Source organism: Canis aureus, chromosome 28 (genome assembly GCF_053574225.1).
Source record: "Canis aureus isolate CA01 chromosome 28, VMU_Caureus_v.1.0, whole genome shotgun sequence".
NCBI lineage: Eukaryota > Metazoa > Chordata > Mammalia > Carnivora > Canidae > Canis > Canis aureus.
The window spans coordinates 37,485,607-37,629,785 of NC_135638.1; the positions used below are offsets into that span (position 1 = coordinate 37,485,607).

The 144,179-nt window shown below is 39.3% G+C and overlaps 1 protein-coding gene, 3 long non-coding RNA genes, 1 other non-coding gene and 2 pseudogenes across 14 annotated transcripts in view; 5 read left to right on the plus strand and 2 right to left on the minus strand.

The window, feature by feature from the left end:
- The first annotated feature begins 6,013 nt into the window (after nt 1-6,013).
- LOC144300251 (ATP synthase peripheral stalk subunit d, mitochondrial pseudogene) lies at nt 6,014-6,518 on the plus strand (annotated as a pseudogene).
- Nucleotides 6,519-11,864: 5,346 nt separating this feature from the next.
- On the plus strand, nt 11,865-31,758 carry ALKAL1 (ALK and LTK ligand 1). Its single transcript, XM_077876153.1, has 5 exons — nt 11,865-12,030; nt 25,305-25,358; nt 27,334-27,414; nt 28,505-28,585; nt 31,197-31,758. The coding sequence occupies exons 1-4, from the start codon at nt 11,865-11,867 to the stop codon at nt 28,567-28,569; spliced, it is 366 nt and encodes a 121-aa protein (XP_077732279.1). The 3' UTR covers nt 28,570-28,585; nt 31,197-31,758.
- On the minus strand, nt 21,366-21,469 carry LOC144300701 (U6 spliceosomal RNA). The gene has a single exon (XR_013367505.1). It is a non-coding gene; the product is annotated as a U6 spliceosomal RNA (small nuclear RNA).
- Nucleotides 31,759-53,946: 22,188 nt separating the features above from the next.
- Nucleotides 53,947-62,817, plus strand: LOC144300659 (uncharacterized). Its single transcript, XR_013367429.1, has 3 exons — nt 53,947-54,207; nt 55,597-55,671; nt 56,987-62,817. It is a non-coding gene; the product is annotated as an uncharacterized LOC144300659 (long non-coding RNA).
- Nucleotides 62,818-67,658: 4,841 nt separating this feature from the next.
- Nucleotides 67,659-82,133, plus strand: LOC144300658 (uncharacterized). Of its 3 annotated transcripts, none has more exons than XR_013367428.1 (6): nt 67,659-67,840; nt 68,975-69,025; nt 76,021-76,071; nt 76,725-78,005; nt 78,773-79,121; nt 81,995-82,133. It is a non-coding gene; the product is annotated as an uncharacterized LOC144300658 (long non-coding RNA). The 3 variants fall into 3 exon arrangements; XR_013367426.1 differs by lacking the exon at nt 67,659-67,840 and adding an exon at nt 67,863-68,156 and having other exon boundaries at nt 81,981-82,133; XR_013367425.1 differs by lacking the exon at nt 67,659-67,840 and adding an exon at nt 67,864-68,156.
- A 14,879-nt stretch (nt 82,134-97,012) lies between these two features.
- Nucleotides 97,013-98,606, minus strand: LOC144300660 (general transcription factor IIH subunit 3 pseudogene; annotated as a pseudogene).
- Nucleotides 98,607-141,194: 42,588 nt separating this feature from the next.
- LOC144300662 (uncharacterized) overlaps nt 141,195-144,179 on the plus strand; it is a 185,406-nt gene continuing 182,421 nt past the window's right edge. For 7 of the 8 annotated variants that reach the window (XR_013367438.1, XR_013367437.1, XR_013367433.1 and 4 more), the window contains exons 1-2: nt 141,195-141,430; nt 141,664-141,788. This is a non-coding gene — a long non-coding RNA (uncharacterized LOC144300662). Of the gene's footprint in view, nt 141,431-141,504; nt 141,565-141,663; nt 141,789-144,179 lie in introns of those variants that run through there. The other variant, XR_013367439.1, reaches the window with a different exon arrangement.

The window sequence follows — 144,179 nt, forward strand, 5'->3', positions numbered from 1 at the left end:
ACATAGATCAATGGAACAGAATAGAGAATCCAGAAGTGGACCCTCAACTTTATGGTCAACTAATATTCGATAAAGGAGGAAAGACTATCCACTGGAAGAAAGACAGTCTCTTCAGTAAATGGTGCTGGGAAAATTGAACATCCACATGCAGAAGAGTGAAACTAGACCACTCTCTTTCACCATACACAAAGATAAACTCAAAATGGATGAAAGATCTAAATGTGAGACAAGATTCCATCCAAATCCTAGAGGAGAACACAGGCAACACCCTTTTTGAACTCGGCCACAGTAACTTCTTGCAAGATACATCCACGAAGGCAAAAGAAACAAAAGCAAAAATGACCTATAAGAGACTCTTAATCTTAGGAAGCAAACTGAAGGTCATTGAAGGGGAGGGAGTGGGAGATGGGGTAACTGGGTAATGAATACTAAGGAGGGCATAGGATATAACGAGCACTGGGTATTTTATAAGACTCATGAATCACTGACCTCTACCTCAGAAACCAATAATACATTTTATATTAACTAATTGAATTTAAAACTAATTGAATTGAAATTAAAAAGAAACCCTTGCAGATACAAAACAACTCATATCAGCATGACCTATAGTATTCAATGTGTTTTTGGATGTGATTGATTTGTTTGTTAGATAATAAGGGAAGACTTAATATAGCTTTTCATGTTGTGTAGCATACTGTCTTGCATTCATTTACATTTTCAGATATTTATTGAAAAATTAATATTTTGAACAGAATCTTGAATATATCATAATAAAATGTTTTTTTAAAAGATTTTATTTATTTATTCATGAGCAACACAGAGAGAGAGATAGAGAGAGAGGCAGAGACACAAGCAGGCTCCATGCAGGGAGCCTGACGTGGGACTCGATTCCAGGTCTCCAGGATCACACCCGGGGCTGCAGGTGGCACCAAACCGCTGCACCACCGGGGCTGCCCAATAAAATATGTTTTTAATCTGATAGCAAACAAACAAAAAAAGATTCTCTCCATCTGCCTGTCCCCCTCCACTTGCATGCACTCTCTCAAAAAAAGACAATAGCTAAAAAAAAAAAAAAAAAAGACAATAGCTAGCTTTGTAAGAACCTACCAAACTGCACCATTTTGTATTTCCATCAACGATGAAAGAGAATTCTTGTTGCTCCACCAATTGATATTGTCAGGCTTTTAATTTTCTTTTTTTTTTTTCTTTAAATTTTAGCTTTTCTAATCGATGCGGGTTGGTATTTCCTTATAGGTTCAGTTTGCAATCCCCTAATCACAAATGATGTTGAGTATCTTTTCATACTCTTATTTGCCATCTGATTATTTTCTTTGGTGTGGTGTCTGATCAGACAGGTCTTTTGTCTCTTTAAAATTGGGTAATTAAAAAAATGGGTAATTTTCTTATTGTTGAATTTTTCTTATCGTCTTATTGTAGAGTTAAGAGCTCTTTCTGTATTTTGGAAATAAGTTCCTTATCAAATATAAGGTTTTAACATATTTTCTTCTAGTGTGTGTCTTGTCTTTTCATTCTGTTAACAGTGTCTTTTGCAGAACAAAAGTTGCTAATTTTAATAAAGTCCAACTAAACAGTTTTTCCTTCATGGATCATACATTTGGTGTTGTAGTTAAAACTCATTACCAAAACCAAGTATATCTGGATTTTCTTCTATTTATTCTCCTAGAAGTTTTGCATTGTACATTTAGGTCTATGATCTATGAGTTAGTATTTGTGAAAGGTGTAAGGTCTCTGTGTTCTCTTTTCTCTTTTTGCATATGGGTACCAATTTCTTTAGCACTATTTTTTGAAAAGACTGCTCTTTCTCCACTGAATTCCTTTTGCTTCTTTGTGGTGGTATTGGCAAGAATTTTTGTTGTTGAGACACGATAACAATTTGTTATACTTTTAAACTAATCTTTCGCTCGCTCTCTCTCTGTCTCCCATGAATACATACATATCCCTTCTCTCTGGAAGTTCACAGTATTTTGAAAGAGAGCATATGTCTCTCATCTGATCTTGAAAATGACTCTAGAGGGATAGGACAGTCTTACAGGAGCAAAATGCTTTGGGAATAAACAATGGAAAGATTAATTCCAATGGAGCAATCTGCAGGCATTGAGTGGGAGTATAAGAATATATATGGGTCACCTTTGCTTAGAAGAACAATTGAGAAGACAAGTTGAGCCAGATAATAAATTGAAAGTAAAAATTACCAGTGTTGGGGGTGTGTAAATGGCTCAATCAGGTAAGTGTCTGCCTTCTGCTTGGGTCAGGATCCCAGGGTTCGGGGATAGAGCCCTGCCCTCCAGTCGGCTCCCACCTCAAGCCAGACCTCTCCCTCTCCCTCTGCCTCCTGCTTGTGCTTGCACCCTCACCGTTTCTCTCTCTGTCTCAAGTAGATAAATAAAATATTTCTAAAAAAATTACCGACGTTGCAAACAATAACAGTTTGAGAACCAGGTTGATTATTTGGATTTGGCACTGGAAGCTATGGAGAGCTCCTTCAGGTTTGAGCAGGGAACTGACATGATCAGATCAGCTTTTAAAAAATATTTTATTTTTAAGTAATCTCTACTCAACGTGGGGGTCAAACTCACAACCCTGAGATCACGAGTTGAATGTTCTACCGACTGAGCCAGCCAGGCACCCCAAGATCAGCTTTTATAGATGTGATTCAGTAGAAATTTCAGGGATAGCTTGAAAGAGAGTTGAAAACTCTGAAGCCAGGTTAAGGAAGCTGTTCCAAGTGTTCAGGCTGGAGTTATTTAGGGCAGAGGCAGACAGATATGAGAAAGGTGGTGAGGATATCGGAAGCTAGAAATGCAATGCAGGGATGGAAAACGAAATTAGACATTCTTGGCAATTTACTGCTTTTCTGTGTCAATAATCTGTTCAGAAATTAAACCACCAGCGCCACCTATTGGTGAATAAGCTTCCCATTCTAAGGTTGCCCTATATGCAAAGTAACATTTTACAGTATATTGGCAAGATTTATGCTGATTTCTCTTATTCTCTGGAATCAGCCCTCTCAACTACATTATTGAGCTCTAGTCAAAGTACTGAGTGGAGTGAACAGTAAGTACTCTGTCTTCATGCTGGAAAAGTTTAAGATATAGCTTAGGAATAATATAGGCAAAACGGTTTCCTGCGAATGTGTTTAAGTACAGTGTGAGGTCCCAGGAGAGAGAATTTGGTAGGACTAATTTAGCCTGTTGCAGGCTGGAGGGTGGTGATATGAGGTCCATCCAAAAAGGACACATACGGAGGTCAAGCTGTAGCTGTGGCTCGAAAGGAAAGTTTGCAGGTCCAAGGTATACAAGAGAGTTCTCAGCCTGATCTGGTGGTGTTTATAGCAAACAGGGTTGACAGCTTAAAACTTGACAGTCCCAAGTTTTAAGCCAGATGCACTTTTATGTGATGCCTGAGATGCTAGGAGGGTAGGAACACCTCTCCTCTTTAAAGCAGTCACTGCTCTCAGGGAAAAGTCTTCTGTGGCTACCTCCTCAAAAGTAGACCCAGATCTACCCAAAGAAATGAAAATGTTATTTACAGCATGAGCAGAGGACTGAAAATGGCAAGTAGTTAACTAGGTGGGCTAAAATAGAGACCAAATGGCAGCTGGTCACTGGCTGTTCTGAAAGTGTTACCTTTGTATTTATTCAAAAGAAGCCTAAAGTTAAGTCTAACCTAGACATATCAGTCACTTAAAGTGGGTTTTTATTCCTGTTGACAGTGAGGAGATGGATACTTCCTAAGGTCACTCAGCTATCAAGTGGTAGAGCTAGGATTTGGATCCAAGTAGATTGATTTTAGAGACCACTTTCTGGAACTATAACATTAGACTGTTACCTATACTCTGCTCTGCTTGAGTTCACAGTAGCTGCTCTTTGGGAAATTGCTGTACCATGGACTTTGACTAATTTTTATTATTTTAAACACATTCCAACATATACTATTTTGTTTCTCCTTCAAGATCAGAGGGGTGTGTCATAACTCATTTTGCCATATATAGCATTTTACATATAAAATTTCATTAAATAAATTCCAATATTTTAATTTTTGAATTATACCCAATCACTTGGAGTGTTTATGTGTACTCAGCATAGGACATAAACATTATAAAAGTTTGTAATGATTCAAACATTCACCTACGAATATTACAATTTGTTTCTTTATATATTTTTTTAAGATTTTATTTATTCATAGACAGAGACAGAGAGAGAGAGACAGAGGCAGAGACACAGGCAGAGGGAGAAGCAGGCTCCATGCGGGGAGCTTGATGTGGGACTCGATCCCAGGTCTCCAGGATCACACACCAGGCTGCAGGCGGCGCTAAACCACTGCGCCTCTGGGGCTGCCCTGTTTCTTTATCTTTGTGTCTGAGTATCTCAGCTCAAAAATATGAATAGAATGCACTATGATACACTTGCTAGATAACTATAAAATTCTTTTCCTCTCATTTTATCTAAGTATGCCACTTGGCTGATTCAGAATCTTAAAAGTGATGTAAAGGTAGTTCACACTCAACATGCATGAGAGAGTGCACTTACATTTGTAAATTAAGCCTTTCTGATTATATTTCTTATGCGAATATAATTCAGGAATAGTCCCCTTTAAGGTCCCCCATGTGTTCAGAGTGGCTATCTTGTATATCACTATCACCTGCATTTGTAAGTATCCAGGGCAGCTTTGCCATGAAGTCCAGTTTGGTACCGCCTCTGGCAGAGATCAGTGTGGAATCAGGAGCTTATGCCATCAAGGAGAATTATACTTTATAATTATTTTTCTGGCCTCGATTAAAAGTGAAATATGGACAGGAAGTCTTACACAGAAGAAAAGCAATTTCCCAATCTCCTTAGACCTAAACATCTTTTCTTTATTTAGATGTCCTCTGTAAAATGTTTTCTTTTCCCTAAGAAATACAGAATACTTACCACTCAGCATACTAAACACAAAGCCCTGTTACTTGTCTGCTCAGTCTAATTCAATGATTTTAAATAAGAGTGTCTGTCACATTTATCATAGGTTACAGATTCTTTATTTTCCTGACATTCAGTATGGAGATAAGGATTTTGTTGTTGATTGTTTTACTATAGAGACTTTAACTATCCATAATGTAACTCATTAACCCCAAAGCTTGTTAATTAAAAACATTTCTAAAACACATTTGTAGAAATTGCATGTTTTCATACCAGTTAAAGGAAATGCTATAAACATAAATGTTCATATTATTTATTCATTTAAGTTATGAGAGACCTTACTGTTTTCTCCATACCTTTTCTTTTCTTTGTCCTACATATAACTGTATGAATCACAAATACACATATACACACATAATGAAAACTCTGAAGAGCTGATAGCTAAGAAAGGGAAAATTTAAAACATATTTAAAAAATGATTCTAAAGAAGGACTTAATAAAGTTAAAATTGGAAACAACGTCATGAACTCATGACCTTTACAACTTAGATCTTTGATACCCTGCTGACATGTCATCCTACCTGCCATGTTTTGTCATGTGGAGGAATCTGATATTAATCTCTACTAAAACATTCTGGAGAGTAGCCAATTCAATGTTTCTCTCCAATAGAAAGGAATCAAGAAAATCAAGATGTGCCTGGACACCTTTGTCCTTGCTGGAGAGCAAGGATGCTTGACACAATCACAGATGTTTGTGTAGTGTTAAAGAGAGAGGAGATAGTTTACAGGATTCCAGCTGACCAATCTCTGTTGTTTGAGTATCAAAAAATAGAACTAGTTTTGTTAAAATTATAATGAATTTTTAATGTTTCTCAAAAGAAGTAGGCAAAAGCATATGTAATTCTTCATTTATATTGACAGAACACAATGTATATTACTCAATTCAAACCATGCATGTATGGAATGAAGTTTAGGTCAAATCAAACAGTAAAATATTCTGTAAAGTATTACAGCGAGAGTATGTGTCTGTGCAAAATTCTATTAATGAAACTGTGAGTGGACTGTGGTCCGCCGGGGTCAGTGAAGGATCTCAAGATGGCTGGGTGAAAACTTGCTCTAAAAACCATTGACTGGGTAGCTTTTGGGGAGATCATACCCCGAAACCAGAAGGCCATTGCCAACTCCCTGAAATCCTGGAATGAGATGCTTACCTCCAGGTTCGCTACTCTTCCTGAGAAACCACCTGCTATCAACTGTGCTTACTACAAGGCCAATGTGGCAAAGTCTGGCTTGGTAGATGACTTTGAGAAGAAGTTTAATGCCCTGAAGTTTCCTGTGCCAGAGGATAAATACACTGTCTAGGTGGATGCTGAGGAAAAAGAAGATGTGAAAAGCTGTGCTGAGTTTTTGTCTCTCTCAAAGGCCAGGATTGAAGAATATGAAAAAGAGCTGGAGAAGATGAAGAACATAATTCCATTTGATCAGATGACCATTGAGGACCTGAATGAAGTCTTCCCAGAAACCAAATTAGACAAGAAGAAGTATCCCTATTGGCCTCACAAGCCAATTGAAAACTTATAAACTTGAGTTGAGGAGAAAGCCCTGGCCCTCATATTATAAACGTTGGACATTAAAAATAATGATATGGTAAAAAAAAAATGAAGCTGTGAAAGAAATTATTTCAAAAGTTGTGTAAGAGATCATGATTAAGAAGAAAAAAATAGTGCGAAATGTAACATACCAAGTTCTAAAATGAAATAAGCCTTGAAGATTTTATTACTATTATAAAAAGGGGTCTGGTTCCATAACTTTCTTGGCACAGTTTAATTGTCTTGGATGTTCTCCCAGTTTTCTGTATTATAGTCCTTACCTGTTCCCCAAATTCACACTTGAATTGAGGTTCTAAATTTCTAATAGATACTCTTGAATTGGTAATCAAATTGACCTGAAATAGGACTTGTATTCACCTTAGTCAGGAAAAACAACCTTGTTATCTAAGAAGATATGTATAGAGAGGATAATTTTTTAAAAATTAAGTTTATATTATTAACAATTTTAGGAAAGTGTAGCAATGGGTTTTTCAATTTTTGTGCCTTTTAAAATTCTGTATTTTTAGAAATAGTTGACAGTTTGAATAGCCAAAGCAATCTTGAGAAAGAACAAAGCTGAAGACATCATGCTCCCTGATTTCAAACTATACTGCAAAGTTAGCACAGTATGGTATTGGCATAAAAACAGACACTTAAATCAATAGAACAGAATAGAAAGCCCAGGAATAATAATTAATAACACATAGTCAATTAATTTATGACAAAGGAGCCAAGAATATGTAATGGGGGAAGGGACAGTCTCCTCAAACAATAGTGTTGGGAAAACTGGGCAGCCACATGCAGAAGAATGAAACTGGACTCCGATCCCCACGTCTCACCATACATAAAAATCAATTCAAAATAGATGAAAGATTTGAACATAAGACTTGAAACCATAAAACTCATAGAAGAAAACATAGGAAAAAGCCTCTTTGACATTGGTCTTGGTAATGATTTCTTAGATTTGACACCAAAGGAAAGGCAACAAAAGTAAAAATAAGTGAAATTATATCCAACCTCACAGCTTCGGCACAGCAAAAGAAACCATCAACAAAATGAAAAGGCAACCTACTGAATGTGGGAAGATATTGGCAAATCATACCTGGTAAGGGGCTAAATCCAAAATATACAGGGAATTTACACAATTTGGTAACAACAACAACAACAACAAAACCAAAAACTTGGCAGAGGAACTGAACAGACGTTTTTCCAAAGAAGACATACAAATGGCCAATTGAAAAGATGCTCTACATCACTAATTATCAGGGAAATGCAAATCAAAACCACAATGAGATATCACTTCATACTTGTAAGTATGGCTATGATAAAAAAGACAAGAGATAACAATGTTGGCGAGGATATGGTGCATATGGTGCATGGGGACCCTTGTGCACTGCTGCTGGAAATGTAAATTCGTGCAGCCCCTATGAAAAACAGAACTACCATAAGATCCAGTAATCTCACTTCTGCATATATATCCAAAGGGAATGAAAACAGGATATTGAAGAGGTATATTCATTCCATGTTCACTGTAGCATTATTCACAAAAGCTAAGATATGGAAATATCCTAAGTGTCTATCAACAGATGAATTGATAAAGGAGATATACACAATGGAATATTATTCATCTATAAGAATGAAGAGAATCCTGCTGTTTGTGACTAAATGGATGGTCATTGATGGCATAATGCTAAATGAAATAAGCAGGACAGAGAATGATAAATACTGCCTAATATCATGTATATGTGGATTTAGTTTTTTTAAAGATTTCATTTATTTATTCATGAGAGACACAAAAAGAGAGAGGCAGAGACACAGGCAGAGGGAGAGAAGCAGTATCCATGCAGGGACCCTGACGTAGGACTCAGTCCTGAGCCAAAGGTAGCACTAAACCGCTGAGCCACCAAGGCTGCCCTATATGTGGATTTGAAAAAAAAAAAAGTCACTAATAGAGACAGAGAGTAGAAAACTGGTTGCCAGGGGCTGGAGGTGAGGGAGACAGGGATAGGTTTGGTAAAAAAAGGTACAAACTTTTAGCTATAAGATGAATAAAATCTGAGGAGCTAACATGGTGAATATAGATCATAGCACTATATTGTATAATTGAAATTGAGTAAGAGTAGAACTTAAATATTTTCAGTTCTCTCCCCTGCCAAAGAAAATGTCTGAGAGAAAAAAAATTATTAAATTTGTAATTGTAATTTTAACTGTTGAATAGGGTTTGTTGGGGGTGGGTGCCTAGGTGACTCAATAGGTTAAACATCTGTCTTCAGCTCAGGTCGGGATCTCAGGGTCCTAGGACTGAGCCCCATGTGGGCTCCCTTCTCAGTGGGAAGCCTGCTTTTTCTTCTGTTGTTCCCTTTGCTGTGCTCTCTCTCTCAAATAAATAAATCTATCTTTAAAAAAGTAGGGTTTATTGGTGTTAAATATTTAGAGAAACTTAAGTTGTTTGACTTATTAGCTAATTTATAAAAACATAAGATGTGAGCCTTAAAAACTTGTTTCTAACGTGTACAATTAAATCTTGAGTTATTTAAAATATTAGTTATTAAGTACACTTTTGTGCACAGATCCCCCTCTTTTGCACATTAAAAAAACAAGTTAACAACACAAAATGCTTGAGAATATGCAGAGCAGCAGGAACCCTCATTCATTGCTGGCAGGAGTACAAAATGGTACAACCACTATGGAAGACAATTTGGTTGTTTCTTACAATACAGCACTTTTACATTACATTACAATCTAGCAATTGCACTTCTTGGCTTTTATTCAAAGGCATTGAAAACTTATGTCCAGCAAATTCCTGGACACAGATGTTTAGAGCAGCTTTATTTGTAATCGTCAAAATCTGGAAGCAAGCAAGATGTTCTTCAGTAGGCGTATGGATAAACAAACTGTCATATATCCAGACAATGGAATATTTGGAATATTATTTAATGCTAAAAAGAAATGACCCATCAAATTATGAAAAGGTCTGGAAAAAACTAAAATGCGTATTACTATGTGAAAGAAGCCAATCTGAAAACACTAAATCTTGTATGATTCAACTAGATGATATTCTGGAAAAGGCAAAATTATGGAGACAGAATGAAGAACAGTGGTTGCTAGGGTTCAATGGGGGACAGGAAAGGGTAAATAGACGGACCAAGAGGATTTTTAGGGCAGTGAAACTACTCCATATAATGCTATAATGGTAGATAAGTCATTACATTTGTCCAACCCATAGAATGTATAGCACCAAGAAACACTGATGTAAACCAAATACTCTGGCTGATAATGATCAATCAATGTAGGTTCATCAGTTTTAACAAATGGAGGACGCTGTTTGGTGATGTTGATAATAGAGGAGGTGATGTGAGTGTGAGAGGATGGGGGACATGAATTATATGGAACGACTGTGTATCTTCTTCTCTTATATCTTTTGCTGTGAACTTGAAACTGTTCTTAACAGTCTATGAAAAAATAAGTTAGCAAACATTACTGAGATTGCATCTACATGAACACTTAAAGGTGTTTTAGAACTAACTAGCAAGAGGTAGGGCAAACAGCGTTTATTTGGGATAGTAAAAAGAAGTAGTCAAGGATAAACAATAAACATAACAAAGAAGAAAAAACCAAATAGTAATTTAACTATACACAACCTGGTTATTTATGATGAAGCCATTACGTTGGGGAACCAGATCCCTGAAGCTAGATGCTTAGCAAGACAAGGGTCTTATCTATTCCCACTCTGGTAGCTTCAGTGTTCGCACTGTGCCCGGACTCTGGTTTGCTACAGATAATTTTTGTTGAGTGAATAAAAGTGGCTTTCAAAGGCCAATTTCAATTCAAAACTACCCAGAGTTCTTTAAAAGGCAGATTCATTGGGTACCTTGTAGGTGGAATCACAATCCCTTGGAGTATCAGAATCTGCATTCTTCACAGACACACACCAAAATGCTTCTTTCCTATGCTACATGCAGCCTGAGAATGAGGGAAATTCCGTCTCTTCATTTTGTCGGAGAGAAAATAGAGGCTAAATAGTTTGCTCAAAATCACATGGCTAATGACTGAACAAAAAGTAGAACTCAAGCTGTCAGGCGCTGAAAAGTTTATCAGAACGATTACTTCCTCTAGTTTTAGTGTATAGAAAGGGAAATAATCTAGCTTCTAGGGTCCCCCCCCTCCAACAGATAGTTGGTTTCAAGTTCATTTCTCATTGTTATTTCTTTAGCACTTCTTCTGTGTCTCCACTCCTGGAAGCCATTCTCATGGCCATGGTGCTTGCTTCAGAAATAACCAGATTCTTACGTTTAATAGTAAAGAGGTTGGAAGAGGTTCGTCTTCACCAGTGTAACGACTTTCTCTATAAAGTCTCATTCGGCATGATTTTTGCAGGGCTCTTGAAAAGCTTGCTGTGTTTCTCCAATTCCCCGGGAAAGGCTGGAAATGCCAAGTCTAGACAAATCATTTGAACGCGTTGGGATTATTTTTCAGGGTTTGTGACTCACAAGATCTTTTCTAAGATAATTTAACGTTGGACAGTGCCTCGGGTGGTTATTTCTTCCAGAGTCCTCTCTTTCCGCTATTTATCACGTTGCATCCCAGAGGATAATGAGCATTGATTAGCGAGCAATTAAAACGTTTCTCAGTACACTCCATGTACAGTAATAGATCGGGCTGGCGAAATAAATGAAATCGCAGTAACCGACACAGCACGATTTGAGCCAGCGATGCCCCCTTTATTTTAATCAGGTGGACTTAATCTCGTTTCTCTTCTGCTAGCATCGACAAAACACTCGGGAGTTCTTTGCCCCAAAAGAAAAACAAGTCTCGCCCTCTGCGGTCGGTGTTGGGCGCGCGGGTGGACCTGACGCCCTCGGGCGGGGGCTCTCCAGGGGCGCGGGGGCGGCCGGGGCGCGGGGGCGGCGGCGTGGGGTCCGCGGCTCCGCCCCCGCCCGAGGGGCCGGGCCGGGCTGGGCGCGGGGGCGGGGCCTCCTCCCGGCAGGTCGGGTCCCGCGGCGGCACCTCGAGGCGGCCCCGCGCTCCGGCCCAGACGCGAGCTCCGCACCTTTCCGCCCCGGCACCGCGGTCTCCGCGCACCACCGCCGGCCCCCGGCCCCCGGCCCCCGGCTCGGGCTTCTCCCGTCCCGACCTGGACGTGGCGGGTCCTGGCGACCCTCGCGGGCGGAGCCAAGGCCCCTGTCCCGGGCCCAGGGGGCCAAGCCCGCGGCCTCAGCGCCGCTCCGCCCCCGCCCGCCCCCGCCCGCCCCCGCCCGGAGACCCCGAGGCGCGCAGGCACCAGCCTCGGCGGCCCCGTCCCGGCGCTCCCGCAGCCGGACCCGCCCCGGGGCACCTCCGCGGCCCCCGCGCGCACCATGCGGCCGGCGCCGCTCCTGCTCGCGCTGGCTTTGGCCCTGCCGGGGGCCCCGGGGACGCCCCGCGGAGGCAGCGCAGCCCGGGCCACGGACCGCGAGCCCAAGCCGTGGCTTGTCCTGCCGGCGGCCCGGCCCGGCCCGGCTCCCAGCGCCTCCCGGAGCACCGGTAAGGAGCCCCCCTCCCTGCGGCCGCTGCCCCGATCGGGGCTTCAGGAACCCGGGCTCGAGCAGAGCAGAGCAGACCCAGAGCCTCTGCGGAGATCCGTTCTCGAGGACAAGAGGTGATGAGTTGATTCCGTCGGGCGCCCCGAGACGTAAGCGGCAAAACCCCGTCGCCGAGGAACCGGCGCGCAGTGGCCCTTCCGGGGACCGAGGCCCTTCAGGCGGCTGCCGGGGCCAACGAACCCCGGGTTCCTGCGCAGCCGCCCCGGCCGAGGGCACCGAGCTGCACCCACGGGCGCCTGGTCCCGGGTCTGGCCTCGTCTTGAGAATTCAGTAAGAGCCTGCCCGGACACACACGCGCGCACACACACTCACACTCACACTCACACACTCTCCCCGAAGGAGCTCAGCGATGCTCCTTTGACTCCACCTTCAAGCCCACTTTGGAAGGTTGAGGAAGGCGCGATTCGGAACAGGCCAAGGTGGCTGCTGTGAACTCGGACCCGCCCACCGCCAGGCTCCAAATCTGCTTTGGGCACTCCGGTCCCTGGCTTCTTAGATGGAAAAACGAGGGGGAAAATAGCCAATGTAGAGGTCATGAGACATCCTAAGGTCGGGAAGTCCAGTGTGATTCGTAAATGTGAAGGCCCCAGGGCACAGTGAGGGGTGGGGTGCAGCAGCGCCGGGCACCCAGGGCAAGGATTAGAGAAGCTGCCGACGCGTGTCTGTGTTCAGAGACTGGGCCATGCAGAAGTGACCCTCTTCCAGGCCATCTGCTTGCTACAGGGACCAGCCCAGCCGGGGCTGCCTGAGGAGGCCCAGCAGGCTCTGCCTTGCTGTCACCTCCTAAGTCTTTTGCCTCATACTTTTCACGTTTTTGAGAATGCAAAGAGTGAATACTTGGTATAATTTTTTGTTCGTAAAGGTTATGATATAAATCTATAGTTATTTCCTCCACAGAGTTTCACTGAGTGCCTGTCACATGCCAGTCATCATGCAGAGGCCACCCACAGGAGCAGGCAGCCAGCCATCTGCCCTCTCTTTGGACACATTCTGGGTGTGGAGGGAGGGAAGGATGGTGCACAGGTTTACCTGTGCAGGGGAAGGCAGGGGCAGGTGTGAAGCAGAGGAAGGTGATGGCGAGAGCCTCAGAAGCTGAGGAGGCTTGTTGAGCAACCCGTGCCTAGGACTGGAGCAGAGCTTTCCAGGGCTAGCCCAGAGCCTCCAGGGAGGGGACACGGGACGGGGTGGGGGTGACTACAGCAATGATGAGGTGATAGTGCCACACCCTTTCATATATGTGGACTTGAAATTATTGTGAGCCCAAAGATTTATCCCTGGCAATAGTTCAGAAATAGCCAGAGTAAAACTAGTGAATGACCAAAATTGCAATTGGTTGAAGTTTATCGTGCATGCACCGAAAAGAGAGTTTGTGCATCAGGCACACTCAAACCAAAACATGGTAGAGGCCCAGGGTATATTGTTGCAAAGCAGCCTGTATAGTGAGAAATCAGTGACCATTTATTCTTCACAGTGATTGAGCATAGTATTAGAATTAAATGTCTAGGACTTGGTTGATAGTTACCTAATATCAACATTGGGAAACAGTTTAAGTTTTGCTTATGATTTTTAGAGGCATACGCAAGAAATGACCCAGGTCAAGTTAGCCTTGCAAAATAAGCTAAATTGAGCTTTGTTTGTATGACAAAACTGGTTTTGTCTGCTCAGAGAATTTTCAGAGCTAGTCTCCATTTGGTTTTGATTTTAACGTCTCAGAGAAAGAAATGTAACTTTGGAATGAAAAAAGGGTGGAGAAAGTCCCAACCCATAGAAACGTTGATGTTAACACATTATTTCAGACCTGTTTCACTTAACAGAACTTTTCTGCCCAGTCACAGATTTGTGGGGGTGTTTCTTGGTTTTCTAAGAAAGTCCTAACTTCTCTTGGAGGCGGATATTCCAGTCCTCTTGTGGCCTGCCCCACCTGCCTTCTGTGGTTCACACAGGGCACCAAAGGAGGTGCCCCTGTGCCAGCCACACAGATTCAGGCTGTTTCCTACAGATGCCAGCTGATTCTTTGCCTCTGCTACTTTGAAGCCTCCAGGAATGTGCTTCTCTCATCTCTCCAAATTCTGTCTGTCCTCCTAGGCCCTGTTCCTTTGTGCAATCTTTGTAATTATTTCTAAGTTCAAAAATACCAAATCCTAAATTTGCTTTGCAACCATCCCTACACAAAGGATGGAACTTGGATTTGCATAATAGTGGAATTTTACGTGTTACAACCTAAATCCCCTCCATTTCAGTCTGTTACTATTACCTCTGCCCACTAAGCCAGTCCTACCCGGTGAATAAAATTTCTTCCACATGAATAATAAAAATAATTTTTCCCTATTTTTGCGCGTCACCATGAAGGAAGGACAGGTGGGTCTTTTTCTTTTCTTCAGATGTGTCTTTTAAAATATTTTATTTGCAGAGTTACTGGAAGCTGTTTGTTTTACTGAAAAACAGTAATATGGGGAGAAGTCAAGATGAAAAGGTGATGTGTGATATTTTGCTATGTATACTTGGCAAGTCTGATCACCAGAGCACTCCTTATGAGGAGCCAGAACGAACTCACATGAACAAATTTCTGCCCATTCAGAGTATATTTCTAAGTAGTAATTTTTGTCTATTTGTAGGATGTCAACTTTAAAAGTAATTGATTTATTTTCCCTCAAAGTCTGATTAGATTTTATGATTTAATCTGTGCCGTTTCTGAGTCATGAGCTCATTTCCTAGCATTTATGACCAAGTTTAGACAACATGACATCCGCTGCTCTTAATACCTTCTAGAGCAGTGGTTCCTAGAATGAGGCCATATACCTCAGAATCAACTGGGAGGCAAGTTTTCAATGTAATTATTGCATTTACCCCAGATATCCTAAATCTCTAAGTATAGCCTGTATCTGTACATCAAAAAGCTCTTGGAAGATTCTTGTGTACATTAAGTTTTTAGAATCCCCAGAGACTTTTAATTGAGGAAAGGGGGAGGAAAAAAGTGGTATATCAGAATCCTCTGGAACGTTTCTTTGAGACAGAGACAATTCCTGACTGGCCTTCACAACCCTGGCCACACTTCTCTTTCTGTAGTACTATGTCCACTTCCTCATCCCCACATGTACCTACGGCACCATGGCTCATTTTCCAGCGTGTTTGAATGATAATTTGCTAAAAAAAAAAAAAAAAAGAAAAAAAAAAAGAAAAGAAAAGAGAAAAGAAAAAGCCTTCCTTGGTCTGCCAGCCTTGGGAGCATGGCCATTAGGTCCCTTTTTAGGGAAGCACTATACAAGAACTATGAAGACCTGTGGTATAGGGAGCTTTATGTAAACCAGTGTTAGCCAAATGTTCTCTCCCCACCCTTCTCTTTCTTTTTCTCTTTTACTTTCTCTCTTCCTCTCTTTCTTTTTTCTCTCTTTCTCTCTTTTTTAAAAATCTAGCATTTATTTGCGGCTCACAGAACTGGTTTTGAAGGAGTCCACTTTGGAAAACATTGTTTTGGCCACTGCACGCAGCCCAGCTCTACCTTAGCATCTGGGGGACACAGTAAAGTGCACAGAAACAAAGTTGATTTAAGGGCAGAGCACTGGGGAGAGGCCACTTATCAGACTGCCAGTCCCCCTCCTCTGGCCTTCCTCTTCCTTGACACAAAATTAGGTCAGTTCATAACCCTACAATGGTTTGTAAGTGTTCAAGCAAAAGGAAGAGTCACGGGTCTGTCACTTTAAATTGAAAGTTAGAAATGATTAAGCTTAGTGAGGAAGATGTGTCAGAAGCTGAGAGAAGCCAGAAGTTAGTCCTGTTGCATCAGTTAGCCAAGATGTGAATGTAAAGGAAGTTCTTGAAGGAAAGTAAAAGTGCCATTCCAATGGTGAGCACATGAGGGATAAGAAAGCGAAACAGCTTTACTGCTTATATGGAGAAAGTTTTAATGATCTGGATAGAAGACCACACCAGCCACAACATCGCCTTAAGCCAAAGCCTAACCCAGAGCAGGGCCTTGTCTCTCTTCAGTTCTGTGAAAGATGAGACAGATGAGGAAGCTGCAGAAGAGTCTGAAGCTAGTAGAGGTGGTTCATGAGGTTTAAAGAAAGAAGCTGTCTGCATAACATAAAAGTGCAAAGTGAGGCAGCAAGTGCTGATGTAGAAGCTACAGCAAGTTATTCAGAAGATCTAGCTCAGATCATTAATGAATGTGCTACACTAAACAGATTTTTCAGTGTACTCTTCTTTTGGAAGAAGATGCCATCTGGGACTTCCATAGGTAGAGAAAGGTCAATGCCTGGCATAAAGCTTCAAAGGACAGGTTGACTGTCTTGTTAAGAGGCTCATGCAGCTGGTGACTCTAAGTTGAAGTCAATGCTTATTTACCATTCCAAAAATCCTAGGGCCTTTAAGAATTATGCTATGCTTTAGAAATGGAACAATGCCTGGATGACTGCACATCTGTTAATATGGCTTACTGAATATTTTAAGCCCATTGTTGAGATCTACCTACTACTCAGAAAAAAAAAAAAAGATTCCTTTCAAAATGGTACTGCTCATTGGCAGTGTCCCTAAGCTCTGACAGAGCTGTACAGTGAGATTCATGTTGTTAGTATGCCTGCTAACACAACATCCATTCTGTAGCCCATGGATCGAGCAGTAATTTTGACTTTTAAGCCCTGTTATTTAAGAAAGGCATTTCACAAAGTTACAGCTGCCAGTTAGTGATTTGTCTGATGGATCTGGGCAAAGTAAATTTGAAATCCTCTGGAAAGGATCAACTTTCCAGATGCCATTAAGAACACTAATGAGGGGATCCCTGGGTGGCTCAGTGGTTTGGTGCCTGCCTTTGGCCCAGGGCACGATCCTGGAGTCACGGGATCGAGTCCCGTGTCGGGCTCCTGGAGCCTGCTTCTCCCTCCTCCTATGTCTCTGCCTCTCTCTCTCTCTCTCTGTCTACCATAAATAATAAATAAATAAATATCAAAAAAAAGAACACTAATGATTCATGAGAAGAAGTAAAAATATCAACATGAGCAGGAGTTTGGAAGAAGTTGATTCTGACCAATATGGATGACCTTAAGGGGCTCAAGACTTCAGTGGAGGGAGTAAACTGCAGATGAGGTAGAAATAGCAAGAGAATTAGAAGTGAATCTGAAGATGTGACTGGATTATTGCAATCTCATGATAAAACTTTTACAGGTGAGGAGTTAGTTCCTATGGATGAGCAAAGGAGGTGGTTTCTTGAGATGGAATCTACTGGTGAAGATGCTCTGAATATGGTTGAAATGACAACAAAGGATTTAGAATATTACATAAACTTAGTTGATCATCAGGGTTTGACAAGATTGAATCCAATTTTGAAAGAAGTTCTATGTGGCTAAAATACTATCAAACAGCATCACATGCCACAGAGAAAGCATTCATGAAAGGAAGAATCAGTTGAAGTAGCAATTTCATGGTTGTCTTAGTGTATTTTAAGAAATTGCCACAGTCCCCTCAACCTTTAGCAGCCGCCACCTGATCAGTTAGCAGCCATCAACATGTAGGCAAGACCCTCCACCAGCAAAAAGACTACAGCTGGCTGAAAGCTCAGATGATGGCAATAGAGTATTCTTTTTTTTAAGATTTTATTTATTTATTCACGAGAGACAGAGAGAGAGAGAGAGAGGCAGAGACACAGGCAGAGACACAGGCAGAGGGAGAAGCAGGCTCCATGCAGGGAGCCGGACGTGGGACTTCATCCCAGGTCTCCAGGATCAGGCCCTGGGCCGAAGTCGGCGCCAAACTGCTGAGCCACCCGGGCTGCCCCAGAGTATTTTTTAATTAAGATATGTACATTGTTTTTTTAGACATAGTGCTATTGAACACTTAATAGACTGCAGTATAGTATGAACATAACTTTTCTATATACTGGGAAGCTAAAAACTCATTTGGTTCACTTTATTATGGTGGTCTGAAACTGAACCTGTAACATCTCCAAGGTATGCCTGTATCTACCACCACTCATGTTTTAAGATGTACTGGGATTTGTTTTGATCAGGCATGGCAAAATGTGGAAATTATTGTTGTGAAGGAAGAAGTTTTACTTACAGTTTCCTAGAAACAGGAGGCACAGCATGCCTCCAGGGCCACACAGGAAAGCACAGGTTTGGTCGGAAGCAGAGTGAGTGAGGAGAAGGAGCAAGAGCCTTTATCAGTGGTTTCTTCAGGAAAGGCAAGGAAAGTGGGTTTAGGATCGGCTAGTTTAAATAATTTCAGTGGGCTCTGGGGTGTAGGATGCTCTGCAATTGTCTGGTTCCTGGCTCTGGATGATTAAGGCAGGAGAATATTGCCTGGAGTATGAGAGTTGGATGAGGGAGGTCGGTGGGGGTGTGGGCTCTGGATTGGTTGGTGTGCAAATGAAAGGTGGGCTTGCAGACTTCCTGTCTCTAGAAATTGGCTAGTTCTGGGAGGGGCCATCTCTCCAGGGCCAGCAAGGCCTTAGATATCAAAGCATCAGAAACACAGAAACTAGAAAGGCATGATTTCACCTTCTTCTCCAGCTTTGCCTGGGTGTTGGCTCACCCTTCAGTCTCTGTTCCTTTCTACTGTGCATCTGCTGGACCCTTGGATGCTTTGCTGCTGTTGACTCCTCCCTATCTTATGTTTCCACAATTATTCCTGCTTTACTCTTCTTTCTCTGACCACTCTTCTTTCTCTCCCTGACCACCTGTCTTTTGGCTTTCTTGTAAGGTGCATCTCAGGGTTCGGTTCCCAGTCATGAATTTTTTGCACACAAAATGTTCCCTTGTGTGATCCCATGCACCTTTATAGTTCCAACTATTGCTTCTGTGTGGCCCTTCTGTATCCTTTAAATGCATACATCCACTCTTTACTGAATATCTCCACTGCAGGAATTTCAAACTTGACCTTCCCGCATCTCAACCATGCATCTGCCTTACTACTTCTGGTCTCAGTAAAAAGGCTATGTTTCTCAGGTGGCATGAATTGACTATTGGATTAACAGCACTGTGGGGTTTTCCAGTGGTTCAGTCTGTTGACAAGCTTCTAACTACCTAACCCAACAAGAGCATAGTAGCAACAGACCCAACAGGATCTGGATCCTGTTTACTGCTTGCACCAATCTACTGACATTTTGTACTTTTTACAGTTTTCTGGACTCATTTGATATTTTGTCCTTAGGTGACACACGACATCACATTAGAATTTTGTCATAATATTTTATATTATATATAAATAATATATATAATATTTCATAATATTTTATAACTTATAATTTAGGATTTGGGAAGCTGCTTTAGAAATTATTTAGTATACCTCAATGTATAAAGGAAGAAACTGAGACATCTTTGAAAGTGTGTGGCTTGGCACAGCGTTTTACTTTGGTTGAGAAGGAGAGTGACTGTCAGGTTAGGAGAAGTTAGAGCACACATTTGGGTACAGAGTGTGATTCAATATGGCTGTATTTTCTAACTCAGATAATTTTAAATAATTTGTGTCCTTTGTAGAATCATTGGTGAAATATTACAGTTAACTGCGCATTCTAAAAATATATTCTATCAAGTACCATATCACAATTTTAGAAATAATTTAAACACAAGGTGTATTAAAAATCAGGTCACCCATATATATCACACATATATGTCCTTGCTCTGTCAGATGAGAGAGCCTTGAAGCAACTGTACCCCAGTAGCAACAAGTGCACCTATTACCCAGATTTCGGTTTCTAATACCGTTCTCTAATAAAGGGAATAGACTCTGTGGAGAAATGGCTGAGACCAAGATTGAAGCAAAGAATGATTCAAGATGAGCCTGCAACATCTGGTAGTGCTAGAAAGTAAAGAAGTGATAAAAATGCAAAGCAACACTGACACGACCAACTAGAAAGAATTCTGATGACACTTTTTTACCAAAAAAGAATTCTGTGTCTTGTCTTCTAATAATCACAAACTACAAATACACATTAGAAGTAATAATGTTATAGCTTATTGATCAACAGGTACTTCAGTACTGGGTATGCAGAAGTTCTGTACCTTGCTTGGAAGATTTAGATGATTGCTTTCACACTTGACCTCCTGTGAGTTCTTGTTAAAGTGATTTTATAGCATTGGGCCTGGAATTCTGTATTCCCTACAAGATTCCCAAAGATCCATAGAACTGAGTTATAAAGTCAGCAGCCACTAAGAGCTATAAGGGTGCCCTCTTGGGAGCTGATGCTGCTCATCTAGGGAACATACTTTTGAAAAGCAAAAATTTTGAAAAAAAAAAAAAAAAAAACCCAAGCAATTAGTTTGAGTTTACTTCATTATCCTGAGTATAATTCGCAGCTGAAATAGCATTAGGCCCCTCAAAAGTTACATATAAAGAGATTTAATCTCCTTATTTAAAAATCTTAAATTCTAATAAAAGAGGCATGATGTAAAAACATATATTAGCATATATACAAATATATGTAAGTACAGATGCCATGTAATTATACAAGGACAGAAGAAAGTACATACCTTATGACAATGTATTTAAAAATCCTACAGGTATTTTTTAAAGATATTGCTTGCTTGAGTATGTTTATCATTAGCTTTTTTCTCTCAAATATTTAATAAATTTCAGTGTTTTTCAAATACTGATATTTCCCATGAGCAATTTTCTCAACACTGGTGTAATAAATCTGGTTTTTATTTTTGAAAGTGGAACTGCTTTTATATATTGAGAAAGAGAATAGTTGTGCCATTTCTATCTAAAGGAAGTGATAACTCAAGAAACTATATACTAAAAATTTCAATTTAGGTACCTGAAAAATGCATAAAATGAAGGAATGCCCTTCAATATCTAATACAGTACAGATGATCAATTAACATGGCTTTGTAAAGAATCAATCAAGTAAGAGCAAATATCTTTATGATAAGATATTAAAAATTATATGGAGGTAGAAATGAACACTAAGCATTTCCTATTATTTTGTTTTCTAGTTGTTCTGTGTTACAACTTTTTATTCCTCATAATCTCTGCTCATTTAGAAAAATTTTAATTTAAATTCCAGTTAGTTAATATACAGTGTAATATTAGCTTCAGATATACAATATAGTGATTCAACACTTCCATACATCACACAGTACTCATCAGAGCAGGTGCCCTCCTTAATGCCATCACCTGTTTCACCCATCTCCCATCCCCCACACCTTTGGTAACTGTTCTCTATAGTTAAAAGTCTGTTTCTTGGTTTGCCTTTCTCTCTTTTCCCCCTTTGCTCATTTACTTTGTTTCTTAAATTCCACATATGAGTGAAATCATATGCTATTTGTCTTTCTCTTATTGACTCAAAATATAAAATGCTTCATGAATTTGCATGTCATCCTTGCACAGGGGCCTTGCTAATCTCTGTATTGTTCCAATTTTAGTATACATGCTTCAGAGGTGGGCACAATCTTTGCTCATTTTGAACCAGAGAAATAGGAACAAGAAATAAGCCTGTCAGCATTTATATACATATATGTATATGCAAGTCTATTTCTTCATAAAAATATTCTTGTACACTTAAAATTGATGATGGTGGCCGTTGTCAACTGTTTTGGTTAAATAAAACCTAGAAATTTTCACAATTAGATGAATGAGATAGAAGTTTTTGGGATTCTTGTCATGTATTACTAAGAGATCCTTTTGTTTTTAATCCATTTGTGTATGTAATTTTTTATACCTTGTAGTTAGATGCTAGAGGAATGAAGTATGTGTTTGAGGCTTGTGCTGTCCAGTATGGTAGCCATTTGGTACATGTGGCTATCAAGCACTCACTATGTGGCTAGTCCAAGTTGAGATGTGCTGTAATTGTTAAATACATTTCAGATTTTGAAAACTTAGTATAAAATGTAAAATGTCTTATTAATAATTTTAGAGTATGGAATATGTGTTGAAATGATAACATTTAGGTTATATTGGGTCAAGCAAAATATTAGGTACATTTTAAAAAAGATTTTTATTTACTTATTTGAGAGAGAGAGAGACAAAGCAGGAGCAGGGGGAGGGGCAGAGAGGGAGAAGCAGGCTCCCTGCTCAGGGTGGTACTCAATCCCAGGATCCTGGGATCATGACCTGAGCAAAAGGTAGAGATGCTTAACCAACTGAGACACTCAAGCACCCCTGTTAAGTAAATTTTACCTATTCCTTTTTACTTTTTAAAATGTGGCTACTAAAATATTTGAAATTAAATATGTGACTTACATTTCTATAGTGGAGATTGCTTTTTAAGATTATTTTCCATCAGAGATCAACCATCTAATCTTGTTTGGGAGTAGTTCTCTCATATTCGATTGCTCACTTAATATTTTGTTGATTAAAGACTATCACAGGTGCATTTAACACTAAATACAAATTCAGTTTCAATCAGCTAGTTTTTTATTGAAAAATTAGTACAGATTTATGTTCAAAATTAAAATTAATAATGAGTATGCATCAAAAAGTACCTCTTCTCTCCTACCCCCGGAATCCTACTTCTTGGTGCTTTTCTGCATGTTATGGTGACAGTCACCATTACAGTTTTAAATACAAATTGCAGTGTGCTACAGAGCAGACATTGGCAAACTTTTTCTATAAAGGGCCAGATAGTAAAAATTTGGCTTTTTGGGCTCTCTGATCTCTGCAACAACCACTCAACTTTATATTATAGCACGAAAGCAGGCATAAACCACATGTGAACAAATGAGCATGGCTGTGTATCAATAAAACCTTACTTGCAAAAACAAGACATAGGGCAGGATTTGACTCCTGAGGCTAGTACTATTCAATAGAAATACAATAACTTATCTTTAAACCTTTTGACTTATTTCTTTGCATCTATTCTTGTTTCTCCATACTCGGCATTATGATCTTTTAAAAATGCATCTTGACTGGGTCATTCTCTTGCCTAAAAGTTTGACTTCTCATCACTCGTAGAATTAAGGACAAAGCTTATAAAGGACAGTAAGGGGGCACCTGGGTGGCTCAGTCAGTTAAGCATCTGCCTTCAGCTCAGGTCATGATCCTGGGATCCTGGGATCCAGCCCCAGTCAGGCTCCCTGCTAAGCGGGAAGTCTGCTTCTCTCTCCCTCTACCTGCTACTCCATCTGCTTGTGCCTTCTCTCTTTCAAATAAATAAATAACTAAATAAATAAATAAGTAAACTAATCAATTAATTAAAAAATCTTTTAAAAAGGACTATAAGGCCATCTGTGTCTGCTGATTTAGCTGACTTCTCTCTTCCTCACCTTCTTTCTCTCTTAGCCATCCTGGACATTTGTCAAATATTTGAACACACGTAATCTTTTCCTCTGCAGAGACTTTTTGGCCTAGGGTGCCCTTCCTATATCCTATTACCTAGATATCTCTTGCTATTCACTTACGTGTCAACTTAAATATCAGTTTTCTGTTTCATTTAGGTCAACCTGCTTTATGTTCCTATATTGTGTTTGTACTTTGAAATGAAAATTCAAGTGTATTAAAAGTATGGTTTTCTTGGTGTCCAATACTCAGCTCAAGCAAGGCATTGATTGTTTCCATTTGAAGGTAACAACCTACTTGAGGAATCATTCTCTCGGCTTTTAATTTCTTAGACATTTGCCAGATGCTGCATTCACAAAGCAGTGTTGTACAACCCTGCAGGTGATAACAGATGAACAAAACATTGTCTCTTTCACCAAGAAGCCCACAGTATTGCGGTGGAGACAGACATGTGTCCAGACAGTATCATGCCAATCAGAATGTGACAATTGCCTTTATAGAAATTAGGAAGTATGCTATGAGGGTGTAGAAGAGGGCTACCATCCTGAGTGTCATCATTGTGCCAGGTCTACAGATTAAAATCATAGCTGAAAATGCTTTTGGAACTGGAATTATTTATAGTCTTTGAACACGCTTTAGCCATAGAATTCCAACTGCACTCAACTGACTCAGCTTTCAGAAAGGACCAGATGAACTACATTGCTAGATAAACTGTGGAGTATTGATATCACAGGAGCCAATTTACTATGCTTGCTTTCACAGAAACCAAGTTCAGGCTGGAATATAATTAATTAGAACACCAAAATATTCATATAAAGAAATACTTAGATCTTCACTGTTGCTTTGTTTTTCTGAATTAGTATGGATAGTTTGTAAGTGCAGATGTTTATTGAGAGTGAGAAGGGAGCTCCATTCCAGCTGCATTCCTATCACCTTGACTGTGCTGCTCTGGACTCACACTGGGCTGCCAGGAGCAAGCAGCTCTGTATGCAATGAAGGGCTCTCACACTCCTCATTAACTGTAGGATGTACAGGGCTGTTAGAATTCCCATGTCTTCATTCTACACTGCCTGTCTCAGCAAGGTTACACAAATCAGTGTGGGCATTCAGACTCTTTTATAGGGAAGTGAAAAACTTTCACAGCCCCATTAGACTCATATGATGTCTGACATGCGCAGTAGTACATCTATGATAAGGACATTGCAAGTTTAAATCTATAACTGCCAATGAACATTAGGTTCAAAATTTTATTTCAGTTTTCTTTTCCACTAAAAGGATTGCATATACTCCCAAATTGTTTTTTTTAAATTAAAACAATGTTTTCTGGATGGTATATTTATAGTGACTACAAAGTGAAGAGTGAGATGTAGTTCAATTTTTAATTTCCACTTATTTAAAATGCAAAGCCCTTTAAGTGGGACAGCATCGTGAGCTGGAGAACATTTCACTTCATTTATTCTGGCTATTGTGGGGAGAGTGGGTTGGAGGAAGTAGAAGACCTGTCAGGAGGATGCTGCCTAGGCACAGTCACAAAAGTATGATGGCTTGGGACTAGTCTTGTGTTAATGAGAGGAAACGAAGTGCATGGGCCTTGGGTAATTTCTGGAGGTGGCATATGTAAAACGAAGTGATGGGTTGTGTACAGTAGAGAGGGAAAGAGGAAAGTCAGGCATACCTTCTTGATATCCAGCTTGAGCAAAGGGTAAAGAGTAATGCCATGTATGAGACCAGGGAACATGAGGGAGAAATAGGTCTGGCATAGCAGATCATCAGTTCTGGCTATGAACTTTTTAGAAGTCTGCAAGTTTCCTTAATAGAGTAGTAGAGCAAGCAGGTAGCTCTGGGGGAGGTCTGGAGCCCCAGGGAATGGTCAGGGCTAGAGATACTGATTTAGAATCAGCTGCCATCAGTTCATGTGCTGGGTGGTTGTCATTATAACCTATTTATAAGGATATTTTTAATGGTGGAAATGCATCCAAGAAATTTTAAAGCTTTTTTTCTTTTCAGAAACATTCCCAAGAGATTTGAATTTAAAAGACAAATTCATAAAGCATTTCACAGGTAAGCACAAAATTTATCCATGATTCCATTAAATAAAAAAGATTTTTATGCAAATTACTGTGATAGGCATTAGGGATATGAAGATAAATATCTGTAAGAAGCTCAACAGTCCAGTTAGGAAAGTGGACAAATGCCATCAACTTGTATTAACAGTAATATAAACCAGATTTTGGTAAATGATAGAAGTGTAAATATAGTTATAGGGATGCACAGAAAGTGAATAATTTTACCAAAAACTACCAAAAAAGGCTTATTGTGGACACGATATTTAAGTTGAGCTCTAAGTGGTGAATAGTATTTTCCTGGATGAGAGAAGCATTCTGGTCAGAAGGAATTCTTTGAGAACTTGGTAGTCTAGGGGCAGGACAGGTAGATGGTGTGGCTGTACTGTGGGGTAAGTTTAGGTAAGAGGTGTGTGTGGCCACTGGGCAAAAAGTATAGCTGAAAAGGTAGGTTGAGTCATATTGTAAAGAATCCTAAGTGGTATAAATTCTAGGGAATTTAGACTGTGCTCTCCAGCCAGTGGGGACAATAGAAGTTTTTTGAATGGGGGAAAGACAGACTTTCATATGCTTTTTTTTTTTTTAAGATTTTATTTACTTATTCATGAGAGACACAGAGAGAGAAAGAGAGAGAGATCGAGGCAGAGACACAGGCAGAGGGAGAAGCAGTCTACATTCAGGGAGCTCGATGTGGGACTCAATCCTGGGACTCCAGGATCATGCCCTAGGCGGAAGGGAGGCGCTAAACCACTGAGCCACCCAGGGATCCCTCTTTTTTTTTTTTAAGATTTATTTATTTATTTGAGAGACAGAGATATATATATATAGAGAGAGAGCACAAGGTGAAGCCTGGGGGTGGGGGGTTTGGAGAGGTGCAGAAGAAGAGAGAGAAAAAGTCTTAAGCATACTCCACACTGAGCTCAGAGCCTGACAGGGGGCTCAATCTCATGATCCTGAGATCTCGACCTGAGAGTCGAGAGTCTGACACTTAACTGACTGTACCACCCCGGTGCGCCCATATGCCATATCTGAAGCACAGATGAAAGACTCTCTCATGACACTCTTTCGTTCTTCATATCAACTTTGTGAGTCATTGGAAATCACCCTGTGCCTCAAGTTCTAGCAAATCACTAAATTATTTTGAACCAAGCACCCTCACCTTCACCATTGCTGTTGCCTGGCTTTTCCTAATCATCCCAGCTCACTTTCATTGTTTTACATCTCAGGCCTGTAGTTTGGGAAAGATACGGTTTTCTCACTTAACCAAAGCCAGTGGCCATATTTGCTAATTAACTTCAGAATGATGGTTGTGAGCATGAAGCCAAACCCACTTAAGCCCCAGCAGGTGTATCCTTACACCTAATTTCCAAGTGTTGAGTGTTTCTAGCCACTCTGTTCACAGCACTGTGGGCCCTTCTACCATTTCCAAAACATCAGACTGAAAGTGGGGATGAGTTTTGGTGGGGACTCTCTGGGACTTGTGGCAATAAATAAGGGAAGTCTCAAGGCCCTGCTCACTTTACAACAGTTTGACACTAATAAGACACAAATTACTATAATTAGAAAATGGAAAGTATGTAATCATTAATTCCTATTACACAAAAAACTGAGGAACAGAAGTGTGAATGAAGGATATTTATTTTTTATTCTTCACACCTACTTGATTTGCTTTGTACAGATTTTTTTTTCTGTGTAGAGCTTTTCCCTCTTAATTATTCTGAAGAGTTCTTCAGAAACTGAAGTTTCCATTATGTGAAATGTTGATAATTGGTAATGAATTCAGATGATTTTTCACAGATTACAATTTATTACCTCCCACAGAGCTGGGGTAAGAAGTGCTCTCAGATAAGTTCTTTTAAGGGCATGGAAGGATGTTAAGTTGCAGTTGTATTATTTCCATCCATAAAGTGCTAGCAAATTTGTTTGGAAAACATGCCTATGTTTATCATAATCATTCTTTCTCTGTCTACCAGGACCAGTCACATTTTCAGCTGAATGTAGCAAACATTTCCATCGACTCTATCACAATACCAGGGATTGCTCAACACCAGCTTGTAAGTAGTTTGGATAGTCTTTTCTTTAAAAAAAAATCTTTATCCAACAATAATAAATGCACATAATTTTAAACTTCAACTGTCTGTGGCTGGGAATAGACTAAACATCGTATGAGATGCTATTTATAACACTGACGGTACTCAAATGAAGGCTTGTGTGTGCTGTTGACAGTGCAAGGGATGGAACTGCGTTGTAATTGGAACTATATTCAAATCTGAGAATAGCCAGATTTCCTCTAGGATCGAAATGTTTGTCAGGATTTAAACCTTTTATCATTTTTCAAATTCCTTGGCATAAATGAAAAAAAAAATAAGATGACTATGAAGTATATAAGTCAGAATTTCCTCTTAAGTTATTTTAAAGTAAATAGTTTCATGCTGTATCATTTTTACAATGAGTGATAAATTGTTCTGAATAATGGTAGCATAGTGTTTTAAAGGTTGCCCTAAAAAATTATTTTGGACATTTAGGTTTCTGAAGTTAATATTAATATCAAACGTAATATTTAAATACTATCATTGAAACTGCCCGAATTGGGATCATGTGTGGTAATAATTCAGCTGGTTGTTTTAAAAGTCCTTTCTAAACCTAAACTTCCCTTTTAAGGGAAATGATTTAAGCATTTTGATTCTTTTTAACTAGGTTGGTCATCTTGAAGCATGTTTAATTTTACTCAAGATGTTGAGTCAGAATTGTTGTAAGTTTTTCTAAAACTGCTTGTGTTCACTGATGAGGGGATATTAATCATACTGGAATCAAAGCAAGCTGACTAAGTGGTAGCACAGCATAGGGGAGAAAGCTCACTCTTTGAACTCAGGCTACTCATTAGTTATGAGATTCTTGACATTTGGATGCCGGTTTTTCATCTCTGTCTTTAAACTGAGAGAACAGTAACATCTCCCTCCTTGTGTTATGATAATTAATAAGAAAGCCCAGGTTGAGCATTTATTGTGTTCGGTGCTTATTAAATTTTAGCTCTTGTTAGTAATTAGTGACAATAGTAGCATGGTTTTCCCCACATTCTTAGAAATACAGAATTTTAATCATCTGAATTCATTACCAATTTTCCTTTAAATGTTTTTTTTCTAGATTACAAGAGATGTGCTAGATTGCTAACAAGATTAGCAGTGAGTCCCCTGTGCTCACAGACCTAGAAGACTTGCCCTATGAGTATGTATTTATTGATTTTTTTCTTATTCTGTTTAATAGGCTTTCTTAAGAAATTTTGAACCATTTAAAAAATCCAGGTAGCTGATTTTAGCAACACCTAAAGAATTTAACCTGTGGATTTTATACTTAGTGTTAAAGCTTGGTCTAAATGCGTAGACTCCTTTATTGAGTTAATTAAAAATGCCCTCAACAGTGATTAAATTAAGATAAGCAGCTTTTGGGAAGCCTTATCAGTCCTGAGTGATTTTCAAAAGTATTTCAGTTTTTACGTTATATTATTATTGTGCAGAAACCTCATGCAGATAGACATTAGATGAACAAAACTAATTAAGCTCTACCTTTTTTTTAACTGGTCAAAACCAGTAGCACTGGTTTCTAAAATTTTGGTTTATGCAAGATATATAACAAAAAAGAAAGTATTGTAAGAGTAAAAGAAAAAGCAAGGGATCAAAATATAATGAACATGTAATCATCATCTGCTCTAGTATATACTTTACCAGAGTGAAATGGTAAGTCAGAATTTTCATTCTGGCTACATTATCCTAGGAGCCCTAGGACAATAAAGTATTTGGATAACCTAAATAAATGCAATGAAAATTATAATATTTATTTACAGAAATAGATTCAATACAAGTGACTGAAAGATATTCCTTTGTTTTTTTTTCCTTCAGAGATTTTTCTACCTGTAATTCTTTCCCAGGGCAGAACAAAGCTAACACATTTTTGGGTCAGTGTTTCAGCACCACGGACAAGTCCCTTTGAAGAAACTTTCATAGCTTGTGAGAGTAGAAATGGAAGTCACAGAATACGTATAATATAGAAGTATCTGTGACTATCTCGATTTGGCCTGTATAAATTAATCTGCACCAAGTAACTGCATGGGGATTTACTTGTCTTTCAGGTTCATTGTGCCAATTAATTACTAAGACAATTCTGACTTCTTGTTACTATTTAAAAATTTTTTTTTTAAATATTTTATTTTTTCATGAGAGACAGAGAGGCAGAGACATAGGCAGAGGGAGAAGTGGCTGTCTGTGGGGAGCCCGTTGTGGGACTTGATCCTAGGACCCTGGGATCACAACCTGAGGCAAAGGTAGATGCTCAAACACCGAGCCACCCAGATGTCCCTGTTGTTACTATTTTTATTCTTATTTAAAAAAGCAATGATAAATTAATGGTAATAATTGGCACTCTTAATTCTGCATATTTATAGTTGCAAACTTTAAAAAAAATCTCTTTCTCTTTTTAAGAAAAATTTATTTGTTTTAGAGAGAGAGAGAGTGCAGCAGGGAGGGGCAGAGGGAGAGGGAAAGAGAGTTTGAAGTAGATTCTGCACTGAGCATGGAGCCCAATTTGGGGCTCGATCTTATGACCCTGAGATCATGACCTGAGCCGAAACCAAGAGTTGAATGCTTAACCAACTGCACCACCCAGGTTCCCCCACAAATTCTCTTTTTTTAGATTAAGAAAATGAGCTAGATCATTTTAGTGTTCAGTGGCAAGATACTTAAATTAATAACTCTCAATATATCTCAAAACTTAAATAATACAAAAAATGAATAAATAAAAGAAAATTCATTAGGCTATTGAAATGATCTAAGTCAAGGCACATTTATCTTTCTTTGTCTTACTATATTTTATGTGAATGAGTAAACTTACATAAAGTCCAAAAACAACATAATAACTACAAAAATTCTCAAAAAACAAGTACTGTACTTGTTTCTCCTGGGACTAGATTCATGGCAGACAGAGCTGATAAATATTCTCCTTGGGAATTTCAGAGTTAGAGATTTAGTGATTTTCTTTATAGGAGTATCTGTTTCTAATAATTTATTCAACAAAGTATTAGAAACAGAGTATTACAGATTAATAAATTTTGTGAATATATATGTAAGTGAGGTGATGTCAAATTCATATTTTGGTTTATTTAGGTATCATAAAACTGGGACTCTTGGGTGGCTCAGTGGTTGAGTGTCTGCCTTCAGCTCGGTTCATGATCCCAAGTCCTGGGATTGAGTCCCACATCGAGCTCCCCGCAAGGAGCCCGCTTTTCCCCTGTCTATGTCTCTGCCTTTCTCTGTCTTTCATGAATAAATAATATCTTTTTAAAAATTTTTATTTATTTTTTAAATTTTTTATTATTTTTTAATAATAAATTTATTTTTTATTGGTATTCAATTTGCCAACATACAGAATAACACCCAGTGCTCATCCCGTCAAGTGCCGCCCCTCAGTGCCCGTCACCCAGTAACCCCAACCCCCCCGCCCTCCTCCCCTTCCACCACCTCTAGTTCGTTTCCCAGAGTTAGGAGTCTTTATGTTCTGTCTCCCTTTCTGATATTTCCTACCCATTTCTTTTCCCTTCCCTTCTATTCTCTTTCACTATTATTTATATTCCCCAAATGAATGAATATAAAGTATCTAAAAGTACTGACTGACTCTTCTTCCCCTTCACACAAACATTAGCCTGTATTCTCAGGATTAGTTACAAATTGAGCCCACAGGTTCTTTAAGCAAAATAAAATAAAATGCAACTATATTAAAACTATGCATATTTTTGAGTACATTAGAAACCAGATTATAAATGACATTTTTCTTCTTTCCCTGACAGACATTTCTTAAGAATATAAATCTGATTTGACGAAAAAAAGTGCCTGGAATCATATTAGCTGTACGAAGAGATGAAACATCTGATTTTATGGTGTATTAAAATGAGTAAAATAAGAGACTTTTCAAAAATAACTGATTAGTTTTGTCCTACCGTACAGTGCAGTCTTTCTTTTTTTTTTTTTTTTCAGTGCAGTCTTTCTTGATTTATCTTTGTGTATAGATAATTTTGAAAATTCTAAAAAACAAAGTTTAAATCACACAGTGTATATAGAATATTAAAAAGTATGCCATCCTTTTATTTTTGCTAGATATATATTATTTTCTTACTTGATTAATGTTCCATATAGGTATGGATTAAATATTTAATTATGTAAATTATATCTGACAGTGCCAGTAAGAAATGATTTTTGGTATATGATTTAAGTAATATGTTTGTTGAATAATCATGTATGAAGTCCACTTTTATAATGCTTTTTAATAATATTTAAATACACTTATTCAGAATTTGTCTTTAATTGCACTAATTTGAAATATAAATTTTATTAAAACTGAAATTTGAAAAATCTGTGTTGTTTTTTTTGAATTTTTGAATTGAATATATTTGTAGCAGAGGTTTACTATTGAGATATGATTACTATATATGTATATTTATATATAAATATGCATTTCCTAGATAGGTAACTAGTCTCCTGAGAAAATTCCTATCTTTTTGAAGTTTGAGCATATGGTAGTGCTGTCTTAAATAAAAAGAGGAGAGAAATGTATCATGGAGATAGGAGAATATAGGGGTTGCCTGGATGCTCTGTTTAGAACTTTTTAAAAAAGTAATCTCTGCACCCAGTGTAAGGCTTGACTCACAACCCTGTGATCAAGAGTTACATGCTCCACCCACTAAGTTGGCCAGATGCTCCCTGTTTACAATTTAACAACATATTCTGATACATTAGAATAGTTTCATGTAAAAACAACAATGAAAAAATGAGAACCCTACAATAAAATATTAGAAAACCCCCATCCTTTTATTTTTTATTGCCATTTTTAAAGATTTTATTTATTTGAGAGAGAGAGAACATGAGTGTGATTGGGGGAGAAAGGGCAGAGGCAGAGGGAAAGGGAGCGGGACAAGCAGACTCTCTATTGAGAGAGAAAAGCCCTATGTCAGGCTTGATCCCAGGACCCAGGATCATGACTTGAGCTGAAGGCAGCCACTTAACTGACTGAGCCATCCAGGCACCCAATCCTCATCCTTATAAAGTAGACAAAGCAGGGCATTGTCAGTACAGTAATGGACTTTGCGCTGCTCGTTTCCACTGTTTGTGTTGGTGTCACAGATGCAGTGTGTCTGCACTAGCCAGCGCTTTTCTTTTGCAGTACCTTTGGTCTCTCCCATAGCTGGTGTATCCTGTCTTTGTATATAAGCATACATACTCCTTTATCCATCAGCAAAACAAACTCAAAAATGCCCTTTGGTTTCAGGAATACTGTGAAACTAGATTTTCAATTTTTATTTTTATTTATTTTGCCTATGGGCAAAGACAAATAATTATGTTTAAAAAACATCATGGGAGGGGCAGAACAGAATTTTGTGATAATGCTATGTAATAAAGAATGGGAATACCATATTTTTAGTTCATTGCACTTAACATAGTAATTATGATATTTACAACATTTAGAAAAATGAAGTAGTTTTTGCTCATAACCATTTAAGAGCTGGTGCACTATTTTTATAAAAGTGAAGAGGCGATTGAATAATCACAAGTAAGAACTTAATGATGAGACATATTTGGCTGAAATCAAGAAAATAGCCTAAAGAGCTTCATGATTAGTATGGTTTCAATAAAATACATGGTTTCAGATGGAGTTCTGTGAAATTAGATTTTAAGCGTTCCCATAGATGACTGCTGTGCCTCAGAAATGTATTCTATGCCATATATATGGCATATGTAAAATGTATATATATTTAAAGCCTACAGGGATTGATTAAAAATATCTCCAGTTAAAAAGCTGTTTATTTTATTGCTTGATACTCATTTTCTTTATATTATACTCAACAGGGAGAGCTTGAGAGAGTAATGAATAAAGAGACCCTTAATTTGTCTCCATAGAGAAAATTTTCTCACATGGGGAAATAAGTGATTGAAAGATTAATAGGGTCGAATATTCATGGTTACTTAGTAACAAAGTAACATCCACACATCACAGAATAATATCATTGTCTAAGCAGCAAGACAGGAGGTTAACAATGTTTACTTCAGAATACTGAGAGCTAGATCAATTAAGTTGGCTGCTCTTCATATAGTCACCTAAGGGCTTCAGCAGGCAGCCCAGTGAATCTCTGAACTACCTGCATAATTACTTGACCTTCCAATTCACTTTCTATTTTTCATCCTTTGCTTTGTTTCTTTTCTAAATATTTATTTATTTATTTATTTATTTATTTATTTATTTATTTATTTATAGCATGAGCCAGGGTTAGGCAGAGGGGCAGAGAGAGAGAGAGAGAATCTTTTTTTTTTTTAAATTTTTTTTTTAATTTTTATTTATTTATGATAGTCACACACACACAGAGAGAGAGAGAGAGAGAGAGGCAGAGACATAGGCAGAGGGAGAAGCAGGCTCCATGCACTGGGAGCCCGACGTGGGATTCGATCCCAGGTCTCCAGGATCGTGCCCTGGGCCAAAGGCAGGCGCCAAACCGCTGCACCACCCAGGGATCCCGAGAGAGAGAATCTTAAGCAAGCTTCACACTCAGCATGGAGCCCCATACAGGGTTCAGTCTCCTGACCCCTGAGATCATGACATGAGCCAAAATCAAGAGTTGGACACTTAATCCACTGAGCCACCCAGGTGTGCCAGTACAACCTTTGTTTTGAAAGGCAAGATCCATTTACTAAAACTAGTCCTTGAGAGCATCTAGAAGATAGGAAGCGTGTGTGATTTTTGGGGCGAAGGTAGGGTGGTGTAGGTATATGTGTCTCATCACTTTTCTGCATGTTAAAAATTAGAAAATCCAGGCTTGTTTGAAGTAGCCCTTCCCCACATTATCTTGCTTAATTTGTTTCACATCATTTATCACTCTGTGATTATGTTATTTGTCTCTTACCTATCTCTCCACAATGCACAAGGTCTAAAAGAGGAGCACCTATCTTCTGAAGTATTTTTAGAGCCTAGAAGAGTGACTGGCTCATAGTAGGTGTTTTACATAATAAAGAATAAAGTCTAATGAGTGAGATTAAAGAATATATTTTAAATTTATAATAAAAAGCAAACAACGATTTATGAAACACTATTGAAAGGTTGTCTAGTTATGCAGTAAACTCATGTTTTGTGTTTCACAGAAAGACACTGAGACAAAACCCACATGACAGATTTTCCACCTCATTTCCCCTTTGTAACTGCTTCAGTTTATCCAACTCAGAGGCATGAACATGGTAGTAAAACGGGGAGAGCCATTTAACCTTGTGCATGGTGAATCAAATCCCTATAGGTCCAGGTGACTAATGCAAATGATTCAACTGGGCTCAGGGACAGTGGCTGGTGTTCACAACCCAACAGCAGCAATGGATTTTGGCACTGATGCCATGTTAGAATTCAGCCTCCTTTGAGTTTTCTAGGAACACTGGAATCTGGACTTTGACATTAAATATCTCAACTTCTAAATGTTGGCATTTAATTCGAAAAATGCTAATACACCGTGCCAGCCAAATAAAAAATTTTGCGCCCCGTATGGCTCATGAGCTGCCATTTTTTTGACGTCTTATGAACATTTGGACTTGGGGGTTGTTTTCAATTTGATTTCCTTTTATCCTCTCTGAAGAATCTTGGCTCCCTCTTCTATCTGGTCCCAATAAAGATTTAGTGATGAGTTTCTGCATTTTACCTTGGCTTTGCCCTGGCAATTCCCTAATACCCTGTTTCTAGAAATTTCTCCTGGGACCCATGCTTGCCTGGGCAAGACAAACCATATGTCCACATCTCTCAAAGTACCCTGATATACCTCTTGATCTTTGACAAAGATGACAGTCTTTAGTTTCTTCAGCCTGTGCCAATAATGGGCAGGAAGGTGGATGGAGGGGAGGAGAGAGAAGAAGAACAATCTGAGATATAGAAATGATTCTCTCCACTTGTCTTCATCTGGCCAACAAAATATTCCCTCCTGCACATCTCAGGAGCTTGGTATTAAAAGTACATTTGAGTGAGTGGTCAGTTAATTAGTACCAGGTGATATCATCCTTGCAATTTTCCTTCTCCATTTAGTGGAGCAGCTATGTCTTCATACTTGTGGGTTGTGGAGCAGCGGCAGTTACAATGACCAATACCAACTCCGATGAGTAGTTGTAGCTGGGAGGCAAAGCCCATACAAACTGGGAGAGTAATTTTCAACAATGGGGGATTAATCCCTCATCTGAATAAGGGTGTGTCCAGGCAGGTTTTTTTCAGTTATATTACAAAACAAAAAGGAAAACAAATAATGTTTAAAAAACTTCTTGAGCATCCTCATCACGATGAGTAGGTTGCAGAATGCTAGAACATCCCTCACTACCAAGTGAAAGTTCTGTTCTAAGGCAAGATCCACTTTTTGTAAAGTGACCTTCCACACGTTAGAACTTCAACTCAGGCTCCAAGCTTGAGGAAAGTCTGTCTTTGATATTTATGTGCTATTTGGTGTCAATACAAGTATAGAAACACAGAAGGGCAGAAAAAGGCTTGGCGGAGGGAGTGAAACTATATGGGGACAAGCAGCCATTGAAGGCATGTGGGGCATCCAGGTTGGCATAGCATAGAGGCGATTGTGAAGACGTCATCAGAATTCAGATGAGTTCTTATCCTCAGGCCAGTGGTATGCTACCAGATGATCTGTGAATCTCTTCTGAAAGTGCATGGAATACACACACGGAGGTATATGTACATATAATTTGTATGTATATTTTATGTTATCCATGCTTCATTTTTCTCAGGAAAGTATCCATGACTTCCATTAAATTGTAGAAAGGTCCATGACACCCTGCTAAGTTAAGAATCACTGATTTAACTGAAGCCTCTGAGAGCAAATTATAGCGTGAGATGCAAAAGGCCTCAAACAGGCCCTAAGGAACAGCCTTTGGGGAATGGAGATGTCACTGGTGATAGCAACTTCAGTAAATTTGAGAAGATTTTAGGGTAGTGGGTTGTGGCATAATGGGAGAAAGGAAGTGGAGGCCCTGAAATGTAGATTATTGTTCAAAAAGCTCAAAGCACCTGTCCAAGATGAGAAAGAAGGCATAGTTGGAGGGGAATGCAAGGCCCAAGGAGTTCTGGGTAAGATATGGGAGGTTTGGTCCCATTGAAATATTGAGAAATACACAAATCAGTAAAGCAGGCTTTGTAGGAGGTGGAAGGTGATGGGTTCTGGAACAAAAGAGAACAAATTAAGGCTCTTAGTAGGCATTTGAATAAATAAAATGCTTGTCATATGAATGTTTTGGATAACTTTTTGTTTTTTAAATATTTATTATCAGGCTATTCATTTATTTGACACGCAGAGAGAGACCATAAGCAGGGGGAGCGGCAGAGGGAGAAGGAGAGGCAGATTCCCCGCTGAGCAGGGAGCCCGATGTGGGTGGGACTCCACCCCAGCCCTCTGGGATCATGACCTGTGCACAAGGCAGATGCTTAAACAATTGAGCCACCCATGCGCCCCTGGGTAACTTTTTGAATGGATAAGTTACTACTGATGTAGGAACTTGGGATAAAAACAGTAAGCACCTCTTGAGAAACACATCAGCTAATATTGAAGTGTAGCAAAACATCAGAACACACTGAGCACAACATATTGCCACATCAGTGAGTGAAATACACCTGACCCATACTATGCATTGTACCCACGATTATGGTTTTAGGCGTTCATCATCTGGTCGCTAAAATATTGCCCTGAACTTCTGACTAGAGGCTGGTCCTAGGCTTGCCCTCCGCGCATGATCCCAGGACTAACACAAGTCATTTCCCCTAGACAGCATAGGAAAAAACAGCTCTAATAAACATAGTTATAGTTAGTTGATTCTTGTTACAAAACCTTTGTGTTCCGTAATTATCTGCTAAAAACTGGGAAATGGACTTGCTTTTGAACCATCTCGTGTTATTCTTTGCAATTTATGTGGAAAATAATATGCAAAAGTGGATCAGTGAAGCACCTCTGAAACCTCGCCATTTCCTTTGAGCAAAGCAGATAGTATAATTTGCTCCAAAAAAAAAAAAAAAAAAAAAATTTTTTGCTCCAAATGGCTGTCTAGACCAAAAACCCAAACGGATTCTTTACGGAAAATGCACGTCCGCAGAAGCTTGAATTCCTGTCGTGCTCTGTACTGACCTCTGAATCAGACTTGGGCAGATGGCAGAAAAGTACATTTTCTGAGTGGAGATGGAAGAGAAAGCTCCAGATGTGTAAAGAGTAGCTGCTAAAAGTTGTGTATCTTGACTGATGATTAAATGTTCCGCTCTGGAAAAAAGCTAACGTCCTTCAGAATTTATTAGAGGCTTGTCTTAACAATTACTTTAACTGTAATGAACATTTATTGATTTTTCTTTAAATTTAGTGTTCTAGTACCCCACTACTTTGCCTGGTTGCAGCTTATCTTTCCAATCTTGGAGGAGATTTTACCTTCTCTGGGAAGACTTCCACTTCTCCCCCTACATTTTCTAGTCCCTACCATCAAATGGACTGAAGCCCGGATGGCAGATAAGTTTGCTATAAATATTTTGACTTTTCTTCAACAAAGATAATTACAGACTAAAGAAACAGCAAGAAGACTCTAAAACCCTATAAATTAATTTGAAGGCTTTTAATGGGTATTTTCTCATTATGAATTTATCATTAACAATGTTTTCTATTATAGGACAATCTATATTTTATTTGGGGTGCTTTTAAAATTTAGGAACTTCTCTATGGATTCTGTACTTTATTTTATTTTTATTTTTGGTTTCTGTACTTTAAAACTTAATTTTAGTTCTTCATTATTGAAATAATTTAAAATAACTTAAATACATTTCAAAAAACCTGAAAAATAGAAAAGTCAAGACAAATTATGTATGCTTTCCTTGCTTAACACAATCATTCTGAGAGTTGATTTGTATTTCTTCTGCATTTTTTACATAATTGTATCCTGATTTACTTTAATATTGTACAAAAAACCCCCATTGTGTCTGGTGACAATGTGGCCTATATTAGAGATATTCCCTATTTTATTTTAAGGTAGTTTTGCCTATGTAAGTTATTTCCAAAATTTTACTTAAAAAGAAAACTTGAAAACATGTCTAAGGCTCAATTTTTTTTTTCCAATTATCGGTTTATGCCTCTTCTAAAAAATATAATAAGGAATATTCTGTTTGATTAATATAGAAGTAGCTGTCCATTTAAAATTCAACCTACACTGAGTGATGTGGTTTGCTTTACATACACTGGAGAAAATTCAGCTGAAATCCTTTCTTCCCTCTGGTGGATTTTAATTCCAAAACAGATAAAACAATTTTTTAGTTTTGCAACAGAATATTTTTACAGAAATCAATGTTTAGTTCATTTTAACAAATGTATTTTTGTATGTTTTAAAAATTACTGAGGTTCTAAATAACAGGAATAATCTTATGTAGATTAAGCAAAAAGAGAGAGTTTATGGAAGGATATGAGGGTAATTATGGGTTCAAGCTTTGACCTTGGGAAGGACGGGAATCCAGGATCCTGGGACCTTAGCAGTAAGAATTTATGGAATTCTCCTTGGGAATACTGCCATTGATAAGATTGAGCTCTTAAAATGCTCAATTTCTAGATTTTTCCATTCAAAAGTTAAAATTCTTTAAGGGAGATGCTGATTGGCCCAGAGAGGATCATGTGTTGACATCAAAGAATGAGCTTTTCCTAGGAAATACAGCTGCTCTTCACTGGCTATTTTGCCTCTAAGTGGTGACACCTTTCCAACAGTATGTCAGAGCTTCTCACTTCTGTGAAATATTGAACATCTCTTTAATCTATGTGCTTGAGTTAAATGCCAAGAAGAGAAGCTGTAATAGAGACAAGAAGGAAGGAGATGGATTCTGTTTATCTTACTAATTCTGTTGCATTGCTGATTTATCATCAGTGTGCAAAAGAACCTTAAGTGATTCAAGGGATGTTCTTGGTTTGCTGTAAAGACTTAGAATCTTTCTCCATCATCATCTGGAGTTATGTCACTGTTGTTAAAACAGCAGCTTCCAAAATTAGAATTTTAGTTCAGCAGTTTCAAAGCATTTGTGGAATGACTTTAAATATGAAAATATCAATAAATGAAAGATTCCTGAGCTGTGTTCTAATGGAAACTATTTTATGTGTGTTGAAGTGAAATACAGAGACAATAACAATTTCTCTTTGAATGTTCACTATGTATAAAAACATCAGACTGAGCAGTTTCTCATCTTATTTAATTCTTATGAAATTCAATTATGAGGTAGTTTTCATCAGTGTTCAGCCTTATTTTAGAGGTGAGAGAACTAAACTCAGGGATTTTTAGTAACTTCCTCAAGTGTATACAGACATCAACTAGCAGAGTTAAGATTTATTCTCGTGTTTTTTTATTCTAAGCCTGATATTTTTTGAACTGTATAGCATTGCTCACATAGTCTGAGTCCTTCCAGTTGAGTCTAAATGTGCCCAGTGGGTGTGTCATCACATGTCCTGGTATCTGTAGGGTAGACCTGACAGGAGGGGTACCTTATGAATCATCTGGGACAGACAAAATGAGTTAAGAGAGAGAAAGAGAGAGAGAGAAGAAGGAAGGAAAGAAGGAAGGAAGGAAGGAAGGAAGGAAGGAAGGAAGGAAGGAAGGAAGGAAGGGAGGAAGGAAGGGAGGAAGGGAGGAAGGAGAAAGAAAGAATAAAAGGAGAGAGGAAAGAAAAAAAAGAAAGCCAAAGTCATAACCAGAAAAGGCAAAAGCATGCAGCAAATCTTAGATGTGAGTCTAGGATACAGCAGAGACATAAACTTGGAGTCTGGAAAAATGAACTGAGAGCAAAGGAGATTTATGGAGGCTTTAGTTTAGATTTTTAGGAGACAGTGTGAATAGGAGTAGATTAGATTATATAGAAGCATGCAGGAGAGGCACTAAGTGAGATTCATTGCTTGAAAAAGCTACATGGAGCTTGGAGTTTGTTGCCTCTTTTCTCTCCTTCCCCTGTAATTTGCCAAACCACACAGAACAGGGTTTATCTGGAGCTTTTTGGTTCTATGTTATAAGTCTATTTTATGTCTGGAAGCATCTGTGGAGTGAGATCCCCAATATATCCAGCCAGTCCTCTTACAGAATCAGATACTGGCAACTATTGTTGGTGGTACTTAGATGTTAGGATTTCTTGTTCCAAGGATTTTGGTTGTATCTTCCAATGGTGTGTGTCCTGGGGTCAAGGAATGAAAATATTATGCTTCTAAGCATGTTGTCTCAAGAAGTTGGTAAGATGGGTTAGATGTGGATGGAATGGGAAACTCTAAGATGTTGGTTGATAGGTATATGATTTCAGATACCCAGGATATCCCCAAAGATTGCTGCTCCAGATGGTCCAAAGCTGTTTCCCATTGAGGGAACTCAGACACTTCTGGCTTAAGCAGGTGCAACATGCAGATTCATTCATAGACCAGATAATTCTTTCAAAATTTTCTCTGATGGTTAGGCACTTTCACCTGAGCTCGACCATCCTAGAACTCCATTGTTTTAGGAAATCAATTCCATTATAGTGTTTCCCATCATTATCACTGCCTACAGAGCCAGAGACCTCTTCAAGGATGTTGATGGTCCCTTTAGCAATGCATTTCATGTTGACTTCGTAATGGAATTTCTTCAGGGCTCTCATAAGGATGGCTAGCAGATTGCCCTTAATAGAATCATATGAAATATCCATTTACAAGAACCTTAAGATTCCTTCTATTCAGGGTTCTATAGGCATCACTAAGTTCAAGCTTCAATTAGCCAACTGAATAGACTTAATTCACATGGGCTCAAACCAATCCAGTAAATCCCAGATCATAGATGATATTGTACCCATGTCAATGAACTCAGGCTGATGGCTAGATTTTTAGAATTTAGAATTTAGAATTTTTTTAGAATCCCCTTTCACGTTGCCCCAGGCTCTGACAAGTTTGACAAAATCTTTTAACCCTTTGATGTATACATTGCCTTTCTAGAGTAGGCCTCATTCCTCTCTCCTCTGATACTTGGGGGTATAACTCATAAGGGCCTGGGAACAGAGGCAGTGGGGTGTGTCCTGAGAAGAGTCCATATGAGTTTGCAAAGCAACTTATACAGATATATCATTTAAAGACTTGAGTGTAGAAGAGGACTGATTTTCTCAGAGTGAAGGAAAGTGGAGGGAGAAAAGAGAAGCTCAGTGGATTTGGAAGATGAGTTTTTAATTTCATCCATTTCTGCTTAGATGTTGCCATGCTATGATTCAGAGTCCTGCTTCTTCTAAACAGGGTCTTTATTTTAGCAAAACTACCTGAAAGGAGCAAACATTTGGTTGGAGCTTTAATTCTGCTAATATTGCAATTAGACTCTTGCTTAATTACATATTAGCTGTGTCTACTCTGTGACTGGGGACCAAGACCCAGTCAATGTCACCACAAGGACTTTCTGGTTCTTCTTCATGAAAGCTCTTAATTGTATTCTTGTATTCACGTTCATGTTCAAATTTGAATTCGTGTTTATATTGTTTAATTTCCATTTTTTCCCCACTGTGCTCCCTAGCTGTCAGGAGAAGCAACATGGCTCCATAATTTTTATCATCAGTACTATGTCCATAGTACCACAGACACTTGATATCCTAGTAACTTGCCCTCCATCTGCACACCATATAATGCTGCCAATAGGGGCAATTTGAGTGACTCTGATGTTTTTATACATTACAGATCATCTGTATCCCATTTTTGCCTGGCTAAGAAAATAGTCCTTGCATTCTTCAAATATATGAACAAGTCTCACCCAATTCCAGGATCCAGTTCTGAGAGTCTGTTTTCTGGAACTATGTAATTGTCAATTTTATGTATAAAACTGGCTAGGCTGTAGTCTTTAGTTATTAAATTCAACATTAATCTAGGTGTTTCCATGAAGTTATTTTGTAAATATCATTAAGTTAAGGAACCAGAGATGGGGAGATTATCCTTGATTATCTGAGTGGGTCCAATGTAACCGCAAAGGTCCTTATAATAGGAAGATAAGAGGATCAGAGTGAGTAGTAGGAGATGTGACAATGGAAGCAAAAGACTGGGGTGACACCAGGAAGGGACATAAACCAGGGAATGCAGATGGCCTCCAGAGGCTAAAAAGAGCAAAGGAATGAATTCTAACCCGAAGCCTCAAGAAGTAATGCAGCCCTGTGACACCTCGATTTTAGACTTCTGACTTTGGGGACTGAAAGAGTAAATTTGTGTTGTTTTAAGCTGCTACATTAATGGTCATTTGTAACAGCAGCAAGAGGAAAGTAATACAGATTTTTACACCAGTAGTTGGTATAACTTTGGCTATATTTATCAGGGTGCCAACAGGAATGCATACTAAAAAATAAGATAATCTGATACAAAAAGGACTGTTTATAAGATGTAGTTGTGGAAGAACCACAAGTGATAGTGCAGAAATAAGGGATCTAGTGCCTCTTGGACTGTAGTTACTCCTAGAATGAAAAAAATGAGGGAAGGGAACCATTACCAGATCCTAAGGGAGATTATTATATAATTGTATAGTTGTATAGTTCATCTGCCTGATGCACAGCAAGGAATGGGTTTATTCAAGAATCAGTCAAATGAAGAGACTGGAGGCTGGCTCAAATCTATCTCACTCACCTGAGAATACAACAAGTTTTTATAACCACAGGGATTGGGATTATATACATATTGATGAAAAGGGCAGGGAAGTTTATGACTCTTCATGAGGAAAGATGGAGTATGTACATTGAGCAAACATATATGTAACATATATCCCATGTCCACTTTGCCTTAAACACTTAATATTAAAATGAAGCAAGATTCAGCCCCTGACTTCAGGAGGTCATCTTAGGACAAGAGGGGTATGCACATGCTCTGAGAGCTAGTATGGGCTGGATAGGGTCTTGGGCTTGATGTCTGGGGTAAGGAACACAAAGCTTTGCTTGTTCAAAGGCTGGAGCCATATCAGTGACCTTCATTTATGTCGGCCTGGGTCTTTGCAGAAAAGCAAATGGATTGTTAGTGGAGTCTGAAAAGACATAATAGTTGATTAGAGAGAAACAGGTCCCTGGCAAAAGCTTTAAGTTTCCTGTTAGTCTTAACCTCATTAATCCTATGGGTCTAAGGTCTATTTATTGCTCTCTACTTTTTTTTTAAATTTTATTTATTTATTTATTTATGATAGTCAGAGAGAGAGAGAGAGAGAGAGAGAGAGAGTGGCAGAGACACAGGCAGAGGGAGAAGCAGGCTCCATGCACCGGGAGCCCAATGTGGGATTCGATCCCGGGTCTCCAGGATCGCGCCCTCGGCCAAAGGCAGGCGCCAAACCCCTGCGCCACCCAGGGATCCCGGCTCTCTACTTTCATATTAAAGATGTCTAGATCAAAGTCCAGTAGACTATAGCTTGCAGGCCAAATCTTGCCTGTGGCTTATTTTTATACAGCCCATAAGCTAAAAATTGCTTTATACTTTTTTAAAGGCTTAGGGTAAAAAGGGTAGGAGGAAGAACATGTGACAGAGATCCTGTTGTAAAACTTAAAATTATATAAAAAGTAAAACATGACAAAAATAGTAAGGAAGAGAAAGAGGTAGAAATAAATCATATACACAAAGAAATCTGAAGATGTATCTAAGATGTCTAACATCTGAATAATAGGAGTTTCAGAAAGAGAGAACAGAAAAAAACACGGAGGGGTGAAACCATCAGTAAAATAACTCAGAAAATATCTCAAATGGAAGTACATGAGTTTTTATGTTGGAAAGTTTCTCTGAGTGTCCAGTACAAAAATTAAGATAGACCTAGACATCATTATGAAATTTCTGAACACTGAGTATAAAGCAGAAATTTTTCTGACCTTCGGAGAGAATATAACAATTCAGGTCGTCCATACAGGATCAGGATGAGTTTGGATTTCTCAACAGAATACTTGAAGCAAGGGGACAATGGAAAGGTATCTTTGAGATTCTTTTTTTTTTTAAAGAGATTTATTTATTTATGGGAGGGGATGGGGCAGAGGGAGAGATAATCTAAAGCAGACTCCATACTGAGTGTAAGCCTGATATGGGGCTCTATCCAGTGACCCTGAAATCATGATTGGAGCCAAAAACCAAGAGTCAGACACTTAACTGACTGAGCCACCCAGGTACCCAATATCTTTGAAATTCTGAAGAAAATTATCTCCTCCCTCAAATTCTTCACCAATGAAACAAATATATTTTCAAGCATTTGAGCTTCAGAAATTTACTGCCACACCCATTTCCTCAAAATCTGTTGGAGGACGTGATCCACCAAGTAACAAAAGTAAGAGTAGAAAGAAGAAAGCATTTCATACAGACAACAGAGTATCCAACAGATGAGGGAACCTGGGAATCCCTGGTATGATAATAAAGAGAGATCCCAGGATTCTAACTGGGCACCAAAAAGAAGGTATAGATCAGGTCAAGTGACTCAAAAGGCAGAATCATGTGTTTTCACTGGGATCTCAGGAGCCATTGTGCCTTTTTTTTTTTTTTTTTTTTTTTTGAGAGAAAGAGGGAGCAAGCATGAAAGAGCATGAGTTGGGGGATGCAGAGAGAAAGGGAGAGCTAGAACCTTAAGCAGGCTCTACATTGACCATGGATCCCAACATGGGGCTTGATTCCATGACCCAGAGATCATGACCTGAGCCGCAATAAAGAGGGGGACACCCAACTGACTGAGCTACTCAGGTGCCCCATTGTCCTTTTTTGTAACTTGAAGACACAATACCCAGTACTATCTGGCCAAGACTTTGATCAGTCTTTGGCTTATCTTGATAAAGTTCCTCTAGTCCTCTGCACGCTCTCCTGCTTGGATCAGTTAAGACATTCATTTCACCTCATGGAAGTGCTGTTTTGATTTGAGAGATGTTGGCAGGTCAATGTGAACTTCAAAGCAGAATGCACTAAGCAACTCACTGGATCTGACCACATTTCTCCTAGATGTCAGTAGCTGGTCTACACTACAGCCTTGCTGAATGCCTTCAGCCCTATACTTCTCAGGTTCCACTCATGAGTTTGCCCACTTGAGTTTTCTACCACTTTTTGGTTTCCCAAAAAGAAGTCTTTTAAGATCACAGGGTCAGGGATCCCTGGGTGGCTCAGCGGTTTAGTGCCTGCCTTTGGCCCAGGGCGCGATCCTGGAGTCCTGGGATCAAGTCCCGCATCGGGCTCCTGGCGTGGAGACTGCTTCTCCCTCCTCCTGTGTTTCTGCCTCTCTCTCTATGTCTATCATAAATAAATAAATAAATAAATAAATAAATCTTTAAAAAAAAAACACAGAGTAGCACATTCCCGACTATGGTAGAGAGATACTAATTTTTGTTCCATAAGGAAATTTTATATAGTATGGGAAGTATTGGCTTATCTTTATATGGATAAGTTCAGTTTTTCAAACCTGAGTAATATTTTATGTGGGGACACACAGTGGTAAAACTATACAGAGAATTTAAAAAGTTAAGATAGTGGTGAGTACCTCAGCAAGGGATGCAGAGGAGGAAAGTGAGGGCACAAAGTTGGAGAAAGATTATAAGATGTCTCTTAAGCTTTTGTAATACTTTTACTTGAAGTGGGTAGTCTGTAAATGGTATTCATTATTCTTGAAATTATTCTTAATATTTTAATTTGGGGCAAAAAGAGGTTAGATATAACAGAGACTGATTTTGCTTAGCATTTTGTGATTCTGACACTGATATCAAATTTGGAATTCACAGGAGAGATAATACTTGAGCAGTGAGCCTTTTGGAATGCTGTGATCAATTCAAGTTCCTATTTTTTGTGTATGGTTCACAATTAAAAAAAAAAGATGATTAGCATTTCCTATGTCACCCGAAGAAAATCAATTTACTGCTTCACTTGACATTTATTATTGGGTAATGACCATATGCAAACTTCCTGTTGTAAGCTGGTAATGAGAAGAGTAAAGACAAAGTGGTCCTTGGCTTCATGGAGCTCCTAGTCTAGGGAAAGAGACAGATATGCCCCTCCATGGATCATAAATGCTAGGCAGATAGTGAGTAAGCTAATGTAACTCGCCACCCCATACCTAGAATTGCTGAAGTAAAAAATAACCAGAATACTTTAAAATGCATAGCTTGGCTTTTCAGAAATACTCAGATGGTGGAAATTAAAATGTACACACATGAGCCCATGCTGTGGCTTCTGTCACAAGGAAGGTGCAAGGCTTCCTGCACACAAGGTGTGCAAGGAATTCACTGGTCTCCATGACAGAGGCCTTGATGTAGGAGGAAGTGTTAGGTCCCTGCAAGGTGGGCAATTATTTCAATGCACTTACCTAACTCATTAATTACAATCCTGAAATCTTAAAACATTAAGAGCAGACAAAAAGGAAGGATGAACAGATGTCAATCTGAGGTTCTAAACGTGGGCAAAAAGTGGCAAGATATGGATAAGAAAAACTTTTGCTTAGCATTCTGCGATTCCAGTGCTAATACATATGGAATTTCTGGGGATGATAATCCTTAAGCAGTACATCTTTTCTAGGGGTCTGGCTAACCCTAATGTATAGTTATAGATGCCCTTCTGATCTTTCTTCTTTACATATCAGAAAGAACAGGAAAATACTTCTCCTAGGTTCAAAAATCAAAGATCAAAACAATAGCAGCTCCCAGTTAGCTAATCTCCTCTAAACTGAATTTACTGAAATGTAAATGTTTATGTCAAACCAATTTCCTAAAAGGTACTGTTTGTACAAATTAATTTAGGACCAAGCTGCCTTTGGTAAAATCTGAGTTTTTGGTTGCCTTTCTCATAAGTAGATTTATTTCCTAACCCTTATGTCATATAAAATTAGAAATTTAGACTCAGATCCAGACTTTCATAGTTAACAAGAAGTTAAAAATGTATCCCTTAGGAAGAAGTGAAAAGTCACTTAAACTTTTTCTTTCTTCCTTTAGAGAAGTTAGTATTCCTTGTAAGCTCATCTGTGATCAGCAAGTAGAAGGAGCAGAAATTCCTGGCATGTACCAGTTTAACAGTCTCTCAACTCAGCAAATAAACCTCATAAAATTCTGCTATTAATAGTAACTATAATGATAATAATGTATAATTCAGATATGATCAGTCATTGTCTTATTACATTTTTTAATTATGGAAATCTCCAAACATACAAAAAGTAGAGAAACAGTATAGAATAGAAAACACGTATGTATTCATCACCCAGAGTCGATAATTATTTACATGCTTCCTCTACCCTCACTGTTCACTTTTCTCTGTTCCTAAGTCATTTTGGAGCAAATCTCAGTCACTTATTTAATGAACAAATGCTTTAGTATACATTTCCAAAGACATGACTCTTCATAAAAAAATTAACATGACCATAATATTATCACCTCTAAAAAATTAATCAGTATTCTTTAATATCATCAGATACTCTGAGTTCAAAGTTCTCCAGTTGACCAGCTATTCTTAACTTGCATAAGGCCTAACAAAACAGAAAAAGAATTCTAAACTGTATCAGGAAGTTTTACAGTGATGACTTAACACAGAGAAGAGAATATTTTGACATTAATGGTAAATGTTAAATGCAGCGTGAGTTCATCTGACTGCTCAGCTGAACAACTTAGTCACTGCACTTCCATGTATTTACTTAAAATATGCACAGGTTCCAGAACTTTCTTAAGGAATAATGTGAATGGCTGGCTTTGTAATAGTCCTGTGGGGGAGATAGTTTTGTTTGGGGAATGCAGGAAAGCTCATTTAGTGATGCAAGATTGGAGAACCTGACTAGGAAACAGAATTGGGGAAATTCAGGCAGTCTAGGTTGCAGACTTATGAGAGCCCAGCTACTGGAATTACAAAGTGGCATATGTTAAGTCCCTCTGTGCAGATTTCAGATTCTAGGCAGGCAGTAACGTTGTCCTAACTTTGAACATATGTCCTGTATTGGCTGGGGGGCCTTACAATCTGATTCACAGTCTTACTAGACACCACTCAGCCTAGCTCCCAAAACAGTCCAGGTGCTATTATTGAAATAAGATAGAATGGTTACTGGGAAACCAAAGAGCCGCAGGAAGAGTGGAAATGGCCATGAGAACAATGCTCCGCTTCACTGAGGAGATTAAGAAAAATCTAGAATGACGAGCAGAGACAAACGTCTTTTTAAAATTTAATGTACAAGAATATGACTGAAGGAAAAATAGAAAAATAGCTGAGTACTATAATGAAATGATGATGAGAGGTGTCATTCCCTTTTAATTCTGCTGAGAAGAACCAGATAATCTTTGGGTTTTTTGGTAATGACCTGGTCATACTTAAAATTTTCTTTTTTTTTTTTCTTAAAGATTTTATTTATTCATTCATGAGAGAGAGAGAAAGAGAGATGCAGAGACACAAGCAGAGGGAGACACAAGCAGAGGCTCCTTCAGGGAGCCTGATATGGGACTTGATCCCAGGACTGCGGGATCATGGCCTGAGAGAGAGAGGCAGAGACACAGGCAGAGGGAGAAGCAGGCTCCCTGCGGGGAGCTCAGTGCAGAACTCAATCCCAGGACCCCGGGATCAAGCCCTGAACCTAAGGCAGATGTTCAATCAGTGAGCCACCCAGGCCTCCCGTCTACCTATTTTTAATCCATGCCTTGCCCTCCTTATTCTCAGCCACCTGCATATCCCCTAAGGATCACCAGCTGGTTTTCACGGTCCAGTCACTGCCTCCTGTCTTCCCTCTGTTCCCTCTGCCAAATCTACCAAATTCTACATGTAAGATGATGTTGGCAGGGTTCAGGACACACTACTGAAAATATGGTGCCTTGGCATATTGAATATTTTAAATTGAAGGAATTTGAGAAACACCGGGTTGAAGAAGGACTCCAGAGAGTCCTAATTTTAGATGCTTAACCACTGAGCCACCCAGGCACCCCCACACTTTAAATTTTCAATCTGTGTTTTCCTTACATTATTCATGAACAGCTAATGTTATGTGACTTGCCTTGTTATTTTCCTATTTCTTAATTACTAGTGCAACTTCTATAACAGCAGACTTTTAGAAATAAGCTTTTTATTTTAGAATAATTTTAGATTTGCAGAAAAGCCTGCAAAGATACTAAATATGACTTGCTTCACTAGCTTCCACCATCACTAAAATCATATATTACTGTGATTCATTTGTCAAAACCAGGAGATTGACATTAGTACATTATTATTAGTGTAATTCTACACTTTATTTAGATTTTGCCAGGTTTTCCATGAACATCCTCTTCCCATTCCAGAATCTAATAGAAGGTACCACTTAGTTGTCATGTGCCTAGTCTCCCCTGATCTGTGACAGTTCTTTCTTCTCCTCTCTCTTATAACCTGGACAATGTTGAGGAGCAGGGGCCAGGCAAATCCAGTCTGGGTTTGCCTGATATTTTTCTCATGGTGAGGTGAGAGTTATTGGCATTAGGAATGAAGACCAACCACAGAGTGGAGTTTTTTTCTCATCATGTGATATCAGGGAATACATCATATCCATGTGAAAACACAGATGCTGTGAACCTTCATCACTTGATTAAGGAGGTGTCTAGGTCTGTCCACTGCAGAGTCACTGTTTTCCCCTTTGTCTACTGTTATTTGGGAATGAGCCACTAAGTCTAGCCTATGGGGTGGGTGGTGGGGATTAAGCTCCATCTTGTGGACAAGGGAATATCTACACATATCATTTTTTTTAAATTTATTTTTTATTGGTGTTCAATTTACTAACATACAGAATAACCCCCAGTGCCCGTCACCCATTCACTCCCACCCCCCGCCCTCCTCCCCTTCTACCACCCCTAGTTCGTTTCCCAGAGTTAGGAGTCTTTACGTTCTGTCTCCCTTTCTGATATTTCCCACACACTTCTTCTCCCTTCCCTTATATTCCCTTTCACTATTATTTATATTCCCCAAATGAATGAGAACATATAATGTTTGTCCTTCTCCGACTGACTTACTTCACTCAGCATAATACCCTCCAGTTCCATCCACGTTGAAGCAAATGGTGGGTATTTGTCGTTTCTAATAGCTGAGTAATATTCCATTGTATACATAGACCACATCTTCTTTATCCATTCATCTTTCGATGGACACCGAGGCTCCTTCCACAGTTTGGCTATCGTGGCCATTGCTGCTAGAAACATCGGGGTGCAGGTGTCCCGGCGTTTCATTGCATTTGTATCTTTGGGGTAAATCCCCAACAGTGCAATTGCTGGGTCGTAGGGCAGGTCTATTTTTAACTCTTTGAGGAACCTCCACACAGTTTTCCAGAGTGGCTGCACCAGTTCACATTCCCACCAACAGTGTAAGAGGGTTCCCTTTTCTCCGCATCCTCTCCAACATTTGTTGTTTCCTGCCTTGTTAATTTTCCCCATTCTCACTGGTGTGAGGTGGTATCTCATTGTGGTTTTGATTTGTATTTCCCTGATGGCAAGTGATGCAGAGCATTTTCTCATATGCATGTTGGCCATGTCTATGTCTTCCTCTGTGAGATTTCTGTTCATGTCTTTTGCCCATTTCATGATTGGATTGTTTGTTTCTTTGGTGTTGAGTTTAATAAGTTCTTTATAGACTTGGAAACTAGCCCTTTATCTGATAGGTCATTTGCAAATATCTTCTCCCATTCTGTAGGTTGTCTTTGAGTTTTGTTGACTGTATCCTTTGCTGTGCAAAAGCTTCTTATCTTGATGAAGTCCCAATAGTTCATTTTTGCTTTTGTTTCTTTTGCCTTCGTGGATGTATCTTGCAAGAAGTTACTGTGGCCGAGTTCAAAAAGGGAGTTGCCTGTGTTCTTCTCTAGGATTTTGATGGAATCTTGTCTCACATTTAGATCTTTCATCCATTTTGAGTTTATCTTTGTGTATGGTGCAAGAGAGTGGTCTAGTTTCATTCTTCTGCATGTGGATGTCCAATTTTCCCAGCACCATTTATTGAAGAGACTGTCTTTCTTCCAGTGGATAGTCTTTCCTCCTTTGTCGAATATTAGTTGCCCATAAAGTTGAGGGTCCACTTCTGGGTTCTCTATTCTGTTCCACTGATCTGTGTGTCTGTTTTTGTGCCTTTCAGGGATCATTTCTATAGTTTGTTACACATATCATTTTGAATTCTCCTATAAGGAAGATCTGTGAAAGAAGACTTTTTGATTCACTGTAGGTCATTTAGGGAAGATTGTACATTTTCAGAACATAGGCATTTACTCAGTTACCTCTTGATGGAGAAATCTGTCACTCTCTCCCTCCCTGCCTGTCTCCATCAATGCGTACACACTGTGGTTAAAGAAGAAAAAGTTAACTTTGTCGGTTGAAAGTCATTCAATATTACTTGTCATTAAATGACTCATAAACGTCTATCATAGGCCATGTTTCTATACCAAAAGAAATAGTCAGAAAACAAAGTTGGAAAATCCAATCTTTTGTAAACACCAAAATAATTAGTCTGACTACTTTTGGCAGAATAAGTTGATGAATTTGGTATATTTTATGTTGTTCTATTAACATTTTTCACTGAAGAAGTCTGCCCAGCTATTGCATCTGTTCAATCATAATGTACAGTTCACATTGGCAGAATCGTGGTTCATGACCTTCTTTCTGCACAGAGTGTGAATTTGTTTACAACTTATGCTACACTTTTCCTTATTAAATATATGGCCAAACCCAAAGAATCAATTAAATTGAAATTTTGTCAATAAAATCTAATTTGAAAAAGGAGCATGTTTTTGGACTAAAACTACAAATAAGTGCTAATTTTCCTGTGTCTAGGATGTGAAGGTTTTGCCAGTCTTGAGGAGGATCTCTTGGTTTACCCTCTCACTTCTGAAGGCTGATCAATTCATGATCCTTCCTGGGCCAGAAAGACCAGCTGATTCACTGACCAGTGTATTGATAAAAATCAAAGTCCCTTCTTCATGGGGAGATTGGGCGGGAATGGGGTTTGTTATTCTAGGCACCGTCCAGGGTGGTAAGGTATCAGGTTTGATAAATTAATTGAGAATGAAATATGAATGTTTGCATTTAGGTTTTCAAATGTTCTGTCCTCATAGGTATCTCATCTTCCAAGTCCAGTGTGTAACAGAAAGCAGGTAAGTCATAGGTCTTGGTTGAAAGAATGCTCTAGCCTTGTTCTAGATAGGACCAATAACAAGACAAAATGAGAGGGAGTGGATTACAAATGTATGTAAAGTGACATTAGTGGGCTCCTTTTCTCTACCCAAGCTTTAAGTGCTAGGAAAAGAATACCAAACACAAAGCAAATGGGGCCCACTTGGTGTGAAATCTGAACCTTTCTCTGTCTATAAAAAAGGAAGGTGGTGGTTTATTCTTCTTCAGACTCTAGGAATAGAATCAGAATGATTTGGCTCAGAACCTTGGCATCTGCAAAATTATGCAAATACCATTTTTAGCCTCTGCCCACAGCTTGTGGTGATTTCTGATGCTGCTACACATTTTAAACTCCCCGAGGAAGCAAAGGCACATATTTGCTGAATAGTCCCTAAACACACACATATTTACACTGACAAATTTACAAAGATGTAACATCATTATGATCATCGATTTATATGATAAACAAGAGAACTCCACCATACACTATGCAGTCCACAGCAGTTGATAGCTGAGAAAAACGTAAAACATATCTCAAGTGGAATAGTTTCATAGAAGATAGATATTCTCAACCATACTTATGGAATATAGGTAAAGTATCTGTACTTAATAGCATTTTTAAAAAAGATTTTATTTACTTGAGAGAGTGCACAAGTGGAGGAGGGGAGCAGAGGGAGAAGCAGGCTCTTTGCAGAGCAAGGAACCAGATATGGGGCTTGATCCCAGAACCCTGAGATCATGACCTAAGCTGAAGGCACCCCTGTACTCAATAGTATTTCAAAGACCATTTAGAGCTATAGGTTCTATAGGCCTGTGTTTATTATTATTTTTTTTCAGTCACAATATATGAATTCTATCCTTGTACTTTGTCTGTTTCCATGGGAAGACTATAAGTCTATTTGATCAGAGACTACTCACTCTTTTATCTGTAGTGCACAGCATTGCACCAGGCATACGTAGGTACTTGATATATGCTTATTGAATGAATAAAAATACTGAAAAGATGTAAGATTTACTTATTTCTAGCTTTGTCATTCAGAAAATGTTTACTATCCTTAAATATAGACCTATATCTTGCTTTTTTTGAATTCAGATATTTTCACAGAATCACTGGCAAAGATTGATTCCAATCTAATGCCATCTGATAGAGTGTTTATTGAGAGTGCATTTTGAACAAGGTGCTTTTGGTAAGTGTTTTGGAAGGTGGTGAATAAGGCACTGTCCCTGCTTGCAGAGGTTCAAACTCCTCCAAACGTCCCACCCTCCCTATGAGCACTGAATCCTGATCCTTTTGGGCGTAGACTGTTGCCATCAAGCCCTGCACATCCCTCCTGTGGCCCCCCCTGCTGGCCTCTGAAAGCCCACTACTCAGTGGGATATTACCTAATGAGCGTAGAATCCTGTCTTCTTATAGTAGCTTCCTTCACAAACCCCTTCCTGATCACAATGGTCGGAGGTCATTCTCAATTCTAGAGTCGTTTTAAGATCTCGCTGATCAGTGCTGTATTCACTGGCTAGGTTCTCCAAGAGCTTGAGCAGTTTTCCTTTGAAAGAATTGGGAAAATATCTCTTTTTATATTCTCTCTAGGTTTATTTTATACTCCTATTTTAGGGGATACCATTTGCCACCCCCTCCCCCACCCCTGCCCCGTATTATGACCCTGTCAGTACCTACCCAAGGCAGCCAATCCTCACCTCCACTCTAGAGGTCACTGTTGCTGGTTTTATTCGCAGTAAGTTAACCAGTGCTTCTCTCCAGTTCTGGCGGCCTTAATATAACCCCAACTACTGAGGTGAAAACTCAATCTTCAATTTTCCAGGTGTCTGGAGATACTTCCATTCACAGGCTCTCATTTCTTCTTGTGTTCTGTATGAACTTGTGTAGATTTATTCATACCACAAATGTAGTAGTTTTATTTCAGCCAACATGTAAGGATTAAATATAATAGTTTTTCTTGATATTTAACCCATTGCTCTGACAAATCTCTCGGCCTCGAGATCTGTGAACTAATTACCCCATAGTTACTTAGATTTCATTTTATTTCCACTATGGGATTATTACCTATCCTTTTTAAAGAAATGCTTTGAGTTGTTGCCCTTAAGATTTACAACACACAACTTTATTGTCTAACTTCAAATAATATTATGCCATTTCATGTGTAGTAAATAAATTATATTATACTTTTGTCCCTGTTAACAGAATTTGTACATTTTTGTTGTACAATATTTGAAAAATATGGAGGTTAAAGAGGAATAATAAAGAGAAACAAGCATATAAATTCATTAAGTTTTATCTTCTTTGCCTCAAATACATAGTATATTATGTTTTACCTATACTAGTGTGAGTTATATTTTCACTTTTTTTCATGATTTAGATTAAGAGTTGGTGAATTTTTTCTGCCTAGGTCAAGATAATATATATATATATATTATACGCTTTATGGGCCATGCAGTCACAAATACTCAAACTGTGGTTATAGCAAGATAGCAGCTGGAGACCTAGAAAAACATGCTCCAATCGAGCATTTCTATTTAACTCTTCATATCAGCTGGATAGACAATGCTGTCGCATTTATTTTGATAAAAATACTGTTTTGTAATTAAACAAGAATAAATGTCATAGACCTGTGAGCTGAGCTGTTAAAGTGGGTATCAATTTTTAACCTGCTTGACAGAGGTCTCTTTGACATTGTTGTTGAAAACCGACCTCTGTCCTTTGGAGAGAAACTATAACACCAAGACAGAGTTTGGGATAAAGAGCTTTATTGGGATAAATAGCTTTATTGTTTTGCTGGGTAAAGGAGGCGGCAATAGGCTATGACCCTCAAAAAACTGCATGCTCTTCCAGAGGAAAGGACTGAGAGGTTTTATAGGGAAATACAGGATCTAGCCAGTTTCAACAGGAATCATGTACATGTACAATGCCTCCTCAGGATTTTTCAGGTTCCTACTGGGTTCCTGAAAAAAATAGGCTAAGAAGGGAGGAAGGGAGGTTTGCGGAAGAGAGGAGAAAGTTTACTTTAAAATTGAACTTTGAAAAAAAAAATAAATAAAAATAAAATTGAACTTTGCTGAAGCATTAGTGAGCCATTTTGATTTTTGTTCAACTTTATGTTTTTAAGCGGTTTTAATATGGTCACAGAAAATGTTCTTCCTCACGAACCCTGGCACTGCAGGACGGGAGCAGAGCTGATGAGGTTGGTGGCCATCTTTCTCCTTAAGTTTGGGCTTATTGGAATCATAAGTTAATAAACAAGATTTGGAAGCAAGAGAAATAGCCCACAAGGTAAATCAGAATCCTAATAAAGTTATAACCGTCAGAGGCTTCTCTTTAAATCATATCGCTCATAATATTACTTAGCACCTCTACAGAAGTCCAAAGTAAATGTGCCCTTTTCTCATATCAATGATCTCAAATGTGGAAAATTGGCATTTGCTACCCAATAAGTTCTCCTAAAGGTAGATATCAAACATCACTACTAACTTGGATAAAACTCATTTAGGTACATCTAGAATTTCACTTCAATAACCAAAGTCTTAAAATGATTTAATAGTATCTTAAAGCTCTTACTATAGTGCAAATATTCTATAGATCTTAAATTCTATTATATATTGCATTTTACAAAAGTATTAGGAGATGAATGGGAATTTAAAGACAGATATACTCACCAAGTCCATCAATCCCTGATAGATAAAAGCACTTAGTAGCATTTGCTGAATAAATACATTTTGCACAACATCAATTAATTTATACGCTCTTAATGTAGTATACTTTCCTCTCACTGCTGCATGATCTAATACATTGCCTCAATATTGGGTCACTTGTGATGGAATCATTTTTTGCATATGTGTGTATTTGACCTTTTTTGAAACCCTTTAGGAGGTACAGGTTGAAAAGAAATGAGGGGGAATGAATTATGCAGTTAACAACTTTATACAGCACATAGACATTTTGTTTTACAATCACATCATTCTTTTCTTTTATCAGTCTGCAGTTTGGCCCATGTCTTCTCTTCTGTTAGAATGAAATTCCAATTTTAGTATATGTGCTGCCGAAGCGAGCACATAGAATGAAATTCCTTCATTGGTGAACTTCTACTCAGCCTTTTTCCTACAGGTTAAATGCCATTTTCTTGAGGGAAGCCCTCACTGACATCCCTAGAAGAAACCAAGTCCTTGTATACATTTCTGCAATAGTATTTTACTCCTTTACTAGCAGTTTTATCTCACTGTTTTCTGTATATTTGAGCACATCTCCTTCATCTCCTTTATTCTACTAAGAACTTGGAGGGAGGCATGCAGGTTTCACATTCATGTTTGTGTCTATAACCTCAGCACTGTTTTGGCATATACTTATTTTCAATACATGTCTGTCAAATTAATAAAGAGTTAACATACCAACTGGCTATTCTGTAACCTCAGGTACCCAACTTTCTAGAATCTCAATTTTCTTTTCTAAAGCATTTAGATGATTAGACCTATTGATTCTTGTTTTTTTTTTTTTTTTTCCAGGAAAGAACAGCTCCAGCCCTCTCCCTACCCCTCCAAACTCTACAGGAATTTTCCCTTCCTGATAATCCTTTTGTTTGTTTGTTTGTTTTTAATCTCAAACCATAATATAGTTTTCATGGTTTTCTACAACAATGGTATAGAAAGATATGAAGAAAAATGAATATCCCCACAGCTAGATCATTTTATGAGCAATTTACAATTTAAAATTTAAGAAATCAAGATTTCAAATTTGTCAGGAGCTTGTTAAAATTCACAACAGAAAAAAATAAGTACTTGTCACCCAAAATAATTTAATTAAATAATTAAATAATGATTTAGGTATCACTTAAAATTTATAATTAAAAACTAAAAGTGGGGTGGCTGGGTGGCTCAGATAGTTGTGTCCAACTCTTGATGTCAGCTGAGGTCATGATCTCAGGGTTGTGAGATCCAGCCCCTTGTTGGGCATGGAATCTGCTTAAGATTTCTTGTCTATTTCTGCCCCTCTCCCAACCTCTCTCTAAAAAAAAAAAAAAAAAGGAAAACTAAAAAGCAATAGAACGTTGACAAAAATGTTAAATCTGCAAATTAAAAAAAATATTTGTTCAATCAATTGCAGATGAGTGTGCTAAATAACAAAAATTCAAAGCAATAAATTTTAAAGATGTAATTGGCTTTAACTAATCAACTCATGAATCAGGCAACATCCCATCTAGCAAGTAGAGGGGAGCTCCAAAGGGCTACAGAAAAGGAAAGTTGTTTTTTTTTTTTTCAAAGGTGGAAAGGGAGTGGAAAAAAAGGAAATTACTAGCAAAGAATCCATTATTTTAGGTGAGGTCTCCCTCCCAAGGAAAATAAAAGGGGCTCATCTGTAATTTATATGCTGATCAGAAAATTTCCATGTTGATTGGTTAAAGGTTACATTTTTGGGGTCCTGAAGCTACAGTCAGGTTAGGTATCAAGTCTTGGTTTATTGACTTGGGCCCTTAATCTAAGTGAAGCCATTTAGGGCCTGTGGTTTTCTTTTCAACAAGTAGCTTGAGAGCTTTCAACCGTCTTCCAAAGATACAAACATTACAAGTTGTGAAATGTTAGGGGTACCTGGCTGGCTCAGCCAGAAGTTCATGTGACTCTTGATCTTGAGGTTCTAAGTTCAAGCCCCATGTTGGGTGTAGAGATTACTTAAATAAAAACTTAATTTTTAAAAAGTTTTTATTTATATTCTAGTTAGTTAACATATAGTGTAATATTGGTTTCAGTGTTGTGCCCAAGATTGCGAATCCGAGAAACCACCAAGGAGCTGACATTGATGCAAGTACATGAGGGTTTATTTACAAGCTCGAGCTTGGGTCCAAGTATACTCCGTACAGCAGAGCAGGGACTTGGACTCCGAGACTAAGAAGCACAGCAGTGTTAAGGGGCCAGTGGCCAATGAGATTGTAACATACTCAGAAAGTTGAACAGTCATGTTGGTCCACACGCAGGTGGCCAATTGAATTACAATTCACCTTATAGTGACCATTTGAACTAGCCTATTATTCTGGTTGGAATTGGTGCACAGGTTTGGCGGGCAAAGGAGGGGTTTTCATTTCTTGGCAGTTAAAGGTCAGAGGTCCTGCATTCCTATTTGTGCTAGTTTCTGATAAGGGTGTGCTTAATAGCTAAACTAGGGTGAGGGAGTGCCTTAAACAATAGGCAGGTCGTGTGGGGGGTTTTACATGAGATGGCGATGTAGCACAAAATGGAGTTAGTCCTGCTCTGCTTCTCCAGGGGTAGGGGATTTTTGTTAGATTTCCTGGGTCCCACATCAGGAGTAGAATTTAGTGATTCCTGACTTGGAACACCCAGTGCTCATCACAAGTGCTCTCCTTCATATCCATCTCCCATTTAGCTTATCTCCCATTCATCTCCCCTCCAGCAACCCTTAGTTTTTTCTCTATAGTTAAGGTTTCTTACGGTTTCCTTCCCTCTCTTTTTCTTTCTTTCCCTTCCCTATGTTGAATTGTTTTGTTTCTTAACTTCCATATATGAGTAAAATAATATGTCATTTATCTTTCTCTGACTTATTTTGCTTAGCATATTACAGTCTATCTCCACCCACGTTGTTGCAAACTGCAAGATTTCATTCTTCTTGATGGCTATTATTCCATTGTATATAAAAATACCCCCTCTTCTGTTTCTTTCTAGTCTTTGTTGCTTTTGGTCTTTATTTCCCACTCAAAGAGTCCCCTTTAATATTTCTTGTAGGGCTGGATTAGTGGTCATGAACTCCTTTAATTTTTGTTTGTCCGGGATACTCTTTATCTCACCTTCTATTCTGAATGACAGCCTTGTAGGAAAAGGTTTCCCAGCTGCATAGTTTTCCCATTCAGCACAGTGAATATATCATGCCACTGCTTTCTCGCCTGCCAACTTTCTGTGGTTAGATCTACTGCTAACCTTATTTGTCTTCCCTTGTAAATTAGAGTTTTCTTTTCCCTTGTTGCTTCCAGGATTCTGTCCTTATATCTATATTTATATCTATATTTTGCAAATTTTACTGATATGTCTTGGCATTGGCCTGTTTTTATTGATTTTGATGAGAGTTCTCTGTGCCTCCTGGATTTGGATGCCAGTTTCCTTCCCCAGACTAGGAATTTCTTCAAATAAACCTTTTGCTCCCTTTCTCTCTTTTATTCTTCTGGGACTCCTATGTTATGAATATTATAATGCTTTATGGAGTTGCTGAGTTCCCTAAGTCTACATTCGTGATCCAACATTTTTCTTTCCCTCTTCTTTTCACTTCATTATTTTCCATAATTTTATCTTCCATATCACTTATTCATTCCTCTGCTTCTTCCAGCCTTGTGGTCATAACATCCAGCTGGTTTTGCATCTCGGTTATAGCATTTTTTTTTTTTATATTGGCCTGACTAGCTTTTAGGTCTTTTATCTCTGTGGTAAGTGACTCCCTGGTGTCTTCTATGCTTTTCTCAAGCCCTGCTAATATCCTTGTGATTGTTGTCTTAATTCTAGTTCAGGCATCTTACTTGTATCTGTTTTGATTAAATCCCTGGCTGTAACTTTTTCTTGTTCTTTCTTTTGGGGTGAATTTCTCCATCTTGGTATTTTGTCTAAGTGTCTATGTTCTATGTGTTAGTAAAGGCTGTTATGTTTCCTGCCCCTGTAAGTAGTGTTTATGTTAAGAAGAGGTCCTATACTGGCCAGAGCCTGGTGCTTTGGGAAGCGTTTCTGGTGTGTGCTGTGTGCACTTTGGTATAGTGTTTTGGCTGTTCTTTCCCTCAGGTCAGTCCTCTATAGAGTTTCTCCTTGTCTGCAGTTTGAATCTTGCCCAGTGAGTGGAGAGTTTTAACTAGGTGTGTGTTTGGTCTGCTTGTTAAAAGAGGCTAGATCCTATTACCTTTAGTGCTTAAGTTTTGCAGCACTCTGGTCAGTAGACTTGTTGCCTGTGTGGATTTTGTGCTGATCTCTGGGGGAGGCCTGCCACTGTTCTAACTTCCACGCACACTTGTCCCAGTTAAGAAGCACCTGCAGAGTGCAGGGGGGTTGGGCTTGGTGTAAGCTGTTCAAGCCTCCACTGTGGGTGCTGTGCTACTCACTGAATGTGCAGTCACAAGAATGTGCAGGGGCTTGGAGTTTATGGTAAAGCATACCAAAAGGCCAGTTTCCAGGTTAGCTGCCCTCAGCTGACATCTCTGTTTGTATGCTAATGAACAGGGCAGCTCAATGGTGTGTACTGCTCTTTTGTCCCATGAGAGGCAGTACCACCTCTTTCAAATGCACTCCAAGAAGAGGAACTGTTTCTCTTCACTCAGAGGGTCCTCAGACCATGCTGTCTACTCCTGGACTTCTGACCTCCAATGGCACAGACTTCTAAAACATTAGTCTTTGAGCTCTACTGCTTGTAAAAACTTAATCAGTCCCTCTCATTTTCCCCTTGAAGAATTTTGGGGGAATGTTTCTCTTGTGTGATCCTCTGGGCTCTGTTCACTCTCTCTTTCTTTCTCTCCTATCTCCCTGATCAGGGCTTCCTTCCCTCCACAGCATCTGTGATTCTTTTCACCCTCAGATCATATCTCTGCACCTCCTACCTTCCCGGATGTGGCCTCTTTTTTCCCTCTAGTTATGCTGTGCATTTTCTCAGTCCTCTGATTTCCTGGGTATTCAAAATGATTCGATATTTATCTAGCTGTGTTGAAGGGACAAGGAAACCTCCTACTACTCTGCCATGTTCTAAATAAAAAAATATTTATCTAAATACCTAAATTATTTAAATTTAGAAATTTAAATATAAAAATAAATATATATAAAATATAAGTGTATTTTATAAAAATATAAAATTAAATATAAAATTAAAAAATATAAAAATATTTATCTAAATTATTTAAGTATTTTTAAAAATAAAAAGTGAAATGCCTGTGTTTTAGGGATGATGATAGGAAAAAAATTTATTTTAACATTATTTTTATTAAACTCACAATAAATTTTAGGCCTAAATAATCATCACTTCTGTTAATTTTTTTAAAGATTTTATTTATTTATTCATGAGAAACACAGAGAGAGGCAGAGAAATAGGCAGTAGGAAAAGCAAGCTCTCTGTGGGAAGCCTGATGTGGGACTCAATCCCAGGACCCCGGGATCACGACCTGAGCCAAAGGCAGACGCTCAACCACTGAGCCACCCAGGTGCCCCACTTCTGTTAATTTTTTCAAGTACATTTTTAGGCAACCGCTTAATGGTCGATCGTTACTTTGTTTTAATTTTTTTTATTTGTTGGGACACCATTTTCACATTTCATAATGCAAATTAATGTTTACATCTGCCATTTAGGTTGACTGAATTCCTGCTTTCTAGATGGCTTTTCTCTAACCAGCCACCTATTTTTCTTTTAGCCATTGTATTGAGTTTTTAACACTCCACCACTTAATTATTGTGGTGGTATTGTGTAAATGGTACTGAAATGTCAAATGGAAAGTAAATAATAAAAAGATAAAAAGCAAATGCAGAGGGTTTTTTTTTTAAAAAAATATCTTCAGTTAAATAAAAAACAGATTGTTTTCGGAAGATGAACTCTTTCTTTTTGTAAGGGGAAAATGAAATAGAACAAAACAAAACAGAAACAGCAGACAAAAATTTTAAATAAATATCAGAAATTTTATGAGTGCATGGTGATGGGGTGAGAAGTATCTCTTAGTCTCCACAGTGGTCAATTCAGAACCGACCCAGAATCTGTTTGCATTTAAACACACATTTTTGGTCTTTTGGCAGTCTAATAAAGGAAACCTTTTCTACAAAATAAAAGATCTTAGGAGTACAATTGCACATTAAGCAGTGCAGTGCTAATCAAACTGAATTGAGGATCCATGCAAGTCTGCAGGAGCTTTGCTGCCCAAGATGAGAACAGAGGTGAAAGGAAGCCTTGGGAAAGCCATAGCAATTGGAATCTAAAACCAAAACATTGTTTTGTGCTTTTATTTTGTGCATTCTGTATGATTTCCTCATTTAGGTTTTCTAAAACTTCATTGTGTTTCACAAAAGGATTTTAGCCAGTGACAGATTGGAGGAAAAATAAAGCAACAAACAGAACAAAACAAACCCCCCCCCCCGCCCCCGATCGTGTCCACTTTGCTATTATCATGCAGTGTCCGCACTTGGCCACAAGATGTCGCCTCGCTGCCAGAGTCGCTCTGGAAAAGTTGGCCGCGGCGGTGGGCGATCCCGAGCGGGCTTCGCTGCGCAGACGCTCTAGTTAGGGGTTTGGGACGGGACGTCAATTCTTAACGTTTCTTAACGCTCATCAGGCAAACGGGCACGATTCCACCGATGGAGGAGCGAACCTCCCTGAGAGCCCCCGTCCGAGGTTGCAGCCGCGGCTCCCGGCCGGGGAAGGCCGGACCCACCGCGAGGGCCTCGGGCTCCCGGGACGCGGGGCGGTCGCCGCCGGCCTTGGCCTTCCCGCCCGGAGCTCGGGCGTGTCTCGGGGCGGCAGGTGTCCCCTTCGCCGCCAGCGCCGGGCGGAGAGCGAGCTTGTCCGGAGGGCGGCGGAGGGCCCGGCGCGGTGCATCCCGCGGGCTTCCGGGCGGCGCGGGGCAGCCCAGCCCTGGGGCCCGCGCCTGGCGCTTCGCTGAGCCCCGGCTCCGGCTCCGGCTCCGGCTCCGACTCCGGCCCAGGCCCAGGCCCAGGCCCGCGGGGGTCACGGGGGAGCGGCCCGGCCGGCCCGAGGCCCTCGGTGTTCGCGCAGACGGCGGGGCCCGAGGAGGTCGCGGCGGGAGGCCCGGCTGGGGGCAGGGGGGGGGGGGGGGTCCCGCGCCGGGCTCCCTCCCTGCTCCCTGCTCCCTGCTCCCTGCTCCCTGCACCGAGCCGCTGCTCCCTCCGCAGGGCCGTCTCGCCCCCTCCGTGTCTCTCAGGAATGAATAAATAAAATCTTAAAAAAGAAAAGAAAAGATTGGGGCAGTCTGTGGGGCGCTTCAGCAGAGAGCCCGGTCTCCGGAGAGCATCTGGGATTTGTGAGGCCTGAGGCTTACACAAGTTTGAAAAAATACATAATTGAAACGTAAAATCAGGTTCATGGTTGCATATTCATTTAGAACTAGAAAATGAAAGTGAATCTAAACACCTGAAAAGCCGAATGATGTCACAATTGCCAGAAAACCAAACAGATTAATGTCACATTTTTTATTAATGGCTTAACTCATCTCTTTCATAGTTATTCTTTTCTCTCATTTTTGCCTGCATGTTCCATAATTGCCTCTTCCTCTAGCAATTATTCTGTACCATGATTTTCTATACCAAAATTAGGAAGATAATTCAGCCTTACCTGTGGCATGGTTGATCAAGATTTGTTTTTTATTATTAATAATTATGAAGTTTCTTCCTACTTCACAATGTCATGCAGAGTTTTAAGATTGTCATCAAATTGGGGAAAGGCGCTGTCGATGCTCCTTCACGTGTGAGCTCCAAGATTTCAGGGCATTTCAAGTTTTTCCGTGAAGAGAAGCGCTATTAGGATTGCTGATACTCAAGCCACTTGGTTGCAGATTTCCTTGTTGCAGTATTTCAAGTTTTATATTATTGTATTATTGCTACTGTATCAGGTCACTACAGAACAGCACAAATTCATTCTCTTACAGTTGTGGTTGTCAGAAGCCCAGAATGGATCTCAGTGGGCTAAATCAGGCATCAGTAGGGCATGTTATTTCCAGAGGTCCAGGAGACAATTTGTTGCCTTGATTTTTTCAGCTTCTAGAGGCCAGCTGCCTTACTTGGATTGTAGTTCCTTCTTCTTCAAAGCCCGCAGCATGGCATCTTTCAATCTCCGCTGCCCCTTCTCAAGTTTAAGGACCCTGTGATCACAGCTGGCCCAGGGAGGTGATCCAAGATGCCCCTCCCCCCATCTCAAGGCCAGCTGAGCAGCAACCTTAATTCTATCTGTAGCTTTGATTCCCCTTGACTTCCATGTGACCTAATACATATCCAGGTTCTGGGGACGAGGGCATGGCCATCTGTCTCTGAGTGACCCATTATTCTACCTATCACCGTTATTTTCGTGAATGTTGATGTTTTATGTCAAATCAGCAAAGCTCATAATTTTTTTTCATGTTCTTATGATTCACTCCTGTATACAGACAATGAAGGAACTGATGCATTATTTCTGCTTGAAATTAATTCTCTTTCTTAATGAGAGACTGCTGCTGGTTGCACCTGAAAATTTTAAAGATTTTCTTTTAATAGCAATATAATTTCTATGGATTTTATTGCTGTTCTTCATTAATATCATATCATATGCTATTAATTTTTACTTGGCTTTTTTCTATGTAGAGATGACAAAATAAGGTACTCTCTGTGATGTCCAAATCAGGAGTCTGTATGTTTTCACTTGCTCTAAAGGAGTGCTCCAAAGCTTCTTTCCAAATTGCACATTGAAATGTTATCAATTTTTTGAATAAAATTTGCATCTTGTTTGCATTCATTTTTTTCTAGTTTTAGAAAACATATCTTAAGTTGGTAAAACACTGTTATTGCCTTGTTGCAAAATTCAAAGAGCTGTAAAATGAGCATGTCATCTTGTTACACTTAAACTCTTTAAAGAAAAATCCAATTTGTATGACACGTGAATATGAAAGCCCCTAACTGTGAGACAGTCTCCAGGAGACAATATACATCAGCTGCAAAATACTGAAGTTGCTGTGTCTTCAGGTGCTGTGATGATTATTTTTCTCCAACAAGGTTAAGAGAATAAGTTGTGTAGGTGTATCTCCTTCCACATCCCCGCGGCAGGCTACTTGGTGAGTTGCCACGGTGCATGATGCAAGAATTCCTGGAAGCTGTTCCCATACTGGAGACCCCCCTTCAATGCTTGGCCAGACCATTTACAGCTTTTCTGTAGCCAGCACTTCCTGCTCGCACCCTGAAAACTAGACAGAAGTAAAAGCTTGGAGTCTTTTCTGACCTCTTCTTACATATGTTCTGTTCTGAGCATGCTCTCTCTGGCTTTCCCCTTTCACATGGTAGTTTTTCAAAATCCCTATTCCTCCCCCAAAATATTGCTCTCTGACTATCCTCGGAGGCTTTGGGAATCTCTGTTGTTTGCCCCAAGTGTTATTTTTATTTTTATTTATTTATTTATTTATTTTTGCCACAGGCAGCAGTGGCTTGTTCATTTGGCTTTTATTATTTATTATTTTTTTATTATTTTAAGCTTTTATCTATTCATGAGAGACACACACACACAGAGGCAGAGGCAGAGGGAGAAGCAGGTTCCCTGTGAGGAGCCAGATGTGGTTCTCGATCCGGGGACCCGGGATCACGCCCTGAGCCAAAAGCAGATGCTCAAACACTGAGCCACCCAGGTGCCCCTTGGCTTTTATTATTTTTAAGAACAAAGTAGCCATTGGGCCGCAATAGTGATAGTGTTAAGTCAGCAAACACGGGGAAGCCCTTTGCAGGGTTCCTTTGTGGAAATCTCGGTCAGGTCAAGGTAGACAAACACAGGTTCCTTGAGGACAAGGTCCACTTGGCTCCTTTCAGAACTAGGAACACATACCAGGAACCTAAGCCCTTGTCTGCAATGTTTCCATCAAGCCAAGGGGGTAGGGTCAGACTACAAAGATCTTCTACCCTGTGACAACCCCAGAGCTGGTTAAGTGTTCACTTGATTGATGTAAACCTTTAGCTATTTTCCAGAGTTCTGATAAGGTTGATTCTTACAGTTTTTGTCACGTTTTTCAGGGTCTTTGGGGAGGGATAGCCTTCAGATGTTCCTACTCTGCCATTTTTGCTGATAGCACTCTAAATATATATATATTTACACACATATATATAGACATATATAAGCACATTATACCTATAAATATATAAATTAATATATATTTTATGTCTATAAATATATATACATTGAGATATAACTGACATATAACTATATAACATTGTGCAAGTTTCAGATGTGCAACGTGCTGATCTGATACCTTTATGTGTTGCAACATGATTATCACCTTAGCGTGAGCTAACACCTCCATCATGTCACATAAGTACCCTGTGTGTGTGTATGTGGTGGGAACGAATAAGATCTAGTCTCTTAGCAGTTTTGAAGTTCACAATATTGTTGTTCATAATCATTCTGTGTGTTAGATCTCCGGGACTTCCTTATTTACCAGGTACAAGTTTCTATCCTTAAACAACCCCAATTCCCCCACACCCTCTGGTCATCACCATTTTTCTCTGTTTTTGTGAGTTCAGCCTTTTTAGATTCCAAATATAACTGATACCAACCAGTATTTATCTACCTCTGTGTGATTAATCTCACTTAGTATAGCGTCCTCAAGGTCTATCCAAGTTGTTTCAAATGGCAAGATTTTCCTCTTTTTCAGAGCCAAATTCTATCTATCTATCTATCATCTATCTATATCTATCTATCTATCTATCTATCTATCTATCTATCTATCTATCATCTATCATCTATCATCTGATTGTATCCTTTATTTCTAGGCAAGTCAACATTTACTATGGATCTGAATAGTCGTTCCTTCATAGTGTGTTGGGTTTATTTGGAGACTTCAAGGTTTTCTGTCAGTCCATGACCTCTCTGAGGGCAGGCATCTTACCTTTTGCTCCCTCCTGTCCCTGCCAAAACACCTCCACCAGGGTCTCAAAGTTAGTTACTGCTCAATAAATTTTCTAAATCCATGAATATGCCTCCACGTCCATTTATAAAGGATGAGTTTAAATTTCATAATCTTGGAGGTCTTTTCAGATTCTGATCTCCTAACACAAAGCATTTTAAGCCAGTTATTTTGATACATGTGTTACATATTCAATAAACCTACTAGAAAGTTCTTTTTCTTTTATTTAAGAAATGATATTAAGCATGATGGCCAGGCAGGAGAGGTCAAGAGCACGGGCTCTGGAGTCAGGCCCAACACTGAATCCTGACTCCATCCTTATTGCCAGGTGGCCCTGGCAAAGATTGAGATAATACTTAACAGTGCTGCTATGTAGAGTGAGTAACAACAGCAATAATAGTAAAATAATAGGTTTTGAGCCCTTACTCTGGGTGAGGGACCTCCCATACACTGCATATCCCCTATATCTATATGTCCTGTGCCCCCACAGTTACCATTATTACCCCATTTTACAAATAAGTCACTGATAGAGCAACACACTGAAGTTTACACAGTCTGTGGGTGGTGAACAAAGGATTGAAACCCAGGCAGATTAAAATGAGGTGGTGCAAACAGTAAGGGTTCGGTAGATGGGCAGACTGATGGCAGTGATTGGGGGGCTGCCCAAGGTATCCATACACCTGTGAGCAAGGCTGAGTGTCTTCTCTTCGAGGGCGTGGCCACTAGTAGGGAAGAGAAACATTGAGACCTAAATGAGGTAATAAAGAAATAATCAAGTGCTGTTGGGGCACAAAAGAGAGTAATTTGGGCTAGTGAGGGGGATTGAAGCTGCTTTCCCAGGATCTGGCCTTTCCGAGGAGCCTTGGGGAAGTTTGACAGGTGCACAAGAAGGGCATCTCAGGCCGAGAGAGTGCATGGAGGGGAGAGAGCTTGACGTGGGTACCCAACGATGACTGCTCCAGTGGAGTGTGGCTTTCAGGAAACCAAGTGGGGGCCAACTTGGAAGGTTGTGCAAGACAGGAGTGTGAGGACCCCTGAATGTCATGCTAAGGAGTTTGGATTCTATCCCACAGGTAATGAGGATTTTAGTACCAGGCTGCATAGCATCTTGTGCACTTTCATGGACCGTCCTGCCTTTGGCGAGGTCGGAACCACTGTAGCTATTGGCCTGGAATGTGCGCTGAACAAATGGGTGTAGTATAGAAAACGGCTGCCAGGACGCACAAGCAGACCAGGACGGGGAACAGGGGAGCATCTGCTCCTCCGCGCAATGCTCTACCCGGCTTCTCCCCAACTCCACGGTTTTAATACCAGAATCATTTGGTAGTGTTTGCCACCTGCTGAAAAATCTCAAAGTCAGGTTGCTGTTCTCCCCTCAATCTCCCCTCCCCTATCACTACTCCACAGGCCACTTGGCTTTGTAGAATCATTTTCAAAAATGTTTATAATGTCTTACCACTGCCTGTTCCATCTGCTCCTCACTCATGGAGGCCTGGCTCCTTCGCAAGGCCTGGAAGTCAGGCATGCAGAGCCAGGAAAGGTTAAAAATGCAGCTTCGACTTTTCCCTTCTTCCTCACTCTCCTTTCATCCATCCTTCCACAGATGACTAAATGCAGTCTTTACTTCAAATGAAGCCAAGCCTATGGTTAATTCTCAAATAAAGAAAAAATAATATGAGCCATCTTCCCGTTAATGTCAGTGGGCCGGCACCATAGCGCAAATACACACACAGAAACACAGCTTACAGCACGTGCACACACACACACACACACACACACACACACTGCAGTTCAAAATAAATCTTCCATAGGGGTATTTTGCTAAAATTCTGTATGTATTTATTTTTATGAAAGCCTAATTAAAATTCATATAAAAATCATTTTTACTTAGAGATGGAGAGAGTGCATTCACAATGATCAAGGTCATCTGAGTGAAAATTATGTAAGTGTGAAATCTATTTCTACAGATTTGACAGGAATATATTTGATCAGTAGAATTTAAGAACTATTGGCCAATAGAAATGGAATGTTTTTGAAATAGAAATATTTTCTTCAAGTTTTAAGAAAATCTCAGCATTATGTTTTTCTGTTAAAATATATTATTCTTTTGAGGGTAATAGTCACATTTAATTGTCTGCAGATGTATGTCTTTATGTCCTAATTTAGATGGGGACACCAGTTCTATGAACAGTGGCCTAGATTATCATCCTTGCTAATAAACTCTTACTGGAATACTTTCAGATTTGCATCTGATGTGTATGGAGTGTACATTTTGTTTGCCATTTGAAATATGCAGAAAAATTTAAGGCAGACACCAAAGGTCTCAATCAGCAAACAGCAAAAGATCTCTTTTGTTTTATGGTTGTAGCAAGAACTCCTCCTAGTGGATTTTCTCAGAAGTATTTACTACATGTGCAGAAAAAGGCATGAAGAAAAGTAATGGCATAACATCAGTAAATCACACCAACTGGTATCTTTCACCAGTGATGCAGGAACATTTCTTTCTGCCTTTGTGGAATAAATTAAGAGAATGTGCAGAGTACATAAAACAAGTATTGCTAATCAGAAAAACCTGGATTCATCTGGTTATTATCTGCCTTATACTGTGCTATTTCCTTGGGAAACAAATACAATTCTAATTATAGAATTATTCAAAAGCACAGATGAATAGATTAGCATTTCCTAGGGTACTCTTGATATTTATGGATTTGCTTGAAAAGCAAAAGGTATGTTTGAAAAGGTATGTTTAACAGATATAGACCAAGATAAGTGTTAAAAAATGTCTGATTTTTTAAAAAAGAGTACATACATGTTGACTGCTAATGATCATTCAGTCAAAAAATGTACATTCCAAACACTTCCTTGCTGAAAGGTAAACAGCCAAAGCTTTAAAAAAATGTGGCAAATTATAGAATTTTAACACAAGAGCAATAAACTAAAGTTTGTAATTAAAGAAAATGTTTTATGTGGGATAACTTCCAGTATGTTTAGCCTGAAAGCAATGACAGGGTTTAATAGAAGATAATGTAATTGTAGTTATCAGAATGACACAAGACACTGTTTTTTTTTTAAAAGATTATTTTAAAGAGAGAGAATGCACACATGAGTGGGGGGAGAGGAAGAGAGAGTATCTCAAGCAGACTCCCCACTGAGCATGGAGCCCATTGTGGGGTTCCATCCCAGGACCCATGGAATCATGACCTGAGCCAAAACCAAGAGTTGGCTGCTTAACCAGCTGAGTCACCCGGTGCCCCAAGACACTATTCTTTTTTTTTTTTTTTTTTTTTTTTTTTAAAGATTTTATTTATTTATTCATGATAGTCACAGAGAGAGAGAGGCAGAGACACAGGCAGAGGGAGAAGCAGGCTCCATGCACCGGGAGCCCGATGTGGGATTCGATCCCGGGTCTCCAGGATCGCGCCCTGGGCCAAAGGCAGGCGCCAAACCGCTGCGCCACCCAGGGATCCCCGACACTATTCTTTTTAACTCTGTTGGTGAAATGTTGCTTAGCTTCTTTTTTAAGATTTTATTTATTTATTCATGAGAGACACACCAGAGAGAGGCAAAGACACAGGCAGAGAGAGAAGCAGGCTCCCTATGGGGAGCCCGATGTAGGATTTGATTCCAGGACCCCGGGATCGTTGACTAAGTTGAAGGCAGATGCTCAACCACTGAGCCACCCAAGTGGCCCACTTACCTTCTTTCCAGAACTCTGTGCTGGACATTTTCTCTAAAATTATATTTACTGAATATACATATGAAGTAAAATCCCTAGCAGAATTGAGTCCTTCACTACAAAATTTGCTTTTACTCTATTTGCTGCAACATTACTACCCTAACTTCCTTCCTCTTTTCATATCTACAAAATGATTCTTGAACTTAGCTCTTAATATTATTACAAGGTGAGCAAACACAGATGTTATCAAATAGTGTACTCTATATTATGAAAAATAAAATGAGACATTAAAAAAAAAGCAGTACTCCTCCAGCTAACAAACTGAAAAAGACCTTGGATCTAGGCACAGTACTTCCTTGTTTTCACTTTTACAAACAGATTAATTATAGTTCAGGACATTCCCCCATACGTTTGTAATATGAGAAGTTGTAAGCCACATTCTTGACTCAAATTATTTCTTATTGGTAGTTCAAACAGTCCAAATGCCTTTCTGAAATAAAGCATTTTGTGATTAATGTACCCCTATTTTACAATTCAATGAACTCATTTTCAAATTTTTTACTAAGTACGACTCCCCTTTAATCATGAGACACCATTCTGTACATGTAACATATTGGATGCACATATAGTTTATTAAGCATTTACCACTTTGAAACCTGTTGGCTTATTACCACTTTCAAAGAACACCCTCTTTTTTTTTTCCAGTATCTGAACAAATTTATGATTTAATTGGCACAGATGGAATGCTACATGTAAACTAATCAAACACTATAAAACATAACACCGTCTTACGGTGGTCTTTATATACAGTCATGATTTATTCAGATGGCTATGTTTTAAATATGAAACCATTAAGAGCAACTGTTCCATCCAGACTCCTTTTTCACTATGACAGTCTGACTGTGAGTACAACGGATGGCCAATGGTCAGGACAAGAAAAGGGCTTGTGCTTTACAGGTAACCACCATACAAAAATAATGCACTAGCATGGCAGGAATAATCATTGAAGTGGTTGTTTAGGACACGTTTTACTTTTAATATATTACCCATACTCCATACTCTGGAGACATCAGGTGTAGATGATCTCTGGACATTTCCTTGGACTTTTGCCTGAATGGTCCCCAGTATCTGACTTCTCCCCATTTCAGTGGTGCTCAAATCTGAGCTGGAGTCTTCATCGAATCACAGATTACTGGACCCAGTCCCAGAGGTCCTGACTTGGTAGAGCGGGGGGCCTTGGAGAGAAGCATTTCTAACAAATTCCCAGGAAATACTGATGCTTCTAGATCACTGTATTTTGAGAAGCACCATGCCACCTGAATCTGACCTTTATTAGGCCTAAGACAAATCTTACATTGTCCACATAAAATATACCTCATTCACTTTTCTTTCTTTATCATCATTCCTAAGCCCCTGGGTATTTAGTGTATACCAGAGTATTTTATTTCATATGTATTGGGCTTGACTCTAAACAGCTTAAGAACAGAGGATGTGACATACATTTTATTAGAAACATGTATCTGGGGGCACCTGGGTGGCTCAGTGGTTGGGTGTCTGCCCTTGGCCTAGGTCGAGATCCTGGGATTCTTGGGATCAAGTCCTGTATCAGGCTCCCCTCAGGGAACCTGCTTCTCTCTCTGCCTATGTCTCTGCCTCTTTCCCTGTATCTCTCATGAATAAATAAATAAAATCTTAAACAAAAGAAACATATATCTAGAAGTGTGGTCCGCAAGATATTCTTGTTAATACTTCCACAAAGCTTGCTATAAGCGAGTTCCCAGCTGTGTCCCAGAAAGGAGGCTTTGGGTTTGGGGTTGCAAAATTTACATATGAATAACTCCTCAGGTTGTTCCGAATAATAGAAAAGGAGAACAAGCTTCTGGAAACAACACCATGCACATCAGGGGTTGGGGGGGGGGTGCTCCATGTCCCGTCACAGACTAAAAAAGTACACACTGACTCCACACCATCCAGGAAGCTGAGATGTAGGGGCTTTGTCAACAATGGCTGGGAGCAGATGCCACCTCTCCTGCCACCTCCAGGGTCAAGAGAATGTGCTGGGACAGTCCAGCTCTGCCTCTCCCCAGTGCTACTGAGCAGGCTCCTTCTCTAATCTCTGCTACAGAAGGTTAGGATGGCAAGAGAAGAGGCATGCTGCACTAGCCTGGAGGTCAGGTGATGGGGAAGACCACACTCAGAGCATCTTGCAGATATCAGCTCTATGGTCAAAGCTCATGACTCATCTGTACAGGAAATACAGACAGTATAGGGAACAAGTAGGTTTGGATTCCATGATAGTCTCTTAGACTGTTCATAGACATTGGCTTGGGAGCTATTCTTTTCCAGAAAGGCCTAGTGGGAGTGCAGAGAAAAGGTCATGTTCAAAGGCAGCTGGGGCTGGAAGATCATATTCCAAGATGGCCTCTTTGTTTGTGTTTCTGGTGCCTCTGTGCTTTTGATTTTCTCTCGCTCTGCTTGTGGCGTCTCATCTCCTGGCCCATTTCAGGTGGGCTGGGCTTCTCACAGCAGGGAGGCCTCCAGTGATCAGACATGGTGACTGGCTTCCAAGAGATGCCAGTGGAATCCACCTGTTTTCCTCCTGCCATGTCCCATTGGCCAACGCAGCTCCAGCTGCCTGCCCTCAGGGTAGAGAGACAGACTCAGCCTCTTGATGTGAAAGTGGCCAGGTGTCCCTGTAGACTAGCCTCTTGGGTAGGGAATGTTGTAGAGAATGCAATCTGCTTACTTTTAGGAATGAAAATTGGCAAAACATAATGACTGATGGAACATATAGATAAAGTGAGAGAAATGAGTCAGAGACTATTCTAATGTTTTTAAGTTCAGGGATAGAGCTGATGGTGGCTCCACCAATAGTGCTTTAGGTAAAAGATGAATTGTTTTGTACATGTTAGAATGGTTGACTGTGTGGTATTAGGGAATATCTAGGTGGAAATATTCAGTAATTAGCTTGAGTCTGATGTTTGGATCTGGTGTCATTGGGTAGATTTAGCAATCAGCATAGATTTGGGAATCTCAGTGTAAATAGTGGCACATAGGTTGCCCAAATCTGTAGGCTGCAGACAGAAAACTACAACAGCTGTCATATGAGGAGTAATAGGAAACTGAAGGGTGGGCAAGATGGAGGATGGATTGTTCTAGAAAAGAAGATGATGAAGTCCTTTGAGAAAGGACTGATCTACAGTGTGACAGAGACATGAAATAAGGGCAGCCTGGGTGGCTCAGCGGTTTAGCACCACCTTCGGCCCAGGGTGTGATCCTGGAGACCCAGGATTGAGTCTCACGTCAGGCTCCCTGCATGGAGCCTGCTTCTCCCTCTGCCTGTGTCTCTGCCTCTCTCTGTCTCTGTGTCTCTCATGAATAAATAAATAAAATCTTTGAAAAAAAAAGGGAGACATGAAATAAGATTAGGACTGGGGCGTGTGGGTGGCTCAGTGGTTGAGCACCTGTCTTCACCTCAGGGCATGGTCCTGGAGTACTGGGATTGAGTTCCACATCGGTCTTCACTTGAGGAGCCTGCTTCTTTCTCCCCCTGCCTATGTCTCTGCCTCTCTCTCACTCTCTGCATCTCTCATGAACAAATAAATAAAACCTTTTAAAAAAAGATTAGGTCTAAAAATATTCTTTTGGGGGAAAGATTTATTCATTTACTTTAGAGAGAAAGGGGGGATGGTGGAGAATCTCAAGCAGACTACCTGCTGAGCATGGAGCCCAACATGGGACTTTAGCCCACAACCCTGAGATCATGACCTGAGCCGAAATCAAGGGTCAGACCCCTAATCGACTGAGCCACCCAGGGACCCCATTCTCTGACCTTTTTTGATTGGAGTTAATTGAATGTACATGTGAATCTTGTTGCAGTAGTACTGGGGAATCAGAAGACATGAGTTAAAGGATGGAGAGGAAAAATGGGGGAAACTGCTTCCTGGAAGTTTGGATAAGAAGGTGGGGAGAAGGGGCGCCTGGGTGACTCAGTCAGTTAAGCGTCTGCCTTCAGCTCAGGTCATGATCCTAGGGTCCTGGGATTGAGCCCCACATCAAGCTCCTTGTTTCTCAGAGGGCCTGTTTCTCCCTCTCCCTCTGTCTGCTGCTCCCCCTGCTTGTGCTCTTTCTCTCTGTCAAACGAATAAATAAAATCTGTTAAAAAGAGAAAAAAAGAAGGGGAGGGAGAATGGATACTTTTGGTAGTAGCCTGAGGAAAAGTCTTTACAAAGATGGGAGATAAATATACATATTGGTGGGCCAAGGGAAGGGGCTGGAGGAGAGAGGATGTGGATACAGGACAGAGTGCTGTACAGTTCAGACTGAGCTAGTGAAGAGAGGTGGGTGGAAGTCAGCAGGAGAGGTAGAGCCAGCACTGGCAGGAGGGTCCCTTCATTCTCTGAAGATGGAGGAGGCACCTTGCAGCAGGTTTGGCAATGAGTAGGGTGTGAGGTGGAAGGAGAGTGGGGTGACTGCCTCTGAGGGCCTCTGTTTTGCTGACAAAATTACAGGCAAGTCATATTCTGAGAGTGAAGAAGTTAGAGACTGCTGGTATTTTGGATATTCCAAGATTTGGAATAATTAAGAAAAGAAGAGAAAAGGTCAGGGATAAGAAAAATCACTGGTGGTGATGATTGTCCAGTTGAATTGAAGATTACACATTTTAATGGCAGTATTCTGCATGACTTTCTGAATTTCTTCATTCCCATTGGGGCAGTATGGAGGGAAAGGCAAGGGTATGGAGAAATTAAGGGTGTTTGTGAGTCAGTTATGGGATCCATATAGGGCAGCAAAGGAATAGAGAGAGAGAGAGAGAGAGAGAGAGAGAAATGAGCTTGGCCACCTAACAATTAGTGTATAAAGCTGTTATTAATGCTTGAGTTGAATCATTCAGTTACTGACTGAATAGTTGGCCTCTTTCTCTCCTTTTGTTTCTTGGGTGTAGAGTCTATGGCAAAGATACTTTATGGATCATATGAAATCATACTTACAGAATATGTGAAAAATGTGATAGCATGCACACATAATAAAATGAGCTAAAACACCTCATGGCTACTTAGTAGCTTACAGTTATCAGATTATTAAAATGCTTTTATCCTTTTTAAAACTAACCGATGCATAAATATATTCTAGTTTTAAGGTATTCAAATGATATTTTAAAAAAGAGCAAAAGATGCAAGTCACCTGCCAATGCTATTCCCCACCCCACTGGAAACATCACCAAGAACTTGGGGTGCAAGCAGTGATTTTTTTTTCTTCAGTTTGTAGACAGGTATCTGCAGGACAGCCAGTGGAAAGAACAGGATTTGGAGGTAAGGAGCCAGCTTGAGAGCCAGCTCTGGGCATGAGGGTGATCTGAAACTACCAGGTCCTCAAGTTTCCTCTAAAATGGATTAGGGGGAGAACTTATAACTGGAATCTATTTTCAAATTTGGGACAAGATATTTGAGAATAGTTTTTAAAGTTTTTTTTTTTTTTTTAATGTTTTGAGTCAGGAAAATCTCTACTCTAAGAAAATATGTCCTTTCTAAGCTTTAGTTCTTCTTACAAAGTTAGCATAAACAGCAAACAAGATCAAATGTGAGAATGCATATTGTAAAAACAATACCACTGTCAGGGTTTATTATTACTATTATTATTATTATATTATTATTATTATTATTATTATTATTATTATTAGAAAAAAGTGTATCTGTGAAATGCCAATCAATGTTCCCAAAGTCATTTGTTTCATTAAGTTACCTTCAGAAGAACAGGAATCATACCACTTAAACATGGCAAAAAAATAAGGCAACATAAATCAAAATGCAACTTAATTGCAGCGAGGGTCAGTGCTTCACATGTACAAAGGCCAACTGCTATTCTCCCCTGGTGTCTCCAAAAAAAAAACCCTTAGATTTTTGTTTGGGTAAAGTTGACCATTTATCTACTGCAAACTGTGTTTTTCTTTCCCCTCTCTTGCCAGGGATGATTATACTGTTTCTGACCAGAAATTTAACCTTTTAAGAGGCCTCACTACAAGTTTTCCACTACCTATGTTTGTTCAGGAGAATTTCCCTCTACATTTGTTCCATCAGTGTTCAAACAAAAGACTTGGGAGAACCAGTGACATTGAAACGAAATGACAGTCCTAGGGCACCTGGGTGGCTCAGTGGTTGAGCATCTGCCTTTGGCTCAGGGAGCCTGCTTCTCCCTCTGCCTCCGTCTCGGCCTCTCTCTGTGTCTCTCTTGAATAAATAAATAAATAATCTTAAAAAAAAAAAGAAAAGAAAAAGAAACGGAAGTCCTGGCAGCTAGCCCACGCCTAAGCTCCCTGGATGGTGCACGTTTTCTGGAACATGCTCAGGGGATTGAGTCTGAAAGCAGCAGAGGATCCATGACTTAAGGGCACCAAGGAATCACTGTATACTGTGAAGAGCCCAGGGTGCAGTATTTGAAACATTAAACATTATCTGGTAGTCTTTCAGAATCAGAAGCTTTACTTTCGGGTCATTTAATCTACTCTCTTTTCCTCAGGAAGTCACTCAACATCTGTTTGTTCTATATTGTGACTTACTCTGTCAGAATGAGGATGGGCCAGTAGAAGCACAAAAATTAAAACATGCACTTTCTCAAGGCCACAGCCTTTCAGCTCATTCCTGGTTCTCTGTGAAAACCTCAAGTCCTTGCCATTCTCTTGTTTTGCGTCGGGAGTTGCATTAACAGAGAGATGAGAAAGAGAGAAAGGAACAGAACACAGGCTGATCTTGGCTTTGTAGCTGCCAGCTACTTTATGGGCTGCTGTTTTCTGGCAGATGGATCACGGGCTCTGTCTTAAGATGAACTGTCTTTGTGCCTTTCTGAGCTTCACATCTTTGCTCCAAAGAGAAATAAAGGCTGAACACAAAATATGTAGAAATTTGGATTTGGGAAGCATTACTGAGAATGCCACAGTGGAAGCCTGGGCATTACTGAGACTTTTTCAGTTACAGACACTTCCAGAGACATTCCATCTTTTGACCTTCAACTCATCCCTTCAGGAGGATTGCACAGGTGTTGTTGGCCACCCCATTCGGGTATGGAAAGTTTAAAGCCAGCCAATCAGTGATGGGCCAGGACATGGGGGTCAAGACCATTAGTTCCCACATTAAGCAGCTTTACCAGCATATCCAGCTGGAATTTCAGAGGCACAGAGTGATATGCCGACAGTCACATACAGTTCCCATTTCTATATATGAAAACTCAAAATTTTAAGAAAACAAAACAAGTGAGTCTTAGATTCTACCTGCTTTGCCAAATAGAGTTTCAACTATTTTAATTTTTAAATTCACCTAATAGATGAACATTTGTTTATACTTAATGTATTCTGTTTCTGGGAAAAATTTAATGCTCTTAAAGTAGATCTATGCCTTATATTTACTTGGTGTTTCTTTTCCAGGATAGTACAATAATCCCCAAATTGTAATTCTTTAATTAATATTCAATTGAAGAGTTAGATTATTTGTTTGAAGAAACAGAACCCAAGTCAAAGTGCCTTAAACATAAAGGTTATTCATTGGCTCATGCAACTGGAATTCCAGAGATAAGGAGCATTCAGGAACTGATTTACCCATTGGCTTATTGGGGAGCAAGAAATTTATCTCTGTATAAGGTTCTTCTAGCTGGACTAAGAATTAAATTCACATAAAACAGATGAGCAGATTAATTTAATTTGGGGACTCCATACCATCCTGCAATTCCAACAGCCAGGCAACAAACACAAGGTTTATATAACACCCTGAGTTTGGGAGAGGGGTAAGGGTCTGAGGATACAAAGGAGAGGAAGACCCTTAGCAGGAAGTTGAGAGGAGATGTTTCAAGAACAAAGGTTGCCCTTTATGCAGATATTTTAGGTAACAAAGAATCTCTGTTAATAGCTCTCTTTCTGGTATACCTTTCCTTTCCAATGTAAATTTAGGCGGTTGGGGGGGAGATAAAAGAGCTTTTTCCTGGATTTTTTGGGTTTTGATTGCTTTTAATTCTGAATAATTTTAGGTAGCCAAGTCACAGAGCAGAAACTTGTTGGGCCCGTAAATCAAAATAATCTTCACACCAAGGTAGCCCATCTTGAGGTGGTCTGCCCTTGGCGCCTACAGGTTCAATAATGTGGCAACGGGACAAACTCTTCCTGATCCTTCACTCTGCTGTCCCCAGTGTCTCTCTACCTGTGACGCTCAGGATTTATGTAAGTGGTTTGCTAAGGCTCTACACTTCCACATGGGTCCAGTAGAGCTACCCCCTGAAGCCTCTGTAAGCAGTGATATGATCCTTCCTGGAAGTCTCTACTCAAATCTGATGAGCCTCAACTGCATCGTGACCCTGGTCCTCAACCTACTGTTGCCAGGTAAACTGAAGAGACTCTTGGGTCCTGGGGTTTTGACTCAGCCTGTCCCAAAGATGTCACCAAAGGCTGTCGGTCTCATCATGAGAAGGAATTCAAGGACAGACACAACATTGCCAATGAGGGACACAGGTGGGAAAGTTTGCTAAAGTGAAATGTGAGAGCAGGCAAGCTCAAGAGAGAGAGAGCTGCATCCTCAGGGTTCAGGTTTCTTTTCTTTTCTTTCTTTCTTTTTTTTTTTCCTCAATATTTGTTAACAAGAAAGTAGAATATTCATGACTTGAGGAAGGGATTTCTTAGAAGCAGGGTTTCATGCTTTTTCTTTCTTATTTGGTCAGGGGTTTCCTGTTATGGCACCCACTGTCTCAGGCTTGTCTGGTTTGATCCAGCTTCTAGTGGATGGTTGCCAGGGCAGGCCTGACTTTCTTAATAGCTGGCAAGGACTTCCTCTTTGTTGGCCTCCAGGAGTCTTGTTAGATCCTGACTGCCTACTCTAAAACTATGACCAAGAAGATAAATGAACCTATTCATGATGGATTAAGCTAATCAGGGTCCACACCTGGATCTAGGGATAGATTCAGCTTTCCAGAGTTGCAGGGACTCCATCAGGAGCAGTTAGAATAAATCCTAGAAAGAGAGAGTGAGAAATGGATACCGAGCAGAACCACATCTCAGTTGACATTCCATTTCATCTACATTAGAGTGAACACCATGACAGGCCCTGTGTCTGTTTATGTGAAATGATCATCTCTCAGGATGGTTACAGGTGATGGTGGAACAGTCTCAGGAAAAACAATGGACTCTAGAACAGACAGACCTGGGCTTGAACCCATTTTCCACCTACAAGCAACAGAACATTTGGCAAATAACTTAATCTCTTAGAGCCTCCATTTCCTGATTTGTATAGTGAGGGTTGTGGGACCCAGGAAATTTAACAAAAATCCCCTGCCCCTGGACAAGCAAAGCAGGACTGATTCCATTTTGTGCTGCACCGGCCACCTCCCGTATGACCCCCACATGACCTGCTTATTGCTTAAGGCGCTGCCCCACCCTAGTCAAGCCTCTGGGCACACCCTAATCGGAAATCGGCTCATAACAATGTAACCCCGCCTTGTGCCCCCCAAAACTGTGCCCCGATTCTGACCAAAGTAATAGACCAGCTCAAGTGGATCCTATAGGGTAAGGTGTAATTCAATCGGCCACCTGCGTGTGGACCAGCATGACGGTGCAACTTTCTGCGTATCCCACTGGCCACGGGCCCCTATAAAGCTGCGCCGCCTCTTAGTCTCGGGGCCCAAGTCCCCGCTCCGCTGTGTCGGGTGCACTTGGACCCAGGCTCGAGCTTGTAAATAAACCCTCGTGTGTTTGCATCGGTGTCGGCTCCTCGGTGGTTTCTCGGATTCGCAATCTTGGGCACAACAAGGGTAATAACAGAAAACCATTGTAAACAAAAAAGAAAAATGTAAGTACACCAAAATATGTCTGATACAAATACCCGATAGCTGGAAATACCATGGAAACAACAGAGCAAAGAGATCTTCCGCCTGTAAATCCTCTGAAGTAACTCTGTAACACTAATGTAAATTCTGGGTTTGGATCACTTTGTTACTTCCTACAGAAAAGTACACACCTTTAATCAACTGTGTGGAATAGCTTGCCATATGCTATGATCTTGTCAGTATTAGAACCACTGTCAGGCCACCAGACTTCCTAATCCTCTGTTGTGACAATTTAGGTATTTTACATGTCGGGTGACCAAGAATACATTCATTTGACAAATATCTATTGAACACTGAATATATGCCAGGCAGGTTTTCAGGATCTAAGGTCACAGCATTGATACATGGTACGCATGATCAGATCACAGTTTAATTTCCTGTAAGCAGCATCATTTATGTGTAGGAAATTTTTGGTGATGCCTTATGTATGGCTTGAACTCTTTGAATAATTTTATATATTTCAAACACTTGTCCACAACCAATTTTAACAAAAAGTCAGATAAGGATTTCATACTGTTATTTACTCAAGGACAAGAAATTGTTAGAGAAGGCTTAATACTAGCTCCTATTCCTTGAGGGCTCACTATGGGCCAGGCCTTGGGCTAAGCAAATTCCAACTCATTTATTCCTAAGGATAGAGCTTCCTGGGATTCGCTCCAGTAGCTGCAGAGGCACTGGTATTTGTGAAGGCTCAGAGGAGCTCAGAACTGACTAGATAGTGAGAAACAGAGTGGTGGGGTGCGGTGGTAGGACAGCAGGCTGACTGTTAGGGCCAGTGGATCTGGCCATCAGCTATCTGGCCATTGACCATGGGCCATTGTCCGTCATCTCTTGAAGCACAATATCAGTCATGCCATGATGTACCAAATGTCCTGGTCTTGGGTGGAACAGGATAGATCTTTTCAACATATTCACAGTCAGGAGCTCAGTCTGTTCTGGAATCCAGGTGATATTTGCATCTAGACAGAGGAGAGCTGGGCCACTCATGGATGTCAGGAGGCAGTTGACTTATGAAATGGACAAGCAACCATGGCCAGCAGGACAGTTCATCATTGGCTCCTAAGGTGCTAGCAACCCCTAATTGCCTCTACTGGTTCCTGACAGAATTTTAGTTTCTTTTGCTGTTTAACTTGTTTGTTCATTTAAAAAAAAAAAATATTTTATTTATTTATTTGACAGAGAGAGAGAGAGAACAAGCAGGGAGAATGGCAAGCAGAGGGAGAGGGAGAAACAGTTTCCCCAATGAGCAGGGAGCCCGATGCAAGGCTCTATCCCAGGATCCTGGGATCACGACCTGAGCCGAAGGCAGATGCTTAACCAACTAAGCCACCCAGGTACCCTTGTTTGTTCATTTTTTTAACAGAATTCTGTTTTCAGGAAAGATGGGCCACATGGCAGCAAACAAGCAAGAAAAGAGCAGGTGGAGAACTGCTTTACACCCCGACGTACAGCTGATCCTTGAACAACATGGGTGTGAACTGCACCGGTCCACTTATACTCAGATTTGTTATGATAAATGCAGTATTGTAAATGTATTTTCTCTTCCTTATGATTTTCTTAATAGCTTATTTTATTGTAAGAATATAGTAGTATACATTACATATAACATACAAAATTTGTGTTGAGTGTTTATGTTACCAGTAAGACTTCCGGTCAATAGTAGGCTATTAGAGGTTAAGTTTTAGGGAAGTTACAAGTTATATGCAGATTTTTTACTGCCTGGGGAGGGGGGATTGGTGCCCCTAACCCCCACCTTGTTCAAGGGTCAATTCTATATTTCTTCCACTTCTGTGCTGTTACACCCACCCCCATTTCAGAATAGTCAATAACAACTCAAGTGTCGGAATGCCAGGCTTGAACCAAAGGGCCTTCTGGCACATATAATGTTGGGTCTAGTGTTCTATTTGTAGAGATTTGACCATAAGAGTACAAACTATAATACTTAAATTATTGATTACATTTCAGTTATTAAAAATCAGGCTAAGTAGAACATTCCTCTATACATTCTTTTCATAGGTTTTGTTTTTGCTAATTTCCTGAGATGAGATCTGATACTAAAATGATCTGTGAGGAGAAGGATTTTGATCAGTTATTAGTGATTAATACTGAAGTTTTCTCAGGTAGGTGCAGTAGATCTGAGAGCTCTGTGACTCAAGATGTGGGAAGGGGATCCTGGTAGTGCCTGGGGAATTGAAGGGGCAGGGCCATGCTGGGAAGCTGGAAGCCTCCAGTGAGCATTGAGGCCTTAGGATGCAGAGCTGAGCTGGAATGCTGTCTGGTGCACACTGTGTCTTGAGGCAGCCTGGTGCACGCAGTAAACCCACTATCTTCAGATCAAGACTCTTCTTAGAAGCTTTTCCAAGGGTTGTAGGATGATCACTGCTACTGGAATTGAACCTGATTAAGTTCTTATCAAAAACAAAAGAAAAAATACCTTAAAAAGAAGTAGCCTAACTAGTACTCTTTAATTATCAAGATGCTGGAAATAGCATAACATTCAGCAGGGTCACTGGAACATAGTGGCTAGTGTTAAAAGGATTCCATGGCCAAAGCACTGTGGGACTTGCTTCATTTACTGTTTTCTCTTGTCCGATACATACCAGAGCATTAAAAGCACTGAGAAGTTCTGCAGTAAATAAATTTGCTTCAAGTTCACTTAAACCAGTGCTTCCCAAATGTATTTGACTACAGGCCACTTAATCTGAGAATCTGAGAAACACAACTCTACAGGAAGTTCAGCATCATCCTGCCACATGTGGGTTCTGCTTTTGAGTATCTTGTAGCCTACAGCTGGTACTAAATTGGAGTTGCTCTGCTGTCAGAACTATGGAGTCATTCATTCGATCAGTCAGTTTGTATCAAAGGCCTTGCCTGTGCCAATCTTCATTCTAGGGATTTCGAATGCTCTCTCAGGGCTTCTGTTGCATGGAAAAAGGAGATGGTGAACATGCAAATGTCTAATGTGCAGGATGTGGTCAATTTCTCTGAAGATAAATGAAGCTGAGTCATGAATGGTTCCATTTTTTACCTGGTGTTGGAGGAAGGCCTCTGGAATAAGGTGACAGTTAAGCAGAGTGAGCCATGAAGACACCTGGGGAAGAGCCTTCCAGACAGATCAGGCAGTGGTTGCAAAGCCCCTGCAGTGGGAGCCCACCTCCCCAACCTGCTCTGGAAATAGCCAGGAGGGTAGTGACTGCAGCTGGAGAAGGCGGGGAAGGGTGAAAGATGAGGTTGGAGCTGGACAGATAGGCCCTCCAGGCCACAGCAAAGACCCAGAACTGGATTTGAAGGGTGATGGATCTTCAGAAGGGTGCTGAGCAGGAGAATAACAGGCCGGCTCTTCGTTTTAACAGAATCCCCTGGCATATAGGTGCAGGGGAGACTGCACAGAGGCAGGAATAGAAGCAGGGGATGGTTAGGATGGTTCTCCTTTAATCCAGACAGGAGGATACAGGGACTGGGCCTAGGCTGGTTGGCAGCAGATATGGTGAAAAGGCTTGAATTATGTAGCTATTTCTAAGGTAGAGTTGAGTGTGTTGATGCATATGCATATGTGATAGTTAGGACCTGGGGTATTACTGCCCTCAAAATGTCTGATAAGCAAACAGGAGATATAAACTAGCTGGTTTCCCAGGACCACTCTGGGTCACTCAGGCTCTACTACTAACCAGCTGTGTGACCTGGAGCTTCTCTAACTCCCCCTCCTCTGTTCAACAAAGGTCAAAATAACCACTCCACAGGATGAGATGAGACAACACAAGTCCAGGACCTAGATGGACTCAACCACATGACTTTTTATCATCCGTAGTAGGCATATTTAGAAATGGCAGCGATTGCAACTTAAATATTAACCACAATTTAAATACATGCAAATCAATTAAATAGATATAATTGAGGAAATGGACATTGGCAGGGGGAAAAAGTGTGATCTTCTAATATAAGTTTATTCTGATATATGACCATGGGAATAAGGATGCATAAAGAGCTGAAGGGAAATAGTGGGAAATGCATCCACATTAACAAACCCAGTGAAACTTGTTGGAGTCTGTGAGCAAATGGGCAGCACCAGGTGTGCATAATTAATCTTTTGTTCCAATTCCTGAATACAGAGCAGGAGTCAGCTCTTTAGAAATCCTTTCTCACTTACTGTTGAAGCTGTTGTGGCCAGGTGCCCTCAGTCTGGAGTAATTAAAAACCTCCAGCAGCAGAAACCCCCTCCTTGAAAAACAATGCCAAGCTGTTAGAAAAGAAACGCTAGGACAGGAGAGGATTAAATGCAGGATCTCTGTGAGGTAGGTTTATCATGGTTTTCATGATTAAGGAGGTGATGCTCCATGATTGCTTAACTTCTGCCCAGCCAGAGCAGTACTCAGTTCTTGGAAGGGAAGACTAGATTGCAGGCCCAGGAGAGCAGGGAGGAGCCTGGGGGATGGGGAGGATCCCGGAGTGGATAGCAGGCACCTGTTGGGGAAGATAAATGCTACTGTGGCCATTTATGCTGCGTGAATGTGTGAGTGCTCAAGTTGCTTGGCAATCTTATTTAGACAATGTGGTATTGCAAGACTGGCAAGCTCTTCAGATGTGAACTTTACCTATGTAAATAAAACCATCTGCCTGGTCCAAAGTTTTCTTTTGTTTTGTACCGAAGTGGCTTCTTAGGAAAATGACTAAGTATTCAGCTGTTTCAGGAGAAACAAGAAATTCTGCTTTCTTTTCCCTTTTTATCTTAAAAATAACGACTTCAGAATTGAAGAGTAAAGAAAAATCTACAGAATTCAAGTTCAACAGAGTGCAAATTATTATTTTATAGAAGAATTCTAGGGCAGTTTGAGAATTTTTGCGTTTCTTGAGCTTTTAAAGTGGGTACCACCCAAGGTAACTAAGAAAAACTATTTTTTGTGTATTTATGGAAGAGCCATGTTATGCATAATTTATCTAAGACTTTACGAATCAATATAACTACTATTAAATGTGGAAATAATGATTTGCAGTACTCCACCTCAAAAATTTACAATTCCAATCCCTGGAATGATGCATTTTAAAATTTCTAAGTCAGTTTGTAAAATGACCAAGAGATTTTTCTCATACTCCTTATTTTTACAATTACCAAGTCATTACCATCGACAGGAGGTGTCATCACAGATTTAGTGAGGCCATAAATCAAATATAGGAAGCTGTGGCAAGCTGCTCAAATGAAAAGCAATACCAGGGAGATCCCTGGGTGGCTCAGCAGTTTAGCGCCTGCCTTCGGCCCAGGGCATGATCCTGGAGTCCCGGGATTGAGTCCCACATTGGGCTCCCTGCAAGGAGCCTGCTTCTCCCTCTGCCTATGTCTCTGCCTCTCTCTCTCTCTCTCTCTCTGTCTTTCATGAATAAATAAATAAAATCTTAAAAAAAGAAAAGCAAGGCCATTTTCATTTTCAAATTGAAAGTAGCTTGTAGCAAAGTAGACTTTGATCAAAATTTAAAAGAACTATTTTTTTTTGTTAAACTAAAAAAAATTAGGCTTCAAAGTTGTTACTGAAACTTTATTCCTTTTTGGAATTAGGTTATGCTGATAATATGTCTTGTTTAAGTAAAATGGCAAAACAATATAGGTCATTAACAAAAATACTTTTGAACAGATCCAGATTCAGTTGGTTGGATTAAGATTTTATGTTTCAGGGGCACCTGGGTGGCTCAGTAAGTTAAGCCTCTGACTCTTGATTTCAGCTCAGGTCATGCTCTCAGGTCGTGAGATTGAGCCCCTTGAGGAGTTCCATGCTCATGGGGAAGTCTGCTTGGGATTCTCTCTCTCCCTCTCCCTCTGCTCCTCCCCCCACTGCTATGAATAAATAAACAAGTAAAATATCTTTTTACAGGATTTTACATATTTAACTTCTTTGTCAAATGAAAGAGACAAATAGACAATTTGGTATTCTATTTGAAATTATCTAAATTTTGTCAACTTCCAAAAAGAAAGAATATCCAATTAAAAAAACTATTGAGGAAAGTATTTTCCAATGAGGTTTTTCAAACCTATCTAGAAATATTCATTCTGAAGTTTGTCAATAATGCTGGATTTGACACAAAATTGGACAGAATGCTGTCTGGTTTTAAAACAAATGCGACTTATGAACTTTTATAAATTATGCTTAGCATCTTTCTTGATTCCAATCCTTTATGAAGTAGAGAGAAAACTGAAAGAAGAAAATATCAAATTGAAATGGATAAAGTGGCCTCATGTCTTAGGAAATCGACATCACCTTATTGACACATATAATCTTTGAGTGGGAAAAACTGGTAAGAGATAATGTAGCATTGTAGCTTTGAGCACTATTCAGCAATGGCACAATAGATACAAGTAAAAGAAAATTGAAGCATTACAAAGATAATCTTGAATCCATCCCTTTTTAAAATAGATTACTCACAAATTTTGATACCTTGCTAATAACGAATAGTTTGATGTTACTTGGATTTGTAATATATCAGCATATCTGAATGTCATGGTTGAGAACCATTGATTTAGACAAGCCTTTTAATCTTTATTTGCCTCAGTTTCCCTTTTCTGTAGAGTGAGTCTTGGGATCTTTTTAGCAAGTGAAGCAATTGATTTTGCTATTGAATATTGAAAGACTCACTAACTGAATGTTGATTATTGAACATTTTTCCTTTTGTCCAACTGAACTTGTAGGTGCAGTTTAACTTGTTTTTTTTTTTTTTTCTTGTTCTTTGCTCTGAAAATATCCATGTAGATAAAGAGTAGACTTTATGGACCAAAATAACTGAAAAATTCTTAAAGATCATTTGCCCTATCCTTTCTCTCCAGCATATGTTTTATAAACTATTTAGAAATAGTTTGTGTTACTTTTAGTGCTTTATGTAATTTCACTTTATTAGTATCATTATTTTAAATCAGAAAGAAATGTCTTGCATATAGATAAAGCAAATTTCTCTCTTTTGTGAGGCATTTCCAACTATGAGTATTGCATTTTGCCCTTAAATAGCACACACAGGCAGGTCTAAGGTATTGGGATCATGACCTCTGAGTGCCTGCTGTGCACATCCAGGGTAGGTGATATGTAGTGAAAGATGAACCCAGGAAGGTAAACAGCATTGGACTGTGGAGTGGATTTACCAAAAATTTTTAAAAACTGGGTGAGTGACCTGTCCACATCATTGTTAGCTCTGGTAAGTAGTAGGAGGGTTGAAATGCAAAGAGGTCAGCAGGCTTAATTAGCAGGTTCTTGCAAAATTTAGGCAAAAGATTATGGGAGCTTGAATCAAGGCAGTTGAGATGAGGATGGACAGGAGGAAACATATCTGAGTGAAATTGATTTCATGGATGAAATTTGTGGGATTTTATGGCAAATTCAATGTTGAATCAAAAGGGAAGAGGATTGAAATCTCTGGTAAATTTACATGGCCACATGATAATGTCATTAAGTACAGCGAACAAGTAATATAGGGGAACTGGAATGAGGGTGGCACATTAGTGTGAAAATTACCAAAAAAAAGTGCAGTATACTATCATATCTCAAAGAAGAGTTTGAAATGTTATAAGCCACATGCATGAAGGTTTAACAACATTATCCCAATGGTGGTCAACACTGAACCACTTCCTCCATCGTATTTCACTTCTTCATCTAGATGAGCAATTAGAAAAATCTCAAAAATCTGTCTACCTGATAAAGGGAAATTTAGGTCAGGTCTTGCAAGAGTAAGTAACAAAAATAGCAACTTTTATTGAAAAAAAATGCATCTCATCTTTACTTGTGTCCATTATCAGGTAGAATTTGTTAGAATATGCCATTGAAATCACGCTGAATGTTATTTTAAATGCTTCTGGGTTTAATTAAACGGAGACTTCAGGTTAAGGAAACCAAGCACATAATATGAGTTGCATTCTGATATAACCACTCATTTCACAAGTGTTTGGTGAGCACCTCCTACAGGCTTTCCCTTCAGTGAGAGAAAGTTCACTCTGCTTCTAAATTATGGCAATATTATTGAGTACCTATAGCATTTTAAAAATTTGGAAGAGCATAATATAGCTCATATTTTGATAGCTATGCAAGTTAGTGGCAATTTTACTAAACCTTAAAAATAACTCCTGTAGCATGCTAGATACATTGTTGTTGTTGTTGTTTTGTAAGATTTTATTTATTTGAGAGTGAGAGATAGTGAGAGACAGCATGAGCAAGAGAAAGAGGGAGCTGAGCAGGGAGCCAGACGTGGGGCTCATCCCAGTACACTGGGATCCTGACCTGAGCCAAAGGCAGAAGGTTAATGGACTGAGCCACCCAGGTGCCCCACTAGATCTGTTGTTTTATGTTTAACTTGTTTATATTTATTTAGGTGTCATCAGGTTAATTTCCATGCTTACTTAAAGGTTGGATCACTTCAAAATGTCTCTATCAAAGTAGTCATTGTACAATTCTCTTGAACTGAATTTAAAAAAATATATAAAGTTTCATTCTGATTATTGGGTTTAATATTTATTTTTTGCTTATGGTGGAATTCTCATTCCTAACCATGTAGCTGAAAAGATAACTTTGTACATGTAAAACCAATGCAAAGTCGCTCATGCAAATGTTTTTGAAATTGCCTTGGCTGATTTGACTACTATTTTGGATCTTTTTTTCCTGTTCTGTTTTATTGATGCACTTGGGTTCCAACTAAATTTCCAAAAGTCGAATACATTTAAGGTTTAACACACCTCAAAGTAATTTTCCTTGATTTTAAAATGACATATTATCCACTGAAAAATTCTAATATGATAGATGTTTCAAGTTATTACAGGCAGCACTCAGAATTTCAAGCCAAATTTCAGAACGGATAGTCTGAAGTGATTTGAATCTTTGCCAAGAAGTGCTATAAAAGTTGACCTTTAAAGTTTTACAAATATTCAGTTTATTTTTCTACTCTTTCTGATTGTTGCCTGAAGCAGAAGAGAGGCATTTTCAAGAAGGAGTCTAACCAAGATGTTTTGAAGGCGATCCCTAACTCTTATTATTGTTCATTCTATTTCTATAGCAACAGGAGGCTGGGTATTTGCTTTTTAAATATATTTGGTTACACTTATTAGTACTATGCAGAGCTAGTACCCAACTATCTAGGGCTAAGGCTAACCATGAACACCTGTCCTATACTTCAATGATAATAACTTTACATTGTTATTTTCCAGACTTCCTAAGCAGGACAGTATGAAATTGTGATTGAATAATGGAAAAAATAGGTTACTATATTTTTGGTAAATACATCTTGCTACTGAATGAAAGTTACATCACCACCTGGTTGAGCCTGGTGATGTATATTTTTCAATTGCCATTTTCCTAGAAATGACATGTTTTAAGTTTGTTCAGTTTTGATGGCTATTTTTAATCCTATGGAATCTAGAAGATTCCAGACTAAATTCTTTGGTTTGGCCTTTAAGAATTTTCTCCAGTTCATTTGTTTTTTACTGCACTTAAATCAGAGTCTCTAAGAACTATCTTTGAAAAATAAATTTAACATAGTTTTTATAGGGGCTTTGGGTGGCTAGTTGGTTAAGTGTCTGCCTTCAACTCAGGTCATGATCCCCAAGTCCAGGAATTGAGGCCCGCATTGCATCAGGCTCCCTGCTCAGGGGAGAGGCTGCATCTCCCTCTCTTTCTGCCCCTTTCCCTGCTCATGCTCTCTCTCTCTCTCTCTCTTTCACTCACTCACTCTCCCTTTCAGATAAATAAAATCTTTAAGAAAGACATAGTTTTATGATCTTTCCAGAAAAAGCAGTCTTAGATTTAAAAAAAATAAATGGTTAATAAATTTTATTAGTGATGTCAGTAAATATTTGCCATTTAGCTCCATTATTCACACTTAACACTGAGGCTGAGTTGAAAATAAGTTCTGTGCTTTAAAAAACAAAAGTTGAGGAAAGCCTCAAATTTAGCATTTTACCACCCTCCCCCACCCCCCACCCCCGCCCCCAAGAAACTCCTTCCACATTTTGATCAACTTAGATTGTGGCTAATAATCTTACTTAAAAAGTCAAATTTCTCAACAGGCATAAGCCTGAATCTTTTACACAGCAAAAGGAATTTTTAAGCTTTTACTTTCTCTCTGCACAACAATAGCATTGGTCTGTTTTGAAGATGAAAGAGAAAGGAGTTTCTATATGGACCTACGCAGGACAGGGCTAAAACTAGTTTGAGAAATATTAAACCCGGAGACCATATTGCAATAATTGGGTATGGGTTTTGTTTGGTTTTGCTTTTCCATGAACACTAATATCTAAAAAAAAGAATATCCTACCTAGCTTATTTGGGTCCCAGATTACGTATGGCATTTGCTTCTTTGGTAAGAGTTAAAAATAATTAAAGGTAATGTTAAATACTAAAGCTGTGCCAAATACTGCAACAGACAGTGGATTATAAATGAACCCTTCACTATGTTTTTTCTGACAGGCTCTGGTAGCCTCTCTCCACAGAAGGTTCTATTCTGTAGCCGGGGACATGCTGGGACCAGGGTTTCTTACTGACATTTCTCCTCTTGGATTTTCATTTACTGTATACTTTTGAATACTAATACCCTTTGATAAATTAGGTGAAACTAATGGCAAAGATATCAAAGAACAATGGAAATACTTTTGACCTACCTGTAAAATGACAGTAGATTATAATCTTTACAATAATGAACACTCATAGGAAAGATGTTCAACTTTTTACCAAAAGATATTACTTAATTTCTAGTTCATACTTACACAGAGAAGAGCTAAATGCAAACCACCTGCTTATAATAAATAAATCTGTGTACATTAGCATGGAAGTTTTGAATATGAACAAACAGAAAAAGGAGAAGTTGCTACAGGACTAAAGTTGGGAGTCACGTGGTTTCAAAGTTTGTGGAAAGGGTTTTTTTTTTTCCCCTTTTTTATGCTCTGTGTGTGTGTGTGTGTCAAGATTTTAGATGTGAATCCTTCAAAGTTGTCAGACTACGTTTCCCTCCAGCTGGTTTGGAGCTGATTTTCCAACTTCTTTTACAAGTAAGATTTTTAAACAATTTTAAAGAAATTATGTGCTGGCTTTTAAATTCAAAATTCAGATGAATGTAATGCTGTGGTTTCATTGCTAAGAATTCTCCTTGTTCTGCCTTTCATTTTCTTTTTGACGCAAATTGATTAGGACATTTAAGAATTTTACTGCCTTTGTAAAAAAGAAAACAAGGTTGTTCTTTTTAGTGTAAGGTTAATGATGTTTGGTTGGGGATGCTTCTCTTTGTCTTTGTTATTTTTGACTAGTTTGTGCTTACTTTTAAAGGGAGCTTAGTGAAAAAAAAAAAAATGGGGCAGCCTGGGTGGCTCAGCGGTTTAGCGCTGCCTTCAGCCCAGGGCATGATCCTGGAGACCCGGGATCCAGTCCCATGTCAGGCTCCCTGCATGGAGCCTGCTTCTCCCTCTGCCTTCGTTTCTGCTTCTCTCTCTCATTGTGTCTCTCATGAATAAATGAATAAAAATCTTAAAAAAAATAATAAAGGGAGCTTAGTGTTCACTGCTGTGTCAAAAGCCTCAGTATTGTTTACAGTTGGTAACTAAACTATGTGAAAATTTCTAGATGTGTTCATAAAACAAGGTGTTCCTCCTGAAATATCTGGTCTATACTGGAGGGTAGGGGATAGGAGAGGAGACTGAAAACTTTGCTACTCTTACTAAGTTGTGAAATACATATTTTTCCAAATCTCAGTGAGTCATTCCACCCTCATGGAACTATTCTGGGTTACTCACCAGCATATCTGCCAAGCTTCTTGAAATCCCAGGACATGGCCTAAGGCATGTCCCCAGGAGTGGTCCCCTTTGCCCCACTTCCCCTCTGTGCTTGTGCTTGAGACACAGAGCCCATAGTAGTCCTCGTGGTTGTACCTCTCTTCACACGTGTTCTCGGATATTTCAGGGATTTGGGTTTCTCTGTTCACCTAAAGTTATGAACCTCCTGGGACCAATATCATGTTGTCTTCTTTAAAATTTGTTCTCCTTTTCCAGCTAGCCTATTACAATGCAGTGTTGCATGAAAAACAGCCAAAATATTACTGCTGAAGCAATGGAAGTAAACATCTCTTTGTTAGTATATAATTGTTATTTTTTGGTATTATAAAATTCTCTTAGGCTATAGATTCAGTTCATTAATTTCTTGATTCTAATGATATAATATCTACCCCATAATCCATGTAGAGTTTGTGACAAAAGTATCTTCTGTCTTTTGCAGAAGAAAAGGTGTGAGGTGACTACTTTTTCTTTAAAACAATTACTCACAAAACTAGCAGGTAGACTGTATGATGTGTGGTCACTAACACTCCTTCCTAGTAAGCCTTAAATCCACTCTTTCTTCATTTTTTATGGAAATATTAGATTAATGGGTTGCTGAATGCAGGTAATTAAATACATTTATATTTGATTTCATTCCAGTGAGTCAGCAGAAGGGAACATTCTATTAACATTTTACATCTTGGCTGATTGGGCACGTGTTCTGGAATGTCCTTTACTGAAATATTTCCTTCCTTCTTTAAAATAGCCCTTTACTTTATTTATTTTAGTTACTTCAAAGGGATTAATTATTGTTTTTAAAATATTTTATTGATGTATTTGAGAGACAGAGAGTGAGCAAGTGAGAGAGGGAGGGAGGGAGAGAGAGAGAGAGAGAGAGTACCCAAGTAAAGGAAGGGGTAAGGGGAAGGGAAAGGGAAAAGCAGACTCCACACTGAACAAGGAGCTGGAATACATGGGGCTTGATCCCGGAACTCTAAGATTATGAACTGAGCCAAAGGCAGCTGCTTAACCAACTGAGCCACCCAGCTGCCCCAAGATGAAATTATTTTTTATGGTTTTAAAACATAACATCAAAGATATATAAATAAACAGAGGAACATAGTGATAACACAAATTAGATCATGATCACTAGTTATATTAAGGACAAAATCTATTATAGGAGCTAATTTGGGTTAAAAAATAACGACCTCATTTTAAAAAAGGGTATGAGCCACCACAATGAAACATAGAACATACTCTAGTATAAAAAATGCAGATAGAAAGTATGGGGATGGGAAAATAAAGGTAGGAAAGTATTGTGATTTTAGAGTGCTTATCTATAGGTTAGTACTCATCACTGGGTTGCTTGTAGAGGGGCACTGCAAGTTTGGCTCTGAGCTCTGCAATTAGATATAATATTCACATATCCATATAACAATAAACCAGGCACTCAACATAAGTTATACTTGTCCTGAAAAGAAATCAGTGAAAAGGCTATATTAGGTTCTCAGGAGGCAGGCACTGAATGATACTGGATTACGCTGTCAGCAACATCCTTGTAATATTTAATGAAATATTAATAATGAAATATATAATGAAATATTAATAATGAAATTCTTACAAGACACTTTGAAATCCTTCAGTGCACAGCTAGAAGATAATGCCATTTCTAGGGAGGAACCGAACAATATTGTGTCCACTATTTTGATAAAAATGTTTTTAGATTTGTGGTAGTCTGGCGTGATCCAAAGAGAAAGGTATCTTTCAATGAATGAAACTAATTTTTTTCTAGAAGTGACAGGAAAAGAACCCATTTTGTTGTTAGTGAAATGTTTGCAAGTTTTGACTGCCAATCTACGGTCAGTGAGACCTCTTTGAGGAGTGAGGTGCCTAGAACTGGCTCAAACCTGCTCATCTTCCCTGTGCAAGCAGCGTAAGCAAGTTCATTTGAGCAGGGCCGAATATTTCTTTAGAAAAAACTTCTGGATCCAATACAAGGCTCTGAGGCCTTTATAACATAGAACATGGCCACAAACAGGTTATCTCACTTATGTCACTGAGCTCCCTAATTGCGATTAGCACATATACGTGCATGAATACTTGTATATAAACTCACACACAGAGATACATAAATCTCCCCCCAAATACATATAGTTCATAAGAACACCTAATATTTTTATTTTGAAATATGCCAAGCATATGACAAAATTCAAAGAACTTTACAGTAAAAGCCCATAAACCCAAACAGATTCTACCATTAACACTTTATTATTCTTGTTTTATCACATGTATATTCATCTGTGTAGTTCTACATTCATCTAAGTAAATTGCAGACACCTATACATTTTTCTCTAACAACTTCATATCATTAGAGTTCAATATTTGTTCATGATTATCATAACTAGATAATACAGTGTTATCTAGTATAATATACATTAATATTATGTAACAGTATTGTATTATTTTAATGTAAAATTTATGCATAAGAATATACAGATTTTAAGGGTATATTAGTTGACTTTTGAAAAATGTATATGTCGGTGTACCCAAATAGAACATCCTTACCCTAGAAAGTTCATCATATAGTTCCCTGGTTAATCCCCATCTCTAACATCCAGAGGCAATAACTGTTGTGATTATTTTCTACCATATATTGGTTCTAGAAATTTATATAAATGGAACCATGAAAATTACATTCTTTTATATTGTCTTTTTCCACTTAGCATTGTTTTTCAGGTTCATCAAAATTGTATATATCATCTTTAAAAATTTTATTTATTTATTTATTTTGAGAGAGAGAGAGCATGGATGTGCATAAGAGTTGTTGAGGGGTGAGGGGCAGAGAGAGAAACTCAAGCATACTCTATGCTGAGCACAGGGCCTGTCGTGGGGCTTGATGCCGTGACCCATGAGATCTATGACCTGAGCCGAAACCAAGAATCTCAACCGATTGAGCCACCCAGATGCCCCTGTATATATATCATCTTTTGTTAAAAAGCAATGCAAATTAGTCTTCTGTTGTATGAAGATGCCACTATTTGTTTATTCATTTTCTTATTGATGATTGGATATCTAGGCTGCTTCTAGCTTTGGGCCATGATGAATAAAACTACTTTTAACATTGCTTATTTTCATTTCTTTTGGATAATGCCTGGCCATGTATTTAGTTTTATTATTAACTTTTAGCCCATTCTGCTACTTAATAGAACCATTTAACACTCTCAACAACAACATGTAGGTATTCTAGTTGCTGCTTATCTTTACCAGCATTTGGTGTTCTTGATCTTTTAAGTTTAGCCATTCTTGTGAGCATGTAATGCTATCTCATTTGGTATTAATTTGGATTTCCCTGAGAATCAATGATCTTGAGTACTTTTTCATGTACTTATTGGTCATTTCTACATATTTTCTGAAGTACCTGTTCAAAATTTGTCTATTAAAAAAATTGGGTTGTTTTATTCTTAAGTACTTGGAATTCTTTATATATCCTGAATGCTAGTCCTTTGTCAGTTAAAGATTTTTTTTTTGAAAATTTAAATTATTTTATTATAAAAATTTATATAAACCATAAACAACAGTTAAAAAATAAAACCTAAACAGAATTAAGCCAGTAAACAAATGAAAAAGTAGCAACAAGAACCTGACCAGCTTCTTTGAAATTATTCATCTTTTAGATATTTGATGACTTCCTAGACTTCCTACACTAAGGCATGAAATATTAAATATTATTTCTAAAAGACAAATAAAATTTTGAAACTCAAGGATCAGTATTTCCCAAGTGACCACCAAAACCTGTGTATATTTAACAAAATTATAAATCCACAAAGTACAAAATCTACCTGAAATCATCTAGCCAAATAACAAATTATTTATTTATTTATTTATTTATTTATTTATTTATTTATTTATTTATTTTTTATGATAGGCACACAGTGAGAGAGAGAGAGAGGCAGAGACACAGGCAGAGGGAGAAGCAGGCTCCATGCACCGGGAGCCCGACGTGGGATTCGATCCCGGGTCTCCAGGATCGCGCCCTGGGCCAAAGGCAGGCGCCAAACCGCTGCGCCACCCAGGGATCCCAATAACAAATTATTTAAATGAGACTCAGCTTCTGAGTTGGTATAAAGAGAAAATTAAAATCTTATTTACGTACAGGGTTGTGTACACAAATGGATTTTTGTCAATATACAAATGTTTGTTTTTATCAATATACGTTTAAAAACAAACCAAACCAGCCACCACTCCTGAAAATCCTTCATACACTGTACTGGAATTTAAAAAGACTTCTAATATCTTCAAAGTTACATACAAAAATAAGTTTTTTCTTGTTCAAATTACAAATAATTTTTCTTTTCAACCTATAGCACTTGTCAGTAGTAAATCCAAAGCTTCTAGAGAATAGTTCTCCAACATTAAAGCTTCCCCCCCCCCCCCATTACAAAAGGAGAGAATTCTATCTGGGGGACAACACTGAACTGTAAAGAATCCATTCTCCACCAAGAAATTCCCCCTCCAAACCCAGACACTGGCTTTCACATATAAGCTCTTCACACAACTATCTCTGAAGAAAAAGTTGCTGCCAGAGTACTGCACCCCCCTCCTCCCTCGCTTAAAATCAAACTTTGTACTGATTGACAAACAGTTAATAGTGGATGACTGTGTCCAGACACACATGTGATGTCAGTGATGTCAGGCAAAAGCAAAACTACCTGCTAGTCTATGAAGCCAAATCTCAACTTAGACAATATAGATTTTATTTACATGACTATCGTCAAATTCAGCTGTTGGTTCAAGGAAGATGGTCTATCTTGGTTAATGCTGTTACTGCATGGTCGCTTGTTCGTTTTTTCCAAAACTGCGCTCAAATTTCACTGGTCATACATTTCACAGGCAGAACCCAACAGAGACGGGTAAGAGTCTAAAGCCGGTAATCAGGCAGGCCAAGCTGACAAATGATCACCCCATTATTAAAAAAAAAAATCTCACTCACTAATTTGTGCTTTCTTCTCCTTCTGTGGGCAAAAACCAGTCTGAAAAGATTGCATAGAATGATTCCCTCAACTAACACAGTGCCCCAAAAGCACAGCATGAGGATAATGGTCTAGAAATCCTTCCTGTAAGAAACTTCATTCAAAATTATTCCATATGCACTGTATTTTTTCAGGGCCTCCAAACACAGATCCCACCACACAATTCCTAGTAATAGGCTCTAGGGGCGCAGGAATCTTATGATCACACGGACACTTTCAGTTTCTTTTTCTTGGCCTTGAGCACCAGAGGCAGAGAAATCTTAAAGGCTGTCTCGCAGGTTGGGCAGATGGGACTGAAGTTGCAGAATATTGACAAGCACACAGAACAGACATAGCCAATTTCAATAAGATTTCGATGACAGAAGCAGGCAGCCTGGTAGTCCACATGAATTGGGGGTGGGAGGATTAGCTGAGATCCTTGATCTTGATCAGGAAGAAAAAACCCACAGTAAATACTGCAGAAGAGAGGGCATCTGAGGCACCTTCAAATATAGTCCCCCTGTGATGTCACAGGCCTGCTGGAGGAGTCCTGAATCCGAGTCTAAAACACAGGCATCAATCCAAATAGTCTGCTTCTGTGCTGCAAAGATGACATTCATGAAATTCATATACTGCAGTGCGCTGTCTTCTGCAGCCTTAATCACCAAAATCCTTGATTTCATTTCCTGATTATCTTTAACCTCTTTGTTCATTCTATGAATGTAGCAAAGAGCTTTGGCAAGGGATCCTGCCAGCAGAGTTTCTGTATGTTGACCCTTTATATCACTCTTGATCGTGAGATCTTTAATCTCTTCGACAATAACTTCATTCGCTGCTGTGAATAGCTCGTATTTCCCATCCTTGCTCCCTGAGGGGCTGAATTCAGAAGGGTTGCCAGGATCTCCAAAAAAGTCTTCCAAGTTTGCCATTCTTTCCAGGATATAAGAATCGACTTTCTTGAATGTGACTTGCTATCACAGCAAGTTTGTTGGAATGATTCATGAATAAATAAGAATTTCCCAGCACCATCACAGCATCTACGCATTTGATAAAGTAAACTGAGACTCCTTTAAGGCTTGCTTTCCCCACCAAATTGGGTTGGTATCAGCAATGATAACTAGAAGATTCAATTCATCTTCGTCTGACACCAGGGCGGCCAGGATCCCCCAAAACAGAGCCAGCGAGCAGTCAAAAACTCCTCCTGGTCCCTGCACACCCCGACTTCCGGCCTGTCAAAGATTTTTGATTATTTCCTTCTTGTTTATCAATCTCATTCATTTTTTAATGATATCTTTTCATGAGCATAATGTTTTAATTTTGACGAAGTCTAATTTTTTCTTTCATGGATTATTACTTTCTGTATCTGAAAACCCTTTGCCTGCCCTCATATATGGAAGCTAATTCTGCACTTTCCTGTAAAGGATTTATGGTCTTAACTTTTACATTTAGGTCTGTGGTCCATCTTGAATTAATGATTGTGTATGGTATGAGATATGGATTGAGTTAATTTTTTTCCATAAAGATATCCAGTTATTACAATTCCGCTTGTTGGATAGACTATAACCTTTCTCCAATGGATTATTCTCATGACTTAAAATTTTTTTTTTACTATTTTCTTTTAGAAGGAGGGGAGGGGCAGAGGGAAATTGGGAGAGAGGGAGAGAGAAACCTAAGTAGGCTCCATGCCCAGAGCAGAGCTATCACAGGGCTCAACCCTATGACCTGAGATCATGACCTGAGCTGAAATCAAGAGTCAGCCACATAACTCACTGAGCCACCCAGGTGCCCCACTCTGGTTTACTTTTTTAGAAATCAGATTATCATTTAAGTGTGTATGTGAGTCTATTACAAGGCTCTTTATTCTTTCCTTTGATCTGTTTATGGATCCTTTCTTACGTACTGTTCTGTCTTGATTATTGGAACTTTGCAGTATTTCTTGGCATCAGAAAGTTTAAGTACTCCAATTTAGTTATTTTTAAATAAGATTGCTTGACACATTTTAGGTCCTCTATCATTTTAATAAAAACTACAACCAGTTTAGGGGTGACTGGGTAGCTCAGTCAGTTAGGTGTCTGACTTGATTTCAGCTCAAGTCATGATCTCAGGACGGTGGGACTGAGCCCTGAGTCAGGCTTTGCATTCAGCAGGGAATCTGAATGAGATTCTCACTCCCTCTCTTTCTGCCCCACCATCCCCTGCTCTCTCCCTCTGAAATAAATAAATATTTTTAAAAAATCCCAAAAAACTACAACCAGTTTATCGAAATGTACAAAAAAATCCCCCAAATGCTGCTGAGGTTATTTTCTGATTCTTTTGAATCTATAAATAAATTTGAGGAATTGACATCATAAGAATATTGAGTTTTACAATTCTTAAACATGGACTACGTCTTCATTTTTAGAATTCTTCTTAACAATGTTTGAAAGTTTTAAATGTAGAGGACTTGTCCATTTTTTGTTAAATTCATTCTTGAATATTTCATATTTTTGGGGGGTATTATAATTGGATTTTAAAAGATTGGTAGTATTAAAATTGGATTAAGTTTTTTTTTTAATTTCATTTTTATTTGTTTTCTGTTAGCATATAAAATGCATATGGTTTTAAATATTCAATTTGTATCCAGCCAACCTTGTTAATATTACTAGTTAGTGCAGTTGTTGTTTGACTTTTCTGTATAAACAATCATGTTATATACACATAAAGACAATTTTACTTTCTTTCAGATTTTATGCTTTTTAGTTCTTTTTCTTCAGTCCTTGCAATGGCTGGCATCTCTAATACAATGTTGACTAGAAGTAGAAGGAGTGGGCATTTTTGCTTTGTTCCTGATCTTAGAAAAAAGTGTTCAATACTTCACAGTTAAGTATGGTATTAGCTGTAGACTCCTCTTAGATGCTTTTTATTAAGTTGAGGAAGTTTCCTTCTATCCTGGTTTGCTGAGTATTTTTTAAAAATCAAAAATGGATTTTTTTGGGGGAGGGGCAAATGCTTTTGCTGTGTCTGTTAAAATGATCATGTAGTTTCAATTTTATTCTATGAATGTGGTGAATTACAATGATTCTCAAATGTTAAATCAAACTTGCATTATAGGGGTTAACCCTTCTTGGTTACAATTGATGGGTTCACTTTGCTGATTTTGTAAAGTACATTTACAACTATTTTCATAAAAGATATTGGTGTGTGATTTTCTTTTTTATTTTTGTATTGTCTTTATCAGACTTGAGGTTTAGGGTTATGCTGACCATATATAATGAGTTGGACAATATATCTTCTCAATTTTTGGAAAAATTTATATCAAATGAGTTTAGAAATCTTTTTTTTTTTTTTTTTTTTTTTTGAGTTTAGAATTCATCAGCAAAATCATCTGATCCTGGAGTTTTCTTTGTAGGAAGGGTTTCAAAAACCAACTCATTTTCTTAAATAATTATGGGGCTATTCAAAATTTCAGTTTCATTTTTTATCAGTTTTAGTAACATGTATTTTTCAAAGAAATTTTCTATTTCATCTACATTTTCACATTTGGTGGCATGAAGTGTCATAAGATAATCTTACTGTCTTTTAATATTTATATGATCTGTATCAATCTCGTTTCCATTTCTGATATTGATAATTTATGTTCTTTCTCTTTTTTACCTTGACCAATATAGTTTATCAATTTTGTTGATCTTTTCAAAGAATCATCTTTTGATTCTGTTAATTTTTCCTATTGTTTATCTCTTTTAAAAAAATCTATTGAGTTCTGTTCTTCATTATTTCCTTTTCCTACTTACACTGGTCTTTCCTCTTACTTATCATATTCATAAAGTGGAAGTTTATTATTATTTTATTTTTTTTAAAGTGGAAGTTTAGTTATTGATTTTAGAACTTTCTTTTTTTTATATAGGCATTCAAATCTACAAACCTTTCTCTAAAAACTTCTTTAGCTGCAAATCATGCATTTTTTATATGTTATTTTATGTCTTTATTCTGATTTAGTTAGGAATATTTTCTAATTTTCCTCATGATTTCTTCTTTGATCAATGGATCGTTTAGAAGTGTAGTGTTTAATTTTCTTTATTTTATTTTATTTTTATTTATTTATTTATGATAGTCACAGAGAGAGAGAGAGAGAGAGAGAGAGGCAGAGACACAGGCAGAGGGAGAAGCGGGCTCCATGCACTGGGAGCCTGACGTGGGATTCGATCCCGGGTCTCCAGGATCGCGCCCTGGGCCAAAGGCAGGTGCTAAACCCCTGCGCCACCCAGGGATCCCTAATTTTCAAATATGTAAACATTTCCTAGTTGTCTTAATGATTTCTGATTATATTCTATTGCGGTCAGGAAACATTCTCTTTGGAACTTGAAACTTTTAAGTCTATTTGGACTTGTTTTATGGTCCTGTATATGATATATTGTTTTATTTATTTATTTATTTATTTATTTATCTATTTATTTTTGATATATTGTTTTAAAGTAATATGTGCACTTGCAAAGAATGTGTATCCTGCAATCATGCTATAAATACCAATCAGGGAAAGATGATTGACAATCTTCCGGTTATCTTTGTATTTATATTTTATCTAATTGTCTTATCAGTTTGCAGAAGTGTTAGAATCTTTATAGTTGTAATATTGTCTATTTTCTCCTTTCCTTATGTCAAATTTTGCTTCATGCTTTTTTTAATTCTGCACTAGGCAAATGTACATTTGTTATATATTCCTGACAAATTGACGCTTTTATCATTATAAAAATGTCCTTCTTTATATGTTATAACTTTTCCTTGAAGTATGTTGAATCTAATGTTAATATAATCATGCCTTCTTATGCTTATTGTTTGTATGGCATTTCTTGTTCTGTCCATTTACATTTAACTTATCTGGATCTTTATTTTTATATGGTGCTTTTGAGACAGCACATAGATGGCCTTGCTTTTTTTGTCTTCCGGCAATTCCTGCCTTTTAGTTAGAGCCTTTAATCTAGTAAATTTATTTTATTTTTTAAGATTTTATTTATTTATTCATGAAAGACAGAGAGAGAGAGAGAGAGAGAGAGGCAGAGACAGGCAGAGGGAGAAGCAGGCTCCATGCAAAGAGCCTGACGTGGGACTCGATTCCGGGTCTCCAGGATCAGGCCCTGGGCTGAAGGCAGCACTAAACCGCTGAGCCATCCGGGCTGCCCCTAATCTAATAACTTTAAATGTAATTATAATTACATCATTATTAATGATTTATTACTTATCCTCTGTGCTTTCTATCCCTTTGTTTCTTCTTTCTTGCCTTCTTTTGTACTTTTGAATATTTGTTAGAATTCCATTTTAATTATTTTATTAAGCTTTTTTTTTAAATTTATTTATTTATGATAGTCACAGAGAGAGAGAGGCAGAGACACAGGCAGAGGGAGAAGCAGGCTCCATGCACCGGGAGCCCGACGTGGGATTGATCCCCGGTCTCCAGGATTGCACCCTGGGCCAAAGACAGGCGCCAAACCACTGCGCCACCCAGGGATCCCTATTAAGCTTTTTTATATCTTCCTATTTATGTTATTTTTAAGTGGTTCTACTAGGGATAGAGGGTGATATGTGGCTAAGGGGCCATGTGTTTTAAGCATAGAGGTCTGTAAGTGACCACTGGTTTATATGTGTGTATATAAAACTGTTATTATATTTCTCAGATTGGTGTTATCTGTGTTTTTCAAGAATATTCACAAAGTTGTACAACCATCAGAATTATCTTTTTTTTTTTTTAAAGATTTTATTTATTTATTCGTGAGAGACACACACACAGAGAGAGGCAGAGACACAGGCAGAGGGAGAAGCAGGTTCCATGCAGGGAGCCTGAAGTGGGACTCCATCCCAGGTCTCCAGGATCAGGCCCTAGGGTAAAGCTGGCGCTAAACCGCTGAGCGACCCAGGCTGCCCCCATCAGCATTATGTAACAACTATTTAGTTCCAGAACATTTCCAACACCCTCTAAAGAGACCCTGTACCCATTCGTAGTCACTCTGCAATTTTCCCTACCCCTAACTTTGGCAACCTCGAATCTACATTCTGTCCCAATAGATTTCCTCATTCTGAATATTTTATAAATAAAATCATACAATATATGATTTTTATATCTCGCTTCTTTTACTTGGTATAATGTTTGCAAGATTCATTTACATTGTAGTATATATCAATGCTTTGTTTCTCTTTATGGCTGTATAATATTCCATTATATGGGTATACCACATCTTATTTTCCATTCATCTGTTGATAGACACTTAGGCTTTCCAGTTTTTGGCTATTATGAACAATGTTGCTATAAACATTTTTATACAAGTTTTTATGTAAATATATACTTTCATTTCTCTTGTATATATCTAGGAATGGAGTTGCTGGGTTCTAAGGCTTTTTTAAAGAAATTTATTCTGTTAGTATACACAGAGATAACACAACTAATGATCATATTCTGGAGTTATAACTTTTTTATTTTTTTATTTTTTATAACTTTTTTTAAAAAAGCAAAGTAGATTTTTTTTTGTAATCATTTTTTTTAACCTACATGGATATGTGGAGAATTTTTGTCTTTATCATAAATTCAGGTAGCTAACAAGGATGCCACTTTAGGGAGAAAAAAAGGTCACAATATACCTTCTGATTGCACTCTTTCCAGCAGCCTTTGTTTGTGTTGTGTGGTTGTGTATGTTTTTTGCAATAAAAAATATATATTTGGGGGGCACCAGGGTGGCTCAGTGGTTGAGTATCTGGCTTTGGTTCAGGTTGTGATCCTGGGGTCCTGGGATCGAATCCTGCATCATACTCCTCACAGGGAGCATGCCTATGTCTGCCTATGTCTCTGCCTCTCTCTCTGTGTCTCTCATTTATAAATAAATAAAATCCTTTTAAAAAAAAGAAATATATATTTGGTTATTTGGATGACCAAAACATATTTCTCATATATGTTTGGTCTTCATCCACATTCCTTGGCTCACAGCTCCCAATGCCCTTGGAATTTCCTAATGATGAGAGTGATTAAGGTGTCTTTTGTTATATTAATTGAAGTAACTAACTTATGGACCCCACCTATGGGCATAGGCTAGTGGCAGGAAGACCAACTGTGTGATCAGATGGCTGAATTTTCAGTCTCATCCTCTATTTCTCCATTGCCTACTCCCCCACCAAACTCCAGGGAGGAAAGAGGGGATGGGGCTGAATCAACCCATGGCTAATGACTTAGTCATGACTGTTCAAGGAATTTTCTATACAAACCCAAGAGGACTGGGTTTGGAGAGCTTCCAGGTTGATGAACATGTGGAGATGCAGGGAGAGTGGCACTCCTGGAAAAGCATGGAAGCTCTGCTTCTCTTCCCCATACCTCACCTTATATATCTCTTCATCTGGTTGTTGATTTGTATCCTTTGTCATATCCTTTAATAAACTGGTAAATGTGTTTCCCTGAGTTCTGTGAATGGCTCTAGCAAATTAATCTTACCTAAGGAGAAGGTTATCGCAAACCTTAATCTGTAGCTGGTCAGTCAGAAACATAGTTAACAGCCTGGGGCTTGTGATCAGCTGGCACCTAAAGTAGAGGATAGAGGGCAGTCTTGTGAAACTGAGCTCTTGACTTGTGGAATCTGATGCTGCCTTTTGGTAGATAGTATCAGAATTGAGTTGAATTCTTAGGGATCCTGTTGTTGTCTGAGAATTGCTTGGTGTTGTGTGTAGGGGAGCCCCCCTCAATGTTGAATGTTGAAATGAAAATCACTTATAAGCAGAATTTAAGATACTTTTGACCATGCAGTTTTAGTCGTGGAAGACAGATGTATGAAGAGACATGAAAAATAATAAGATTAAAGAATATCTGGACACAAACTGAATTATAGAAAGCAAAAGAGAATCAACTGCTATATAGTTGATATTCTTGAGGACAATATTTGAAAATTCAAATACATAAAGAAACTTTAAATGCTCTTGAATGTTGGGAGCAAAATGACATCTTTTACCTTCAGAGAGAGGATTTGTTAGCAGTAGACCTGGGGCAGGTTATGAATTTTCTGCACCTTGTTTTCTTCTTGAAAATGGAAATAATAGTAGTACTTACATCCTGATGTTTGGAAGATCAAATTAGTTAATTTAAGTAAGATATTCAGATTAGTGTATGGAAAATAGGAATACTTTGATAAGCATGAGCTCTTCTTTTTCCTTCTTTTTTGCTTTCTTTTCCTTCTTATCTTGCTTATTTTTTATTATTACTGTTGCTATTTAACAAGTTCCAGAAGTTTAGGCCAAAGAAGTAATAAGCTATAAAAAAGATTGGAGGGAAGTGAGACAATTGTCATTATTTGCTGCTAAATTGATCAACTTAGAAAAATCAAGAACATAAATTCAGCTAGGTTTCCAGATATAAGTGAACAGACAAAAAATCAGTAATGATTATAATATCACTATTTTTTTTCATCTAGAAAAATAGTCAAAATGTTATCAATTAAAATAACAATAAAACTATAGAATTAAAAAATTACCTAGCATACAGTCATATCTTAAAACTATTTAAAACATTTTGAAATGACTTGAAAAAGATATATACTATCCTCAAGGAGAGGATAACTACAATGATAAAAATGTTAAATTTTCCAATTAGCCTATATATTCAATTGTTTTAATTTGAATCCCAGCAGCTATTTGTGGACATTGGAAAAAATAATTCTAAAACTTATATATGAAACAATAAGGGTCCACAAAACGGTTAGGCAATTTTGAGAATATAGGGCAAGGATGTGGAGTGTGCACCATGATATATAGCTCTAATGGTGCAAAGCGTGGGGTTCTTTATGGAAGCCAACAAAGAATTCAGCGGAGTAGAGAAGAAAACCATTTTATGGAAGCTTGACATATGAAGCCTCTGCTTCACCTCAATAAGAATGGGTGAGAAGCACGTTTTATTTGCTGATAATACATAAAAAATTATCTCACCTTTTGAGAGAAAAAAAAAACAACAACTTGAAATCCCATTTCACTTTGGATGCAATGATGAACTCCAGTGAATTAAAACCCAAATGTGAAAAGTAAAATTATAAATCAAATAGAAGAAAGTGTAGGAGAATATCTTTGTGACTTTCAAGAAGGAATAAATAAAAGGAGACCATAGTAAAAATTGTCAGTTTAAAAATAGATGGATTTTATTATATCAAAATAAAAGATTTCTGTTCTATGAAGGACATCAAAGACAAAATTAATAAATGGATAATGGACTAGATGAAGATATTTGCAAGATCCAATGCCAACAAGCAATCAATATCTGAGATATTAGGAATCAGAAAGAAGTACAAGAAAACTCATAGAAAATGGGCAAAGAATATAAACAGACATTTTGCAGGAGAAAAGTGAATGGTTAATAAACATGTGGAAAGATGTTTAACTTCCCTAGCAAATGAGAAATGCAAACTAAGGCAGTGATATATAACTTTTAGCCCATATGGGTAGCAAAAATTAGAAAACTAACTAATATTAATTGCTGATGAAGGTATAAGAAACTATCCTTTTGGATGATAATCTGACACCATCTGAATAATATTAAGAATGTACCTATTCCTATGACTCAGGAAGCAAATTCTTGGTTACACATTTGAGGGAAAATGTGGTACAGGTCAATGAAGAGATATATATAGAAATGTTTATTGAATCATAGTTTACCAAGGTGGCCATAAGTAAGAAAATAAAGAAATGAAACCTGAGGCAAAGGTGTAGGAGTTTTGTGTAGCAACCAGAAATAATGACCTAGGGTTTACCTGTAGCAATAGATAGATCTCACAACACACTGTTGAGTGTAAAATAGTAATAAATGGGGTAAGATTTATTTCACAGTATTATTTATGTAGGTCAAATATGTGCACACAGTAAAGCACTACATATTTTTAAAGAATACAGGGATGCCTGGTTGGCTCAGTGATTGAGCGTCTGCCTTCAGCTCAGGTCATGATCCCGGGGTCTTGGGATCGAGTCCCACATAAGGCTCCCATCAGGGAGCCTGCTTCTCCCTCTGCCTATGCCTCTGTCTCTCTCTCTGTGTCTCTCATGAATAAATAAATAGAATCTTAAAAAAGAGAGAATACACACACATATATACACACATATGGAGAATTTGTTAAAAGTATATATAAATATAATAGAGCAGGTGCCTAAGGAGAAGGGCCTGATAATAAAGGGCCAAAGGTAGAAGCTAGTAAATAAAGTACAAGGAGAAAGAGCCCTAGTGTGACAAAGATTTAAGAAAGGAACTAAAGAATTTGGTCTTTCAGTTCTATGCACCTGAGGTCTGCATAGCAACACAAATAAAATAAAAACAAAACAAAACAGACTATTTCAAAGACATAGTAAAGAAAAACACTTTATTAAAGAAATGTCCAAAAAAAAAATAAAGAAATGTCCATGTCTGTGGGTTAAAATGGAGCCCAGTGTCCCAGATGAAACAGGACAAAACAGTCTCTCAAATACTCTGGTATTGTTACTAGGCTGCAAGAATAAAGGCAGAACAGAATCCTGTGGATCAAAACAAAATGAAACCCAGAGGGGAAAAGTCATATTGGGTTCAGACTTCACAGTAACTTTTAGTGTGAAGAGATAGTGGAGAAAATCTGAGGCTGCCTTTGGAAAGAAAATTTTTTGTGGAGTTTAGTTCAAGTATAATTCAAGTATAAAGGGAACAGGCATACAGATGTTTCCAGCTCTTCAAAAACCCGGAAGATATAGTATGAGTGTTTCTTGAGGAAACTACTTGGGGCACCAGGGTGGTTCAGTTGGTTAAGCGTCTGTCTTTGGCTCAGGTCTTGATCTTGGGGGCCTGGGACTGAGCTCTGCCTTGGGCTCCCTGCTCTGTGGGGACTCTGCTTCTCTTTCTGCCTCTCTCCTCCCTCCACAATTGTGCTCTCTCTCACTCTCTCTCTCTCAAATGAATAAATAAAAAATCTCAAAAAAATGATGAGCACATCTAGGCAAACAAGAGGGGAAAGAAAAAAAAATACACTAAAATGAAATTAAGGCTAAATATCCACAGGAACTCTGGAAGCAGGATTGAATATAAACACCATACATCTCCACAATGTAGAAGTACTAATAGAACCTGTGATGAATAGGCAGTGGGTTGGGCAGGACAAGGAATAGAAGGCAAAGTATTTCCTTATACTGCATGGTGAGGACACAAAAGACAATATTTTAAGCTCATTAATCAAATAATAGATATTAAAGCATACTGCCATTTAAAATCAACAAGAAAATAAAATAATGGTTTATTTAATCAAAATTAGGAAAGGAGGGGTAGGAGATGAAGTGGAGAAACTGTAATATGCAAACTTCTTGATCTTTCATGGCTGGCAGTCAAGAGAAAATCTCACACTAGAAAATCAAGAAATGGAGCATATACATATATAATTGAAAGCTAAAACAGTGGTCACAGGAAGAATGAAAATCAGACTAAGTGAGCCAGCATGAAGTTGTGGTTAGACAGTGGGATTTCAGAAAGTGATTTCAGGTGTGGTGTCTATTTTTTGTTCTATATAATGGAGATAAAAGGAAATTTAACTTTGTCATAGTTAATGAGTGAATGGCAATTGTTTCCTAAGGAAAGCACCTTTGATTCTCCTTATAAAACACAACATCTCCTTTGATATTGGGGCTTCTTGACTTGCAGCAGAAAGAGCAACTTCCAGTCAATGATCACTTACTGCCTCTGAAGTCTTGAAACATAATAAAAACAGGAGACAGGTGTTAGAAGAGTAACTATGTTTTCTTTTGGGACAATAGGATGAAGTAAAATGAAAGGTCTATAAGAGATAACAAGAGGAAGAAAAAACTCCTCTGATGCTTACAGATTTGGATATGTACTCTCAGTCGTTACAGTATTTCTCAGATAGGCTTTTCAGATAACTAGAATGCCAGACTGAAGAGCTTTTTTATGGTGCTTTTGATGAGTGGAGGAATTAAAATTCCTGTGTGAGATTTTTTTTTTAGTTACTTTGGGATGGTTACTAGAATGTCCGATTAAATATGAGTTTCAGATATACAAAGAATAGTTTTTTTTTTTTTTTTTTTAGTTTAGGTATGTTTCATGAAATGTTTGGGATATACTTATACTAAACATTTATTGATTACCTGAAAGTGAAATTTCACTGGGTAATTTAATATTTGTATTAGTATTTGCTAAATACGGCACCTTGAGATTAATGAGAAGCTGCTAGAGAAGGCAAAAAAAATTCTCTTTTAGAAGCATAGCTAATATTTTCTGAAGCTGATCAAAATTATCAAATGCTTTAAAAATATATTTTCTTAGAAACAAATGAATGTACTACATACATATGAAGCTTTCCTGTTTGATTGTGGGCACCCTCCGATGCTTCCATTTCCTCAGTTGGATGAAGCTACATGAACAGTGTATTTCACAACTTCACAAGTTGGCTTTTTCCTTTGCAACATGAACAGACACAACATGAATCCAGTTGCATCCTCAAGTTTCTGCTCTTTGACTTACTGACTTTTTTAGTCAATGGAGCAAGTGCATCAAGACAGATTCTCTCTTCACTTCTGGGAAGTACAATCTCCATTTTTTCTTGCGTCAATTGGACATATCTCCATAAGAGAAGGCAAATCTGAATGGATAATAGAGACAATTATCAAAATACTAAAACCCTTAAATGAGAGAAAGGATTTTTTTTGCGGGACAGGATATTGCTAGTTTCAGGGTGATGTTCAAGTATTTCAACAACTCTCCCTTTTTCCCGTGTGGCTTTGCCCTAACATTTGGCTAAGTTGTTGTGCTCCTTAATGTTTGTATCTTGAGATTCACGAAGTATAGTTTGTCTTGAGATCTTTCAGATAATTAATTTTGGGGAAAAACAATTAAGTGGAAATTTGCTTCCCCTTCCTCCTGTTGCCACTGAAAAAGTAAGACTAGTGATGTTAACTTCTTCATCAAGTTATTTTGAGAATAGCATGAAATACTGTCTATTAAATTGTTTTATAAACATACAAATTTAAGTTGAGGACTGTTCCGTAAACTGAGTGAGAACATTATTCAGTTTTATTAAAGTTTTAGTAAAGCCAAATTATTTCAATCATGAATCACAACTCTTCCAGGCATAGAGTTTTTGTCACAGTTTTATAACACTAAAATAAATAATTATGAGTTGCTTTAATACATTTTAATGATCCGTAATTCTTAAGACCACAGTGAGTCTCATGGAACAGTCACAGAGAAATATTACTTAAGATTGAAAGAAATGTTTGTTGTATGTACAGGGACAAAGTGGTATGGGATTAAAACTTGATATTTTTAGTTTTATTTTAAGGACAAAATTTATCTTTGCTTAGTAAAGTATGCTGTTTTCCTGCTAAAAGGAAAGAAAGGAAGACAATTTTTATAGGTGGATTCTACTGTATATAAACATGTACCTCTGAATAGTTTGACGTAAGTCAAATTTTGGAAAGTAAAATTCTACTCATTAAAAAGTCCTTTGTCTTCATTTTGCATGATGCTAATTGCCAGTAGAATAGTTGACACATAGATATAGCAGGGACAGAAAGGACTCAGGTACCTCTAAGAGATAATACAATTGCAGCACCACTAAAATCATTGGGGCAACTTATCATTGTCTGGAATTAAATGCTAAATAAAAGGAATCTGTGTGGGAAGAAAGTGAAATAAAACCAGGACTCTTAAAGTGGGTTTCTCCACTTTAACCTGGATTTATTTACATAGTTAAGAACTTCCTGTTATTCACATGCACACGGTTGCCATCCAAGTGGCACTTTGCCACCTCTTGTCCCATGTTGTCAGCAGGACACTATTCTTTTTTTTTATTTTTTTATTTTTTTTATTTTTATTTTATTTTTTATTGGTGTTCAATTTACCAACATACAGAATATCCCCCAGTGCCCATCACCCATTCACTCCCACCCCCACCCTCCTCCCCTTCTACCACCCCTAGTTCATTTCCCAGAATTAGGAGTCTTTACGTTCTGTCTCCCTTTCTGATATTTCCCACACATTTCTTCTCCCTTCCTTTATATTCCCTTTCACTATTATTTGTATTCCCCAAATGAATGAGAACATACAATGTTTGTCCTTCTCCGATTGACTTACTTCACTCAGCATAATACCCTCCAGTTCCATCCACGTCGAAGCAAATGGTGGGTATTTGTCATTTCTAATGGCTGAGGAATATTCTATTGTCTACACAAACCACATCTTCTTTATCCATTCATCTTTCGTTGGACACCAAGGCTCCTTCCACAGTTCGGCTATTGTGGCCATTGCTGCTAGAAACATCGGGGTGCAGGTGTCCCAGCGTTTCATTGCATCTGTATCTTTGGGGTAAATCCCCAACAGTGCAATTGCTGGGTCATAGGGCAGGTCTATTTTTAACTCTTTGAGGAACCTCCACACAGTTTTCCAGAGTGGCTGCACCAGTTCACATTCCCACCAACAGTACAAGAGGGTTCCCTTTTCTCCGCATCCTCTCCAACATTTGTGGTTTCCTGCCTTGTTAATTTTCCGCATTCTCACTGGGGTGAGGTGGGATCTCATTGTGGTTTTGATTTGTATTTCCCTGATGCCCAGTGATGCAGAGCATTTTCTCATGTGCGTGTTGGCCATGTCTATAGCAGGACGCTATTCTAAAATGAAACCCTGGGCATGTCATGGCATTGCTTCAACTCTTCCCAGACACAACATATCCTGTGGGTGTAAATTGGAGTGTGTGAGCATGAATCCTGCTCACCTTCTAGTCTCATTCCTGACAACTCCTTTCTTGGTGACGTTACATGGTGACAGGGTAGGGTAGGCTGAGCCAGCCCTGACACTAGCACTGGATTTCTGCCTCTTGACAGAGTGCCTCACAAATGACCTCTATTTGCATAATTGCAATGGCCAGTTCTCTGTCCTTCATCTTTCTAATCAGAGAAGCTTAACACTAGTGATGACTCTTTTTTATTGAACTTAACTTTTTTGGGGGATTTCACTTCATCTCATGGCTTAAAAATATCATCTATAAATCCATGACTCCTGAATCTATATTTACAACCTGGATTTTTTACCAAACTCTAGATTCCTTTATCCAACATCTGACTTGCCATTTATATCCTAAGATGACAGAGATGAGAGGTACACTAATATGCTCAAAACTGACCTTTTCCTCTAAAACCTTTTACTTGTTCGGTAATTTTTTTTTTTTTAATCAGTAAGTGGTCATTTCATTGTTCAAGTTTCCCAGGCCCAGCACATGGGAGTCATTTCTCACTGCACTCCCCTCTCCCGTTTCCATGACCCGAGACATCCTTGCAGCCCCCGCTCTCACCATCTGGCCTTGGACCTCTGCCTGGCTTATGACTGTAGCCTCCTCACAGCTGCCCCCGGGGATCAGCTTTCATCCCCAGGTGGGTTCTACATACAGTAGCAGGAGTAACCCTGGTAAAGTGACAGCCAGACAGCCACATTTCTTTGCTCATACTTTTCAGTGATGCCTCATCACACGCAGATTAAAATGTCCAGTTCCTCAGAAGGCACAGGGTCCTATATGAGTTGCTCCCCTTTGTTCTCAGACATTTTTTTCTATTACTCCCCACTCCCTTACTTCACTATAGCCACTGACCTGCTAGCTCTTTCTTTTTTTTTTTTCAGTTTTATTAAGATATAATTGACATGCAGCCTGTATAAGGTTGAGGTGCTTAGCATAATGATTTGACCTACATATGGTACAAAATGATCTCCTCAGTGAGTTCAGTTAATGTCCATCACCTCATATAGTTATCCTCCCCTCATTTTTTTTTTCTTGTGATGAGAACTTTTAGGATCTACTCTCTTTCTAATATACCATACAGCAGTGTTAACTATGGTCATCATCTTGTACATTTCATCCCCAGAACTTATTTACCTTGTAATTGGAAGTTTGTGCCTTTTGACCACTTTCCTCCAAATCCTCCCTACTCCCCATGCCCATAACCACAAATCTGATCTCTTTTTCTTTTAGTTTGTTTGTTTTTAGATTCCACATATAGGTAAGATGATACAATATAATAATTGGTTACTTTCTTCATGTAATTATTTTTCCCCAAAATATTTTCTCTTTCTGGAAGAGGAATGAGTAAGGTTACTGATTAAGCTATTTGTTTAGGAATAAGTAAAATACATTTTCAATGGACTTTTGAATTATAACTTTAACTGATTTACTAAATCAGTGGCTACTGACTGATTCCATATATTAAGGGATTGCACTTACTTTTTAAAAATAGGAAGATGGAGAGGTAAGGTTAGGACTGAGTGTGAAATATAAGACACCAGGCTGGGACTGAGCTTTGCCAACCCTGCCTCCATTGTTGCTTCCCCGCCCCGTGCCAAAATGACACAGAATTTTTTTGCACCTGGGATTAATTTTTATTTGAAATCTAGTCTGAAATAAACAAGAGGGACAGTTTGCTTCCACTCTGAAAAATTTGGTGAAGGTTAAGTTATCAGTGATTCAAGCCAACCCATATTATACATGGTTATTCAATTGATAGAAATGGTCTCCATTAAAATTTTTTCTGTGGGCTGCTAATTGCTATTTTCAGCCTACAATTTCTTGCAGATGATTTGTTTGAAACCATGATTGTGGCTTCTGCTAAATCCTTTGAAATTCAGGCCTTTAATCCTATGCTTTACAAATTGTTTTAAAAGTACTGATCTAATTAAGCAAATTGATGCAAATATCACTTGCCAAGACCAAATTCTTCTTGTCTAATGGACACTCTTTGTTCACATCATAACTTTAATTAAACTCGTGGATTCTGACATGCATAGTCAAGTGTGCCTCAATAATCCATAGCATCAATGTTCATGAAATTGGAGTGCATCTAGGTTTCATGGCACAGGGATGGCCAGGACTTTCCAGCTTAAAAATATCGCTAACAATATCCTTTTTTTTTTCTTTGTTGAGCCACTAAAAAGCTTTTGTGTTTAGAATAAAGAAGATCCATTGACTTATATTTAATGGTTAGGATGATACACTGAAAAATTATCACAATAGTATCCTTTATATCCATTCAGTGTATTTTTCATTTCAGATATATTTTTTATCTCAACTAGTTGTACCTGGATCTTTTTCAAGTCTTCTTTTTTTCACTTAAGTATGTTCATGTTTTCCTCTACATTCTTGAATACAGGAAACATTTTTATGATAGTTATTTTAATATTCTTTTTTTAAAAGACTTTATTTATTTATTCATGAGAGGCACAGAGAGAGAGAGAGAAAGAGAGAGAGAGGCAGAGACAGAAGCAGAGGGAGAAGCAGGCTCCATGCAGGAAGCCCAATGTGGGACTCGATCCCGGGAGTCTGGGATCACACCATGAGACAAAAGCAGATGCTCAACCGCTGAACCATCCAGGTGTCCCTATTTTAATATTCTTATTTGCTAATCTCATCATCTCTGATATTTCTGAGTCTATTCTTAATTTATCTCTCAACTGTAGATCTTATTTCCCTGTTTTATGTCTGTTAAATTTTTTCCAGCTTTATTGAAGTATGATAGTGTATTTGTATGGTGTAAAATGTGATATTTTAATATACATATGCATTGTGAAATTATTTTAATCCTAAAACCTGCCAGTTATTTTACCAGCAAAAAAAAAAAAATTGATTTATTTTGGAGTGAAAGAAAATTGCAATCTGGGACAAACAAGCTGCGGCAAAAATATAGGCAAGTCCAGTAACAAAGCAGAGATAAGCATTTCTTTAGGAGAAAAGGGGAAAGTTGAGAAGACTATTATGAACTAAGGTTCATTGGAATAAAGTGGGAGTTTGAAGTATGGTGGCTTCTCATCGGCTGAGCTATAGTGTGGAGGGATGAGGAAAGTGTCTCCTTCTCCAGCTGAAGTAGTAAAGCGGTATCCATGTGCAAAGTCAGGTCTGTGTAAGGTCAAGTCCATCTCTTCCTATTGAATTTGCAATTGACTATGAGTGGTAGGGTGTGAGAGCTCCCCCTGCCAAAACCTCCTGACTCCATTTTAGTGAGATTTCTCATTATCAATTTCCATAGTGATTACCACAATTAAGCTATTTAACATGGCTATCACCTCCCATAGGTACCTTTTTTCTCCTCTGTGGCAAGAACACTTGAGATTTAGTCTCTTAGCAACTTCCAAGTGTACAGTATATTATTAATTATAGTCACCATGCTGTACCTTGGGTCTCCAAAACTTATTCATCCTATAACTATGTATCTATCTATAGAACTTAATATGCCTTTTGACCAACATCTCCCCATTTTCCCCTACTCCCTAGCTCCTGGTTAACCATCATTCTGCTCTCTGTTACTATGGGTTCAACTCTTTTAGATTCCATATAAAGTAAGATCATGCAACATTTGTCTTTCTGTGTCTGGCTTATTTCACTTAGCCTAAGGTCCCCCAGGTTCATCTCTGTTATCTATCTATCTATCTATCTATCTATCTATCTATCATCTATCTATCTATCTATCTATCTATCTATCTATCTATCTATCATCTATCTATCTATCTCACATTTTATGAATCCATTTGTCTGTTGATGGACACTTAGGTTGTTTCTAGATCTTGACTATTGTGAATAAAGCTGCAATGAACATGGAGTGCAGAGATCAGTGATTTCATTTCCTTTGAATAAATAACAAGAAGTGGAATTACTGGATCATATGGTAGCTCCATTTTCAGTTTTTTTTGAGGAAACTCCATAATGTTTTCCATAGTGGCTGTGCCAATTTGCATTCTACCAACAGTACACCAGGGTTCCCTTTTCTCCACACACATGCCAACACTTGTTATCTTTTTATTTTGTGATAATAGCCATTCTAACAGGTGTGAGGTGATGTCATTGTGGTTTTGATTTGCATTTCCCTGGAGATAAGTGATGCTAAGCACCTTTTCATGAACCAGTGTTCAGGTTAAGCACTCTGAAGAATTAAAGAAGAATAAAAAATTGTAAATATTCCTCTAACAATGCACTCAAATAAACTAGAGGCAGAATATGGTGAATGTCATTGAGTGACATTTTATAGGGATTTAAAGGATGAAAGAAATGGGATGGTAGAAATAAAGACAGCACAAGCATGAATATCTAAATGAATGGGGAGGACTGTTGTAGAAAGTAGATGTATATGGCAAGGGGCTGGTGGTGGGGACACAAAGAGAAGTCAAGGCAGGTGAGCATAGGCAGGGAGTGGGGAGAGAGTTGGACTGGAGCTGAGCGTGGTGTGTTTCTTTATTTTGTATTATAACATTTTATGGTTAAGGAAAGAACTCAGGTTAATTTTGGTGCCTTCTATCAAGAATTGTAAAAAGAATGTATACATTCTATTTTTTAAAAAAGATTATTTATTTATTTATTTATTTGAGAGAGAGAAAGCAGGGAGGGGCAAAGGAAGAGGGAGAGAAGCAGACTCCCCAGTGTGGAGCTTGACACGGGGCTCGATCCCATGACCCTGAGATCATGACCTTAGTTAAAATCAAGAATCAGGCACTTATGGGACTGAGCCACCCAGTTGGCCCAAGAATATATATATTCTAAAGAAATTCTGTTTTGGAATTTGTGACAGGCTGCATAATGGTCTCTTAAATATGTCCACAAACCAATCTCCAAAACTTTGTTAGTATATATAACAGAAGGGAATTTACAGGTGTGAGTAAGGTAAGGTTCTTAAGGTGGGGAGATCAGTCTGGATTATCTGGGTGTGTCTGATATATCCACATGAGTCCTTATAAAAGGGAGGCCAGAGGGTCAGTTTTAGAGAAAGAGTATGAGGATTGAAGCAGAGATTGGAGTGATACCCTTTGAAGAAGAAAGAAGGGACCACATGCAAGGATTATAGGTGGCCACTAGAAGCTGAGAAAGGCAAGGAAACCAATTCTCTTCTCAGAGCCCTTAGAAGGAAGTAATCCTGCCAACATCTTGACTTGAGCTCACTGATTTTGGAGTTCTGACCTTCCCAACTGTAAGAGAATAAAACTGTGTTGTTTTATACCACTAAATTTATAATAATTAGTTGCAGTAGAGCTATGAGGCAAGTACAGAATTATATACTCAAAATAACAAATTAAAGTGCCAGTTGTATAATTTTGTCTTATTTTAAAAATGGAAATAGAAGGAAAAAAGTGGGAGAGAACATATTAAATTGCTTTTATTTCTCTCAGTGCTCTACTTTAAAGTCTATTTTGGAGCTTCTGCACAGGATGTATTACTAGGCACAAAGAAAGATACGGGAATTACTGATAATTGTTGCTCATGTTCTATGTCTGTGAATCTGAGGATTGTTTAAAATTGATATACAATTTTCTGATCAGTAACAATCATAGCTGTAAGATGCCTTGACATAGGCAAAGTAATAATGATATCATTTAGAAATAATAGTTGTTGAATTTTTGAAGTAGTTTTTAGGTGCTTAGCAGGATTATCTTACTTAATCATTATAACAACACTATGGATGGGTATTACTCTTTTGCATATTTTGCAGATGTCAAAACTGAGGATTAGAAAAGTTGAGTACCTCATCCAAGATCACACAAATGACAAATGTTAGAGCTGCTGTTTGCACCTAAATGCCCTGCTTTGAGAGCCCAAATGAAACAGCAATTGGAAATCCATCTACTGGTCATGAAATTGTCTATAGTCTCTGAGGATAAACTTTATGCAAATATGAAGATGGACAATCAGGTAACCCTGGTGAGGCCAGCTTTTGTTTGTTTTCGTTTTGAAATAAGCAATTCTGTCTTCTGAAATAGCAGGGGACATTTTCTCAATTCTGGCTGTGCGTCATGAGATTCAACTGTTTGGACCATTGATTTATTACTTGAATTAAAAGAAGATGGACAGCTAATTCCATCAGACACATTATATAGATTTAAGTAGAGGAAGAGTCGACAATACCCAACTCCACAACCTTGTTAGACAATTGTACTAAACAAGCTCTCTTCTTATATGGCTAGACAGCCACATAGATGAGTGTTGTCCAAAAAAAAAAAAATATATATATATATATATTCTGAACCACAAACACAAGCTACATACATATTTTAAAATTTTCTAGTACTCACACTAAAAAAAGGAGTGGGTAAAATAAAAAACATATATTTTGTTTAGCTTAATATATTCAAAATATTAACATTTCAACATGTAATTAATACAAAAATTATTTTTTTGAAGATTTATTTATTTATTTCACAGGGAGAGGGAGAGAGAGAGTCTCAGCAGACCCTGCATTGAGCACAGAGCCCAATTGTGGGCTTGATCTCATGACCCTGAGATCATGACCTGAGCTGAAACCATGAGTTGGATGCTTAACCAACTGTACCACCCAGATGCCCATATATAAATTATTAATGATCTCTTTGGCCTTTTAAAAAAAAATCATACCTCATCTTTGAAATCTAGTGTTTATTTTACATTTACGGCACATTTGAATTTGATGGGATCAGACTGCAGGTGCTCAGTGGCCACATGTGCGGGGCCACCATGTTGAGCTGTGCAGATATCAGTGGTACTATATGCAAGGTCACTTGACACTCTTGTGTCCACTGACACACTGAAATTAATGAGAACTGGAAACTCTTGTATTTTCAGACTCCCAAGAAAGGTTCTATGGGAAATAACAGAGATCTGTGTTTTTTGTACTCAATATCCCACGCAGAGACTCTTTTGGCCATTAGTGGAAAGAAACTTTTCCTTTCTGTTGCCCTCCTTCAGGTGGTAAAATAGACTCCTCCTATTATACGTGCAGAAAGCACCTCACAGGCAGCTCAGAATTAGAGCAATGTGCAGTCACCTAGTTTAACCGGGAAAAGAAATGGGAGTGGTGTTATTTGTCTAGATTCCAAGTTTATCATTACATTGAGGATGTCCTAGTCATTGAACCTGGCTACTCCAGCAGCAGAAATGGCAAGGTGTAGAGGTGTGCGATTCATGCATAACACAAAAGTGAAAGACGGTATTTCTAGTCTGGATTTCTGATAGAGCATCTGGGAGCAGCTGTAGATCAAGCAGTACTCCAGTGTGAGAGGATAAAAAGCCTCCCCAGCTGGGAGCCTCCCAACCTGCACCACTCAGCAGATCACTTTGCTATGGAGCTCACTCCTTTTATTTCCTGCCGAGGTTGACTTTCATCCCAGGCAGCCTGTCATCTAACTTTGTGTTAAGAGAACTGTTGTTTTCATGCCTTGGAAATGTGTCTTTTATTTATTTTTTTATTTTTTGGAAATGTGTCTTTTAATTTAGCACCTCTATGAATAGTTTTTTAAGCTTTCTGTGGCAGTTAGGCACTGAACATCCTCATAGAGTGTGGATACTCTGGAGAATATAGGAAAGAACAAAATACAGTTTGTGATTGCAGTGTACTATCTGGAGTTGGAAAAGTAAGGATTCCCAAAACAACTCTTGCTGTAATTGAAACAAATGAGATTACAAGTGGTTTTCTAGTTAATCTTGATATAGAGAACATTTCTCATTAAAGGTCCCAAAGACTCTAGGTGAAGGAAAAATAGTGTCACAGGATCATGGGGCTTGGGAGATACAGCAATTGAAACATTTTACAGCCAAGGCCAGCGGAGATGACCAATACATAGAACAAAATGGAACACCCAGAAATAGACACAGATTCGAAGGGAGAATGAATTATATATTTAAAAGAGCATTTGATTCTTGAAGAAGAGATTATTTATTCAATGACTGTCTAGATACTTGGAGAAAAATAAATCTTGGTATCTATCTTGCTTTTTGTATCAAAACAAATTCTTACTAGACACAAAATTTCTATATTACAGACAAAGAAATGGGGATTGCTCCTAATATATTCGGTGACTAATAAATAAATTAATAGGCTATGCTCCAAGATCAAGACCAATAATCCTGAAAAACAAGATTGACCTAACAGGTGGGGGCCCATTGCCCATCTGTGGGTAATCTTAAATGTCATGCTGAGGAGCTGAGGTTGAGTTGTTGGCAGGAGGAGGATAAGCATGAGATAGATGGTCCTGGTTAGAGCTGAGGTTTGGGGAGATGACTGTATTTGTGACATGTTGTCCCAGTGTATTACATTCTTACATGGTATTATGAAACTCTTAAGCACACCATGATCTGAGTTTCTTAGCTCCTCTACTAGAATCTTTCATTTTTCTTTTTTTTTTTTTTTAATTTATTTATGATAGTCACAGAGAGAGAGAGAGAGGCAGAGACACAGGCAGAGGGAGAAGCAGGCTCCATGCACTGGGAGCCCGACATGGGATTCGATCCCAGGACTCCAGTATCGCACCCTGGGCCAAAGGCAGGCACCAAACCGCTGCGCCACCCAGGGATCCCGCCATTTTTCTAAGTGTTTGACATATACTTTTCTTCCCTTTCTTCACAGCTCTAATCTATTAGCAATGATCCCCATAATTTTTTTCTTCTCTGTTTTCTTTCTTTCTTTCTTTTTCTTTTTTTTAAAGCAGTCCTGACTTAATCTGTTTGAAGTTGAGCTCCAGCACTGGTTGTTTTAGAAACCTACCTCTAGGTGATTCTAATGTGGCCCCTGGCCAGAGGCCCTCATACTTAATTAACCTGCGTGGTAAACTACAGATTTCTGGGCTACACAACCAGGGATTTCAGACTCAGTAGGTTGGGGGTAGGGCCCGGAAGTTTGCATTTCTACCAAGAGGTTCCAAGCAGTGCTGAAACTGCTGCCCTGGGAGCTATACATTGAGGACCACTGGGTGTGATATTGTGATTTATAATAAGAAATATATATTTGGTCTTTGCCCCAATTTCTGGCATAGATCTCCCCAAACCCTTGAAATTTCCTGAGTGACAAGAGCAGTGACAAGGACAGCAACATCATCTGTTATAATATTTGTTCCCTTGTCTTCATTTCCTGAAAATGCTTCAGAACCATGAAGATGAAATGAGTGTGTTGTTATTCGTAACAAACATCTTTTGATCACAACTGAGTTTATGTTAATGAGGTGACTTTTGGAAATACCCTAAAGTTGAGAAGGGGCCTAGTTGCCAGAAGAACCAACCGTGTGATTAGAGGATTGAAACTTTCAATCCCATGTCCTGATCTCTGGGGAGGGACCTGGAGGATGAATCAATCACCAATGGCCAGTGACTTAGTCAGTTATGCCTATGGAATGAAGCCTCCATAAAACCCCCAAAAGATAGTGTTCAGAGAACTTCTGGGTTGATGAACACATGGAGGTGCTGGGAGGGTGGTGCCCCTGGGTAAGGTGTGGAAGCTCTGTGGCCCTTTCCCCACACCTTGCCTTGTGCATTTCTTCCATCTGGTTGTTCCTGAGTTATAGTCTTTTATAATAAAATGTCAATCTAGTAAGTAAGCTGTTTCCCTAAGTTTTGTGAACTGCTCTAGCAATTTACCAAAATTTATCAAACCCAAGGAGGGAGTCGTGGGAACCTCTGACTTATGGCCTATTGGTGAGAAGTCCAGGTGACAACTTGGACTTGCAATTTACATCTGAAGTGTGGGGCAGGGGGTGGCAGTCTCGTGGGACTGAGTCCCTAACTGGTAAGATCTGACACTATCTCCAGGTAGTTTCAGAACCGAGATGATATCCAATAGAACAGCCAGCTGGGGTGGGAGAACTGCCTGTTGGCATAGGAAGTTCCCTTCCATACATGGGAATTGGTGACAGAAGCCTCTCACTGGCCTAGGCAGTCACCATACTCAACACCATTCTACCTGGTCCCCCTCCTGCTTTTATCTCTCTGTAGTCCATTCTCCACGTAGTTTTCAGTGATCTTTTGAAAAAGTAAATTGGATCATATGAACCTCTGTACCCCTCACATTTCCCTGCCTCAAAGTCCCCAATGTCTTCTAAAACAATTAGCATGAAATCTAAAGCTCTTAACCAACCAGCCTTCGAAAGTCCTCCATGATCTAGTTCTGCCCTGTACATGTCTCATCACTCACATCTGCTTGCCGTCCCACTGGTTGACAAACACACCACTGTGTCTCTGCTGCATGCTTTTCCTTGGCTCTCCCCTTTGCTGCAGTGTCCTTCCCCAGGTAGTCCAAGTCTGGCTCCTTCTTGGTATCCAGGGATCAGTCCAAATGTTGCCTCTGAGTGCCTTCTGAGTGCCCCCACTCCCTGAAGTCAAACTCTATCGCGTTTCTTGGTTATCTCTGCCTTCCTTACTGAAATATAAGCCATATGAAAACAGGGGCGTAGTCTTTCTATGACAGACCACTGTGTCTACACCTAGAATGAAGCTCTAACTCTTAACAAATACTAACTGAATGAATAAAGTAATATACTATTGTAAGGAAAAGTATCTGAGAAAAAACAGACAAGTAAACTCATAGGTATGTTTAGAGACCAGCCTTCTCACTTTGCCTAGGGTTGAGAGGGCTCCCAGGACTGGGGACTCTTAATATTAAAACTGGAAAAATTATGGGCAAACCAGCACAAGTTAGCTATCCTAGTGCTTATACATGCATACGGAATATCTTCCAGCATTCTTGTATTGACTAGTCTTTGTTCTCTTTGTTATATCAGCGCATTGCCTCACTCTTAATTTCAGTGCCTTTAGCTTCCTCAACTTTTAACACGGTTGTGGTATAAGAATCTTGTCTTTTGATATTGCTTTCAGGAAGAACCAATAAATAATTCTAGATTTCTTTGCCTACCTCATTCTATTTCTACTACTTCTTGTTTAAAAGTCTTATGTTGAAATGGAAACCCTTTTGCCTCAGCTAGTGGTAGACTTAAATAAGCCAGGAGCAAAATAAGGAACATAATTATAAAGAAGAGAAAAATTGAGTGGGTATTGACTGGCAAAAACAGATCTGGGGAGCAAGGTGTACCACCGGTTTAGTAAGCCCTGCCTTGATCTATAAAATAATGAGTGTACATACTGTACAGCAAAACTAGTAAGTGTGATGATGAAGGACAACATATTCTTGTTCAGATCATTGCACACGTTGTTGCTCTTTGATGATATCTGACTTCCATGAGATGCTCTCATATCCTTCTCTTCCAAGGTTCTATACTCTTCGTCTGCACTCCCAGCCCCACAACACCACCAGCTGCCATTTTTCTGAGCATGGATTCACAGTGCTGTGATCTGAGTGCCTTGGTCAGCTGAGGCTGCTATAACAAAACACGTTGATTGGGAGGCTTAAACAAGGAATATTTATTTCTCACAGCTCTGGACTCTAGGAAGTCCATGATCAAGAAGCCTGCAGATTCAATGTCTAGTGAGGTCCCTTTCCTGACTTGCAGGCAGTCACTTTTTCATTATGTTCTCACAGGGTCTTCTCTTGGTTCATGAAGGCAGGAAAGGAGGGAGAGCGAGAGAGGGAGAGAGAGATAGAGAGAGAGAGAGAGGTCTCCAGGTTTTTCATTATATCAGGGTATTAATCCCAATATGACATAATCCTAATTATTTCCCAACGATTAAGGCTTCAACATGTGAATTTTGGGAAGGACAAAAAATTCAGTTCCTGACATTTTGCCCCAGGCCCCCCAGAATTCATGTCCTTTTAACATGCAAAGTACATTCATTTCATCCCAGCAACACCAAGAGTCTTAACTTGTTTCAACATCAACTCTGAATTTCAAAGTCTCATCTAAATAGCATCTAGATCAGATATGGGAGAGACTCTGAGTACAACTCATCCTGAGGCAGAATTCCTCTCCCACTGTGAACTAGTGAAATCAGATAAGTTATGTGTTTCCAAAATGCAACTGTAGGACAGATATAGGGTAGATGTTCCCATTCTACAAGGGAGAATTCAGAAGGGAGAAAAGATTGATGGATCCCAAGCAAATAGAAAACTTAGCAAGGCAAATTCCGTGAGACCTGAAGGCATTGCCTTCTAGACCCACTGGAGTGGCAGGGTCGCCCCCACAGCTTGAAGGGGCAGGCCTGCCACCCTGGCCACCTTTCTGCTGCATCATCACATGGCAGAGAGAGAGAAAGAGGCCTCTAGTATTCTCTTCTTATAAAAGCCTTCATGCCATCCTACGGACCCACTCTCCTGACCTAATCTAATACTAGTCACTTTTCAAAGGTTCCACCTCCAAATGTAATCACATCAGGGTTGGGATTCAACATATGAAATTTGAGGAGGTGGTGGTGGGCATAAACATTCAATTCATAGTTCTGAGTTTCTCATCCTAAAAAAGGTTTGAGATTATAAGCATGCTGAGGACAGAAATATGTGCTTCATCCAGGGTCTGGCATAAAAATGTTTTTGATTGATAAATGAATCCATAAATAAACAAATAAAATATAGCAGCTATTTTAAGTCTGTCTCAGCACTTCATTAAAGGCAAATAATGTGCTTCTTCCAGTTACAGAGTTGCATAGCCCTTACTGGAGCCTTTTCTTCTTCCATAATCCTAATAATAAAACTAAATATTGAGGGGCACCTGGGTGGCTCAGTGGGTTGAGGTTGAGTGTCTGACTCTTGGTTTTGGCTCAAGCCATGATCTCAGGGTCCTGAGATGGAGCCCCATGTCAGGCTCTGTGCTCAGTGAGGAGTCTGCTGGAGATAATAGCTCTCTGCCCCTCCCCCAATCACTTGCGAGTGCACTCTTTCTCTAAATAAAATGAACAAATAAATGTCAATAAATAAATAAAATTATTCATTATTATTCATTAATAAATAAATAAATATTATTAAATTATTATTTATTAAAATTTATCATGTTATTAATAAATAAATAAAAATGTTTTTCTACATTTTAGTGCAAAGCCATCTTGTAGTATTCAAAGGCTCTGTATTAGTGCCAAGTAGCAAATCCTCATGTTTTGGATGATTTTATCATTTTTGAAATAAATAATAATCACTTTATTTTGATGTAACCAATATATTCACATGTTCTTGGAGAGTACACAGCATTTTATATGGAAGATTCATTGTATGCATAATTTCCACCTTGGCTTATGGCATCATTTAAACATTTTTTTTTACAAAGTATTAGTTAAAGGAACTGCTTTTAAAAATTATGCTCAGTAAACTAGAGCATTAAAAAAATTATTCATTCAACTTCAGCAAGGTCCAGCATATCAAATATAAGACTGGCAATTAATGCCCATTGTTCAAATAGTCCCAAAATGATTACCGGCTCCCCTGAGGGAGAGATTTGAAGTGGCCACATTTGGTACCAGGTGTTTGAGTAAAGGGTGTTATTTATTTTGAGATGTAATTGGGGTCAGCTATGAAATAAAGAGGTTTAAACTTTATGCTTCAGCTATTATTACTGGACCAACCCCAGCCTCTTTCATCAAACTCTGGCTCTATTAGCATCGCTAACAATCATTTTCTCACTGGGACTTATCAATAAGATTGTAGCTATTGTCAGAATCTGTTAGCCAAAAATTACTGACTCAGCATTTGGAGTTCAACAGCTACAGGGTTATATCATTTAGCAAGACACCATGTGTGAGTGTGTTTGTGTGTTAGTGTGTGTGGGGTGTGTGAGATTATAGTAATATACATGGTAAATACTATAGGTATTTAACATAGTATTATACATTCTCAATGTGTGTATATTAAATTATGTACATACACACAAAGATAATTTTTTTGTCAATTTCTAAGAAATTGTTTAAATGTATTTGGAGGTAGAAATCACTTTATTAATGGTAACTATGCAAATTGGTTGCATCCTTCTGTTTAAAAATGCTGTGTAAAGAAAGGAACTATGTAGCTCAAAACCTGGAAGTCATGGGGTGCCTGGGTAGCTCAGTGGTTGAGCGTCTGGCTTTGGCTCGCTCATGATCCTGGGGTCCTGGGATCTAGTCCTGCATCAGGCTCCTTGCAGACAGCCAGCTTCTCCCTCTGCCTGTGTCTCTGCCTCTCTCTCTGTGTCTCTCATGAATAAATAAACAAAATCTTTAAAAACAAATAAACCTAGAAGTCATAAATAACATTGTCATGTTAAAAAATATATAATACTGTTCTATCAATGAATATAAGACATACACAAACTACATATAAATGATGACTAAGTACTGAAGATATAAAACTTTGAACAGTTATAAAATCTGAGTAAAATTTTGAAGAAGATAATCTGTAATTGTGCCAATACTTTTTCAGTTACTTTTTTGTTGACATCCCGCCATTTTTAGTATTCCAACATACTATGGAAATACTGAATTGTTTCTTTTAACATCTGCTTAGTGTGTGGAGTATAATTGAAATGATATAGATTCTCTTACTATGTGGGTCATTTTAAAACTTTGCCTCAACTCTATGGTGCATGAATTACCGTTATGGAAAACTCACTTTCCAGCTAAGATTATTTTAATGGCTCGCACTTTAAACTAAGTCTTCACCATCTGTTCTTCCTTTTATTCTAAATGCTAAGAGAAATTAATTTAAATGCATCATAAAAGAGCTATTTTATGTTTTTTAAATCCCTGTGTGCAGCTTAACTCTCAGACTAAATGTACATTGGCGATCTCCAAAAACATCTGGAGGAAAACAGCTGGCTTTGTTATCTAATTTGGAATACTTCCCAGGGAAGATGGGAAGTCACCCTAAAGGAATGTGTTATAAATTCCAATGTCCCCTCTTCTTTTGCCATGTCTAGGGTATCGCTGACCCTTAAACAATATGGGTTTGAACTGTACAGGTCTGCTTATATGTGGATTTTTTTCAGTAACTACAGTATGATACTGTGAATGTATTTTCTCTGTGATGTTCTTAATAGCATTTTCTTTTCTCTAACTTTATGGTAGGAATGCAATATATAATACATATAATGTACAAAATACATATTGATCGGCTGTTTATGTTGTCAGTAAGGCTTCTGATCAACAGGAGGCTACAAGTAGTTAAGTTTTGGGGGGTCAAAAGTTGTCCACACATTTTCAAATGCCCCACAGTTGTTGGGGGTGCACCCCTGACCTCCACAGTGTTCAAGGGTCAACCATGTACCAGGACTGTGAAACTAATAAAGAAGGGGCAAGCTTTAATATAATGCTCCCATTGTTTTATAAATCAATTGGATTTGTTATACTCAGCCGAAGTTTTCTTCTCAGTATTTTCAAAAACATACTTACCAACATTATTGATGGTTGTATTTTCTGTTTAGCCAAACCTTCTGAAACACTGTTTCTAGCATGAAGGGAATAGTGCTGACAGAGATTGGTTCCCAGTCCCGGCAGTAAGTTTCAAACAACAAATAACAGCAAGGGGAGTCCATGCCCCCTCACAGATTAGTGGGTGACAGCCCTAGGAGCAGCCAGCACCGCTAGCTGCGAAAGAGGTGTCCAAGGAGGTAAGAGTCTATGCTTTCATTAGTGCTAACTGTACTTTTTTGTTTCTTGTTCCTTTCTTTGCTGCAAATGTCATTAAGTGTAATGTCATTATTCTCGCATACATGACACTGTGGCAAATGTAAATTTCTCATGACCACTTTTGGTGAGCTGTCTGCCTGTGATCCTGAGACCTCAGCTTCAGTGTTGGGAAGCATGCAGGTATTCTCTGCAAAGACAGTGGCCTGAGAAATATGTGAGTGCAACAACTAGTAACCGGAAAGCTAAATATCACACCATATTAGAGGGGTTTAGATGGGAAAGTAGGGAGGGACAGAACTGTTTTTACTGAAGATTGATCGTTGAATTACAAAGGAAAAACAATCAATCGATGTGACACCTGTAAAAGGAAATAAATTTGATTTTTAAATAGGACATTAAATCTATTTTATTTTATTTTATTTATTTTATTTTATTTATTTTATTTTATTTATTTTATTTTATTTTATATTTTATTATTTTATTTATTTACTCATGAGAGACACACAGAGAGGGGCAGAGACACAGGCAGAGGGAGAAGCAGGCTCCATTGCAGGAAGCCCGATGTGGGACTGGATCCCGGATTCCAGGATCATGCCCTGAGCCAAAGACAGATGCTCAATCCTGAGCCACCCAGGCGCCCCTAAATCAATATTATTTTAAAATGAACAATGAGGAATATGAGGTTGTATTCAATGAGCAGAACAGGTAATAAGATAAAAATATTGTATTTCATTAAATATGGAATTGGTTTAAGGAAAGTAGGAAAATGCACAAGAAGTGGTAAAAAGAAGGACAGGAACAGAGTTACAGAGTAGGAAGGGGAGGAGGGAGGCCATTCTAATGAGTATTGGGGGATTTTTTTCTTATTTAAATTGAGCATTATAACAAATTGTTCACCTCAGCTGTGGGCTTCAGATTGTTATCACTTCTTAACTAAAAATTTTTGCCTTTTGTAAGTTAACTTTGCTTACAGATTCTGAAATGTTCCAGACCATAAACTTTTATAATAGGCATTAAGAATCCAAATGTCTTCAGAGGCCAGGTAAGATGTAAATGAATTAAGCTGTATGCATGTAAAAAACAAAACAAAACAAAATAAATCCATCTGCCAGAAGCATGAGCATATTTTGTCTATTTTTGCTGAACCGTGACTAAAACATAAACCCATACATATATGCACACATCACACACACAAACAGTATGCTGCTTGTTGCTCTTCTGATTAAGAACGGGAAATCTGACATTTTCCTTTTACAGCAGGATGTCACTGTCAGGCCTTATGTTTGACATGGTGATGTGAACTCAGAATACAGCCTTGACTTCTTTTACCCAGAGAAAGATTTAGATTAATTAATTCAATTTACGTTGGAAAAGCAGCTGTTCATACAGCCAGATGTTTATACACACAGAATCTTTGAATACTGTTTTGTACCGTTAGGGTAACTACTCCTAGGATAGCTGAAAAATTCTATTTCAACATCATCACATTGGAATTTTAGTATTTTACAATAATTTAGCAATTCCTTTTCCACCTTTTTACTCACAGTGTCACTATTAACTGAGAAAGGAAAATTAAGTTACCAGGTCAGTGATTCTAGCTATGAACTTGCTAAATTCACAAAATGATAGGAATATGTAACGACATGTAGTAGTTTATTTCTTGTTTTATTCTTAAGAACTGAAAAATGTTCCTTTCTGCCTGATAGCAGTTTTTTTGGCAAACTGTGTCTCCCTCTAGTGATACAAATTACTCTTCTTTTTAAAATACAGCAAAAGTTGGATCTTCTGAAAGAAATATATTCTTTAATACAGAAAAAAGCATATTATGAAAACAAAGCTTTCATTTGAAGTTTACTTGACAGCTGTAGCAATAGATTTGGAAATGCTTATTTTTATTATGGTTTTGATGTAAATGTTCCTTCTACATGATTATGGTCACTTTAGAAAAGTTTTTATGAAAAAAAAGAAAAGTTTTTATGAAGCACAGATCTCCTAATATATGATGTTTTAATAAATAAAAGGATATAGGCAATTTACACTGTAATGTATTGTGGAAAGAGGGAAGCCCTGCAGCTTTCTGGACTCCATAGGATGGAAAAAAAAACCCCACAATTTACTTATGGCTTATTATGGTGATAATGACCAGGCAAATCCCATCCATTCCTTTATTCCTTCATCCCTTACACCTCTCCAGAGTACCCACTCACTACAAAGTAGGTGCTGAAGATATTTAGATGAATAAGCTGCGATTATTGCACTCAATGTATTATCTAGGCAAAATCAATGTCTCAAAAAGCATTTAAACATTTTTAATATACTATTTCATCATTCAAATATTTTGTCTGTAGCATTTATTCTGGGGATGGAAGGGAAGCATGCTCCTTAGTTCAAGATAGGCAAGCTGAGAAGCAAAGGGCTATCTGCCCAAAGGGAGGCTTCCATAAGCTGGAAAGACTTCCCCAAACAAACCAGGAGTGGATGTGCGGGCTCACATTGCTTCTAAATCAAACAAGTTACTCATAAACTAGGTCTGCTGCTTTAGAAATGAAAGAAGAGGGTTCCCAAGTAGAAGTGACAATTCTCCAAGTCTGTAGCCACTGGCCTTTGCAGCTGGGGTGGGTCTGTGGGGTGGGAGTGAGTGGTAGGGAGGGATGGGGTTTGAGGCCATAAGATCCCCTTTTGGAAACTCCCTGGCACCTGCTGGTGGTAACCCATGGTGCCAGGCTCTGTGGATGAGAGGGGAGGATGGTCTCTAGCCTGTTCACTCGCAGGTGTGTCGTGGCACTGACTCAGGGGTATGTAGCCTGTTCTCGAATAGGAGGTGCCAGAACCACACGTAGACAGAGGCAGAGGGCTGAGGACTGTGCTGTGCATGAAAATCCTGTGCAGAATCAGTTGGGAGTTGGGTGGGTGTGCTCCCAGATGAAGAGACCGCCTTGTGCTCAGTTGCCCATGTCCTCCCCTAGCCCTGAGCTCCAACCTGTTCCTACTCTCCATCCAGCCTTCAGAGACTTTTTGGAATGTAGTAACTCTTGGAAAGAACTGAAAGTACAAGGAAATGCCATTTTATGACCTCTGTGGGCTGTATCGAGGTTCTCTAGAGAAACAGAACAAATAGGATTAGTGCATGTGTATATAAAGAGAGGTGGGAAGGGAAGAGGAAGAGAGAGAGATTGAGATTGGTTGATTGATTGAATTTAAGGGAAAGGCTCTGGGGATTGTGAAGGGCTGGGTAGTCTGGAATCTGGGCAGATGCGTAGGCTGGAGACCCAGGGAAGAGCTGATGTTACTGGAGTCCAAAGGCACTCTGGAGCAGAATATTTTCTGTGCATATCTGTGTTCAATCTTCTCTTAATATAAGGACATCAGTCATATCAGATTAGGGCCCACCTGAATGATCTCATTTTAACTAATCTCCTCTTTAAAGACCCCTGTCTCCAAATACACTTATATTCTGAGATGTGGGGAGTTAGGACTTCAACCTATGAGTGGGAGGAGGCACAATTAAGCCCATAGCACAGCTGAATGAAATATTTTTCTTACTTTATTTTTTAAGATTTATTTATTTATTTGAGAGAGAGTGAGCGACCATGAGAGGAAGGGCAGAGTGAGAGGGAGAGAGATTCTGAAGCAGACTCCCTACTAAGCACGAAGCCCAAGGCAGGGCTTACTCTCATGACCCCAGATCATGACCTGAACTTAAACCAAGAGTCGGATGCTTAACCAGCTACACCACCTAGGTGCCTCATAATATTTTGTTTTTAAAACAGGATGAGTAAACAAACTGCAGTGGCTTCCCCGTACTGGTTGTAGGATAGCTTAATACTTATGCCCGTTCTGTGTTAAGGACTTTTCACTCACTAATTTAATAATCAGGTAGTATGACTACATCCCACTTGCACATATTGAAACTGAGATACACAAAGGTGAAGGAACTTACCCTGTGGTATTAAGTCCAGGCGGTCTAGTCCCAGCACAAATTTTAGCTACCAGACCACAGCAGGATGTGTTGAACACCCACCCAGTGGCACTCCTCAGTTTAGGCTCCAAATCCCTTGGGGCTTCCCTTAACATGAGATTCCTGGGTTCAGGACTGGACTTGCTAAACCAACATCTATTGAGAGTCGGGGGTGTGACAAAGACTCTACATTTTAAACGGGAGAACTTCAGGGACTTTTGTACCTACAACCATTGGAGGATTACTAGAATTATTTTGTAAAATTTATCTAAGTCGGCTTCCTTCAGTTCCTGATTCCAGTGTTTAATGGCCTCCACTATCTTGTGAGTGAGGCTTTTTGGGGGTGATTTATTCATTTATTTAACCAACATCCAATAGGCAGTGTCATAGGTTCTACAGGTTTACAAGGATAAATCAGAGGTGAAACTTCTCTTCTAATACTATGATATTATATTGATATTATGAGGCTTTAACATGTTCTTTCAAATGAGAAAGATCTGTACCTTATTCTATTTTTAAAGCTTCTGCTTTCCATAAATGTGAATGCTTCTCTTACTTTCTATTCAGGGATGGCTTTATAAATTGTGTATTTTAGTTAATTCTCTTAATTTTCTAGTAGGAAGGTGAATAACACGCATTATTATTTATAAATAATCAAGAATATATTTTTGAAAGAAGAATAGTAAAAAATATGTATGCCAGCTGCGGCTTGTATTCAAGGCTTTGTATTGCTCTTGGGTTTTTATGAATGTATTGAAGTGTGCAGGTGCACGTGTGTTTGTGATCCAGATAAATGGTAAACCTATTATTAAAACAGTTCTTTAAAAAACATATCATTCTTTTTACGAGGAGTAAAAATAATTTCATTAGTTCCTTATGTCCTTCCTCTAAAAATGTGGCAAGAGGGATGTGGTTGTGTTCTGTTTTTATCATTGGATTCCTTTCCATTGGAGGTAGTCCTGGGACACAGGTACAGGGACAGAAGCCTTGTTTCCACGAGAGGTAGATTTACTGAGACTTGTCATTGGTGATGCCTTTCCCGAGTGTCCTGTGGCTGACACCCCTGTGGTTCTAGAACTAGTGGCTCTACGAAGACCTCCCTCTTATTTCCTCCTCCCCCATCTCTCCCTCTGCAGTGAGGATGTAAGAAAAAGCGCATAAGTAGATATTGGCCAAATATTAACTGCCTGGGGTAGAAGGGAGCAAAGCTCATGAGTTGATTGCTTTTAACACATAAATTAATTTTTCTTTACAGACTTGAAGTGTGGGTGGGGAAGGGAGGTAGGAAGGTAGGAAATGTGAGCATTTTTTTCTTCTTTTCCTAAGCTCCAAGATTGTAGAGATTTGGGGCAAGTCCTGCTTCAGTGTAGAGAGTGAGGGTAGGTAGAGAACAGGGTTCGTAGAAGGGTAGGATGGTCATGGGCACATGGCCTGGAGTCAGTAAAGGCTTTCTGTGCTGAATCAAGGTGAATTGTTAGGGTTTGCCTGTGTTTTTGTGTGTGTGTGTTTGTGTGTGTGTGTGTGTGTGTGTGAGAGAGAGAGAGAGAGAGAGAGAGAGAGATTTTCTAGTTTAATTGAGAGTGGGTCTTTCAAAGTCATCCATATCACTCAACTGACTCCAGGTACCTGGCTAGTCAGTGGCAAAGGGCCCAGAACCTCTGAGCTGATAATGAAGTTCTTCTCATTACATTTGTGGCAGGGGCAGAGCTTTTAACCAAGGTCTGAGCTATTAACTACTTTTCAAGGCAAAGTAAATGATTTGAGCTTACAATAAATAAGTAAAATAAGGAAGAAGAGAGGTATAAGATCTTTTTTATCAGTGTTACTTCATTCGTTCAGTCTGTCTCTGGGTGGACAATAACTCAAAAATTAAATATTTGCTTTACATATGTTTGTCATGGTTCTAAGATCTTGAATGGAAATCTTACTTCATCACCCAGAATGACTGAATTAGTCTTGTTTTTTTTCCCATTACAAGAAATGTTACAAAAACAAGGAAAAAAAATCTCAGCTAATTTGGAAATTTTTAATGATTTTTTAAAAATGACAGTAATGTAGTATCCTGACCAGGGGCTCTTCTTTGGAAGCAAAATGTAGAAATTCACTTTTCTAAAGAAGCTGGAAGGAAGCACAGCCCAGGTTTGTTAGCCTAAGTATACAGGTTAAAGTTTGTGATCTTGCGTTACTCATAGGTCACATGGTTTTAGTTCTCCCTGGAAATATTTCATGAGACTAATTTTTCTACACTTAAAGGGAATATATACAAGAACATGGAATACATGTGGAGATGAGGCAACACAGAGCTGGAGCTCAGAAGGCCACAGAGCTGCGTGGAGGCCTTTAGGCTGCAGGGTGGGGGCTTTGCCCTTTACCTCACTGCCACCTCTTGCAGCTTGCCCCCCACCCAACCCCCACCACGGACTTTCACCTCCTTCCCTGGGCTCCTGTTCTCCACTGGGCCCTCTTTGTATGCCATTCCTTGGTCAAGAAAGAATTCCATTTCCTAGCAGATTCTAACTACTTTTTTGTTTTGTTTTTTTAAAAGATTTTATCTATTTATTTGAGACAGAGAGAGGGCACAAGTGGGGGAGAGGGTCCGAGGGAGAGGGAGAAGCTCAGTGAGGCTCAGCAGGGAGACTGACATGGGACTTTATCCCAGGACTGTGGGGTCATGACCTGAGTCGAAGGCAGAGGCTCCACTGACTAAGCCACCCAGATGCCCCTGATTCTAACTGCTTTTTGTCACCTTAGATTAAATGTCATTTCTCCAGGAAGCCTTTCTTATTTCTCATGGAACCACGTATAGAATCACTTTGCTATTTGCTCCATAACGTTTTATGCTTCCCTTTCCCAAAAATTCACCTCAACATACTATACAATATCTGTCTTGGCTGCCAGACTGCAAGCTCCATGAATGGGGGAATTTGTATTTTTACCAGTTACGAGGACCTGACCCATTGCCTGGCATGTAGTATATACTATGTAAAATATTGGTCTATTGAATGATTGGTTGATCTATGCCTCCCAAAACCCAACCCAACCATGGATAGCCAGGCTTCCTCTCACTCAGCAGCATTTTTTTAAGGAAATGTTTTTCTTCTCTCTTTTTAAAAATATTTTATTCATTTTAAAATAATAAATTTTTAAAAAAATATTTATTTCAAAATAAAAAATAAAAAAATTTTTTAAAAAATATTTAATTTATTTATTCATGAGATACACACAGAGAGAGGCAGAGACACAGGCAGAGGGAGAAGCAGGCTCTCTGCGGGGACCCTGATCCAGGACCCTGATCCAGGACCCCAGAACACGACCTGAGCGGAAGGCAGATGCTTAGCCACTGAGCCACCAGGCATCCCTCAGTCAGCACCATTTTTGAGTAGCCATTATTTCAACTTATCTCTGTCTTTAATGCTAAACCTGACATCAACATTTGATTCTGGGCCATTCTAGGAGGATCCTGAATAAGCGTGGTTTTTGAATTCATACAGCAGGAGTTTGTAGGCTGAGTTCTGAAGCCTAGGGGCTCTTTGGGTGTGCTTGGGGCAGCCGCAGAGTAGGGCCGGGCTGCCCGGGTTGGGAGTCTCCACATCCTTTAACGCTAGGTTAGTAGCAATAACGAGCATGTAGACAGCATTTTCCGGGTCACGGGCACTACTCTACACACGTCACACAAATTAATTCAGTCCCTGTGACAACACTAAGTGGAAAGTAGGACCTTTATCACTTGGGGAAACCAAGGCACAATATGGGCATGTGCCTCGCCCAAGGTCACATGGATGGTAAATGCAGAGCCAGGCCTGCAGCCAGCAGTGCGGTACCTGGAGGCCAGCGCCTCTCTCCATGGCAACGTTCGCGGAGCTTCTGTGCCCGAGGCGGGGGAGTCACGGTTCAGATCGGAGGACGCCGTCCGCGGCCTGAAGGACGAGTGCCGGGCGCGGCGGGCCCTGTCACCCCGCGTCCCCGGGCAGCCCCGGGAGCAGCAGGGTCTTGTTCCCGCGATCCTGGCCCTGGGCCGTGAGCCCGCGGCAGGCCTCGCGGTGTGCGCCGAGGCTCGAGCGGCGGCAAGGCCTGGGGGGCTGAGGACAAGCAAGCCCCGAGGGCGCGCTCGCTGCGCCCGCACCCGCTCCCGCACCCGCACCCGCACGCGCTCCCGCTCCTCCTCCAGCCGGCTCGGCCGCAGTCCTCCCGGCGGCCTCCTGTGGGCACGGCAGGGGCCCGAGCGGCGCCGAACAGCTCCGGCGCCCACGGAGGAGCCCGAGGCCAGGCCGGGCCGGCCAGCAGGCGAGGACCCGCGCGCCCCTCCGCCCAGCACCCCCCAGCGCTCCCGCTTCCCGGCAGCGGAACGCCAGGGACCACCGAGGGCCCGGGAAACAGTTCTGCTCCCTGGAGCCCAGCTCGCCTTGGAGGCGGCAGGAGTCGGTGGCGTCGCCCGCTGTCAGCTCTGGAAACATCCGGCCGCGAAGCCCGGCGGCCGCGCTGCTGAGCGCCTCGCCCTCCCCCCCCCCCCCCCCCCCCCGTCCCGACCGAGGCTCTGTGCTCCACGGCCCTCCGCCCGGGCGCCCCAGCCTCCCCGAGTTGGTGGCACTTGCTGGGAATTCATTAGGAGAGGAGCACAGCTTTGTGTTCTGGAGGTGCTGGGCAAGCCCGGCCGGGCCGCTCCCCCAAGCCACGCCGCTTTCCTGGGAAGGTAGAAATAAGAGCCCGCCCCTGCCCCCCGACCCTTTCATCATTAATGGCAGCAAATTGCACGTATAAACTATAGTAACACGTCAGGACTTTGCTAACACTGCGGAGCAGCTCCCACCGTTTCTAACCTGGTGTGCTTTGAAGAATGTTTACTGTGCGCAGAGACCAGCCCCGGCCACAGGTGCCGCTGCGGCAGGGGTTCGGGCCCAGGCACTGGAGGGGGCAGGCAGCCGCAGCGCGGGGGCGCGGGGGCGCGGGGAGGGGGCGCGGGGGGGCGCGGGGAGGGGGCGCGGGGCGCCAGGCAGCGCAGAGCCGAGCCGAGCCGAGCGGAGCGGAGCGCACCATCTGGGTCGTTGAGGACGCGCCTGGAGAGGTGCTGGCTCCGCGCTCCACGCCAATACGTCTTCCATTTTGCAGCTTCCCACTTCCCATCTGTGCCCACCCACTGGTTTCTCAAAGAATAATAATAATAAAAAAAACCCTGGCAAACGGTTCAAGAAGAGGAATCGGAACACGTGGCTCCCGCGTCCTCCGTGCGTACCCTGGGGCACACGTGGCCGCCGCGGCCTACTGGCTTCCCGCGCGCGCGTTCCCGAAGCTGCGATGCAGCTTGACCCACCCGGGTTGTGCATTTTGCCGCACGGTGGATATCGGGGTGCTAGTTGTACTGTGCAAGTTGCCAGGAAAACGTTTTCTTTTTCCTTTCATCTTTGCCAGTGCTGCCTGCAGACTCCAAATGCATCTTCAGAAAGCTGATAATTAAAGCTATGGAATCCGAGCATGAGTAATCATTACCTATTTTGCTTGGGTGCCGTCCTTTAGAGAAAATGTTGTCCTTGCCAATAATGATTAGGTTATCACCTTGTCATATAACTCGTCCAGGAGCCCTAATTTGACGATAGATGTGAGGCCAACCTTGGTTGCTCCATTCTCTGATTCAAATAAATCTAGTATTCCAGAAAAGAAGAGAAGAGAAAAGAAAAGAAACAACCCCAAAATTCTAAGCAGCAGTGATTTATGAATAGACCACAACTGTATGACTGTTTTAAGGATAGTTAAAAAAAAAAATGAGTACTTAGTAAAATGGCAGTTTTATTCATTAATAAACACTCTGAAGCAGCCAGGAATTCAAATACAGCACATTTTGCGGAACGATGTCTATACTCTGCCATCTTGCTGGAATGCTCCTGTGTTGCTCAGAGCTTTCTATCAACTGATGAGTGAATCTTTATTGTCTATAGATGGATTATTGCAAATTCAACTTCTGCGAAGCATACAGCCCTAAACAATAGGTACTTGTGGACATAATGTTTTGTTGATGTGCTTGGGAAGTGGAGAAATGGACAAACGCCCCGGATTTGTATTTGGAGTGGCAGATAGATCTCCTTATTTTCAACTTTTTCTCCTGTGGTAGGGAAACAAGAAAGTGTTAAGAACAAGCAAACTCTGGGGGCTATCTTCAGGGAGAAGGCCCCCTTGGGAGTTTCTCCCAAAGGCAGTGGTCTTGGGTGTGAGATGCAAATGGTAACTTCTCTGCTTTCTTAGTCAAGTTTCTAGTCCTGGGCCTCAAAGGTACCTCCTGTAGGAAAAAACTCTCCATTCCAGGGGTGGGTGCGCGGGTGGCTCTGTGGGTTAGATATCTGCCTTCTGCTCAGGTCATGATCCTAGGGTCCTGGGATTGAGACCGGCATTGGGCTCCCTGCTCAGCCGGGCGTCTGCTTTTCCCTCTCAGTCCACTGCTCCCCCTCCTTGTGTTCTTTGTCTCTGTCAAATGAATAAATAAAATCTTAAAACAAAACAAAACAAAACAACAACTACAAAAACCTCTCCATTACAGACCCAGAAAAGTAAATGGTGTCAGAGGAATTCCTTAATGAATGGATGAAAAGCTTTCAGTACCAAAGGAAATGAATTCTTAGTGTTTCATTGGCCCCCAAAATGTGTGTTGTAATGCCACTATCTTTGATGTCATTCACTCTGTCTCTGAAATACATACCATTCTCATCTTGAAGAAGAGACTTTGCCTTAGCTATTCCTGAATTTTCTTAAGCAACAACTGTTTTTGTTCTGAATCCGTGTTTCATAAGGTAAGAACCCCGTCTTTCCAATGTGTCCCTAGAATACTTGTCTTCACCCTAATTGAAAAAAGTAGGTCAAATTTCTATCTGCGAAAATCTTCCCATCTGAAAATTCGAAGCAATAGAAGTTGGATTTTGCAAGTTTGTTTTGGGTAAGAAGCAAGCATATTTCCCTTGGTTGGTTCAGCAACAACATTTCTGTCCCGTCATCTAGTTAGGGATGAATGGCAGATTGTGGTTTCCAAAACTGAGACTGCATATGCTGTACCCAAACTTGCTCAATTTGGGAAGCTCACAAGTAGGTTTGCCTTTGATTTTTTTCTTCCCCTGAGTTTCTCTTTTGGCCAAAGAGGAATTGCGTCTGTGCCACTCAAAATATTTGAACTTAACTGCAACCCAGAAAAGAGAAGTAGCTAGTGCAGGCTCTTCTTAGCAATTCATTGACATGTGCAGTGGGGGGTGAGGGTAGAAGGAGCAAGAAGATCACAAACAGTTTTGGTGTCTTCTTTTTTTTTTGGAAGAAAGAATTGATGTTGATCTAGAAAGAGAAGCTCACAAGAGAAAAAGCTGTTGGATTTTCTGATGTGCCTTGAGTTTCTCAGGTATGCTTGTTAAGGTGTGCTTTGATCAGTCTTCTTTTGAGTATAATAATCAAAACTTGCTTAAAACTCACTTGCATCTTTTATTTTTATATATAAATACATATATTTAAAGATTTTATTTATTTATTCATGAGAGATATGAGAGAGAGGCAGAGACATAAGCAGAGGGAGAAGCAAGCTCCATGCAGGGAGCCCCATATGGGACTCTATCCTGAGACTCCAGCATCACAACCTGAGCCAAAGGCAGACACTCAACCGCTGAGCCACCCAGGTGTCCCACTTGTGTCTTACATATGTGCCTAGAGATAAAGTTCTCTGGAAGACATGGGGTAAAGGAGAGGTAGCATATGGAGAAAGTACAGAATAAAAAAATAATTTAGTAGTAAGACTGTCTTAGAGGTGAACAAAACCATTATGAGAAAATATATTCATCTAGATTTTTCTAGAAGAACACCATGAACAGGAACGACTTAAAGTAAAACAAACGATTGAAAACTGGTAAGATAGCTAGTTGGCTTCCATGGGCCAGGCTCCGCGTTAGACTCTGGGGAAGCCTCAAGGAACGTAAGATATAGGGTCCCTGTCTCCTGGAGCTTCTGGTAGAGCAAAGGAGTTTCTTAGGTATAGCTTAAGTAACTGATACGTTGAAAAAGCACTACTCTTGACAGAACCAAAGTACAAACTACATTTCCCCCCATTGACTGTATAAACTTTCTTCACTGGGGCCAATGTCCTTGACTCCTGCAAAAAACTCTGGCAGCGCCCCCTCCAGCCACTCCCTCCTCTCCTTTGGCCTCCTTGCTCATTTTCAGATGATACAAAAGATCCCTTGGTCAATTTAAGTTACAGAAACAGTCTCATTTCAGTACTTAGCATGTCTGGTCCCAGCAGTAGTCAATCATCCACCCTGACCTAGCTACACTTCATCCTGTCTTCCCCTAGGGCCTGCCTGCCTGCAGCCAGGCTGAGGAGACCTGCTCTTTCTCTTTTTCTGTCCCCTCCCCATTTCACTGTTCTGTGGGGGAAGGTTGGGGGGCTGATGTGGGCAGGGGCCATGCAGGAAGGAGAGGTCAGAGCATCAGCCATTTCTTACCTGGCTGGCTGGCGGCCTGTTTTCTGCCCTGGCAAAACCTTTGTACCAACTCTCTTGATGAACTTTCTACAGCATTGAGTCTTTGGAAGCTCACAGCAGCAAAGCTCCCCATTCTTGTAGTTCCCTTCATTCCTTGGTATGGGGAGGGAGGGACATGCATCTCAGTTCCTTCAAGTTGTCCCTGGACACCCCTTCCTCAGCCCTGGCTGTCCCATGGTCCCCCTCCAGCCTCTTCCTGTTCCAGTCTCCTCCTCCTTGGAAGGTCCTGAGAACTCTCACTCATTCTCACCCCCCAACACCTCCCCACCCTCCAACTCAGCAAGTGCAACATTCCTGTGCTCCAGATCTGCTCCCAAAACTGTCAGCATCTCTGTGGTCCCAGACAGATTCTGGGACAGACCCCTCCACTGTGCTTGGTCCACTTGAACCTTCTGGGGCCAGCTCCTCTCCCCGACCCACAAGGAACTGGCCCAGAGGCCTCCTCTCCACTTGAACTTGCAGTTGGAAGGTAATGTCCCCCACCCATAGCCCGGGAATGCTGATGGGGGCTCCAGTATAGTGCTGAGGAAGTCTCTCCCCAGCCTCCCCTTCATACTCCCTACTCTTTTCTAATATTTTGGTGGGCATGGGTGGAAGATTCACACTGAGATCTGAGTATTGGTGCCTCAGTTGGACTGAGAAAGACTTCTATAGGAAAACCCCTTACCTGTAGGTTCCAGCAGGTTATCATAGCACTTTTCCCAATGATTTTGCTTTCTCCTCACACCTAATGAGATAGGCATAATCACCATGATCAGAAAACAAAAAGAAACCAAATTGTATGTGGTTTAAGTGACTTGCCTAAATGAGTTGTCAAAGCAACTCCGTAATGAGGTCGGGCCTCAAGCTCAGGCCCGAGGACCGGATTCTATATTTGTAACCTCCGTGTCAGGATCGGGAAGCCTTGGGACAGAGGGCAATCCCCTGACAGAAATTTGGGGCAAACAAGCAAAGAAACTTGGGGCAAGAAAGGGCCCCCCCGCACCCCCCACTTTCTTTACTGCCACCCCTCTGTGTGGCCGGTGCCTACGGTGCACAACAGACCCTTGTAGGGAGCGGCGGGGGCCGTGCCACGCGGCGCCGGCCCCGCAGCCAGCACCGGCCGCTGGAGATGTGACTGTAGCTCGGGACATGAGCCCGCTTGTTCACTCACTCTCAGTGAAAAGAGTTTTGAAATGAGTTCTGAATAGACAGCATTTTCTTTGTGCGATTGGTAAATAACACAGAGCAAAGTTAGCAAGTTGCAGCGCTTCTGCATTCTGATTCTATGGAACCTTTTTGTAGGGAGAAGGGCAGGATGTTTTTAACAGAATGTGACCTCACTGGAATACTAGAGGTAAGGAGAAAAAAATTATTGAGATAATTGTGAATATTTTACATCTTGGAAAACATAGCATGTAATAATGCTCCATGAAGAGAGAAGATTTCTACGTGCTACACAAAAACCAAAGCCTCCTAGAGCTTTGGAAGGTGCTATTCACATTGGTTTGGGATTTGTTTAGATTTGATTAGAAATCAATGATTTTCTTATGATAATTTTCATGTGCACATTTTCTTTTTCTTCTTTAGAAAGCAATAACATTTCTGAATGGGGCAGTGTGGAGAAATCCTAAGAGAAATAGCATAAGAGCATTTTGGAATATATCCCGGAAAAGATAACTTTCTACACATCTGTAGACATTTGCCAGGTTAAGGTAAGAAAAAAAAATTGTTAAAAGTAGATTTAGATTATTTCATTACGTCACACTGGGTTGAACTTCGGGAGAAAAACGAACCACTGATGCAGGATGGATGAGGGGGGAGTTAGGAGGGTCCACCTTTTGCCCCTCCCTCTTTCGGGCATGGATATGGTAGCCCCGGGTCAACTGTGACAATGGGTGGTCATCGGGGCTTGTTTCTAATGCCAGCTGAAGAGTTGTAGGGAACATGTGCGGGGGTGGGGGGGTGGGGTGGGGTGGAGGACAGATTATTGCATTCGGCAGGCACTTCTGCTAAAACGTCAATGTGTTTAATAGAGCAAATGTTACTTGTACAGTATGGAATTTCTTTTAGGTTTATATTTGCACTGGGACTGACTCATTTTCTATTTAGGATTCTTAAAAAATCACTTTTATGGTGCTCAGATGAGAAGTACATCTGTTGCTTACATATAATAAGCATCAAATACGAAGACATGTTGAATGCTGGAGACATTTGTTTGTCGCTATAGGAGACCTGCAACATATGCATACTGTATGTCTCTTTACTGGAATACAGGCGCCGAGGACTCAAACTTTACGGTTCTTCCCTTGAACATTAAGATCTTTTTAAATCTCCAGCTACTTTAGGTCACTAAAAATGAACATCATTTAGAACTCTCGAATGGGTGCTTTGGGGACAAGTTCAGTGGGACAAAGATTGCATTGGTCACTCTGTGGTATTTGGGACTCTGGATGAGTTTTTGAAGCAAATCATAGCTAATTTATTTATTGGTAGGTTATATACACATAACATTAGCACTATAACAAGATTGTCTTTCCAGCAGGCACAGAAATCAAGCTGTTAGTTCTCAGGACTGTGTTGGTTTTATGCTCGTGATTGTGTATAAAATGAAGTGTTACAACTGACGAGAAGTTATGTTGGAGTAAGTCTTACAGTGGAGGAAGAGCTTCTGATTTTCTAACAGTTGGTGTGGAATGCATTTGTTGCATTCAACTTGGAGCCTTGATCTTTCTATTTCATATAAATTGCTGTCAGATTAATTAGAATGGTTCCTTTTAGATCAACTTTAAATGAGTAATGCAAAAGAAGTGATTCTCCTATAAGCCATGTTCATGCAGCTGATTTTAATATTGTAGTATTCCTTATAAAGTCATCTCAGACTAAGTAAATTCAAAGTGACATATTGCTTTCTTACTGACTTTACTACCAAACTTTTTAGGTGAAATAGTGTCATTAATTTGATTGTATGAGTTATTCTCTGGGAAAGCTTCTTTGCAGCATGAAATAACAATTAAATACATACTCTGAACTTAAAAAAGTTTTACCACAATTATTTCCTTAAACGTTTTAAATTAAAATACAGCTATGTCCATCACAGTGTAAGAATGGAGCCTCTTGAACAATCAATCTGTGAAATTGGGTAGGGGTATGCACTGGTGGAAGCCAGGGCGGTGCTGCATTATTTCCTGAAATCGTGTATAGGACATGACCAGCAGAGGGCAGCGCAGAGCAATGAGCTCCAGAGGCGGTTCCAAACGTCTAAAATCTAAAGTGAGGAAAAAATGCATACAAGTAGTACTTTTTGGACAGTCTCCCACCAAAATCATAGATCGCTAAAATAACGTTTAAAAAGTCTCAAACATGTTAATCCCTAAGTAAATTTCTCATCATGAAAGTGTTGAGATGTGAGGAAAAAATTTGTGTGTGGACCCCAGAGGCCATTGCACTTTGATTTTTTCTTTTTTAAAAGATTTTATTTATTTATTCATAAGAGACACAGAGAGAAAGAGAGAGGCAGAGACACAGGCAGAGGGAGAAGCAGGCTCCATGCAGGGAGCCCAACATGGGACTCAATCCCTGGTCTCCAGGGTCACACCCCGGGCTGAAGGCAACGCTAAACCACTGAGCCAACCCGGGCTGCCCGCACTTTGATTTTCCATTTGATTTCTTTTACCACAAAAGACTATGTGAATGCAAATACCAACCATGTGCACAAATTTTCATTATAAACCTTTTCAGGGTGATTATCTGTTGAAAAATACTGGATAAATCATAAAATTGGATTCATGCAACAACCCTTACCAAACTCGGCATTTGAAGCAAAATGAAAAACTGAGATTTCCGTTCAATCCACATTTCCTTGATGCAAAATAATAGCACATTGTATTAAAAACAAACATGTCATGGCAGTGGCCTATAAAAGAAAAACCAGCAAAACAAAACAAAACAAAACAAAAACCAAAAAACTCCAATAGCACACTGTTCTGCGTGTTAAATTTTTTCTCCTTAAAATTACTACAGCAAACATTTTACATTTTATATTTAAAAAAACCCACATGTGCTACTCAATATTTGACATACGTTTTATACTGGAAATCTGGGGC

Bases quoted from the DNA above. Each gene is read 5' to 3' on its own strand.
- ALKAL1 (XM_077876153.1), top strand. From the start codon at position 11,865: ATGCGGCCGGCGCCGCTCCTGCTCGCGCTGGCTTTGGCCCTGCCGGGG. The intron at 12,031-25,304 runs GTAAGGAGCCCC...TTTTCTTTTCAG, and splicing joins CAGCGCCTCCCGGAGCACCG to AAACATTCCCAAGAGATTTG. The intron at 25,359-27,333 runs GTAAGCACAAAA...TCTGTCTACCAG, and splicing joins ATTCATAAAGCATTTCACAG to GACCAGTCACATTTTCAGCT.